At 41.7% G+C, this 115,825-nt stretch overlaps 2 protein-coding genes and 1 pseudogene across 2 annotated transcripts; all 3 read right to left on the bottom strand.

Annotated features, from left to right (window-relative positions):
- Window positions 1-17,545: 17,545 nt before the first annotated feature.
- Window positions 17,546-18,338, bottom strand: LOC114052458 (annotated as a pseudogene).
- A 31,084-nt stretch (window positions 18,339-49,422) lies between these two features.
- On the bottom strand, window positions 49,423-50,655 carry LOC114052178 (neuropeptide FF receptor 1-like). Its single transcript, XM_027874658.1, has one exon. It carries the CDS (start codon window positions 50,653-50,655, stop codon window positions 49,423-49,425), a length of 1,233 nt encoding a protein of 410 aa, XP_027730459.1.
- A 16-nt stretch (window positions 50,656-50,671) lies between these two features.
- On the bottom strand, window positions 50,672-88,400 carry GRIFIN (galectin-related inter-fiber protein). The gene is made up of 5 exons (XM_027874657.1): window positions 88,380-88,400; window positions 85,448-85,527; window positions 85,054-85,213; window positions 83,242-83,408; window positions 50,672-50,720 (listed from the first exon to the last, which is right to left on the bottom strand). Exons 1-5 carry the CDS (start codon window positions 88,389-88,391, stop codon window positions 50,672-50,674), a joined length of 468 nt encoding a protein of 155 aa, XP_027730458.1. The 5' UTR covers window positions 88,392-88,400.
- Between the last annotated feature and the right edge of the window lie 27,425 nt (window positions 88,401-115,825).

Genomic DNA, 115,825 nt, shown 5'->3' with positions numbered 1-115,825 from the left:
TGTGTGTGTGTGTGTGTGTGTGTGTGTGTGTGTGTGTGTGTGTTGGAGTGCCCAGCTACTACACAAAAACAAAACAGTCCCTGCCTTCAAAGAGCTTGTATTCTCTTGGTGCATGAGTCTCTCCTTTTCAAAGACAACGTAATTTGTTGTTCTCTTCTTAGTAGAACAATCAACTTCCCAGTACTATGGAAGTATAATAGACTATCTTTTGTATACAGTAATTAAAGCAGGTATTCTTTTTTCGGAAGCTCATACTTCAATTTTACTGAGAAAACAATACCTGTGATAATTAGATGTGAACTTGGAGCAGAGCCGAGGTTAATCTATCCCTATGATGCTTCTCTTACAATGACCAAATTTGTTCAGTCTAACTGACTGGTAATATCATTGATAAAAATATACCTTGGTTTATGTAAACATCTCATGCATTATATAAAAAATGGCAGCTTTCATATTTCCTAACCTTTGCCTAAGCATTGTGATTGTAATGGACATGATAATTTGTCAGTATGAGACTGTTTATTAGTGGGTACTATTAGTAGGCATTCTCCAGCCACAGTAGTCCACATATGTGTTTTTCTGTTGGATAAAAACCAGAAGGAGAAGGCATACAGACACTCATCCAAAAACATCCATAGGCAGCTACCTGGTCCACAGGCAGATTTTTCTCTGTGAGAAATGTCTGGGTTGGATGTTTTGATGGGGGAAATAGGGAGAGATTAAATAGCTAATTTCTGACCCAGTGTCTGACCCTATGTGTGTTTATGATAGGTTAATGCAAGATCCAAGCTCCACAAATGTTTTTCATTCATCATCTTTTCTCACTCAATTTCTGGGTTGGAGATACAATCATATAAATTAGAGCTTCACCCCTCGTTCCCCTTCTTTTTCTTACTTATTGTCTTTTATAAAGGATAGCTTATTGGGTAGGGGAGGGGGATGGGTCATATTCAGAAATGATGGTTATGTAAAAACAAAATTAGGAACAGAGGTATTGGACCTATGATTTTAGTGGTATAAGCGACTCCCAAGTGAGGAAATGCTTTTTACCAATGCAGGTCAGAAATTTTTCTGCAATGTAAAGTTCTGGAGAGTGGCATAGAACACTGAGTGGTTGCCCAGAATCACATAGCCAATATAGGTCAGAGGGGGGACCCAGTTCCTCCTGGCCTGCTCTCTATGTATTATGCCATGCTGCCTCTCAAACAAAAGATATCAACAAACATTAACTTTTTAAAAAGATACTAGAATTAGAAGGAACCCTTGTGACCATCTAGTCTATCTCCTCTTCACCTCATGCGTCTCTTGATCTCTGATGAAAAGAAGCCCTTATCTACCCAGTTCTAGAGCAAGAAATAAGTTATATTTCCAGGTTTGATTTAGTTTCTTACTTGCCCATGGTGTGGTGACCAAAACTTTTGAGGGTTTATTTAGAGGTGGAGTGGGGAAGAGATAGAAAGATGGGCAAAAAAGTGAGAGGAAGCATGTTGTGTCTGTAAGAGCAATGTATGTGGAGTCTGAGGACTTGTGTTCAAATCTCAGCTATGCCACTTACTGAGTTACCTTAGGCAAATCACTTAACTTCTCTGGTCATCAATTTTCTCATGTGAAAAGTGAGGGGGATTGGAACAAAATATTTCCAAGGGATTTTCCTTCTTTAAATCTCTCATCCTATGAACTTAGAAGAGCTCTTAGAAGGCTTCTTCCTGCCCAAAAATGATTTTGTTATATCTATCTGGGAAAATGAACTTAATGACATATTTAGTTATGAATATTATGGGTCTGAATCTGATAGTCATTGCCTCAGCCAGATCCTTTTCTTGACTGGTGAGGAGGGATCAGGACAAACTAACTCTAGCCTCCTTTTGAGGCTTCTGATGACCTAAGGGCACAAGAGAGATGAGAAACCATCTTTCTATGTCCCAAAGACCTTAACACTGTCCCTAATTCATAACAGCCAGGCAAATCAGTTATTTGAGGCCTATTCTGGCACAAAATATTGAGCTAGAAGCTTTCGAATCACCATCTTCATTAACAGACCTTACTATTATTCTTCCTGGACTCATTCTCCTATGGTTAGCATATTCCCACCCCCTCCTTCACTCATTATTCCTCTGATACTGACCCATTTGATACTGGCCTAAGAATAAACTCTCGTCCCTGATGTCATCTATTTGTTTCCTCATCCTCATTCTCTTTAACCTTACCCCAACAATATCCTACTCCAGTTCTGCCAGCTCCTTTACTGGTCCCTCTGGAATGCTTGCTCCATAATTAATACACTTCTCACCTTAAACCTCTTGTTGGCTCATTTTTTCCATCTTCTGACACTCACTAAAGCCTAGTTCCATCCTGATAACACTGTATTCCTGGCTGCCCTTTCCAGGGCTGGTTACACTGGAACCAGGAGCAATCAGATACTACTTGATCCCATTGCCATTTCTATACTCTTCTAGTGACATTACTCAGCACTCAATGACTTTCCAAATTTATCAACCAGTTTAGATTCTAGTATCTGTATATCCTTTATCTGACCACCCAGGACATTCTCACTATTGTCTCAATGAATTCAGCACCTGGCTTATAGTCTTCCTCTCCACCCCAACTCCTACCCTCTTTCTAGGGGACTTCAACATACATGTTGGTATTACCACAAATATCCTAACTTTCCAGTTTCTAAGTCTAAATCTAGCCAGTTAGTTAAATCTACTCAACTCCCATGACCTACTCTCCTACTTTACCTCAGCTATTACTCACAGGAGTGGTGAGACCCTTGATGTTATTATCATTTACAAATATTCCATTTTATTCACAGATAGCAAGGTGGCATCATGTTGGATGTGCATTCAAAAGACCTATGTTCAAATCCTACCTCAGATATTTACTATGTGACCCTTGGCAAGTTGCTTAACCATTCTATGCATCAGTTTCCCCATATGTAATGGGGATAATAATAGCACCTACCTCATAGGGTTGTTGTGAGGACCAAATGAGATAAAATATGGAAAGTGCTTTATAAACCTTAAAGTGTGATATAAATTCTAGTTTTTTTATTTTCAATCTTTAAGAACTTCAAATTTATTTCCTTTATCTGATCATAATCCCTTATCTTCCCATCTCTCCTTATGCCTTCCTGCTCCTGAACTTACTTTTTGTCTTCACTGTGACTTATAACCTCATTCTTCCCTAGGTTATCCCTGCTGCTCTGACTGTGTTCTTCTCACTTTGAAATCTTAACCCATTGGTCTACGCTATGTTTAATCTCTTGTTCCCTCATCCTATCGCTGATCGTGCCTTGACAAACTCCCACCCTAGATTACTCTCGCCATCTACCTACTTGAATGGAACTTGAATGAAACTATGATGACTGGATCCTACAAATTTATGTTATTTAATCTTTACTGGACTCTCACTATAGCAAAGTAATGCTATTGCTCTTCCCTAATGGATTCCTCATCCCAATCACTGCAGTAGTTGATCTAAAACTTTTCTTTCCCCCCTCAAACCTCCTTCACCATTCTCTCACCCCACCCTCTGTGCTGAGCACCTTGCCTCATACTTCACATAATAAATTTTCATCATTAACAACAGCTCCCTCTTTTCCCCTCCTTCTCATTTGATATCCCTCTGACATTGGCACATCTGCTTGCCAAGGTCAACCCCTCTACATGTATTCTTGATTCCTCCCTTCCCATTCTCTCCAGCAGATTGCCCCCATCATCATCCCCACCTTTTCTTTAATCCTCAATATCCTCCCTATCTATTGGATCTTTCCCCCTGCCCAAGTCTCCCCCATCCTTAACCCCCTCCCCCACCTTACCCTGCCTGCTAGCTATCACCCTGTATCTATCTTCCCCTTCTCATCTAAACTTCTTGAAATATACAACTATAATTGGTGCCTCTGATTCTTTTGTTACTTCTATACCCTCTGTAACTTGGCTTCTGACCTAATAATTCGACTGAAACTGTCCCCTCCAAAGTTCTCAGGGATCTCTTTTTTTTTTTTTTGACTAGGCAATGGGGTTAAGTGACTTGCCCAGGGTCACACCGCCAATAAGTGTTAGTGTCAAGTGTCTGAGGCCAGATTTGAACTGAGGTCCTCCTGACTCCAGGGCCGATGCTCTATCCAATGTGCCACCTAGCTGCCCTACGAGGGATCTCTCTTTGACAAAAGCCCTTTTCTCAATCCTTATACTTCTTGACCTTTTTGCAGCATTAACACCTAATCTGAGCACCTCCTAGATAATCTTTCTTCATGTTTTTGTGACATTCTTCTTATTCTTCTCCTATCTATCTGATTACTCCTCAATCTCTTTTTGCTGGATTCTCATCCATGTCATGCTGAATAACACTGAGTATCCCCCAAGGCTCTTCTCTTTTCTGGGTCCTCTTTTCTCTCTATGCTCTCTCACTTGGTGATCTCACCAACTGTGATGGGTTCAATTATCACCTGTGCAGATCTATTTATCTGATTTCTTTCCTGAGCGCCAATCCTGCTTGACTGAATGCCTGTTGGACATTTCTAACTGAATTTCCCAAAGGCATCTTAACTCAACAAGTACAAAGCAGCTCATTATATTTCTTCCGTAACCTACCCTTCTTCCCAGCTTCCCTATTAATGTCAAGGGGACCACAATCCTTCCAGTGACCAAGGTTCAGAACCTCATATTTGACACCTCTCTCTTAATCACCCCTCATATCTAAATCAGTTGTCAAATCCAATTTCTTTCTGTACAATATTTCTTGCTTACATCCCTTTGTCTCCACTCGTACAGGCACCCCATCACCCTGGACTATTGCATTAGCCTTCTAAATGATCTCTATCTCATCTCTCCCCACTACAATCCATTTCCATTCAGCTAACAAAGTGATTTTCCTGAAGCATAGGTCTGACCATGGAACTCCCTATTCATAAACCAAAGTGGTTTCCTGTTACTTCCAAGACCAGATAGAAAATCTTTTATCTGATACTTAAAACACTTCACAATCAGGCCCCTTCCTCTTTTCCCCAACTTTCCATGCACTCTATGATCCAGCCATACTGGCTTACTGGCTGCTTCTCCCACCAAATGCTCCATCTCTTATCCCCTTTGTACTTACTAGCTACTCCTCATGCCTGGATTCTCTCTCTGTCTCAACCTCAGTATCTTAGAATCTTTGGTTTCCTTCAAGGTTCAGCCCAAGCACCACCTCCTCTGGGAAGCCTTTGTTGGTTTCCCCAATTGCTAATGGCATCCACTCTAAGACTACCTTCCATCTATTCTCCATTTCTCATGTATGTGGTGGTTTATTTATATATTGTTTCCCCCATTAGAATGTAAATTCCTTGAGCTCAGGGATTTTTTTTGGGGGGGGGGGTATCCACAGAACTATAGCAAGTGCTTAATAAATGCTTATTGATTGATTGGTTACAGTTCTCATAATCACTGCCTTTTCACTAGTGTTTTATAGTTTACAAATCATTTTCCCTACCTTTTGCACTACTCTGAAAAATGCAAACATTTATCCCCATTTTACAGATCAGGAAACTGAAGTTCAGAAATGTAAAATGACACTAATGGCGGAGCTGGCACTTAAACCCAGGTCTTCTGAAGTCCAAGTTTGCTGCTCTTTCTACTCTGTTTCACTTTAATATGAGATTCTAAATCTAGCACTGAAATACCACTTGGCTGAGCCCATGGAGACTGGAGTGATTACCCCTCCCTGCTTTGCACCTAGCCATTTGGTTTGGATTGGATTCAGTTCTGGGAAGCCTGGCCTCTGGGAAGGGGAGGGTTCCCTTTTTTCATATTCACTGGCTTATTCAATTCCTTATGCTTGTCTCCACAGGGACAATTTTTATTAAAATAAATTAGACTACATTTCATGAGTCTCAGAGGTGCTCCCAAAAGCAGAATTTTAAAAAGATATTGAATATGCAATATGAATCAGGTATGGGATTTAGGTATAGGTAATTTATTCCTACACAGATATGAAAGACTAAATATAAAAAAAAGCAGACCTTACCACCACACATTAACAGAACAGGATTTAGTAACTTAATTTATAACTATTGGTACCATCTACCAAGAGGCTGATACTTAAACTTCATCAGGACATAAAGCAAGACTTCCATTTAGGCATTTTCTAATTAGTCATTTTTTGAACTTCGTCTGAGCACTGCACTATAGAAACAGCTGGTTCTTGGTAATGTGGACATCTTCTTTCCTTGCTGTCATTCGATTCCAATCACTGATGTGATGTCCAGTGGGTCCTTCAGACCTTTTGACCTCACCAAGTCCTTAAGATACTTGTTTGCTTAAAATCAAGAAAAGCCAAACACATAAGAGGCAAAGGTGGCCAGGGGCCTGGTCATAAGCTTCCCTGGCTGAATCCATGTTCTATGTGGGGAATGGCAATGGGATGGCCACAGTATTGGGGTAGATAATCTATCCTTTCCCTCTACTCACTGGAATCACGTGGTATCACCTGTAGAGTTGAACTATGGGTGTCAATATCTCTTTTCCAAGCTCCACAGAATCATAAACTCAGCAGTTATAAAGGGGACTTTGTCACCTCAGGGTTCAGTCCCTTTATGCCCTAGTCATTTATGCCCAGAAGCTAGCCCCAAAACTTCCTCTATAAGGTCAAACCTATGTATTTAAGTTGGGCTCTGACCCAGTATTATAACCTTAGACAAGTCTCTTCATCTCTGTGAGTCTCAGTTTTCTCATCTGCAAAATGGAGATAGTAATAGGAAGGCAACCTTTTTTGCATTTAGCACCAATTGAATTTCAGATATTAATCAGTACAAAATAGCACCTCAGTCCCTTGACTAGAAACATTTATTTCTCTCTGCACTGAAAAGGATGTGGCTTTCTGAGCATAGAGTGTAAACTTTTTCCTGAAGCAGCCAAGTTTTTCCCTGTGGCAGAGTTTCACATGCACTGAGCATTCAAGTCTAGGTTACCTAATTTTTCCCCCCAGTTTAATTTGCATTTTGTTATTTGCATGAGTCTCTCTTTTGCCAATTTCTCAGCTCTACTTGGGCTTATTTAAGGTCTAGAGTTCTGATTTCTCCTCACTGTTTCTCTATCTTCTGTGAGTCTATCTTGACAGCTAAAACCCCAAGGATTCAGATATAATCATCTATACTGGAGGAAAGGAAGGACCTGGTCACCCCCTGACTTTACCCTGTCTCTCTGGGATTCCACTGGCACAGGGAAAATAGGAAACATTTGATATAGAGACCTGCCAACTGAATAAAATATATGAGGAATAATGATGGGGAAGTACACATGCTATTTCAAAATAAGCTCCTTTATTTTCTTTTGACCTGACAAAAGCAAGGTCTCTGGAAACAAGGCTAGATTTTGCCTTGGCTCTTAGCATATGTATGCAGACAAGACTGGTGATTTCCCTCTCATCCAAAGTCCTCTATTTTTATAGTCTGTTCCCAAAGTCACTCAGTGTCCTGCTTCCTGCTACCTTTAGGCATGCTCCTTCTGAAACAAAACCCAGGAGGCAACTGCTTTATTGCTGATTCTTTCTAAGCTTTTAAATAATATCTTTAAAATGTTTTATTGGTATTTTTCATTTTTATATCATCTTCATTTTCAAATATATCCCTCCAAGAGTGATTTTTTGTAAGAAAGAATTAAAAAGGAAAAAATGGAGGGGAAAAATAGTTCAGCAAAACTAACCAACATATCAAGCAGGTTTGATGGTGTATGGTAGGTGTGGGGAACCTGCGCCCTCAAGGCCACATTGGCTTTCTAGGTCCTTGGCTGTGGCCTTTTGAATGAGTTCAAGTTTTATAAAACAAATTCTTTTATTAAGGGGATTTGTTCTGTGAAGTTTGGATTCAGTCAAAGGGCCGTACTTGAGGACCTAGAAGACCACATGTGGCCTTTAAGAGGTCAGGTTCCCCAACCCTGGCCTATGGTATGTTTCACATCCATAGTATCCCATTTCTGCAAGAAGGGTGGGAGGTACAGTTTCTCCTCTCTGGTCCAGATTTGATTATTATTATCACACAATGTTCAATTTCATTCATTTGTTGTTCTTTCCATTTACATCATTGTGGCAAATATGTTTACTGCCTTTCTGGTACTGCTTACTTCACTCTGCATCAGTTCATAGAAACCTTCCCATACTTCTTTGTATTTCTCATAGTCATTGCTTCTGACAGCATCATACTCCATTACTTTTACAGATCCTATTTTTTGGCCATTCTCTATTTGATGCCTCCTAAATAATATTGACAGTATTTAAACACTTGTTTCTATAAAGCAAATCTCTCACTCTACCCACTGTGAAGTGGCAGTTCTGGTGATGCCATCCCATCTTGTACGTGAGAAAACTGAGACTCAGAGAGATGAAATGACTCTTTCACACAAGTCATATAGCTAATGAGGATCAGAGCCACGATTCAGACTCATGAGTTTCATGATTCCAAATCTACGACTGTGTGTGATCACGGGCAAGTTCCCTAACCTTTCTGAGCCTCAGTTTCCTTATAAACGAGAGATTTGTACTAGATGGCTTATGGAGTCCATTCTTGCTCCAAATCTATGATCCTGTGACCAGTTGACCTACACCAGGCCTCAGGCTACTTCCTGATATTTCAAAATACCCCCCAGATAATTGCAGACATTTTCTCCTCTCTGTATTCTCCTCTGCATACTTTTACAATCTCATCTAGCCCTACAGCATCACAAACTTCTGATGTAAACAATGGAATATATTCCTATGTTCTCTCGTATCGTTCACACTTGCTTTGTGAGTTTATTACTATTGTTTCCCCATCCGAGGCACTGCTTCTTATTTGTTTTGTGAGGTTGGAAAACTCATTGAACTTCTCCAAGCTCCAGTTACATCATCTGTAAAATGGGAGGAAATAGGCTATCTGCCTAAAAGCAAAGAGCCGGACTAAAAAAACTCCTTGATTCATTGCTTTGTTGATTGTCTGCACTTAAGAAAGTGATGCTGAGGTCAATAAATGGATTAAATTTAAAAGCACGTCATGTAAGTTTTTTTTCTCAGAGAACCAGTTGTTAAACCTTTACCAGCATACCATTGAAGATGACCATGATGGTAAAGGGCTTCCAGATCATGCCATGTGGGGATTGATCAAAGGATGAAGGGTGATTGGCCTCGAGAAGAGAAGACATGGGAGGAGAGGGAGAACCCAATAGCTATTTTCAAATACCACAAAGGCTGATCTGTGGAAAAGATATGGGCCACTGAAGGCTGGACTTGGAGCAGCAGGTAGAAGTTACAAAGGGGCAAATTTAAGTTTGTTGTAAAGAAACAACTTCCTAACAGCTAGAAAGATCTAAAAATTCAAGAGGTTGCCTTGGGAGGTAGAGGATTCCTCCTCACTAGAGGTCCTCAAGCAAAGGATAGACATCAGGTATGCTGTAAGGGGAAGTTTTGTTCAGGTATGAGTCAGATTAGTTAGCTTCTGAGGCCCCATCCATCTCTGAAATTCTGTGATTCTCTGTTCTCTTAGCCCAATTCTACTTCTAAATCCTATATCTAACCATCAGGAAAGTGAGTGACCACATAATACCTCTCAGCTGGAAGAATAGTCATGCATAAGACCCTTTCCTAGGTACTATGGAAAGGAAAACTGGCCTAACTATTCCTAGGCAGCTAGATGGCACAGTGGGTAGAGCCCTGGGTCTTAAGTCAGGAAGACTCATCTTCCTGAATTAAAATCTGGCCTTAGATACTTATTAGCTACGTGACCCTGGGCAAGTCATTTCACCCTATTTGCCTCAGTTTTTTCATTTTAAAAATAAGCTGGAAAAGGAAATGGCAAACCACTCCAGTATCTTTGCCAAGAAAACCCCAAATGGAGTCACGACGAGTCTGACCCAACTGAACAACAACAACAAAGTATTTCCAAACTCTTTCAGGTGCTTCAGATTTCCACAAAGGAAATTCCACTCTCTGGTTTCCTGTGAGTCATGCTTTCGCTGCAGCCCAATGCCAAGTTCTTCTCTGAAGTTTTGGCAAAGAGTCTTTGCCACTTTTGAATGAGCTCAGCTGGAAGGGAAATGGCGTATTTGGTGTTTGTGAGGAGTACTTTGTTTTGAGTCAGTTTTGTACTCAAATAACTCAAAAGCATCTTTGTGCCACCACGTAGAAGTTGGCAGAGCCCAGGCTCTCAGAGAGTAATGTGGACCCTGGGGAACTTGTCAAAAGCACTTAACGTGGGCTTTGTTCTCACTCCCTTGAATTGTAGATTTCTCCAGGCAAAGGTCACACTCCTGATTATGAATAATAATGGTCAAGGCCAGAATGTGTAGGATTGAGCTAGTCCTGTGATTCATTCATGCCTGTATTCATCCATTCATTCAAACATTGATGAAACATTTGCTGAATGGAGAGCCTTATACCAGGCCCTAGTTGGAAGGTGAAGGTGGCTGGGAGGGGGGAGAAAGATACAAAGTTTAAATCAGGACCAGTTCTTGCCCTCATAGTGCTTATAGTCTAATAGGAGGATAAGGCCCAAATAAAGAAAACTATAATATACACGAATAGATTAGAAAGTACAAATCATGTTCTGTGTGAGGTCCAAGAGCGAGAGAACCATCAGGGAAGGCTTCCCAGGCACACACACTCCATTAGATTGTAAGCTTCTGGAGGGCAAGGACTATCTTTTTTTGCTTGATCCTCAACACTTACAGCACAGTACGAGGCATATAAACAAGCATGTAATAAATGCTTATTGACTTGATTTGACTACTCTTTACTGTGTTTTCTCTTCTTTCTGTCCTCCCCCATCCCTCAAATATTCCTTATGCTCCCAACTCAAATGCCTCTCTGTTTGCCTTGGCAACCAGAAGTTCTCAAAATTCTCAACATGGGATCATAGATTTCAGCCTAGGAGGGCCATTGAGTCCAACCCCCTCATTTTTACAGATGAGAAAACATGCATAGAGTGGTTAAATGTGTGAGACAATATAAATGGATTAGACAGTAAAGGTAGGATGTTATTCTCAGAAGGCCTGTAATAAAATGCACAACAATTACTTAGGAGCTGAAGAGAAGCCTCCCTAGTCTCCCCCACATCCATACTAAAAACAAATGTCTGTTAACATTAAAAAAAAAATGAAATTGGAATATCTTATAATTCTCTGCTTAAGTATTCCAGAATCTGGAATGTATCTGTTCCTTCTCCAATTTAGAACCTTTTTTGTTTGCATTTATGTTTTGATTTTTGTTTTGTTTTGTTGTTTCTTACAAAAAAATAGGAAAACAAGTAACAAAGGAAAAAAACTCTAAGGGAATCAGACTTTATTGTTATCATGTTCTTCTGGTTTTTAATCTTTTGATTTATATATTTTGTTTTTATATCACTTTCATTTCAGAATGTCTTTTTTCCCTTCTTTATTCCCCCTCCCAAATCCCTTGTTACAATGAACAAAAAAAGAAAGAAAGGAAAAAATTTCAGCAAAACCAACCAACACACCAATCATGTCTGACAGTGCCCAGGGTCTCTACACCACCCGGGCCATCGCTTGGATATCGCTTGGTGGGTCCCTGGCTGACGTAGTGCACTTAGTCAGCTATCCCACCCAAGCCTTCGCTTGGATACTTACCCTTCCCGGTCTTCGGACATCTCCGGCCCCTCCGAGGGTGGAGGGGAATGACTAGACAGAACACCCGAGCTGGCAGCTGCACACGATTTATTGGTTACATGCTCTCCTGCCTCCCAAGGTCCCGGCCTCTGCTCTCTCTCCTGCCTCCCATCGTCCCGGCCTCTGGTCTCTCCCCGGCTCCGACTCCCGGCTCTACCCAGACACCCCCGGGTCCTGCTTTTATAGCCCTAGCTCCACCTCGTGGGTGGAACTTGCCCGAGCTCCTCCCATGTTCCTCCTTCGTAGGTGGAGCCAGCGTCTGTTACTGAGGCACTCCCAGTACCCTTTCGGGCAGGTACTAACCTCCAGGCGTCTCTTACTACCCTACAGGAGGCCACGGTCCAGAGCTGGGCCCTAACATGACAGTACATGCAATATTACACACCCATGGTCTCCTACCTCTGTAAAGTAAGGAGGTACATTTTCTCAATGCATTGGAGCCAAGTTTCATCATTATAATTATATAGTGATATCGACTATTGCATAATTGTAACTAATAGCATCAATATATAATTAGTAACATCAATAATGTTAATATAATTAATTTTCTTCCCCACTTTGTACATTCTTGTAGTTATGTATATTATTTTCTTTCTTTTTGAAAAAAATCAATCTTTTAATTTCATTAGTTATAAAAGATTGTTGGTTTGTATAATGCTGATGTTTATTGTTCTTTTGGCATTGCTCACTTCAGGGTAGCTAGGTGGCACAGTGGATAGAATGCAGGGCCTACAGTCAGGAAGACTTGAGTTCAAATCTGGCCTCAGATACCTACTTAGCTGTGTGACTCTGGGCAAGTCACTTAACCCTGTTTGCCTCTGTTTCCTCATCTGCAAAATGAACTGAAGAAGGAAGTGGCAAACCACTCTAGTATGTCTGCAAGGAAAACCCCCCAAAAGGGGTCACAAAGAGTTGGACACAACTGAACGACTAAATAATAACAACATTGCCAACTTCACTCTGCATCACTTCATACAAAGCTTTCCATGTCTCTTTGAAATCATCTATTTCTTAGGGCACAACGGTATCTAATCACATTCACACAACACAATTTCATCAATTTTATTGATATTGATTGATATATTAATATTGATAATTTCTAATAAGGAAACTACCTCTTCCAATGCAGTAACTCCTGCTCTACAACTTATTTTAGGATCATAGATTTAGAGCTAGAAGTAATTTCTACAGGAATTTGAAGGAATTTCTTATTTTTTTATAATATCCTAGTCATTTGAAGCAAAAGATTTGTTTAATATGTAGCTTCTCTCCTCAATTGCTCATAATTTTCTATCATCTTTAATGGGAAGTATATTTTAAAATAGAGGCCTTTGAATTCAATCCCTCTTATTTTGCAGATGAGGAAACCAAGTTACAGAGAGGATAAATTGACTATATAGCTATGAAGTATTGGAGGGGAGATTTGAACCCACACCTTTCTCACTCCCTGTCTAGCCCCTGCTATGATGTACTGTCTCCTCAGGACTCAGAACCAGAGCTTTGTGTTTTCTCACGTTATTGAGAGACAAATTAATACCTTAGTAGGCTTTTTTAGGAATGGCTCAGGAAACCCCCTTGATACCCTGTCATTCTAGGAACTGCAATGCCATTCTGTTATCCATAGGGCATTATCCTTCCTTCCTCAATGAATTTAGTGTCTACAATCTTAAGAAGTTGTCCTTTCTTCCTCCATGATGATATTCCTATAGTCATGGATCACAATTTGTTTGATCATTCCCCAATTGATGGGTACTCACTTCTTCCCCCTCTGGTTCTTTACCAATGTATAAAGTCCTAGCATTCTTTCTAGTACAGTGATTCCCAAACTCTTTTTATTTTATTTTTTAAATTTATTTTTAATTTATTTAAATTATGAAGAACCTTTCTTAATGTCATAGTTTTTAAAGATCTTCACATAATGGTAGTTGTACTCAGAAATGTTAATTCATTATAATAGTCTTCTTTGCTTTTCTAACTAGCCGGGCATTCCACAGCACCACTATTGATGTCATCAATGGCCTCATGAGGATGTCTGCCATCAATGATGAAACCCACAGACTGGGCTGTTCCAAGTATCTCTTTAATGGTTTCAGAGAAGTTTCTTGCCAATAACTGGTGCCTCATCTGTCAAGCAATGTTGATAATCTCATCAAGACTGATGTTTCCACTGTTGTTAATATTTTTCTGCTCTTTCTGTCCTGAGGAGGTTCCTTTAGGTCTTTGATGATCAAGGCTGAGGCAGAAGACACAACCTCAGTCTGGGCTAGTCTGTTGTGAATGGTAAGTTTCATTGTGGTCCTTAGCCCTTTCCAGTCACCATTGCCTTAGCAATGTCATCACCAATCTTTTGGGGAGACAAACTGAAGGGATTAATTTTAGAGGCCAGAGCTGATGTGGCACCAACTTCACCACTAGTGTGCCTTAAAAACACGACTTAAATTAAGGTCATTAGAGTCAAACTTGGATGGGTTGGGGGATGAAGGTGGAGGCTCAGCCTGGACCTTGCAGGATGGCTGCCAGCTCCACGAGCTGGGAGTCAAAAGGGCAGTTGTACTTTTGATTGAGAAAATATACCATGACAAAAAGCTCCCAGGAATCAGTAAAACCTTTAAATGTATTTATATTTTATTACTCATAATAGCATCTACATTTGAAAACTAGCAATATACATATATGTAGGACATTCAGGTTGCAGAGGACATCTTTGCTACATATTTGTGGACACCTTGCAATAACTGTCCTGTCTCCTATTGGTCTAAGGGCTGTAGCCCGAGATCTCAGGGGATCTTTGACTTAGAGCTGAAATGGTCAATTTTCATGAATGAGGAAACTGTGATCCATAGAGGTGAAGTTACTAGTTCAAGGTCACACAGTAACAGGTCAGGGAACCTCTGTTTTCTTACATGAACAGAGATTCTCTCAATTAATTAATGAAGATTTGATTGTCAGAATCAGAAGACCTGAATACAAATCTCTCTTTCCTTCTTATTAACTCTGTGAGCCACCTACCCACACCAGGGCCACATAGACCCTGCCCTGGGTTTGGGTACTTCTGGTAGAGAGAAATCGAAAACTATATTTGGAGGAAGGCGGCTTGGTCTGCAAAGTTACTGCCATTTACTAATTGATATGGAACAGGTCATTTAAGTTCTCCAGGCCTCAGTTGTCTTATTTTAAAATAAGGAGATCAGAGAAATAAGGATATAAGAGAAATAAGAAATAAAATAAGGATCAGAGAAAGAATTGATGGAGTCTGAATGCAGATTGAAGCATAGTTTTTAAATTTTTTTTCCCTTCATATCCTTTTGCAACATGGGTAATATGGAAATGTCTTGTATGGCTGTGCATGTATAATCTATATCAAATTGCTTGCCTTCTGGAGGAGAAGAAAGGGGGGAGGGAGAGAAAATGGAATTCAAATTTTAAAAAAAAGAATGTTAAAATTTTTTATTTATATATAATTGAGAAAAAGTAAGCTAAAATAAGGATGTGGCTGTCTTTCCTGCCAGAAACAAGGAGTTTAAGGTCCCTTTCTAGACCTAAGGTCTATGACCTTACTTCTGACTTTGCCCCATTGTCTGTGAAGTGTTGCTTTGAGAAGCTGAAAAGAGATTAACCTTCTCACTCCAGCCTGCAGACTCATGGCTCCGTCATCCACGAGCCTTTTCATTAAGAAAAAAAAGAAAAAAAAGACCAAGGAAGCCTTTGGCTTGGGGAGAGGGAAAAGGAGAAATATCTGACAGAAAAAAAAGGGCTACTTCTTGCTGTCTTGTCTGCAGAGGCATAACCAGCAGAGGGCAGCGTTGGCCCGGGAAAAAAATGCCTGATTGTAAAACGGAAATGTAATAGTGGGGAAAGGGCAGGCTTTCCGTGGATCACCATGGTCTGGGGAATTGGGTCAATGGGCAAGTTGATCCTCTAGGCTTTAGTTTCCTCCTCTGCAAATAAGGGTATTGAAGTACTCGGTCTCTAAGGTCCCTTCCAGGACTGACCTTTTAAGTGTCTTTCTTTGGCCTTATCTGTGCTATTGCTTCCCCAACTTTAGTATAAATAAAGCAAGAATTGGCTGTATTTGATTAAGACTCCTCATTTATAGTGGTCACTTGTAAAGATTAGAAGTCACTCCCTAATTCATACAGGGTCAAAGGACCCTCCTTACCCTCCTTGCATGCACTGCAATCAAACAGGCAGTTCTCGAGTGAAGAAATCTAAGCTAGCTATAGCCATATTAAAAATGCTCCAAATCACTAATAATAATAATAATAATAATAATTGGAGAAATGCAAATGAAAGCAACTCTGAGATTCTAGCTTATTCCCATCAGATTAATAAAGATGACAAAAAAGGAAAATAACAGTTGGAAGGGCTTGCAGAAGACAAGCACACAAATGCATTGTTGGTGAAGCTGTGAATTGGTCCGGTCATTCTGAAAAGAAATTTGAAACTGCCCAAAAGTTACTGAACTGTACTACTTACTAGCCTAAACCCCAAAGAGGTCAAGGAGAGAGGAAAAGGACCCAAACGCACAAAAATATTTATAGCAGCTCTTTTTTTTTTTCTCCAGCAAGAAGAAACTGGAAATTAAGAGGGATGCCCATCAATTCAGGATTTGACATATGAATGTAATGGAATATTATTGTGCTATAAGATATAATAAAGACATGGGAAGAATTGTGTGAATTGATACAGAGTGAAGAAGTGAGCAGAGCCAGTAATGACAGCATTGTAAAGACAAACAACTTCAAAAGACCTAAAAACTCTAATCTTAATGACCAACCGTGATTTTTTTTTTTAAGGGAATTGGGGTTAAGTGACTTACCCGGGGTCACACAGCTAGTAAGTGTCAAGTGTTTGGTCTAAGGTCAGATTTGAACTCAGGTCCTCCTGACTTTAGGGTAGGTGCTCTATCCACTGTGCTACCTACCTGCCCCGCTAACCATGATTTTTGAGTACCAATAATGAAGCATATTGTTTACCTTCTGACAGGGAGGTAGTAGACTTAAGATACAGAATGAGACATGATTTTTTGGGATATGGGCAATGTGAGAATTTTTTTTGTTTAGCGTTGATTGTCATAAAGTATGCTCATGTGCATGCATGCGTGCGTGGGTGCATGCGGGTGAGTGTGTGTAAGGGGAAGGTAAGAGGGAGAGAAAATAAATGTTTCTTATTTGAAAAAATATAGTGAAATAAAAAAATTAGGGATGGATGAAGACAAGAGGAAATTCTTCTCTTCTCTGGGCCTCAGCTTCCTGACATAAAAGGAGAGAATAAATTCAGTAATTTCTGAAGGCCCTCAGCTCTTACATTCTATAGTTCTAGGAATCAGAGGCAGCATATTAAGTGGAAAGAGCATTGGCTTTGGTGTGAAAGGACCTGAATTCAAATCCTGCCTTAGTCACCATTTATGTGACCTTGGACAAGTGACTTAATCTCTTTTTTTATGTTCCAAATGTGATGAATTTATTTTACTCTGATGCAAAACCAAAGCTTTCTCTTTGATAAAAGATCATGAAAAAGTGGTGTAGGAAATCCAGGATGTGATGTCCAAACTGACGGATCAGTTTATTTCCTTTATAACATGACACTACACTGTTGTTGAAGAACAGATTTAAAATAACACTGAGAAACTGAACTGAAATGTGGCACAAACATTACAACTTACATGCATGCCTTCAAGTTTCTCTCTCTTATAAGAGACTCAAAAACCTCTAGACTTATCGTCTATATGTATATAACGATATATATATATAACGAGATATATATATATATATATATAAATATAAAACAATTCTTTGGAAGAATAAAAAGTTCACATTGTTGAAATTTCGCAGAAGAATATTAAGGTCAAAACAGAGTGGGTTCATTTGTCTTCATTTCCAGAAATAGATATGATACTTCACTTAAAAACTATATTAAGCTTCCAATTCAAATCCCAACTGAACCTTGTGACCTCCTGCATTGAAGTTTTTTCCATCAATTAAAGCTGAAAGCATCAATTTTACACCTGCTCGGAGTGTCTGTACAACCAAGTCCAATAAGACTGGCATTATTCACTTTATCAGATAGAGAAGTTTTTGAATCCAGCTTGTACTTAGCAGCAATGCCAAAATGTTGTTGCTGCCAGATGTCCAAGTAAGATTTATTGATGTTTCAATCTTCTCATTAACCTTTGGGTAGATTGACCCTCCAAATTCAGTGCCATCATTCACATATGTGTGTAGCCTTATAACTCAGGGCAAAATTATTCTGAGACAGTTTGGATTTGGCCATATCAAAACTCATCTGATAGTCATCAAGCCATCCTTCATAAGCCAAGATAGCCCAGCCATAGATGGTCAGTCCAGAGAAATCAATGTCAACATTTCCACCAAAAACTGAAACTGTCCCTGCTTATAGAAGGCCTTTAATTTCCCACTCTTCTTTCCTGTATTTGGTTCAAATATGGTGTCAAGAGTCACCTTCAAACTTCAGCAAATTTATCCTCCAGGCTGATTTCTGTCCCCAGGGTATTGTCTGTGTTCCATTTTTGAACAAAGGTAAGCTCATAGTCACAGATCTTGTACTTCATTTCCAAATGACCAGATGTAGAAAATTCTGCTGCACTGTAAGACTAAGATCTATTTTAACCATACCAGACCCATATCCTTTGTTGAAGACATCTTTAGCAGCCTTTCCTAGGTCACAGTAAGTTGGTGTGTCATACATTTCTATGTGTACATGTGCTCGGGAAAGGTCCCTGACACACAGAGTAGCTGAAGGGCTAGGAGAGCAAGGGAATTGACTCTAGAAAAGTACGACCATCCCTGAATGTCGTGACTTAATCTCTTGGCCTCCATTTCCCCATCTGCAAAATGAAGGGGTTGGACTAGATGACCTCTAAAGTTCATTCCAACTTTAGATCTAGGATTCTATGAATCTATGATTGCCCTAACTCTGAGCTTTCAGGAGTTCTCAAGCTATTGGCAACTGGCCCAGGATGGGTAGATGCCAACTATTGCTAAAAGTGAGCTGAGGTCTTTTCCTTTTCAGAGCTGCCTTGGTAACTTATGTCTTGTGAATTAAAATCTTAGTAAGGACTTGGAGAATGAGCAGAGTGGGCAAAGAAGCACCAAAGATACATTTTGCCTAATTTTCAATTTGCTTCACGCTATCCCTGTTTTGAAGTGTAACACCCATTCCCAGGCTATTCCCCACAACCTATACTCTAAGTTTTTGGTTCCCAAAGGGTACTGTCAGGACTCTGAAGGTATCCTGGGGGTGGGGAAAGTATATTGCTAATATCATTGCCCATGGGCCCCTACTGGTATACTTTTCACAAACTGTCATCCAACATAACTAACTTTTAGAAAAGTATTTTAACAAAGACACTAGGATGGTCTAGTAGAAACAATTATAAAAGCATTGTGCTCCTCACCCCTCGTGTCTAGGATGCACTCTCCCGCCGATTCATGCACCATCCAAGAGGAGAATGGGCTCAAATTTAGCACATAATATAAAAGTAGCACATGTGTAGTGAACATTCTATAGCAAAAGAACATTCTACAGCAAAGCTCATGACTCCTGGTATTGAGATCTCTGTCATGGAATTCCCATGAAGTTCTGTACCTTTCTAGAGTCCTAGACCCCACTATGTTGTCATGCTCCCTGAAACTTTCTACTTTACAATTCCTAGTACTGGAAATCCTTTCTCCCTTCAAAGAGTCCTCACACAGCTCCCCTTGGATGACTTTCTCCACATAATTGTCTTCAGCATATCTCTCTGCTCCTAGTAGAGGTATCGTCTCCTCCTGGTCCTGTCTCTTTGATGATATGGTCAGTGGAGGTGGGGGAGAAGAAAAGATAGATATCTTCTTTTTGGACTCTACTTCCTCAAGAGTGATTCCCTCTCAGACACCCAGCTCCTACTATTGAACTGGAATCCCCAACTACCAACTGAAATCTTCCACTATGGAACTGGCTCACCATTGGACCATCCAACTGTTGAAATTCTTCCAGCTATTTAAAGTTCCCAGAAGCATGGTTAGCTTATTTGGTTAGCCAAACAGCTATTCCCTTCTTCATCCAATCAAAGAGGTTTTGACCTCATGAAAAGATCACAAGGTATAAACTATCTTTACACAGTTAAAACTTCATCACATGTGACTCCATTTTAGGATTATATTAACTCAGTTGAGGGAGGAATCACATATTCCTTTCCCTATCATAACACAAATAATCCCACATTTAATCTGTGCTCACCCCATTGCCAAGGGGAGGAGGTAGGAGCTTCCTTTTTATTATTTTGTGTAGTTGGGTTAAAGCTACTCAACCTTCTTTAAGATTAACTATAACTTTAATTTTTTCCTTTCTTCCCTCCTGGAATGTTCTGCCTCTTTAGTTCCATCTCTGGGATACTTAGCTTCCCTCAGGGTTTCATTCAGGTACTCATTCCTACAGGAAGCTTTTTCTGATTGCTCTAGTTTTTTAATGCTCTCCCTTGCTACAAACTACCTTTTATTTCTGTACCTGTTATCCCAATATATTATAAACTCCTTGACAGAAAGGACCTTTCAAATGTTACTATATCTCCAGAACTTAGCACAGTTCCTGGCACATAGGAAGTTAAAATTTGGCACACAGTAAAGTTTGTTGCCTGGGTTTGCATTGAATGCTAATGGGCACCTACACAACTTTCACATGCTTCACAGAGTTGTAAGGATCAAATGAAATTATGTAGGCAAAAACACTTTGAAAAAGTAATGCAAATAGTTGTCTGTAGTTTCTTATTGCTAGAAGTTTCAAATTTGCATGTGTTGAATTCTCAGTGTGGCTTCCTTGGTATGAAAATATTTCCCATTGAAGGAGTGGCCTTTCCCTAATACTTTTATTTATCTATTTTAAATTATTATGCGCCTTAAGCTATTCCTTTAAGAAGCAAAAGCAAAGGGGCAGCTAGGTGGTGCAGTGAATAGAGCATCAGCCCTGAAGTCAGGAGGACCTGAGTTCAAATCCGGCCTCAGACCAAACACTTGATACTTACTAGCTGTGTGACCCTGGGCAAGTCACTTAACTCCAATTGAAAAAGCAAAACAAACAAAAAAAGAGGCAAAAGCAATTTTTGTACTTCATAACTGTTCTTACTTTTAAAAATAATTTTTATGCATATTATGTCTCTGAGACTTTCAGTCCCTCACTTTTGCTAGATTTTGGCTTTGTAAGCGCCTCTTCTCATTTATCCGATTTCCTCCAATTCTTCTGTTTATATTGTTATACTATTACTCCTCTACTGTCTTCTGAGTGTATGGGATGCTCTACTTCCCCCAGCTCTCCCTTATCCAAATCCTACTTAGCCCATCTCTACTAGGAAGCCTTTCCTAACAACTCTGACCCACTCTAATCTCTTCCTCACTTAAGCTTTTATTGTACTTAGTATCCATATGGCACATTTGATCACACATGGATGTGTATTGTTCTCTGTTTCATGAGAGTTGGTAGGGTCCTATAGCCCATGATGGCTAGGGCTTGAAACCTCTGATGCAGACACAGGACTCAGAAAGTGCTGTCACGGAAGCAGCTTTCACTGACTTTTCAACAAAGGATCATTATTGACTAAACCCTTTAGTGTTTTCTCTGCTCTAGACCTCAGACCATTTGCAGCATAATATGGTGTGCCAGACTTTTCCCGGGGACCCCCACAACAAGGATAACACAGACACCCAAAGAAAGACTTCTAGGAACAGTAGACCCCTTCATATTGCATAACTGCCACAAAAATCTCACCTGACCCTCTTGTTTTCCTTCCTGTCAACAAAATCAGATGAGAAAACATAATGTATAAAGGTCCTTTTAGGAGCACTAGCCTTAAAACTCTAGGTCTCCTTGATTTTTTCCATTATCTACAGGTCTCAGAACAAAAGGTAGACATCCTTATTAGGCTACTTACAACAACCAATATCTTTCTGACCTCAAGGTTCAACCATCTTACCTCCCTGATAGTAATAACAGCTGTCTTATGTCCTTAACCTGACTGGGGACAGACCTTGTGTTTGATTTTTCTTTATATTCCCCAACCCCCACATGGTGTTCAGGACAGTGTTGACATGTAATAGCTATTCAGTGCATACTTAGAGAAGTGAATTTGTACCCTGGACAATTCCAGTCCTAGAAATTATATCTTTTCCTTTTTATTAAACCTGATTCCTTTGGATCCTAGTGCTTATGATTTTATACCGTTGCTGGTAGATTAGATTTCCCCCAGTGTTCTTCACTAATAAGCCTTCATGTGGTCAGGTCATAGATACTGTTAAGTGTTTACAAGATGGACTCTTGTCTATTACGGGGAGAGAAGCTGAGAGAAAATCTTGAATGTCTGTTTTGATCTGAGTGTTATCGTCTCTGTGTGAGATTGTGTTTGTGCATTGACAGGAGCTCCTAATAGATAGCAGCGTTAATGTGCATGGGCTAGGGCAGAGCACATGTGATATGAGCATGTCTGTGTGTAGGAGAAGGGTACATGTGGGTTGGGGGAAGGGACTGTAAGCTAAACCTAAGAAAAGGTTTGTTGCACTGGTGGTTCACAGAATTCACCATAGACTGGCGGAAGCACATTAAAGCCTATAAAAAATGTCTACCAGTGGCAGCTGATTGCTTTGGGAAGGGCTACCAAAGAAGCTTCTCCCTGGGGTCCCCAGATGTTTTGTTGAGGGGCACAGTCAAGAGCACTCTAGGTCATCAATTCAATCTTGGACAATCTTACTCAGCTTGGTTTTAATTAGTCAGCCTCAGAATGCCATCTAGCTGCCTTCATTGCTCCATCCTGCTCGGGCATGAGGTTTTTTATTCTTTGGAAAGGAATGCCTGTCTCCAAGTATGGTTGCTTTCTTGTCTCTGTATTTGTTTATAGGAAAGGGAGAAGGGGAGGGAAGAAGAACTATAATATCAAAGACTTTCTCTATGGCCCAGCAGCTATGGCTATTTTCTGCATTACCTCATGGGTCAGGAATTTACATGCCTTTTCTCTTCCCAAACCCTCTCTCTCACCTTCCCTCCACATGCACTTTGGGCATCGTCTCCCAGCCATGAGAGAGGCAAAGTGAATACCCATGCTATAGGACAGGAGGAAAGAGAAGGTTAAGAATACCTCCAGGGCTAAATGGAGACTCTATGGGGAAAAAGATGAACTATGTTAGAGTTTTGCAGTCATTAAGCATGGCATGCAAAGGGAGAATGGCATAGAGGTGGAGAGCTGGTCTTGAAGTTAAAAAGACCCGGGTTGGGGCAGGTAGATGGTATAGTAGATAGAACACTGGTCCTGGAGTCAGGAGGACCCAAGTTCAAATCCAGCCTCACACACACACTAACTGTGTGACCCTGGGCAAGTTACCTAACCCTGATTGCCTCCAAAAAAAAGAAGAAAAAGAAGAAGACTTGGGTTCAAGTACTGTCTCTGACACAAACTGGGCAAGTTATGTAACTTCTATTTTCTCACATATAAAATGATGGGGTTAGACCAATTGGTCTCTAAATTCCCTTCCAGCTCTTAATCCACAATCCTAGGAAATTGCAGAGAATGCAACAACTTTCATTGGTAGAGGAAATCTCCTTATGTAGAAGCCTCTATACCAATGAAATCACAGGTCCCTTAAAAATAAAAAAAGCATAATGGAAAAGTCCTTCGATGAATCTTTTTCAGACTTGTCCTAATCCTGACCTTTGCCACTAGAAATGTATTTGGACTATATAATCTCTTTTATCCCTTCCAGTTTAGACATACTATGATAACTGTTTCGTCTGCTTCTAAATACCCAGCACAAACTGGTCTCTCCCTCCATTAGGTTCCTAAGGGGAAGATTTAAAAAAATCAATTTTATGCAAATTTATCATAGGATCATAAATCTAGAGCATAAAGGGAGCTCAAAGGCCCTTCATTTTACATATGAGGAAACTGAGGCCCAAAGAGGCTGTGATTTGCCCGTGGTCATATAAATAGTAAGTTTCAGAGGCAGGTTTTGAACCCTGGCCATCTGATTTCAAAGCTAATGCTCTTTTCTTCTGAACTATGCTGAATAAATGAGTACATAACATCTCCTGTAGGGCTACTTCCTCACCCCCATTCAAACTGTCAGACTTTGGCCCCAAAGGGTGGCTAACCGCGTCTTCTGTTAGGGTCTTAGGGTAACCCTGAGGGTCTGGGTGTATTTTTCTAGTACTGTTGCTCATGCATAGTAAATTAATTTTTAGTTAAGAGTATTTACTAAGGTAAAGCGTAAGGTAAATTAGTATAGTAAGAACAGCTGATATAAAAGCATTCTCCCAATAGTTTGGGGGCACACCCTTCCACAAGTACAGAGTCCAAAGGAGAGTGGATTCAAACTTAGAAAGCGTATATGGTGAGGGGGTTACACAGCTTCTGGTTGCAGGGAAATCCTTTTCTCTATATGTGAAGTCTTCATGAAGCTCCCCCCAAGGTGTATATAAGTCCTTGGTAGGCCCTGAGGGTCAGGGCCATTGCAGAAGACAGATGCTGGCTGTTCTTAGAGTATCTAATTTATCCTCTGTTTTTGATGCAAAGGCTGCAGTTCTAGGAATGCTGCTAATACAGCTAATGGGAAGTCCAATTCTTTCAACTTTTTGAAGGTCACAAAGTTTTCCTCTGGTCAAGAGGATGGGCAGAAGACAGATAATCTTTCCTCTAACCCCCCAATCAATTCCTTTTCAGGCAGGGGCTTGGCTAAATCTAGTCCACCACTAGGTTGGCCTGATATTGAAATACTGAATTCCAAAATGTTTTTCTCTTTCATACAAGCCCTACAGGGCATGAATGAGTTTCTTTCAGTCCTAATATACTTCCTGTGGAGTTTCATATAATTTTGTTCAATGATTCAAAGGAGTTCAGTCCTTCCAAATTAATTAAGGACTCTTTCTCATCTAGTTTATGCTTTTGATTGATTTAATAAAAGTGAACAATTGTCCATATCTGTTTTATACCTTTGATTGATTCTGTAACTCATTTTGTTAGTTAAATTAGGGTGGGTCAATTTTAAAAATAGACTTTTATTAATATCTTTTGTTTTTACATTACCTAGATTTCCTCCTGTATCTCTTCCCACTCAGAGCCATCCCTTATAAGAAATAGGTTTGGTTTTTTTTTTTTTAAAGAAAGAAAAATAGGAAGACAAGGCGGAAAATTAGTAAACCTGATTAACAAATAAAAAAAATCTGATGTTAAATTCAATTAACCGTGTGGACCTTGACTCCTGCAAAGGAATAAGAGGAAGCATCTTTTCATATCTTTTCTTTGGAACCAAGCTTAAATCTTATAATTTCCCAACATTCAGTTTCGATTGCCTTGTGACTGTTCTTTCTATTTACACTGTTGTAGAAATTTGTTTTATATGACTATACACGTTTGTAATGTGTTTTATTTTTCTTGCCTTCTCAATGGTTGGGAGAAGGTGGGGAGGAAGGAAAAAATCTGGAACTGAAAATAAGATAAAATTTGAAAAAAAAAAACCAGAAACAAATTGATAACTCCCATTTTTCCCCCTAGATGCAGGAGTGAGAGCCTTTGATAAGATCATAGGATCATAGATTTAGTGTTGGAAGGAATTTTACCAGAAATCTAATCTAACCCCCTCATTTTACAGATGAGGAAATAAATTCCAAGGGGTTAAGTAGTTTCCCTGAGGTTACATAGGAAATTATTGGTTGAAATTTGGATTTGGGGAAGGAGGAACCTCAGGGAAAAAGCTGTACTAGGGATGCCTCCCTGTTCCTTCCACATAGGGGAGAGGCAAAGGGGAGTGTTTGAGAGAAAGGATTTTGTTGTCTTCTCTTCAATTAGAGCTTCTGGGGTTCAGACACATCACTTATTAAAAGAACAGCAGGAGAGAGACTGCTATGCTACCAGGCTCATAAGCAAGCCAGAAGCCAATTAAAGCAGTCCCTTTGCTCTGATCACCTTCAGCTGAGACAGGCAGACAGGGTCCTTGGCAGCTTCCCTTTGAACAGCAGAGAACCCAGTCAGGGAGTGGAACACCTCACACAGCACTTTGTACTGGTTGTAATGGATACTCAAGATATGTGGGTGGGTTGGATTGGGTTGAAGTAGTGGGATCCCATTGCTAGACCAATGCCAGAAAAAAAAGGACCATGAGCTGTGGCAAGTATAGATGTTTGCTGTCATTGTTTCTAAATATTTTGTGGTTCAGTAACAGGATGAGAATTTTACTACTTTCACCAAAAAAATGGATCTTAGATGAGTATCAAAACTTCCTTAGAACTGGTCTGGGGGATCTTTGCCATTAGCTGTAGCACTTTTGCCTTTCATTATTTTCTTAGCTTTCTTAGATTCTTGAACTCCAAGTCTAGGATGCCAAGAGGCTTCTGGGATTGAAAGTGAACCAGGGGTTTTGGAACCAGAATAGCAGATGTGACACACCTAGGTGAACCAATCCTGATTTTGGGGAAAGACATCATTCTCAACAGTCTAGAGGGAATGAGTACTATATGGAAAAGAGGGAATGAGGAAGTAAAGGAGAAAAAGCCTTAACCCTAATGTAATAATTGGTTGTTAATATAATAGCAAAATAGTAATTTCTCTCAAACTGCACCAAGATTTTTTAAATACCCTATGTATCCTCCTAGACAGGGACAAGGGAGCTAGTTTTTCACACACACACACACACACACATACGCACGCACGCACGCATGCATACAATTACTTATAATTATGTTACTCTGTTGTATTCTTTCTGAATTTGTGTTTGTTCTTTTCCTGTGTAAATAAACCATAGGAAACATACTTTAGTGGTCTGGAATATGTAGTAGAGGGGGTAAGAATAGAAAATGCTTTGGAACAAAAGACACCAAGATATATTAGCAGCGGAAAGAGAAGGGAGATGGATAAGTAGAGATTAAGTGTGGTGTATTTCTGAACTCTAGGAACAAAACAGGCCCAGGAAGATCAGGTGACTCAGTACTATATGGAAAAATGTTTTTTTTTTAATGTATAATGCAGAGCTAACCTCCCAGCTCACCATTTGTGACTCAATGCTGAAGGACTCAAGAATGGAACTCCTGATGGCACACTCTTGGAGAAATCTCAGACTCTCAGCTGCATTTTGTGTGGTTATGGCCCTACTCCTTTCATGTCATCTTCACTGTTTCTATGAGTATTACCATGACTTTGAACCCATGGAGCCTATAGGATGAAGCATCTGCCTCCATATTAGTATCTCCGGTCAAAACTGCATGCTGAACTCAGACTTGGCTAGTGCCTCAATCCATCTTTGCCAGTCAATATCCAACTTAGCCACTGTCAAAACACATCAGTGGAGTTTTGTCCATCCAGACTTGAAACTGAGCTCAATACTCATCATCTAGAACTATCAGTAATAGCCCACTTCAAAGCAGGGCATGCCAATTTGTGTGTGGAATATAAAGTGTTGTCATTGAGCCTTCTACTGAGAAAATCTAGTGACCATTGTTCTCCTGGCATAAATCTGCCCTACAACCTTCTAAGCTGGCATCAAGGCGTAACACGAACAGCTTACTTGGATCTGTGTAAGCCAGGTTTAATGCATATATGAGGCAATTCAATTATTGAATTCAAATTCAAAATAAATATATGAGTGCCCACTACAAGCCAGGCAATGTGTTATATGGTAAGAATAGAGACAAAAATAGAAAATAGAGACAAAAAAATTAAACATTATTCTTGAGAGGTAGTGTGGTACAGTGGAAACTGTGCTGTGTTTGGGGTCAGAGAACCTGACTTCAAATCCCAGTTCTGCCATTTATTAGCTTGGACAAAGTCACTTAACCCCTTTGAGTCTCAGTTTCCTCATCTGAAAATTGAAGGCTTGGCTTGCTACAATGTCTTCTAGCTCTAAATTTATGATCTGGAATGGATGGGCATCTGCTCCTGGCTCCACTCTCTTTCCCTTTCCCTCTACTCTTTCCTTTCACTCTACCTATCCAGGGGCTGGGCAGGGAGGATGACCCTTCCCCACCCTCCCACCCACTGCAGCCTTCCAGGAATCAGTGTCATTCAAGGATGTGACAGTAGATTTCCACTTAGAGGAGTGGGGGCACTTGGCCTCTTCTTAGAAGGAGCTGTACCAGGAGGTGATGCTTAAGAACCACAAGAACCTCATCTGCTTAGACCTTGCCATTTCCAAGCCAGACGTGATCTGCCAGTTGGAGAAGGGGAAGCCCCTCGGATGTCCCCCACAGCAGGTATGTAGGTACAGATTGAGCTAGATGGCCACCAAAGTCCCAGAGAATTCTACAGTTCCATGATTATATGAAACCCTAAAACACAAACTGCTGGAGAAGAATTCGAGATATGATAAGAATGACTGGGCAAACTGAAAAGCATCATGGTGGGACCTTTGATTAGACCAGCAGCTCACACCATAGGAGCTCCAACTGGAAGAAAGGAACTGAAATATAAAAGGTTACATAAAAAACTTAGAGACAAGGAGGGAAAACTACTGACCTTACACAACGGTGCTTATGAGGATATAACCAAACCAATAATAGAGGCTTATTAAAAATGAACCAGAAATGGAAAATTTCCATTATAAATAAATCTGAATAAACATAAATCTGAAAAACTTTTACATGAAACAAATCAGTGTAGCTAGAATAAAAAGAGGAATAACAGAATGAGGAAAAGTCTTTTCCTGAGACATTCGTGATCTTTCATTAAAATGTAATTAATGATATTCAATTTATATTGGAAACTATGAACTAAGAGCCATTCACAGTAGTTAAATGGTTAAAAAACACTAGTAAAGCATTTTCAAAAGAATTACAAAGGAGAGTGATGGCAGTTGTATAGAAGGTGGCCAATCCCATCTGTCCAGTCTCTGTCTGCCTCACCTGGTGGTAACCTAACAGGAGAATCTTCATATACCCAGTGGGACATCAGCAGTGGCATCCAGTTGCAGTTCCGGATCAAGTTTTGTGTCAAGTTAGAGAACAGGATTGACCAGCAACAGTTTGAAGAAATGGTTTATATTCTAAATAACCTTTCTGAAGAAGCAGAAAAGGTTGGGAGCCAATTCAGTCATATCTTAAAGGCTGTTTGGAGGCAGGAGGATCTGGGTTCAAATCTGGTATCAGACACTTATTAGCTGTGTGACCCTGGGCAAGTCACTTCATGCTATTTGCCTTAGTTTCCTCATCTGTAAAATGAGCTGGAGAAGGGAATGGCAAACCACTGTACTATCTCTGCCAAGAAAACCCCAAATGGGGTCACAAAGAGTTGGATATGAATGAAATGACGGAACAACAACAACACTTTCTTTGGACATGGAAACACATTATGAGGATGTTCTCCAGAAAAATTACCAAATGTCTTTTTAAGCTTGATTAGCTTTAATAGCAAATAGCTTAACAATGCATTAGGACTTTTGGGACACCCTATAGAGTCAGGAACAGAATGAGAAGATAGCCATTCCCAAGGGCCTCCTTATGACAGACATAATTGAGATAAGCATCACCAACTATTGAAATGCTTATTTACAAAGACAGAGATGTAAGCAGTGGAATACAAACCAAGGTGTGCATTTCAGAATGACTCTTCTCTGTCCACTGGCCAACTGTTCAATGTCCCCTTCTTTGTCTTTACTGCCAGAGTCATAGTGCTATTTTGTTCCAAGAGAAGATTTCTTAAAATTAAGAGTGACAAAGTTGAATGCATTTTGTGTTTTTAAATCTTGTAAATCTCCATCGTCTTTTTGGTCAATTTGGAGAAAATATAATGAAGCATTTCTCCTGTTTTATTCAGAACAATTTAATAAAGGGAGCTGTGTAAATCAGTCCAGTGAAAAGTTCATATTTCAGCAAGTCATATCCAAGTTTGGTCTTATTTCCCCTTGATTAAAAAATTGTTGTTTCAGTCATGTTCAATTCTTTGTGACCCCATTTTGGGTTTTCTTGATAAAGATACTGGAGTGGTTTGACGTGTCCTACTCCAGCTCATTTTACAGACAAGGAAACTGAGGCAAACAGGATTAAGTGACTTACCCAGAGTCACACAGCTAGTAAGTGTCTTAGGATGGATTTGAACTCAGGAAGATGAGTCTTCCTGACTCCAGGCCCATGCTCTATTCACTATGGTACCACCTGACTCGTCTTTTCTTAAAGGAATGACTTTTGGTGAGAAGTAAGTCATCTTCATGGCCTGCTGCTCCATCTCCCAGACCTTAAGAATATGACAGGGCTTCCCAAAAATCTAATTCTTCTGTTGAGTTTCTTGTACCAAAGCTCATTGCAAAGGGAATGTATAATGCTCTCTTCTCCCCCTCACCCCACCTGGTAGATACTATTTCTAAAGGAGCCTGTGTGTTATGAGCTTTCCAGTTACTTTGATTTTCCTTGGAGAATTTTCTACCCTTAATATATATACATATATAAATGAGGAGGATATAGTGTAAGTTGCTTGTTTTATTAGAACTACATAAGCACAATGAAATGGGTCTTGAGCCTCTGATTGACCCTTGAGCATCCCTGCTTTGTTTCTTGGGTTATAATAAGCCAGTGGAATGCAGATTGCCTTATGGCTTTATTATAAATATAACTTATGGGGAAAATAATTGGGTAGGAATAATACTAGGTGTGCTCATTTTAAAATCTTTATTCTACTGACAAAACATGAATCATAAGCCTTCCTTGTGTGCATTATTAAGGATGCACATAAATCTCATAATTAGTTTAAGTAAAATAACCTGAAAATATTTCTCAAAAATAAATAAATCTATGATCGATCCCTCAAAGAGTTTGTATTTACAGTTGATCAAGTTACCCAAGGCCTTCTTATTTATCCCATAGCAACAACCTACACATAGAACCAGAGGGTTTAAGCCAAATGACCACCTTTTGCCCTTCCATTTCCAGTACTCCTTGACCTTATAACCGTGAGTGAGATCACCAGGAGCTTTCACAGGGATAGCCCCGTTCTTTGCAAATTTCTAATAGTAGCCACTAGAGGCTAGAGAAGTGTTTAGCAATTGAAAATATTTGGATATGGCCTAGCACAAATGCTTCTGTCTTCTCAGAGTTCCTGTGGAGCCTATTTGTGACCCACGGTTTTAACATATCCTCTACAGAACTGGTTCTTGTCAATTGATAGCATCTGACTATCCTCTTCTATCTCATCTAACATTCTGACAAACATTTTCGTTGGCTTTTCCTTATGTCCTTCCAATGTCTTTCCAAATATGAGATCATAAGCTATATAATATGTCTCCAAGTAGTTCATGTCACTAATTATCTTCTGAATAAGTTGTTCTGGGACCCCAGAAATCCCTTTAAACAATCAATTAACAAGTATTTCTTACATGCTTACTATGGACCAGGCTCTGTGGCTTAGCATAACTTCGTAAATAGCAATTGTTTTCTGTTCCAGCCAGAAACTCTGAGGGTCTCCCAGACTGATATAGCTACCCTGAGGGTCTTCCCCTTTCAGCTTGATTTTTTTTCTTATTAAAGGGGCCGTCCCTTGACTCACCTCTTTTTTATTTTATTTATTTGTTTGTTTTTGGTTTTCAACAGTCACTTCTGTAAGATTTTGAGCTCTAAATTTTCTCCCCCTCCCCAAGACAGCATGCAATCTGATATAGTCTATACATGAACAATCATATTAAACATATTTCCACATTAGTCATGGTTGTAAGGAAGAATTAGAACCAAAGGGAAAAACCATGAGAAAGAAGAAACAAAAAAAAGAGATATAATAGTATTCTTCCATTTGCATTCAGACTCCTTAGTTCTTTCTCTGGATGTGGATAGCATTTTCCATCAAGAGTCTTTTGGAATTCCTTGACTCACTTCTTAAACAGGCCCAATCACTGAATGGGCATTGCCTCATTCAAAGGGAGAACTTGGAAGACCTTAGCTTAAAAAGGCCAAAGTCTCTCACTGCATCCTGGGCCATCTCCAGTTGTCCTGACCTATATTTGGCCACTGGACCCAGGTGGCTTTGGAGGAGAAAGTGAGGCTGGTGACTTTGCACATCCCTCTCTCACTTAAATCCAATTCAATTGCAAGTCATGGCATCATCTTCCTGATGTCGTGGTCCTCTTCGAGAACAAAGGACAAACCACACAAACTTTGTGATGGTAAGTTAAGCTATCTTTTGTCTCAATTTTTACCTAGCCCTTAGTCATTGAGTGGTGTGGCCTCAGACAAACTGAGAGCTGGGAAAGACCTTAATTTAGAAAGGCCAAGGTCATCCACTGCATCCCCAAATAGAGTCACGAAGAGTCAGACACAACTGAAAAGTGACTCAACAACAACAAAAATGTTCCTTTCATTGTACTAAACTCTGGGGATTCAAAGAAAGGCAAAAACAACAAAAACAACAACAATCACGACAACAACAACAACAACAACAAAAAGAGAAAAACACAGGTTCGAATCCTGTCTCAGATACTTACTATCTGACCCTGGGCAAGTCCCTTATCCTCACTGTACCTCATTTGTTTCATCTGTAAAATGGAAGGGGGTAGATTTCATGCCTCTAAAATCCCTCCCAGTATGATTCTATGATCCTCTTCATTTTTGAATTCCTAAAGTCAGGGAGGCCTTTTTCCAATTGCTTGTAGTACTCTAATTTAGTGACTTGTGCAGGATATATATTAGGGAGAAAATCAGGGAATTTAGTAATTAATCATTGTCTTATTTTACTTCCATCCCTAGTAGATCCCTACTGTGACATCCTCACAAAGAAAAGACACTCTCTGGAGGCTGATAAATGAAGATGTTCTCAGTGAGGAAACAGCAGTTTGGATAATCCTTCCCTGGGAGCAATAAGGAACATTCTTCTCTAAAGATATTAGAGGCCCACTGACCCTTTGTGTTGGATGGGATTTACTATTTGGAGTTTGTTTGTGCCAATGAGCTGATTTGGGTTGGCTCAGTGACAAGAACAATGGACCAAAGGAAGTATTCAGCTAAGACTATAGTTCCTATATCCTTTGTCCTGATCAGGTCATCACTTAGGGAGGGGGTTGTCCTGGATGGAATCCAGTCATGTAGCCACATTTAAAGTAGGTCATTAACAAACTGGAGAAAGCCATTGAGGATGATCAATCAATCTATTAATTAATCAACAAGAATTTGTTAAGTGTTTACCCTTTGCCAGGCATTAAGTGCTGGGGATTCCAAGAAAGAAATACATGCTGCAATGCCACGTCTTGCCCTCAAGAAGCTTACCTTCTTAATGGAGAAAACAGTGTGTATACAAATAGGTACATGCAAGATACACATAGAGCAGATACTCTAAGGTTACATCAAAAGGGAAGATTCTAGAAGTGGGGGTGGAGGGAAGGAACAGGAAAAACCTCCTGCAGAAAGTAGCTCTTGAGTTGAATCTTGACAGAAGCTAGGGATTCTAAGAGGTAGAGGTGAGGAGAGAGAGCATTTCAGGAATGAAGAACAGCTAATGAAAAGATACAAAGATGGGAGATAGATGGTTCTGTGTGAGGAACAGGAACAGGCAGTAGGCTGACGATAAGGGAGGAGATTCAATACCTTCCACTAGATACCATGTAAGGATCTATTGGGGAAAAATAGGAATGTTTAGCTTGGAGAAGAGAATATTCAGGGGAAACATGAGACCTGCTTTTAAATATTTAAATCACATGGAAGAATGATTAGACTTTTCTGTTTTTCCCTAGAGAACAGACCTAGGAGCAATGGAAGTGGATAAAATGGAATTGTAGGGAAGTAGATTTCTGAGGGAGGTAAGGAAAACACTTCCTAGCAGTCAGAGTGCTCCAAAAGGTAAATGGGCTGCCTTGGGGGATAATGAGGTCTCTAGGCAAAGACTGGATAACTACTTTTCTGGATTATTGTAAAGAAGAGAAATCTCAGCTGGGTCAAATTTATAAGAATATGAGAATATATGTAAGAATATTGATCAATGGTCAAAGGATATGAACTGGCAGTTTTCAGATGAAGCAATCATTGGCTTCTATAGTCAAATGAAAAAATGTTCTAAATCACAATTGATTAGAGAAATGCAACTTAAAATAACTCTTGAGTTACCACCTCACATCTGTCAGATTGCCTAACATGACAGAAAAGGAAAATGATAAATGTTGGAGATTTGGGAAAATAGGAAGACTAATGCACTGTTGGTGGACTTGTGAAATGGTCTGACTATTCTGGAGAATAATCTGCCCAAAGGACCCATACTCTTTGATCCAGCAATATCACTACTAGTTCTATATCCCAAAGAGAACAAAGAAAGGGGGAAAAGACCTATTTTTACAAATATATATATATATATATATATATCAGTTCTTTTTGTGGTGGCAAAGAATTGAAAATTGAGGGGATGCCCATTAATTGGGGAATGGTTGAACAAGTTGTGATATGTGATTGTGATGGAATATTATTGTGCTATAAGAAATGATGAGCAAGATGCTCTCAGAAAAAACTGAAAAGATTTACACTAACTGATGCAAGGTGAAGTGAACAGAACCTGGAGAGCATTGTACACAATAACAACAATATTGTAAGATGACCAAATGTGAATGACTTACCTACTCTCAGAAAACAAAGATTTAATTCTGAAGGATTTATGATGAAAAATGTTATCCATCTCCAGAGAAAATTGATGGAGTCTGAATGCAAATCAAAGCATACATTTTAAAAAACTTTATTTTTTTTTCATGGTTTTTTTTTGTCTATGTTTTCTCTCGCAACATGACTAATATTGAAATGTTTTGCATGACTGCACATGTATGACCTATATTAAATTGCTTGCCATCTCAGGGAAGGGAGAGCAAAAGAGAGGGAGGGAGAGAATTTGGAACTGAAAATTAAAAAAAAGAATGCTAAAATTATTTTTACATGTAATTGGAAACCAAATTTTTTTTTGGGGGGTGAGACAATTGGGGTTAAGTGGGAAACAAAATATTTTTTTAAAAAGAAGAGTAATCTCAAGTCTAGATTGGACTAGATTACCTCTGAGCTCCTTCTTGCCCAATTGGATTCTGGTATATGGTATGTATATAGTATAGATGCCACTCTGACATGGGGAAACTTACCTCCTAAAAGGAATCCAGGAATTCATATATAAGGCCATTTGATAAAGCTTAATCTAAGTAAATAGCTGAGAAGATTCAGATGTGACTAGGGATAAGGAAGGATTAGTTGGGGGCTTGAGTTGACCCCCACATTCTTATTATAGGATAGTTGTGAGACCTTGGTTAAATGACTTTCTCTCTCAGTGTCTCAGTTCTCTTAAATAAACTTTAAGGGACCACAATAGATGGTCTCCAAGGTCTTTTCAAGCTCTAAAAATTCTAAGATTTGAAGAAAAGAGTGGAATGGGTCCATTTGACAGATGGGGAGACCGAGGTTCAGAGAAGATACCTATTGCATGTTCTCAATAGGCAGTGCCAAGCTTGGGAGGGGATCAAAGAGTCTGTCCTGGTCCCCATTTTGTGCTCCTAGCCTGAAAGGTCAAATTTCTCCTGTCAGGGTCACTCCCTTTTCCAAAGGTATTTAAGCATTCAATGATCTCCATGGTTTTGTCTTTGGGTACCAAGAGAAACCAGTGACCATCAATTTATTGATTATCAGCTAGCCTAATTAATATTAATTATTAATTACCCAGAAACTCTGTCCCTCAGACTTTTCCTTTGTTCACATCCTTTGTGTCATATACATTTGGATACATGTTTCATGTTCCCTACTAAACTGTAAGCCCTTGGAGGACAGGTGGGCAAATCTTGTTCATCTTAGTATCCCCAGAGATTAGCATAGATGTTCAGTGAATGCTGGTTGAATGAGTGAATGAATGAAAGAGAATGAGCAGAGAAAGGGCAATATTTACCCCCTGAGAATTTTTACCTTGCTTTCCCCCCTCCAATGCTAATGGTTTTCCTATGAGATTGTCTCTAATTTACTCTATATACATCTTGTTTGTACATAGTTGTTTGCATGTTGTATTCCCCCATTAGAGTGTGAGCCTGTGGAGGGCAGAGACCATTTTTATTTTTATTTTTTGTATCATCAGCCTTTAGGAATTGCCTCACATATCATAAACGCTTAATAAGTTCTTGGTGCCTAAGAAATAGATTATTGAGGGGGGTGGAGCCAAGATGGCAGATTAAAAGCAGTGACTTGCTTGGGCTCTCCCCCAAACCCCTCCAAATACCTGTAAAAAATCTCTCTAAACAAATTCTAAAGCAGCAGAATCCAGAAAAAGACAGAGTGAAACAAATTTACAGCCCAAGACAACCTGGATGATTGATCAGAAAGATATATCACGCCCAGCTGGGAGAGGAATACAGTTTGGTGTGGGCGGACAGGCCTCAGCGAACCTGGAGCAGGTCTCAGAGGACTGAATCACAGGCAGCTATGGTGGTTTCCAGACTTCTCAACCCATGAACGCCAAAGACAACTTAGAAGGTCAGTAGGAAAAGTCTGTGTCTGTGGCGGTGAAAGAGAAGCACAGTCAGTACCAGCCCCATTCTCTGAGCTCAGCCCCAGGGCAGCGGCTGCTTCCAGAGCTTCCCGCCCACAGATTGAGGGGGAATCCAGTGACTGATCAGAGAGGGATTTCAGGGATCTCTCTGCTGGTACAGGATTCTCTTGCTTTGCCCATGCTTGGATCTGGGTCACAGTCCTGGGTGGTGGTCCTGGGGCGAGGAGGAGCACTGGCATGGTGGAGCTTGTAGTGGCTGTGGAGAGGAAATCCTCCTCTCAGTTCCAAGGCAGAAAAGAGTACTTGTGATCACTCATAGACCACAGCACAGGCTAGGAAAGGAGTAAATACCTCTCCCTTGATCATACTACCTTGGAAGAACTGAAAATTTATAGGTCCCTAGAAGTATCTCTGAAAACAGCTGCACAAAACCCCTGAAGCTTGGGACAGTACATTCTCCACACTGGAAGCAGACCCCTACCTTAACAAAGAGTTTATAACTCAAGTAATTGGCTGCGATCTGAGCAAGCAGCGCAAAAAGAGTCAGATCATAGAATCTTACTTTGGTGACAGAGAAGATCAAAACATACAACCAGAAGAAGACAACAAAGTCAAAGCTTCTACATCCAAAGCCCCCAAGAAAAATATGAATCAGTTCCAGGCCGTGGAAGAACTCAAAAAGGATTTTGAGAAGCAAGTAAGAAAAGTAGAGAAAAAACTGAGAGTGATGCAAGAAAATCATGAAAAACAAGTCAACAGCTTGCTAAAGGAAAGCCCAAAAAATACTGATGAAAATAACATCTTAAAAAATAGCCTAACCCAAATGGCAAAAGAGGTCCAAAAAGCCAATGAGAAGAATGCCCTAAAAAGCAAAATTGGCCAAATGGAAAAGGAAGTCCAAAAGCTCACTGAAGAAAATACTTCCTTAAAAATTAGAATGGAGCAATTGGAAGCTAATGACTTTATGAGAAATCAAGACACTGTAAAACAAATCCAAAAGAATGAAAAATTAGAAAACAATGTGAAATATCTCATTGGAAAAACAACTGACCTGGAAAATAGATCCAGGAGAGAGAATTTAAAAATTATTGGACTATCTGAAAAGCATGATTAAAAAAAGAGCCTAGACATCATCTTTCAAGAAATGATTAAGGAAAACTGCCCTGATATTTTAGAACCAGAAGGCACAATAGAAATTGAAAGAATCTACTGATCTCCTCCTGAAAGAGATCCCCAAAGGAAAACTCCTAGGAATATTGTAGCCAAATTCCAGAGTTCCCAGGTCAAGGAGAAAATATTACAAGCAGCCAGAAAGAAACAATTCAAGTATTGTGGAAACACAATCAGGATAACACAAGATTTAGTAGCTTCTACATTAAAAGACTGAAGGGCATAGAATATAATATTCTGCAGGGCAAAGGAGATAGGATTACAACCAAGAATCACCTACCCAGCAAAACTGAGTATAATCCTTCAGGGGAAAAAAATGGTCATTCAGTGAAATAGAGGACTTTCAAATATTCTTGATGAAAAGACCAGAGCTGAATAGAAAATTTGACTTTCAAATACAAGACTCAAGTGGAACATGAAGAGGTGAACAGGAAAGAGAAATCATAAGAGACTTATTAAGGTTGAACTGTTTACATTCCTGCATGGAAAGATGATATTTGTAACTCATGAGACCTTTGTCAGTATTAGGGTAGTTGGAGGGTAAAAATCATATGTATGTATAGATAGATAGATAAATAGATAGATAGATAGATAGATAGATAGATAGATGGCACAGGGTGAGTTGAAGATGAAGGGGTGATATCTGAAGAAATAAAATTAAGGGGTAAGAGAGGATTATACTGGGAGAAGGAGAAAGGGAGAGGTAGAATGGGGTAAATTATCTCACATAAAATAGACAAGAAAAGGCTTTTACAGTGGAGGGGAAACAGGGGAAGGTGAGAGGGAATGAGTGAATCTTATTCTCATCAGATTTGGAGGAGGGAATAACATACACACTCAATTGGGTATGGAAATCTATCTTACCCTACAGGAAAATAGGGGGGAAGGGGACAAGAGAGCAGGGGGATGATAGAGGGGAGGGCAGATTGGAGGAGGGGGTAATCAGAAGCAAACACTTCTGAGGAGTGGACAGGGTCAAAAGAGAGAACAGAATAAATGGGGGTGGGATAGGATGAAGGGAAATATACTTAGTTTTTCACAACATGACTACTATGGAAGTGTTTTGCATAACTACACATGTATAATCTGTATTGAGTTGCTTGCCTTTTCAATGAGGTTAGGTGGGGAGGGAGGAAGAGAGAAAATTTGGAACCCAAAGTTTTAAAAACACATGTTAAAAAAATTTTCACATGCAACTGGGAAATAAGAAATACAGGGAATGGAGTATAAAAATCTATCCTACCCTATAGGAAAATAGAAGGGGAAGGGGATAAGAGAAGGGGAGGAGAGATAGAAGGGAGGGCAGATTAGGGGAAGGGGTATTCAGAATGCATGCCATCTTGGCGTGGGGGGAGGGATGAGATGGGGAGAAAATTTAGAGCTCAAAATCTTGTGGAAGTGAATGTTGAAAACTAAAAATAAATAAAAAATAACAAATAAAAAGAAATGGATTATTTATGGAATTTAAGGCTCCAAGTCAGGTAGGTAGGTTGCAGGAAAAAATTTGGCTGGGAGTGGGGAGGGGTGGGGGGAGGTGGCCTCAGATTACATCAAATAACCAACTGCTAATGATCAAAATTGCTCCTGGTCCTTGTGCCTCTGGAAGCAGTTCTTCCAGCCTCTCCCCAAGTGCTTTTGACTGTTACCCAGCTGGGATGAGACTTCTGAAGGTGGCTCCTGTCAGTCTGAGAACAGCCTGTACCGACTAGCTGAATCCCCTTCCTCAGGCTGTAAGGACACTCAATCACACATTCTTAATGAAATGAGACTGGAGATAACAGCTTCTTCTCCTTCCTTGCCAGAAAGCCCCTCCTTGCCTGTTTCATGGGGAATTTCAAGATATTCTTATCCAGTCCCACAGGTTAGGTGCCCATCTGCCAGTGGGAGCCCATTTCTTGCAGGAAGTTCTAGAATAGCTGTCCATAGCTACTCTATTTGAAAGGAGAGGCAATGCCTGTTTTGAATGTGGAGGAGGCAAGAGGAATAGTGCTTGTCAGCCAGAAGGCTTGACAAGTCTGGGGACCATGGGGATGCTAAGGGGTGGAATGGGGAGGAAGAGAGTACAGCTGTCCTGGATATTGGGCTCATACACACATACGTGCCTGATGTTTTCATCCCTTGATAAACATGGGGGAAGGGAAGGGTATAAGTCAAAGAATAATGCATGATAAATGAAATCAACCAACAGACCAGTAGCTGATACTTGTTTAGCTCTTATGTTTTCATTGTGAATCTTGCAAAACCTTTGAAAGATGTCTAATTATTCATGTCACAGATACCATGTAGAAAATGGCTGAGGTGGTCTATTGGGGGAAAAAAACTCTAAGGGGATGGGGGAGGGGATCTGGTTTCCAGGACCATGTCTACTACTAGTTGGCTGTGGTCAAGTCACTTTCCCCTTCAGAGATTTAACTTTTTTATCTCTTAAATGGAGATAATCGCAATCCTATGACATTGCACCCCTCAAGGTTCAAATTATATTATGCATGTGAGTGAGAGCATTGTTTTAAAAATATCCATAGTAAGACTTTTTGTGGTAGCAAAGAACTTGAAAGAAACCAAATGTCCATTGATTGGGAAATGAACAAATTGTGTGGTACTTGCATGTAATGAAATATTACTGTACCACAGGGAATTATGAATATGAAGGATTCAGAGATGAATGAGTAGTCAGACATGAACTCAGAGGAAATAATACAGAGCAAGGAAAGCAATATACCCAATCACTACAACAGTAGAAAAAAAAACAACAAAAGTCCCTCGGCACCCTGAAATGACATGGTTGTGTTATAATGATCCAGCTTGGTCCTGAAGAAGAGATAAAGGCATGTACCTTCCTCTCTCTGTCTCTCCCAGGAGTAGAGGACTAGGGTCTATAACTGCATATGCTGTCAAATTTGGTTGATATGTTGGTTAGTTTTCCCGAGTTCCTTTTTTAACTTTTTTTTTCTTTTTTGCTGAAAGGGAAGTCTCAGTGAGTAGGGGAGGAAGGAAGCATATCTTTACAAATGAAGGTATTGAGCCTGGCTAGTGGCATATGCCTGTAATCCCTACTCCTGGGAAGGCTGAGGCTGGCAGATCTTTTGAGCTTGGAAGTTCTGAACTGCAGAGGGCTGGCTATGCTGATTAGATATCCAAAATGAGTTTAGCATTAACATGATGGGCCCCCTGGGAGTGGGAGGTTACCAGGTTGCCTAAGGAGAGGCAAACCAGCCAAGGATGGAAACAGAGCAGGTCAAAACAACTGAGCTGATCAGGGTGGGACTCAGCCTGTGAATGGTCCCTGTACTTCCAGCCTTTAAAAAAAAAAAGGAAAGAAAAAAGAGAGAAAGAAAGAAGGAAAGAAAGAAAAAGGGAAGGAAGGAAGAAAAGAAGGAAAGAAGAAAGGAAATTATGATATGAACACAAAAGATAACAATAAAAAATGGAAACTACAAAATATATTAAAAATTTTGAAGACGAAGAGGTTGAGAGCAGTCCCAAGTTTGGTTCCTGGAGGCTCCTGGGAGATAAGATGACTGCAGTCAAAGCCTGGCCAAGGCATTGGTGTGCCCTAGGCTAGGTTGGAGAATCGATTGTCCCTCAAAGGTATGAACACAGTTTTATATATAGACACAGTTTTAAATCATAAAAGAAAAATTTATTTTAGTTTTGAGCTGGAGCAGAAGGACAACCACAGAGTCATTTATACAGAGGCAACACTACACATTTCATGGTGATCCCATTGGCCATTCTTATTTCTTTGGCTGCATAGCCATTGATTACAGCCTCAAAATCAATGTACTGTACTTAACTCAGGCATTCTATGGTCTGTACTTGCTGTTCTCCATTGGACTCTGCAGTTCTTCATACTCCCTCCACCCCCAACCCTGATAAGTACATCACAACAAAGCATAATTTACAGAAGAATACAAAGGACAAAGATAATACTTGATAGTCCATTTTCCTTGATTGTTGTGTGTCCTGGAGCGTGTATTCTTATCTGCCAGAGGCTTAGAGCCTTTACTGTAATACCTGAAACATGACTGATCACAAAGTAAATACTGCCTGCCATGGAGAGCAGGATTGTCTAGCATTATGCATATGTACAAGATACAGCATGGTGTAGTTGATAGTGAGGCAGCCTAAAGAACTGGGTTCAGATCCTGCCTTTGACATATGCTGGCTGTATGATACTGGGCAAGTCACTTAACCCCTCTGCATCCCAGGCTAAGTTGCGGAGCAGGTGTTGATTCCCTATACAGATGAAATCACAGGTCAGATTCCTTTTCTTAAAATGTGCATTTAAAAAAAGGAATATGAAAAAAATATCCCTTATTGGCGTCTGTAGCACTTAGCAGAGGTCTGCATTGCCTACTCCTAGTCCCAATGCTGACTTCAGGAGAAATGTCTTCTTTGTATGCAGTTGGTGATTCAACAGTTGGTCATTTCAGAAGGAAACCTTGGAATGGAGTGAGTGAGACACAATTCAAGGAAGGCATTGGAGAGTTTGGCCTCCTGGACTATAGGATGCTGGGATTCAGAGTTGGAAGGCAGCAACATCCTCTTTTAATATATGAAGTGAAGATAGAACCAGAATTAGATCTCAGGTCCTCTGGCTCCAAATCCAGATATCCTTCTTTGCCATACTATAGATTGCTTTTAGGTTTTGATGGGACTTGCTCTCCTTTGTTCAGGGAAATTAGAGAAGGTTCTGTGCTCAGGTAAGCAGACAGGACAAGAGGTGGGGACTGTTCATTGATAATTCACATTTAACCCTTTAAAATGAGGAGCAGAGTAGTATAGTAGTATAGTGGAGGGCAGGGAAGGTAAGTGGCTGAGGCTTGATGTTAGTGCGCGTGTGTATGTGTATGTGTGTGTGTGTGTGTGTGTGTGTGTGTGTGTGTGTGTGTGTGTGTGATCGATTAATAGCCTTCAATAGCCAATCTGGAGGACAGGTAGGTGGTGAAGTGGTTGGAGCACAGGGCCTGGAGTCAAATCTGGCCTCAGGCTAGCTGTGTGACCCTAAGCAAGTCATTTAACCCTGTTTGCCTCAGTTTCTTCATCTGTAAAATGAGCTAAAGAAGGAAATGGCAAACCACTACAGTATCTTTGCCAAGAAAACCCCAAATGGGGTCACACAAAGTCTGACATGACTGAAGAAAATTACTGAACGGCCAATCTGGGACTCGTTCACACCTGCCCTTATCTCCCAATATTCCACTTCTCTGCCCTTTCCCTCTTCATTCTGTGCTGAGCTGGCCCCTCAGGGCTATGCCAGCACCCACAGCAGCATCTGCGAAGATGCCATTGGGAAAATTCTATCCCATTTCCCAGAATACTCATCCTCTCTCCCCCAGACCACCTGGGGGCTACAGCAGGTACCTCTCAGAAGCTCTGTAGTCCAAAGCAGTGACTGATGAGTAAAAGTCTCCTCTGCCTTTTGTTTTGGGTGGAGCAGAATGAATGTCACAAGATGACCTGGCAGGGGAGGGCATTTAGTCAGGGGGTCAGTTGTATTTCTGGAAGGGACCTCAAAGGCCACCCTAGTCCCACTCCTTCAAGTGAGGAACTTGAATTCCAGAGAGAATGGGATTTGTTCAAGATTGCACAGTTAGTAGCAAACCCAGGTTCTCTGACTCCAAGTCTCAAAAAATTTTCATAACTCACATTTACCTAGTGTTTTGAGGTTTACACAGCACTTTTTCTTTCAATTATACCAAGATGAGGCTGCCTGAATCCTCCGATAGGACCTCCGGAGTTTACTTTAATTTTCCTTCCTCTGGTGTAAATGAGACTAATCAGTCCCATACTCTACTCTGTCCTGACTCTGTCCATGGTGGTGAAGATGATGAAGATGGTGACTAGAGGGCCAATTTACCAGACAAGGTGACTACAGAAGCCTCTGACAGATATTCAAGTATTGGTCAAAATTATCCATGTCAACACAGTACTTCATTCTTTTCAAAGCACTTTTGTAAACCATGCTATTATTGTGACCTCAACTGCCTTAAGTCAAAGAGTCAATGACAGGCTAGGACTCCAAGTAAGAATGAGAAAATACTTCTTGTTTTGGAAATCAGAACAGCTGATGATGGAAAGAAAAGAAGTGGGAACCATGGTGTCTTTAATTTGGGAAGAGAACTGGATTTGAAACCTGAGGACTTGGATCTCAGCTCTGTATTTACAGGCTATGTGAATATGGGTGAGTTACTTCCCCTAATCTGGGCTTCAGTTTCCTTCCCTGGAAAATGAAGGGTCAGATTAGGAGTTTTTTTAATAATGATTGTTCTAACAACTCATATTTGTATAGTGCTTCAAGGTTTACAAAGCACTTTCCCTTCAGCTCTGATCTACAAGGTGATAGAGATGAGATGAGCCCCTTTGCAAAGACACTGACCTATATCTATCAATTTAACTTTCTATGTGCTGGACTCCACCCTCCTCTTCTCCCCCCCCCCCCCCCACCGAGGACTTTTCAGGAGAAGCACAGAACCTCCTTGTGGTTAATTCCTCCCCTTTTAGGATTTAGCAAATTTTAAAATGTTCAAAAATTCAATAGCAAGGGTTGATTCCCTGAAATTCATGAGGGTTCAGTAAGTGTTAAACTATAGCCAAATGTACAAAGACTTGGAGACCCTCTCCTGAAGGTCTGCTGAGTTCTTCATCTGCCCCTGGCTCTTGGCACCAGATTTTTTTTTTGGTTAGCCAATGGAGCTAAGAACTTGCCCAGGGTCATATAGCTAGTAAATGTCAAGTGTCTGAGGTGGATTTGAACTCAGGTCCTCCTGACTCCAGGACCAGTGCTCTATCCTGCCACCCAGCTGCCCCATGGCACCAAAATTTTGGAAGGAAAAAAAATAACACCTGCCATTAGGAATTTATGGGCATCAAATCAGTGAGCAAAGTCTATATCTTGAGGCCAGTGGTAATAAGGTTAATAATGGGAAGGAGGGAAGAGAGGGAGAGGGAGAGAAAGATGATGGAGAGGCAAAAGGAAGGATTAAGAAAGCCAAGAAAGGAGAAAGGAAGAGGGAGAGAGACTGGGAGAAAGATGAAGGAGAGAGTTGGGGGAAGAGAAAAGGAAGAAAAGAGAGAAGTAGGAAAAGAGACAAAGGAGAAGTATGTAAGGAAAGATAAAATGATGAGGAGGGATAGATGAGAGAACTAAAGAGGGAGAAAGAAAAGAAAAAAGAGAAGAGATAGGAGGCTAGGAGAAAAGAATGGAGAGGAGGGAGACAAGGATGGAGGAAGAGAAAGAGGATTAACATAGGGCTTTATAAAAGGAGGAAAGGATGGAGAAACAGAAGGGAAAGAAAAAGAAAGGATAACTTCTAGTGGATGGGGAAGGAGGAGATTTCAGGGGAGTAGAAAGAAGGATAGGCCAAGAAAGAAAGTCGTGAAATTTAAGAGTGTTGGAGGACAGGGAGAATAGAGAGGCCTCTGAAGAGAATGGGGAATTCCAATGGGATGTCAGCTTTCTCCTTATGAGGGTTAGAATAGAGAAGGAAGGAATAAAAGGTGGGCTAGTCCCCTTTTTTCTTTGTCTTTCCCAGCAGCACATCTCCCTTGATGGGGCAAGGGAGGAGGGATTCTGCTCCTCCTTCCCTTCCTACCCCATATACACAAAAGATGCCTGACTGAAGTACAATGCTCTTTCTGCTATACCCTACACCCTGCCCTTGACTTTGTGCATCCTGTAACCATAGATGAGGAGTGCAAATGGGTCACAGGATGTAGAGCTATAAGAGACCTTAGAGCTCACCTAGTGCAACTACTTCATTTTACAGCTAAGAAAGAAGACCCTGAGAAGGGAAGTCCAAGGTCCCATCCACAGGTAGGAACAAAGCCAGGGGTCAGCTACATAAAGAGCGGGAGTAGGGCTGGGAGTCACAGAGTCTGAGGCAAGGCAGGGGAGTGAAATGGTGTTGAATTTGGAGTCTGGAGGCCGGGGCTCTGCCACCTATAAGGCCTTGGGCAAGTCACTACAAGGGGCTTGAGTGACTTTGAAGGTCCTTCCATCTGTAAATCTACTCTTCAGTCCTTACTCTTCCACTCATTGCTTCTGTAATTTTTTGGGGTTCAAAGCAACCCCTTTTTCAACCTCAGTTTCTTCACATGTAAAATGAAGGAGCTGGACTAGATCTCTAAGGTCGCTTTGGACCCAGATCCTGGGCTTACAAAGGCAGCACTCTCTTCGCTTCTTCACTCCGTAGTATCTTGTTGCCCCAGTTTTGACACCGACTTTCCAAAACCAGAGAAGGCCTGGGAAGCAACAAGAGCAGGTGAGCAGATCCCCGACTTCAGATGATGGTGGTGGTGGTGGGGGAGGGTATCTTGGGGAAGAATCTGATGGGCTGCTCCCACCCTGGCTCTGGAGACGCAAGAGCTCGGAGTCCCGTCTCCTTCACTTCCCTTCTCCATCCCTCACCCCCACTCGGGACTACCCTAAAGCTCACAGCCAGCTAATGATTGTGGCCCATTGATACGCACGCTGGAAGCCCTGCAGGACTGCGAGGAGGTTGTCCTGGAAACCATTAACTGCTGTCTACGCTCTCCCACCCGGCAACTTCTCTCTTGAGGGGCCCATTGGGGAGCGGAGTACTGATGACAATAATTACAGTTCACATTTACGCAATGTTTTTAAGGTTTACAAAGCTCCTTTCTCATAACTGCCCAGTATTCTTAGCTCTGCTTTTTACAGATGAGAGAGAGATGCAGAGAAGCTAAGAGAGACTCATCTGAGGTCATAGAGCTAAGTGTCAGGAGTCAGCTAGTCTTGGAACCTTAATTCAGGTTTCTCTCTAAGCCTACAAGACTCTTTCCATTATACCCAGCTACATACAAACAGGCTGAGGCAGAGACATCTCTAGTTGCATGAAATGGGTACAAGATCATTGCTTAAGGGTTTTTATGGCCACTCCCACCCCCACCCCAGCCACACACACACCCAGTCCTCTTGCCTTCCCTCTGCTAGCATCTTTTCTCCTCATAGGTGATGTAGTGGCCAGTTATAGTAGGACACGTGGGGCTGGTGATGGGTGCATGAAATGGGTACAAGATCATTGCTCAAAGGTTTTTATATCCCTCTCCCCCCTTTTCTTCTCCCCCCCCCCCACCACACACATGCACACACTCAGTCATCTTTGCCTTCCCTCAGGTAGTGTCTTTTCTCCTCATAGATGATGCCCATTAGTAGGAGACATGGGGCTGGCGATGGGAATGGGATGGTGGAGGGAGACAGGTTAATTCGCTGTGGGGAAGAGAAGTAGTTTTAATGCTAACCCCTCCGCTCCCTTTCATGGTGAGACTCGTGTCAGCTAAATGCTGACAGACACGTGCGCGCACAAACACACACCACTGAGCTGCGGTAATGAGGACAAAGGACGGGGCAGGGAGGTGGAAGGCAGAGAGAGGAAAAAGCAATGAGAAAATAACAACAGGGAGACTCAATTTGCGGGGAATCACAGAGGTTGAAATCTCTGTAGGCGAACGAACTACTTTGGCAAGTTGGGGTGAGTGTCTGAGTGGTCAAGGACTCTCACGCTGGCACTTCCAGCGCAGCCTTCTCTCCTCTGGCCCACTGAGTCACTTGGCTGGATGGGCAGCCAGCTGCACAAAAGCAGTCCATGAAGCTTGCTAAGAAGCCTCCCCGAGTTAAGACGTTAACTGATGGTGCATTTGAAAGCATGGGGACTCTTTCCCGATTCCTAGACTGAATGTGTGTGTGTGTGTGAGTGTGTGTATGTGAGTGTGTGTATGTGTAACAACTTTTGCGTTGAAGGAGAAAGGGCAGGACCTGTACAAGTAAACTATGTGTGCGTCCTAGGCAAGATTTAAAAATGAGTTCTCCTTGCTTTGAGCCTTTAATGTAACACCTACTCTTTGACTAACAGCAAAATAAATACCTCCTTGTTATGCAGAAATAGAATTATAAAAAGTGGGTCAGAAGCATTTCTTCATTGTGTTCCCCTACATGTTGTCCCCTAGGAATCTGCTTACTTTGCCAACTCCTGCTCTTGGTTCTGGATAGAGGACACCTTCTCTGAAGGAGATTTATCGATTTATCCATCCATAGTAGGTTTTTCCCCAGGTATATACCAGGAGATTTGCAAATAAGCTTCACTGATCAAAATGGTGATGTATGAGGAAGTATGAATATAGCTCAGATTTCAGTTATCTCCCCTCTTGATAAGGGATTAGGATGGAGTGACCTCTTCATGTGTGAAGAATGGTATATTACATTACAAGGGATTCCAACTAGTGTTTTTTTTTTTCCCCCTCAGAGACCAAGGGTTAGGAGTGTGGAAACAGTCTGGCAAGATTTCCTAGGAGCAAGAGGGAAGGAGGAGGGGGATTGGGAAGAGGAGGAGGTAATGGTGGTAGAAGGAACAGGCAAAAAGCTGAAAGGAAAAGGAAGAAAGAAAATAGCAGAGCCTTGAGTCTTTGTTCTAAAAGTGTCTGGACTTAGGTGAGCCCCAAATGCATTTGGCTATACATGAAAATGATGAATAATAGAGCTTTTGTATCTCTGCTCTCTCCCTCCTCCTCCTCCTCCTCCAGCTCCTAGCGAAGCCATTCAAAAAATACTTGTGGAATTGAATTGAATTTGAAAGACTGGTAGTATAATGGAAAGAGCCCTGGATTATAAATCAGGAGAACTGGACTCTAGCCTTACATACACCACTAACTAGCTGTGAGACCTTAGGTTAGTTACTCCTTCCTAGATCTCCATGTCCTCTGTAAAATGCAAAAATTTGAATAGATCAGAATGTCTTAACCAGGGGTCTGTGAACTTAGATTGAAAAAAAAATTACGCCTTTATTTTTACTAACATCGAACTGAAATCCAGCATTTCCTTCAATTATGATTTTTTTTTTTAAATTCTGAGAAGGGGTCTATAGGCTTCACCAAATAACCAAAGGGGTCCATGACACAAAAAAGATTAAGAACCTCTTGACTAGATGATCTCTAAGGCCTTTTCCAGCACTAGTATTCTGGGCTACTGCTAATTATGATTCATGTTAATATGACAGCAGGGTTTTGAAATCAACCTGAAAGGTTCTTGGAGCTGCCATGGGACTTTTTACAACTTGACAATGATTTAGGGACTAGATTAACAGGCATCTTGCGAAGAACAGCCTGCCCATCTCAGACAGTTCCTAAAGGACAACTGACCCCTTGGGTTTTGTTCTTAACAATGGTGATTCATATTTCTCTAGAGACTTTAAAAAGCATTCTCCCTGCAACAACCCTGTGAGGTAGGAATTCTAATTTTTACAAATGAAGAAACTGAGGCCCAGAGAAGTGATTTGTTTACAGTTAAGTGTTAATAAATAGACATGTAGGGGCTTCACACCAGCTTTTCTGAGACTTTCTTTCATTCTGTCCCCTGCCATTGCCTTCGCCCACCTCAACACACACTCCTAGAGGATAAAAGTGACCACTCCTGTGATAAAAGTGACAAAAGGGTTGTCAGCCTTTACTTTCCTAGGTTCAGTACTTGAGCAGAGAAGAGTCCTTGATCACAAAGGATCTTTTATCAATGACTGCATCTTTGTTCTATGATCACTAGGTCTCCAATCCGTTTGGTGGGTTGATTATAGGGGACATATCCTCCCTCCTAGCTTTCCCAAATCCTCTGGCTGACAGGGGCTTCATAAGAGATTTCTATTGGGGGGGGCATAAAGAGCCTAAGATTACTCTCCCAACTTCAATGTCACATTTGTCCCTTTCTATGGATCTTAACCTTTCTGGGAACTGACTGAAAGTCCTAGGATCAGAGGACCAGCCAAGCTAGGGGTGGAGATAACATGGATGGGGTGGGAAGAGGTTCCAACTCTGTCCAAAATGGAAGTATTATAGACATCTTTCCCATATTTTCTCAATCCCAGGACCCATCAGGCCTCACCTTCAACTAAATGTCACACTACCTTGAAGTTCTGGCTAGATAAGGAGGAGACAAGTATGGACCTGGACACAGACTAAATTTACCAGATGGAAATGTGGCTGAAGGAGAGGAACTGGTCGACACAGTAGGAGGTCGTGGAGAGGCCATAACCTTGAAAGCAACTCTCCTCCAGTGCACCTTCAGGCAGAGAAGAGAACTCTCCAAGATCAGCAGTCTCGCTCCCTCTTCTAGTCCAAGGATTTGCCAGGAGGGGGGAACTGACGAAAGGGAACTTTGTCCTTCCTTCAGCCAACAGCCTCTTACTGGGAAACCCGGGGGGAGGGAGCCACATCCTTGCCTTCTGCCTCGGTACCCCCTTCTCTCAAGGAAGTTCCCTCGGAGATCGAGGGTCGGAACAGGGAGCTGAGCCTCTGGCGATAGCGGCGCCTCACCTCGCGGGCGGTTCGCGCCAGACTTCCCACGAAGCAGTAACAGAGTGGATTGAGGCTGGAATTGGTGAGGCCCAGCCATTGGGCGAAAGGCCTCAGTTGCAGAACCCAGACTGTAGTAGGCTTCCCAGTAGTAGACCAGTCCGGCATGTGGAAGTCGATCCAGATGTCCAGCAGGTAGACTGGCAGCCAGGTGACAGCGAACAGAGTGACCAGGGCAATTACCATGTGAGCCACTCCCCTCCTCACCTTCAGCCGCGAAGCGGGCAGGGACGGCGGCGATGGCCAGGGCCCTGTACCCTCCCTGGGACGTCGAGCCCAGGGTCCTGGTGGATCCTGGAGTCTCCTCACAGTCAGCCAGCCCAAGCCCAGGTTGAAGAACACTGGCAGGCAGTAGAGCAACCCGAAGAGGAGGCAACTATAGGCCTGCTTCAGCCGCGCCCCAGGCCACACCTCACGGCAAATAGGGAAGGCCAGCGGCAGCCCCTCCACCAGCCCGATCTCATCCCGCCTGTTGGCAAAGGCCAAGGGCAGGCAGATAGCCGCCGACACTGCCCAGACAGAGAGAATTGTGGCGAGGGCGCGGCCGCGGGTACAAGAGGCCCGAGCGCGGAGGGGCCGCCGGACTCCGTAGTAACGGTGCAGGCTGATGGCAGTGAGGCTCAGGGCGCTAGCGGCTACTGTTAGCGCTTGCACGAAGGGTGCAGCGCGGCACAGGAAGTCCCCGAAGACCCAGGCCTTGTAGAGCACATTGCCCACGGTCAGGGGCATGCAGATGCACACCACCAATAGGTCACACACTGCTAGGTTGGCCAGCAGGCGGCGAGTGGGACTGGGACCATCCGGAGCCGTCCCAGAGCGTCCGGCCCTGCGCTTCTCCCCAGACAGCAGAACCCATAAGGACGCGGTGTTGCCTGCTAATCCCACGGAAAAGGAAAGCAGGTAGAGAGCTGTGAGGCTGATGGCCACAGGCTCCTTGGCGAAAAAGAAGAACAGTTCTTCCAGGTCCTCCCAGCTCAGCTTTCCCAAACTGTGGTTGCCTGCAGTCGCCTGCAGGGTGGTGTTCTCCCCTTTGGCGGGGGAGATCAGGTAGGTGGTGTCCATAATAAACTTGGTGAATTTAGGAGATCCAGGGTGTCCTCCAGGGCCCAGTGAAGTTCGGTTTGAGCCTAGGAAAGGATAAGGATCAGGAGTCTGGCACTCTGGGAAACAGACTCTCCAAACTCATTCTGAATAGATTTTCTCTGGCTTTTCTAGTCCCCGTAATTCCTCTCCCCAGATGTCCCTTCCCTTAGCTCTGCTCTCTACTTCTGTTTGTGCTGGGGATCACCTATGGATCTGGAGATGGGTTGGGGAGGGCAGATTATCCCATTTTAGACTTCGAGAGAGGGGTGCACGGGAAAGTTTTGCGGGCTCCTGAGGTGTTCTGGAGGCCGTGACCTGTGGAGGAAAGGGGCTCTCGGAACCCTGACACACTTAGGGTATGTATGTCTTCTGCCTCTCGCTTTTTCCTTTCTACTATGGACCAGTGATGCCCAACTCCTGAGGAGGACGTGGGGAAGAGTTCGGATTTTTTAAAAAGAAATCTCTTCTCCCCTCCCACCTCTCTATTCCCGTCGTGGTGTTTCTTCGCTTGCCTCGAAAGGTTTATTTTCCCATCCCTACTTTTCATTCGTCATCCCAGATGGAAGTATCACCAGGTCTTCCTTCCTCCCTCATCACACCAAAAGGGTGTGTCTCCAGAGCCTTCTTTTTCTCTACGCGGGACAGGAGTATTGTCCATTTCCATCGCCTACCACTGTTTCTATCCGTACTGTCCTCACTATGATATTTTCTCTCCCGGGCTGCTGCGTCTCTGCCACCGCCCTCTCAGGCATTGTCTTTTCCCCAGTCCTCCCAGACTACAACCCTCTCGCTGACCTCCTAGAACACGGAGTTATTCTTTTATCTACCCCCTCCCCATCCCAAGGATTATCTGCTCACCTATTCATTCCGGTAGCCCCTGAGTGGGGATAACGCTTTGCCTCGGAAGGTGAAGCCTGGACTGGAAGGCTGAAGACAGAGCTTCTGTTGTCTTTACCTTCCTTCTTGGAGAGTGGTAGGGTGGGGACAACTTTTATTGCAGTGGCCCAAAAGCTTTTATGGGTGGAGCCGCGTCTGAAGACCTACTCGCTGCCCCTCCACTTGCCAGAAAGGGGGGTGCAAAGGGCTGCTTCGGGGGCTGCTATAATGTCCGAGGTTGAGGATAGTTTCTGTGTCTCTTCTCTCTCCACTGCTCGACTCTCTCCCCGCGGCCCCTGCCCCCTCCCTCGGCAAAATCCACCGGCTGGGGCAGGTGTCGAACGGGAACAGCTAGTACAGAAGGGACAGCTCCTTCTTCCTTCTACTAACGTGAGCGCTCTCCAACTCCTTCCCAGCCACTGTCCCAATGACCTCTATCTCAAGAGAGGAGCCTCGTTCCCTTCTCTTGAGAGCGCTCTGAAGAACATTTTAAGCCGATTTCTAGGTTCTCCTCCTGATTGCAGGAGAGAATGGCACCTGAAGCAATCCCGACCTCTCTCTCCCTGCTGCTTCTGCAGATACCCACATCTGTTATTGGGTAACTCCCCTTGTGCCCACCAACTCCAACCACAGCGTCTCTTTCCCACAAAAGAGCAAGAGAGACAGGTTTGAGAGGGGGAGGAGGAGAGATTCAATTTTGGATATGATGGATTTGAGGTTGCGAGAGGGATGAGACTATCTAAATGACGATATCCTGTAGGCTATTGTGGGATTGGAGTTAGGGACAGTTTAAAGCTCAGTACATAGATTTGAGAAGCATTTGCATAGAGGTGATACTTGAAGCCATAGAAGTGGATGCTATTGTCAAAAGGGAGAATGTGGAGAGGGATTAGAAGAGTATGAACCATCAGAGACTGAAAAAATTGTTATATGGGTAGGAATGAGAGTTAAGAGGAGTTGCAGAATCTCCGAGTTGGAAGGAACCTCAGTGTTCATCTAGTCCAACCAGTACTTAAACAAAGACTTACAACATAACCAACCAGTGCTCATTCAGTCTTTGCTCAAAGACCTCCAAACAGGAGGAATCAATCAAAAAGTGTTTATCAAGTGCCTACCACATGTCAGTCACTGTTAGATATTGAGAATACAAAAAAAAAGAAAAAGAAAACACCCCTGCTCCCAAGAAGCTTACATTCCATCAGGAGGTTCTGCACATACATGCATACATGTGTAAAAGTATCTATCCATAATATATGTATACATGTGTTTACACATACGTACACCCCTTCACGTGTGTGTGTGTGTGTGTGTGTGTGTGTGTGTATAGTAGTTGTAGGGTAGTTGAGAGATCAGGAAAAATTTCATGTAGAGGATGCTGATAGACTTGGTCCTGAAAGAAGTGAGAGATACTATGAGGTGGAGGTCAGTAGGCAGTGCATTCCAGGCATGGAATGGCCAATGCATAGGCAAAGAGGTGGGGAAATAGAGTGTTAGGAGTGAAGAACAGAGGGAATCTAGTTTTTCTAGACTGAAGAGTTTGAGAAAAGAGGTAAAATATAATGAAGTTGGAAAGATAAGTTGAGGGTGAGTTGGCTTTAGCATCCAAACAAAGGAAATTATATCTTAACCTAGAAGCAATAGTGAACCATTGGAATGCATTGAGTAAGGGAAGGTTAGATCTGTGCTTAAGATAAATCACTTTGGCAGCTTTGTGAAGGATGTATTGGAGTCTGGAGAGACTAGGCTGGGAAACCAATTAAGAAGCCATTATAATAATCCATATGATTAGGCCCTAAGGTGGTGGCCCTATGAGAATAGAGGAGTGAGAGATGTGGAGGTATAAACATCGAACTTTGACAACTGATTGGATACATGGGGAAGCCCATATCTTCCAAAATAGCCCCTACCACTTTGGATTGCTCTGAATTTTCCTTTATATCAAGTCTAAATTTGTCTCTTTGAAGCTTCTATCCATTTTTTGTTCCTACTTCTACCTTCTAGGACCAAAGAGCACAAATTTTATCTCTCTTCTACATGACCTCGAAGTGGATAAACCTCTGGACTTGGAGTTAAGAACACCTGAATTCTTGATCCTGGGCAAGTCACTGAATCTGTTTGCCTCAGTTTCCTTAACTACAAAATGGGGATAATAATATCACCTACTGTTGTTGTGAGGATTAAATGAGATAATTATTGTAAAGCTCTTAGCATAGTGCTTGGTAATAGTAAGTTCTAAATAAAAGTTAGTTGTTGTTATTATTAATGACATTTCCTCCTAAGTCTTCTCATCTTCAGTCTAAACAACATCAGTCCCTCCAACCACTTTTCATATGGGTTGATCTCAAGGCCCTTTACTATCCTCTTTGCCCTCCACTGGACATTGTTCAGCCTATCAAAGTCATTCCTAAAATGTCCCTAGAGTGAAAAGAAAACTTCAGCTGTTATCTGATCAGGGCATAGTATAATGGAACCACCACATCTCTTCTACCAGCCACTTGATAGAGTGCCTAATGTACAAGGGAGGAGAGACTCTTCAGGAAGAAGGGCTAGTCACCAGTATCAATAAGGATAAAGGAGGATGAGAACTGAGAAGACAGCACTAGATCTGACAATTTAAAAGTTATTGGTGCCCTTAGAGAGAGCTATTTCAATAGAGTAATGGGATCAGAAGCCAGTTTGCAAAGGGATGAGTTAGTAGTGAGAAAATGGAGGCAACTTGTGTAGATGACTTTCCAAAAGTTTGACATGAGCAGAGGTGGGGGGGGGAGGCACAAAGGATTATCATATGATAATTGGAGGGGATAGCAGGGTAGGGAAGTTTGATTTTTTTTAAGGGTAAAGGAGACCTGAACATGTTTGTAGTGAACAGGGAAAGAAGCAGTAGACAGGGAGAAGCTGATGATGAGAGAGAAGCAATGACTAATGAAACACATTCTTAAAGGAGATGGGAAGGTTAGTGATGCTAAGTCAATTAACCCAAGCTATGAGCCTTGGGTAACAGTGATGGCTTTCACCTCCAGTATTCCCCCATATCAGAAGGTCCTTAGCCCTCCTGGCCAATGAAAAAAGTAGGGTGTGAAAATCCCCTTCTGAATTCCCAGTTTTGAAGTTCCTTTCCCCTTTCTTATAAACCAGGAGAACATGTTTCAGTGGAGGAGTTCAAATAATTGAGGACTGGGGGATGGAAGTGGTTATGTTGGGAAAGTGTAGGAAAGCAGAATGAGTTAAACCCACCCAAACAAATCTACCACTTGTCCTCTACAACCATTGTGTAGAAAGAAAATGGGGCTAAAGAAGGACTTCCAGTATCCTGGAGCATTTCCTGGTGTTGTGGTCTTGTATGATCAGTAGAGTGTAAAATCCTTCAGGGTAAGGACTGATTCATTTTTGCATTTGTATCCCCAGTGCTTAGCATGATTCCAGGCACATAGAAAGCATTTAGTGAATTCTTGCTGAATTGACTTGGGTCCTTGATGGTCTTCTGTCAGGCATATCCCAAGTCTCTTTTTCATTTGTGTGGGCAGAGTGGGACCAAAGGACTACCACCTAGGCTGGGTACCACCAACTCTGACTTGGGAAATAGGATCCAAGAAACATCATGGTATATTGAAAATTGGAGTCCTAAGTTTGACTCTCAACCCTGCTACTTACAAGTGACCTTGGCACATCATTTAACCTTCTTTGGCCTCAGTTTATTCATCTTTAAAATGAGGGAGTTAGACTAGGTGATGTATAAAGACCCTTCCAGCTCTAGGGAGAGGATTCTATTTTAGATTTTAGGTGAAGAGGTCAGGTGGACAGTCATACTAGGTGTGGAAGGACCTCAGTATTGGAGGAAGCATTAGAATTATAAAAATGTAAGAGCTAAGAGGAATCCTAAAGATAATTTTTTTGGCAACCTCCTCATTGTACAGAGGAGGATGATAAGACTGAAAAAGGTTAATTAATTTTCCCCAGATTATACAGCTAATTAATGATAGGACTAGTTTTGGAATCTAGATCTTCTGAATTTTGGTCCAATCATCTTCTTATTACACGCTATTAGTATTAGTGTTACCACTAGCTACTACTTCATGACATTTATTATGTATTACTATTAAAAACATTACATACTATTAGTATTAGTATCCTCATTTTATCAATAAGGCAATTGAAGCAAATGATGCAGCTAATTAATGACAGGGCCAGCTCTATAACCCCAATCTTCTCTCCAGTGCTCTTTCCACCCCTTTCACTGCTTTCTTAGGTCATTTTTATGGTCCTTAGAGATTGTCAAAGAAAGATGTTGTTTAACATCAGACATCACTAAAATGCATCTTTTCTCATTTCTCTCCAACCTTGGAGGGAGGTAGAATGTTTTTATTCTGTATTAATGGGGAAAATTCCCCTTCTTTTTCCACGAAGAGGAATGAATCTGTAGTTATAGAATGCAGAACCAGGAATCTTCCACTATAAGGAGATAGGAATAGAGAGAGAGGCAGAACATTCAAGATGTGGTGAAGCTCTGATTTTTTGAGGCTGTCACTTCTAAGGCATCAGCTTAGATGCTGAGTGACTACATCTAAAGCCATAAATAGGGAGGGATGGATGACAGCCTTGATGGGTAGAAGGAAGGAAACAAGCATTTGTTAACCACCTAATATGTGCCACTTAACACTTAATATCTGTGCTAAGTGATGTGCAAATATTATCTCGTTTAATTATCCCAGCCTTGGTAGGTGGGTGCTATTATTATCCCTTTTTAACAGTTGAAGAAACTGAAAACAGACAAAGGTTAAGTGACTTGCATAGGGTCACACAGCTAGAAGTATCTAAGGTCAAATTTGATCTCAGGTTTTCTTGACTCTAGGCTCAGCCCTCAATATAGCCACTGAACTACCCAGGTGCTTCCATGTGATGCCACTCACATCTGGATCTAAAGAGGAAGCTCAGGTTGGCTCATCCTAATCACTTACCCCATTGTGTCTTAGTGATCCTATGGGGAAGACAGCAGGCAAAAGAATCCAAGGTCTTCTGTCTCTTGTCAGTCACCAATTACTGTTTATCTCTTTAAAGAATTGTGGTGTCTTTGTGATTAATTAGGGGTTATGTAACAAATATTTGTCATAATGTTCCTTCATCATTGCCCCTCTTGGGTGAGGGAGGAAAGATTGATGGTGACTCGAAAGGACATTTAGTGTTCAGAAGAGGCTTGTGTGGGGGAAGAAAAGAAGGACAAAGGAAGGAAGGAAGGAAGAGAGAGAGGAAGGGAGGAAGGAAGGAAGGAAGAAAGCAGTGAAAAAAGCATTTTTCCAGAACTTATTATGTGCCAGGCACTGTGCTAAGCTCTAGGAGTAGAAATACAAAAAAGCAAGAGAGTCCCTGCCCTCACAGAGCTTACGCTTTGGGGAGAAGATTATACATACAGGAGAGTGGTGGCCAAGGAGGACTGTTTTTGTCAGGGAAATCATAGGGATGTTGAGTAGAGTCATACATTGGATAATTGACACATCCTTTCCAGGAATGGTACCATTGTTTGATTATTGTTACCAGACAAGAGGTATGTATACAGAGTTATTATGACTGGGAGATGGCCAAAGTGCCACCTGGTAGATCTAGGAGTACGTAGAGGCACTGCACCAATCAGGGGCACAGGATCACATCGAAGAAGCTGGAATCCATGTCAGAGGAGGAGGAGGAGGGCAGAGAGCCACAGAATATCAGGGATATGAATTAAGTGCAGCATGCAGAGTCTGGGTTCTTTTAGGTTAGGAAGGTACATTCATTAGTTTCTACTGACTGTTTGAGGTTTGGCATGGAGTTTCAAAGCTAGTTTATTTAATTCATTTTATTTTATTTTATTTTTTTGTGGGTTTGTATCTTTTTTATTAATTTATTTTGATTTATCAATAATCACTTCCATATGCTTTTGAGTTTAAAATTTTTCTCCCCCTTCCTCCCCACCACCCTCCCCAAGATGGCACACAATCTGATATAGGCTATACATTTACATTCCTATTAAACATATTTTCACATTAGTGATGTTGTAAGTAGAAATTAAAAGCAATAGGAGGAACCATCAGAAAGAGGAAACAAAACTCAACAGAAGAGAAAAAAATAGCAATTCAACTTCCATAGTTCTTTTTTGGATGTGGATAGCATTTTCCATCACAAGGCCTCTGGAGATGTCTTAGATCCTTGTGTTGCTGGGAAGAGTTAAGTTTATCAATATTAGTTGTCACACAACGTGGCTGTTATTGTATACAACATTCTCTTGGTTCTGCTCACTTCACTCAGCATCAGACCATACAAGTCTTTCCAGGTTTTTCTGAAGTCAGCCTGTTCATCATTTCTTATAGCACAGTAGTATTCCATCACATTCATATACCACAACTTGTTCAGCCATTCCCCAATTGATGGGCATCCTCTCAATTTCCATTCTTTGCCACCACAAAAAGAGCTGCTATGAATATTTTTGTAGATGTAGGTCCTTTTCCCATTTGTGTGATCTCTTTGGGATATAGCCCTAGAAGTGCTGTTGCTGGGTCAAAGGGTATGCATATTTTGATAGCCCTTTGGGCATAGTTCCAAATTGCTCTCCAAAATGGTTGGATCATTTCACAACTCCACCAACAATGCATTAGTGTTCCAATTTTTCCACATCTTCTCCAACATTTATCATTTTCTTGTTTTGTCATGTTGGCCATTCTGATAGGTGTGATGTGGTACCTCAGAGTTGTTTTGATTTGCATTTCTCTAATCAATAGTGATTTAGAACATTTTTTCATATGACTAAAGATGGCTTTAATTTCTTCATCTGGGAACTGTCTGTTCATATCCTTTGACCACTTATCAATTGGGGAATGGCTTGTATTCTTACAAATTTGACTTAATTCTCTATATGTTTTAGAAATGAGGCCCTTGTCAGAGAGACTGGTTGTAAAAATTCTTTCCCAATTTTCTGCTTTCCTTCTAATCTTAGTTTCATTGGCTTTGTTTGTGCAAAAACTTTTCAATTTAATGTAATCAAAATTATCTGTTTTGCTTTTCATAATGTTCTCTATCTCCTGTTTGTCATGAATTCTTCTGTTCTCCACAGATCTGACAAGTAAACTATTTCTTGCTCTCTCAGTTTGCTTATAGTATCAGCCTTTATATCTAAATCATGTACCCATTTTGACTTTATTTTGGTATATGGTGTGAGATCTTGATCTATGCCTAGTTTCTGCCATACTCTTATCCAGTTTTCCTAGCAGCTTTTTTCAAAGAGTGGGTTCTTACCTCAGAAGCTGGGGTCTTTGGGTTTATCAAATAGTATATTACTATAGTCATTGACTACTGCGTCTTGCATACTTAACCTATTCCACTGCTCTATTTCTTAGCCAATACCAAGCAGTTTTGATTATTTAATTCATTTTAAAATGTGATGCATTTTGTTTGCTTTTGGGAAAGGAATTGTTTGTCTGAGTTAAATTACTCTAATTTTTGAAGTGATGGGAACATTGTACCTATTTTGGATTTACTTTGCTTTTCCTCTAGGGGGGATAATCTAGTTCACATACTAAGTGATTGTTTATTAATGTGCGTGGGACAACCAGGCATGAAATAAAGTAGGTAAAATACTTTGCAAACTTAAAGTGCTTTATAAATAAAGCTATTATCATTTGCAATCCTAGGAGGCTTTCTGATTGGCTCTGTGCCCAGGAAGGTGAATCCCAAACATAATTTACAGAATATGCTGGATGGAGAAACATCATTTGGATCTGGGGTCAAAAGAGGATCTAGCAGCTCTGGCTTAAAAGTAATTAGAACTTAATTCAATTTAACTCAACATACATCTCTTTAGTATCTATTATACTACCCTATACAGCCTTACTTTGCAGGGTGGTTTTGAGGCTCAAATGAGATAATATTTGTAAAACCACTTACCACTGTTAGTGCTGGTAACTTTGTAGGCACTATACAGATGCTTGTTCCCTTCCCCTCCCTCCCTGTTCCCTCCCTTCACAAATTATGTGCCAGGCAACATGCTAGGTGCTGGGGATTCAGGGATGAAAAAGAATACATTCCTCTCCCAAAGAGTTTATAATCTAATAGGGAGGAAAAGATATCCACAGAGAAGTATGATACAAAGTAGGATATGATAATGGTAAAGGAGAGAGCCTGACAAAATGCTTTAAGAAAAAATTAAGGAGGAAAAAATTACCGTGCACAGGATATGTGTGGTAGAATCATGGAAGACTTCATGGAAGAAATGGCAACCTGAGCTGGACCTTTAAGAAAGGGAATTTCCACACTTCAGATAAGGAAGAATACAGTCAATTTAGCTTAGAAAGCTTAGGTACTATCCAATTTGAGGTGAGGCAGATTTTTCATTTATATTTGTAGTTGCCTCTCCTGTTGTATTATTTCTTAATTACCATATTTCTGGCAGAAGGCTGGGAAAGAGCAGGTCTTGGCAGTGACTATTTACATGCAAGAGGGCACTTCATTTCACAAGGATTGTCAGGCAGCTAGGATGGAATAAATAGATCAGCAGTCTTAATGCTGGTCATCCCACTTCTGCTCAAATCATTTTTTGGCTACTTGGAATCCTAGGTTCTCCTTTGTATTATTATTATCGTCATTGTTATCATTATTATTGATATCTAATTTTACTTTTTTTTCCTATGTAAAGGAAGTGTGATGTAGTGAATAAAGAACCAGCCTCAAAGCTGGGAAAATATAGGTAAAATTCTTGCCTCTGATACATACTGGCTCTAGGAACTTAGAGAAGTCACAACTTCTTTGTGCTCTGGTCAACTTTCTTTTTTCTTTTTTTTAAGGCAATTGGGGTTAAGTGACTTGCCCAGGCTCACATAGCTAGTGTCAAGTGTTTGGTTTGAGGCTGGATTTGAACTCAGATCCTCCTGACTTCAGGGCTGGTGCTCTACCCATTGTGCCACCTAGCTGCCCCTCTGGTCAACTTCCTAAGGGCAATTAGGTGGCACAGTGGACAGATTACCTGGTCTGGAGTCAGAAAGACTCATCTTCCTGAGTGTGTGACCCAATTTGGGGTTTTCTTGGCAAAGATACTGGAAATGGTTTGCTATTTCCTTCTTCAGATCATTTTTTTTTAAACAAATGAGGAAACTAAGACAAACAGGGTTAAGTGACTTGCCTTGGGTCAAGAAGTTAATAAATGTTTGAGGCTAGATTCGAACTTTTTATTTATTTGTATTTATGCTTAGTCCAATTTGGTTGATTTTTTCATCTTCATTTTCTTTAATACCATTTCTACCCCAGAGGCACAAATGAGTCTATGATAATAGGGCTCAAGAATGGGTTTTCTTGTTCTTGATGGAGAAAGAAATTTTTATAATTTTTATGAATTTTTTCCATCTCCTTCTGTTTGTTATCCTCTTTTTCATTCTCAACCTTAAATGCACTTGGGATGATTTTGCTTAGTGGGATATCAGGTTTGCATTGTTTTTTTTTTAAATAAAATTTTATTGATATCTGTTGTTCTTACATCACCTACAATTCCCAAAATATCCTTCACCTTCCCTTTGGTAGAGAATCCATTACAACAAAGAAGGGGAAAAAAAAAGAGGAAAAACAATTCAGTTAACCAACGTATCAAAAAAGTCTAATGTTTTATGTAATATTCCATGCCCATAAACTACAGTCTTCTCCCCTCTGCAAAGAAGGAAAAGAGATGTCTTCTTATGTCTCTTCTTTGTTGGGAGGGAGTTGAGAGAAATTTTTATTAATAACCCATTACTAATTAGGATCTAGGTTTTTTATGTCCTCATTCAAGGACCAACCCCTGTAGGTCAGTCAGCTAGTCTCCGAAGGACACAGATAATATATAAGATTGCCCTAATTCTTGGGGAACAAGCTCCACAATCTTGGGCCAGACCCCACCCAACTAGGAGACTTTAATTCTGTTTAGGGTGTAAACAGAATCTAATCTAGGTGAATTCTTGCCCCAAAGTAATGAGCCCATGTCTTTGCACCCCTCCATTAGAGTTTACGGGGACCCAGCTCATGAAGGAGAAAATCAACCAGAATGGTCTGTGTGGAGATGGATTCCCCCGCCCAGATTGCTGGAAGCTGCTAAATCTCATGATCCAGCCATGTTTTTAGCAGGAGGAGCTGAAGACTTTTAGCCCACCTCCTCATTAAATGTCCACCAATCAGCGTTGATTCATCCTGTCAGGGGCATTCCCTTTCAAAAAAATATTTAAGACATTCAGTGTCTCCGTTAGGTGTCTTTAATTATCAGGAGAAACTACTGATCATCAATTTATTGATTATTAGCCAGCCTAATTAATAAATTGATTATTAATTACCCAGAAATTCTTGTCTTTCTGGTTTTTCGTTCATCGGAGTGGAAACAGTAGGTCAGCTAGGTGGCACAGAGGATAGAGCATGAATTCAAATCCACCCTCAGACACTTCCTAGCTATGTGACCCTGGGCAAGTCACTTAACCCTGCTTGCCTCAGTTGCCTCATCTGGAAAAGGAAATGCCAAACCTCTTCAGTAGCTTTGCTAAAACCCCAAATGGGGTCACAAAGAGGTGGACACAACTCAACAACGACAGTGGAGACAGACTTGATCGCTATAATTTTGCAGTATTTAGTTTTGATTGCTTTACTGTTATTTGCATTTACATTGTTTGAGTCATTCTGTATATTTTCCCCTAGATCTGCTTACTTCAGCAAAGCTTTCTTTGTACTAGTTTTATTTATCCTTTACTGATTTTCTCATAATCATCCATCATTGTTCTTCTTAAGATTTTACAAACAAGCTTACAGTCTAATTCAGTGTTCTCTTTGGCAACCATATCTTTTCATATTTGCTGACCAAGGCACCTTTTGGGCTCCTTTCCTTGCTGTGGCAATTAATTTACATTAATTAAGCTTCAAATTAAAGTTATCCTAATCTATGCCATTTCTATGCTGTTTCAAACACATTCCTGATTACCATAGTCTGGTGTTTTGTTTCTGAATTTGTGTATTATTTTTTCCTCTTGCAAATTAGCTACAGAAAACTCATTCTGATTGCCTTGAGTATGAGGAGATGGATTAGAAGAAAAAAAAAGAAGGAAGTGGGTGCTAAGATTGAGGCACCTGGAGACGGAGGTAGCAAAGGAAGACAGGTGAGTTTAGGAGTAAAGTCTCTTTCAGCTTTAAATTCTATGATCATAGGATCACAAGGCGCAGCAGGTCAATGAATCCAAGTAGCCAGGGTATCAAAGGGATCCGAGAAAAAGCCGGGAGGCTAAGTGCCTTGGATAAGGGTTGAAGAATCAGATAAGTTTGATCAGGAGTGAAAAGTTCAAATCCTAGGATCAAAGAATGGACTTTAAGTTGGGGAAATGGTGCCCTCAGACTGTAACCCCTAGGATCAGGACTAGATCTTTGCATTTTGAAACATTTTTAATGTCATATTTTTGAAATATGATAATTTCTTTGATTTCCTGCCCCCACATTGACTTCACAGCTCATTTGTTAAAAAAAAAGGGGGGGGGGAAGAAAGTAAAAGTGACACAAAATTGGCCAGTACAGTGAGGTAGCTGACCATGTCTTTCACATTTGTGATCTCTAGTCATCTGACACGTGGATTCAGGGTTGCTCCTTATGTTTATTATGAGTTCAGTTGCTTTTTGTGTTGTTTTTATTTACTTTACTGTAGTCAACATGTGTGATGTTCTCTTGGTCCATGTACTTCCCTGTACATCAACATCTTCCCATATTCCTCTGAATTCTTTGTATTTATTGTATCTCATGGTGTTATAGTGGGGCAGTTATGTGGCACAGACTGAAGTCAGGAAGATGAGTCTTCTTGAGTTCAAATCAGGCTTCAGACATTTGCTAGCTGTGTGACCCTGAGCAAGTCACTTCACCCTGTTTGCCTCAGTTTCCTCATCTGTAAAATGAGCTGAAGAAGGAAAGAACAAATTACTCTAGTATCTTTGGCAGGAAAACCCCAAATGGGGTCATGAAGAGTCAGGTAGGACTGAAAAATGACTGAACAACACGTAGAGAGCATTGTGTTAGGAGATGAAATACACACACACATACATATATACACACACATATACATACCTATACACATGCACATATATATAAATTTATATATATATATATGAAACTTAGACCATATCCTATAATCTTATAAACAAAATTCACATTACATGTAATTCTTGATTTTTCAAAGTAAAGCAGCAACTCCTTCCTCTCTCTCCCTCCACCAAAGTATCTAAGATCATCCCAAAATATTTTCAATTAGGCTTTGGCATGCATAGGTATGATACGATGACTCTATTCTCCTCCCTCCCACCCCAGTAAATTTGCTCTTCTAATTTGTTGGTTTAGAGGTAGATTTTGACCACCCAACACCCACATCTGACTCCCTGACTTATTTTAAGGACTCCTGGACCTTGCCATTTGTTCCTCTGAACCCTTAGGGCAGGAGTGAGAACCTGTCACCTTGAGGCCACATGCGGCCTCAAGGCAGGTTCCCCACCCCTGCTTTAGGGTTTCCAAACCTTTCTATCCATCCTGATGGAAAACTCAGCTTTCTTTCTGTGTGCTCTCCCCTAATTAGAACATAAGCTCCTTGAAGGCAGGGACTGTCCCAGTTTTTCTGAGTGTGTCCTCTGTGCTTAGCACAGTGCTTGACTCAATTAGCTTTTTCATTCACTCGTTTGCCTTCAGTACCTCAGGATACTAAGGGGGCCCAGAACCATATGTGTATGGGGCAGAAGGATTCTACTCTGGGATAGCAAATTTTTCAGGGATAAACCAGAAAGTTGGTAAGTCATCTACAGAAATTGAGATAGGATAGCAATTATAAGAGGTCTTCTCGGGGTATCTTAGGGATTTCCCTGAATATAAGCGACATAGGTTCAAATCCTGCCTTTTGTGATTTGGGGGCAAATCACTTAACTTCCCTAGACCTCAATTTCCTCATTTGTAAAACAAGAGGATTGCTTCTAGTTCTGTTGATCAGTCAACAAGCATTTATTAAGCACTTAACTTAAGCATACAAAGAAAGGCAAAAACAGACCCTGCCTTCCAGGAGTTTACATTCTAATGGGGAAGACAACATATTAATAATTAGGTATAGAAGTACAAGTTAAATAGACTAAATGGAATAAATAATTTTAAGCAAGCTAGGTGGGGCCTGAGAAAGGTCTTTTGCAATAGGTGGAATTTGAGCTAAGTCTAAGGAAGCCAGGAAAAGTAGGAAGCAGAGATGAGGAGCAAGAGAGAATATTCTAGTCTTTGGGGAATACATGAAGTGCATGGAGAAAGTAGAATGTAAGAAGCCAGGAATGTGAGTCAGGCAAGGAACTTATTGTGGAAGAAAGGATAATATCCTGGGGGGGTGGAGGGTGGTCAGTAGATAATGGCCACCAGGATTTGGATTGGGCAGAAAAATTGGATAGCGTGAACCTCAAAGTCACGTCAAGTCAACAACAAGCATTTTACAAGTGCCCACTATGTACCAGTGCTGTGCTAAGCACTGGGGATACAAAGAAAGGCAAAAAGAATCTATGATCTAGCTTTGGGATCCATGATAAAAGGTCTTCAGCTGAAGAACCATGGAGCCATGGTGGACCATAGAATTAGTACAAGAGATGATCAATTTCACGTTCTTAATAGCTATCTTATCAAATAACTCCACACAATAAGTAAGCAAAAACGGTATCATATTGGTCATGAATAGTGAGCTGGCCTTGAAGTCAAGAAGACCCGGGCTTAAGTTCTGCCTCTAACACATACTGGCTATGTGACCCTGGGCTTAATATCTCACTTAATGTCTTAATAACAACATAATATCATTTAATATCTAGGCCAGAGGTGTCAAACTTCTGGCAGCATATGGACCTCAACATTCAAGTGTAGCCAGAACCAGATTAAAATATAATTGGGAAATATTTAACAAAATAAAATAAAAATGCACCATAACATAAATGTTAACATGTGGTTTTCTAAGTCAATATATAGCAGCAGGGGTGTATGGGGTGTTCAAGGACTAATACCTCTGATGTGAGGTATTTCTGAGTCCTTTTCAGGGCTGCTCATCTATCTTTGGTATCCACTTTTGATGTGGTTTAGGGGTGCTGGGGTGCTGGGGTCCCAAAATCACAGCACAAGGGTCCTCCCTGAAAAAATTAGACCCAAGCCTTCTTTCAGTCAAAGACAAGGTTTATTAGAACAATTGTCATATTGGGCAGACTCTTAAGGAGTAAGAGGTAAGGGTAAGCAGTGGCTAGATTATAAGAATCTAAGCAGTGACTGAATTATAAGAATCTAAACCATGGCTAGATTATAAGAATCCCAGCATCTTATTGGAGACAAGATGGGCTTTATATACAGAAAGCCTGTGGGAGGGATCTAGGAGTGGCCAAGTAGTCTATGTGGTAATGGGATTCCAGGGAAATGGAGCCTAGATGGGACCAAGGGTGGGAAGTGACTTGGGGCCATAGGGAGGCAAGACAGTGGAGGGGAGATTGGGTGTAGCCACAATGAAATGCCGGTTGATGGGATTATGCCTCAGGTGAATGCCAGAGATTTGGCCATGTGGGAAAGTCCAGGATTTTTCCTTTCTGGGGCCCAGATCCCAACCCCATCACTTTCACTCAATTCTCTGTGGCTCTGTAGTAGTAGTATTCATAACAGCCCTACCCCAGTAAATGTCTCCTGGAGATGGGCTAAACCAGGTTGAAGGCCTCAAACCTATCTGTGAGTTAGGCGGGGTGTCTACCAAGCATGTGAAAACTTCCCCAGCTGACTGGGTAGATGAGAACATTTAGTTCCAATGGCCATGAAGATGGCTGACATAGGTGCTGCAGACATGGAAGACACCAAGGTCATCCACTGCATCCTGGGTCATTGCCAATCATCTTGACTTTTGGACTTGATTTTTTGAATTTCAATGGACTTTTGGACTTCAATGATTCAGGGAGAGTGAGGCTGATGACTTTGTGCAACTCTGCCTCATTTAAATCCAATTCACGACCAAGTCAGGATCCATGATATCATTGGTCCTCTTCAAAAATGAAAGACAAAAAACAACAAATGAATGTAGCAGGAATCCTTATATATAGATTAGTGCCCCCATTTCTAATTGAGTTTCACACCTCTGCTATAAGCCATTCTCTAAGAAAGACTACAAATTGCAGAGAATGTGCTGGCCTACAGTAGTAGAGGGAATATTTTCACCAGGTAGTTCCTTTTACCAAGGAAATCACAGTTACAACCCTTATCCTAATAAATAAGCAAATGTACCTTTGGTAGATTGAATGTCTTGCTAACATATATATTGCTATTTTGCACACATATGCCGATGCTGTAGTGATGAATAAAATACACCTAAAACAATTTGGTTCATTCATTCCTCCTCTGTACCTTTCTCAGAGTTATGGAACTGTCAGGCTCAGTGATACAAAGAAGGGTAGTGATTTGTTCAAAGTCATAAAGGTAATAACTAGCAGAACTGGGATTATGAACCCAAGACTCCTGACTCCAAATACATTAATCTCTGGATCATACTATCCAACTTACTGTGTCTCTATATAGTAGGATCAATACATACAAGGATTTCCTCTCCCATCCCCCCGCCATGGGTCAGGCTAGATTGGGCAAGGCTCAAGTTGAGCCTCTGGTTGTATTGAAGTGACTTTCTAGTCATCAAAGGGCACAAAATGGCACCTTTCAGACCTGTTGGATACCCCTTTGCCCTGCCTTGCTGACTATTTGCATTTCCAAAGAGACACAAGGGGATCATGTCTATGCAAGCCAAGTGGTAACTATGTATTTGTCAAATATCCTTTCTATGTTAGGGCTAAGCAAACCTCCTTTTGTTAAGTGTTCAATGACCTACCAGTGCCTCATTTTGTCCCAACATTGAACCTAAACCAACAAGGGCTAGCCAGGCCCTCTTCTAACAATCTTCCCCAAGGAAACTGCCTCCTCAATCTAGCATTTTGGGAGAGACCAATCCCGAGAATGAACCTGATTTTTTGAAGACAAGTTCTACCGTGTAAGCACCCTTACTTGTAGGGGACATGAAGGAAGCTGCTGAGCCTGATGCCCATGGAGGCTCCCAGGCACATCTTGGGCCTTCTGCATCTGCCTCCCTCAGCCACTGAGGAATGGAAGCAGACACAGAAGGTCCAAGATGTGCCTGGGAGCCTCCATGGGCATCAGACTCAGTTGACCGCTGCGGGCTTTTGCAGCCTCAGCTTCTTTGGATGTCCGTTGATTAACAGAGTGTGCTGGGGTAGGGGAGCCTGAGCAGTGTCCTTATAGGGCATGATAATTAGCCAGCTTGTTTACACCTGCAGCAGACCTTCCCTTCGGGTGTGTAAGAGAGCCGGTGCAAGAAGGAGAGAGAGCTGAACCAATGACACAGCTCAGGCACAGAAAGGCTGTGGCTCTGAGCAGGCTCTGTCATTTACTCGTCTTGGATATTAGCTCAATGCTGGTCAAGGGGTGAATCGACAAGCCCTGGGGCCTAGAGAAGAGATTTGGATTTTTAAGTCTCAACAGCAGCTGCAGAGTGAATCTGCCCTCCAGAGAAAGCAGTGCCATAGAAAGTCAAGGCTCTGGCTAGACAATTAAGGGGGGGGGGTGATTATCACATACTACTTATCTACCTATAATACTTTCCAAAAGACTTACGAAGTCATTGTCTCATTTGAGCTTCATTTGAGATACATGGACAAGGCAGGGAGTCATGATCCCCATTTTATAGATTAGGAAACTGAGGCTCATCAAGGTTAAGCAATTGACCCATGAGAAGTTGTAGATATGTCAGCATAGCTAGGAATAGGACCCCCTTCAATGCTGTTCCTAATTGGCTTATCTTATTCAGACAATTTTGGCTTAAGTAGTCCTAGGATTCTGTCAGAGATCAAAGCAGAGACTTAAGCTTCACATAAGAGCAAGACCACCAGATGATACTAAAAGCAATAGGCCCTTTGGTTTGAAGGCCCCAAAGGGAAGGCTTCGGGACTTCACTGGAGAGGCTCACTGGAGCAAGTGGCAAGGCATTCTACTTTTGGGGAGCTTCCATTGTTGGGAAATTTTTCCACTGAGCCAAATTCTGCCCATCTGTAACTTCTAGCTGCTTCTGCATTCTGGGGCCTAGTAGACAAAGTCTAATACCACTATGAGCTAATAATTATAATATAATTAATAATAACTAACACTTATATAGCACCTACTCTGTGCTAAGCATTTCACAATTATTATCTCAATCCTGCAAGGTAAGTGCTATTATTATCTTGATTTTATAGATTGGGAAACTGAGGCAGACCTTGGTTAAATGACTGGTCCAAGGTGACATAGCTCGTAAGTGTCTGAGACTGTATTTGAACTTAGGTCTTCCTACCTCCAGGCCCAATGCTGTATACACTGTACCACCTACCTGCTTGAATTGACTGCTGTTCAGATATTTGAAGATAGCTGTCATGTCCCCCTTAATTTAGTAGACAGAAATGCCTGATCCTAGGAGGGACAGTCTCCACAAAGGAAAGCACACAGATCTCCAAGCAGGTTCTGGGGCAGAGTTTCCAGGGGTGGAAGGCCACTGCTCTTCTCTCTTGAAAGATCAAAGAGTAGCTCCCTTTGCCCACCCCTCACCCTCACCCCATCAATGGGAAGATGTTCTTTCTTTATTCCCCCTATCTACCGCCAACAAAATCTGTTCTCGATGAAACAGAAGATTCCTCCCATACCTTAATATGAATTGAAATCAATACTAGTTTGCTCTCCCAGGTGATTTTCCTTTCAAAGCTTATCCCTGGGAGTAGAAGGAAAGGATTTATCTCTTTTAAAAAGCATTTCAGGCACCAGTGAACGCGGAAAACAGGCAAGGGAGATTTCTATGTATTCCTGAGATAATACATTGTTGATGGCTGCCTGGTTGAAAGATAGCACAGTGTTCTGGAGATGACACTGGATTTGGAGTTAGGAGAGCTGGGTTCTTGTTACTTATTAGCTAGCTATATGACTGTGATAAGATCACTTCATTTCTCTGCCTCAGTTTCCCCAACCTTTAAAATGGGGATAATAATATTTTTAGGGTATTATATAACTGCTAGTTGAGTGATTGTAGTATCTATTTCACATAATTGTCGTGGTAAGTTGTAAAGGGGTAGCTATGCACAAGCTCTTATTATTATGAGTGTAAAGACAGCCCTATGAACGGGAATACCAATAGCTGGTTCTTGACTCAAATTCCTTTCCCTTTCCAAAGTGAGCCTCTAAAATAATCCCTGGAATTTTCATTTCTTGGGAGTTGGAAGTGATTCTGGACTCTGAGATTTTCTCTTAAAAGAAAGGTACCAAATCTGCATGTGGCCATTCCTGATCTCCCCAGCTGTTTTGCCCTTTAAAATTACCTTATATTTATTTTGTATGTAAACACACAAGAACATGAACACACATACACAGTGTCCCCCCCAATAGGAGAGGAACTGTTTCATTTTGATTTTGTCCTCCCAGTGCCTAGAGCGAGACACTTGCTAACTATATGTTCCTGGGCAACTCATTTAACCAATGTCTACCTCAGTTTCCCCGTCTGTAAAATGGGGATAATAATAGCACCTACCTCCCGAGGTGGTTGTGAGGATAAATTGAGTTAATATTTATAAAGCACTTTGCAATCTTTAAAGCATTATATAAATTTTTGCTATTATTTTTGTTGTTGTTGTTGTTGGTGGTGGTGGTGATGATGATGGTGATGCTGCTGCCGCCGCTGCTACTGATAACATTTGACTTAAAAACAAACCTCAACAAGATCAAACCAGGTTGCTGGAGGAAAATTCAGAAAGCTGTGTTTGGTGTGCCCTCTGCTGGTCTTGCCACGCTCTGCAGGCTATGGGAAATTATAGAAGAAACAGCAGTGGTTTGGAGGAGAGACAAGAAGTCAGAAGAACCATCCCCCTAGAGATTCAGGAGCCATAAGCTAGCTCTCTGGGACAAAGCCAGACAGAGACTACAAGAGCATGGTGCCCACAGGAGAGGATGGGCATAAACAAGAGGGACAGTGATGTCTTGGATAGACCACTGATTCTGAAGCCAAAGCAACTGGGTTTGAGTCGCAGGTTTGACATTACCCATCTGAGTCAAAGCAAATAAACTCACCTTTCTGGGCCTCAGTTTTCTCTTCTGTGAGATGAGAGGGTTAGCAAGCTTGGATGAAGGGAACGTTGAGAAAATGTACCTCCCTTCTTCTTTTGCAGAGGTAGGGGATCGTGGCTGTGGAAGATAACATTGAAAATATTGTCAGATGCATGTGGCAAATGGGTTGGTTTAGCCAAGCTGCTTTCTTTCTCTTTTTTTTAAATTAATTTTTACATGTGATACCTTGCTGGGCAAATGAGGAGGGAAACATACATTCATGAATAGGGAAATACATATGAGGCAGCCAGATGGTACAATGAAGAGAAGATTGGCTGGACTCAGGGTCAAGAAGACCTCAGTTCAAATGCCTCATGTACTTTCCTAAGCAAGTCATTCAACTTTCTCAGTCTGTATCCTCATCTGTAAAGTGAGAATAATTAGAGTACTTACCCTATAGGATTATTGGGAGAATCAAATGAGATGACATACGTAAAGTGCTTTGTAGGCCTTAAATTGTTATTTAGCTATTTAGAAATAAAGATGACATAAAAATAAAAGATACCAATAAGTAGTTTTTTAAATGGGAGGTTAGATGACCTCTGAGGTCCCTTTCTACTCTAAAACCTTATATTCTTATAAAGGCTTTAAGTCCTCTGGGTAAAAATCAACAAATCAGGACAAAAGAACACCAAGCCCTTACTGAGCTCTTGGCAATGTCAAAGTGATTATGCCTTGTTCCTTCAAATTACAAGCAAAATCATTCAGAAGCAGAAGCAGCTTGCCAAACTACCAAGGCTGCTCTTTCTCAGAAAAGAGTGACCCAATGTAATGGGTGTCTACAGACCTCATGAACTTGCTAGGATGGCATTTCCACATGGAGGATGCTTCTGAGAGAGCCATGGTGATGAAGTAAGAAAGGAGAGACAGACAGACAGACAGACAGACAAAGATAGAGGGAGACAGAGACAGAGGGACACAAAGACAGAGAGACAGACATTGCGGAGCATGCCCAGACATTCAGTAACTGGTTTGGGTCAGCCAACTATGCCTTAAAGAGGAGGCTCTTTGATTGGCTGCAGGAACATTCTGAAAGTTCCATCAGCTTCATTTAAGGTCTTTTGGTCTTGGGAGGGGGAGCCCATGACCTTGTGAGTTTGAAAGGTCCAGCAGGCTTGTTGGGATCCTGTTGTTCAGAGTTCTGGGTTTTACAGTCAGCAGAGCATCGGTATTCCAAGGGAATGGAGCCTCCATTGGCAAGTTGCCCTTCTAGAGTTAAATCCAATATGTATGAAAGGGTACTCCATCATTCTTCTTAAACCCCTTCCCCCTCCCCACCTCCATCCTACCTTCCTTATTACTGCAGAGAACAGATCCCCCCTCCCCCCAGTCCTTCAGGATGGAAACCTAGGAGTCATCCTCTATCCCTCACTATCTCCCCCCTCCCCCCGCCCAATATCCAAGCTGTTGCCAAGGTCTGCCCATTTCACCTTTGCCTCATCTCTCAAATATGCCGCCTTCTCTCCTTTGACATTGCCACCCTTCTGCTGCAGGCCCTCATTACTTCACACCTGAACTATTGCAATAACCTGCCAGTGGGTCTGCTGCCTCAAGTCAGAGAGATTCAGTGACTCGTCCACAGTCTTACATCTTGTTTGTATTGGAGGAGAGATATAAGCAGCGCCATCTGCCAGAACACTAATCACTACTCCACTTGATCTCTCTGACCTCAGTTTTCTTATGTGTAAAATATCTAGACCTTTTGTTAATATTTGGTTTTGCTTGTAATTTCAAGGTTATTGGGGGGCTTCAAAAAAGAGTGGGTTTTGAAGAATACGAAGAGATAATGTATAAAAAAGGCATGAGTGGTCATTTCCCTCTATTCAGAACTACAAGAGTGAGGGGAGAATTTGGTCCCTGGAAAAGGCAGAATGAGAGAGTACAAAATCCTCCAGTTCAGAGCTGGGAAAGGCTAAATGGACTGTAGAAGGTTCTGGGTATTCCCTGGCTTTTGCTGAGCTAGTTAACCTCTGTGTTTGTGTATAAACCATCAGCAAAATAGAACCAGACCCTGGACAGCTGGAATCAGTTCTTTTGTCAATACCCATCATAGAGAGCAAAGGTCAATGTGTTGGCCAGAAAGGAGCAGGCTAAAGCTCATAGCCATGGCTGGCACAGTGCATCAGTTCGATTCCACAAATAGTAAGAAACAACTTTATGCATGCTCTGTCTCTGTCTCTGTCTCTGTCTCAGTCTCTCTGTCTTTATCCCTCTTTCTGTCTCTGTCTTTCTTTCTGTCTCTCTGTATTTTTCTCTGTTTCCTTCTCTCTCTTTCCCTCTTTTTCTATCCCTCTTTCTCCATTTCTCTCTTTTTTGGGTCTCCCTGTCTCTCTGTCTGTCTCTGTCTCTCTCTCCCTCTATCTCTCCATCACTCTATCTCTGTGTCTCTCCCTCTGTTTCTCAGTCTCTTTCTGTCTCTCTCTCAAGTTTGATATGATGGCTTTCTAGACCTTCCTAATTAAGTTAGCAAAGAATACACAAAACGGTCTTACAGTATTTAGAACTGGAAGGGATATTAGATTCGACTTTACAAGTGTTTATTAAGCACTTAGTATGAGCAAGATGCAAGGAAAAGGATGGCCTCCAAGACAGGAAGATGAGAGTTCAAGTCTAGCCTCGGACACATACACACTAGTTGTGTGTCCCAGTCACTTCAGTATATGCCTCTATCCCACTACCACCTAATGAGAAAATAAGCCTTTCCTTATAACAAAGAAAAACAGTTAGGCAAAAGCAATCACCCCAAACACCTCATCAGACAGGGTATACAGCATTCAGTACCCATAGTCCTTCATTCCTACCCCCACTGGAGAAGGAAATGGCAAACCACTCCAGTATCTTTGCCAAAAAGCCCTAAATGGTGTCACAAAGATTCGAACAGGACTAAAATAATTGAACAATAACAACAACAGCTACAAAACAGTAATAATAATAGCACCTACTTCCCAGAGTTGTTATAAGGATCAAATGAGATAATATTTGTAAAGTGCTTGGCAGACCCCAAAGTGCTATATTTACTTCTTGTGTGACTTTGAATAAGGCAAATTTTTACCTCTCTGGACTTCAGTTTCCTCATCTGTAAAATGGATAAGGCAATGTTTGCGCTAATTGCCCCACAGGGTTCTTATTAGGAAAATACTTTGTAAGCCTTGGAGCCCCATAAAAATGTGAGCTATAATAATGATTATTATTCTCCCATTGTATGAAATTTATATCTGTCCTTCAAGCCCCATTTCAAATGAAAATAAAAATATGTGGTATCCAGATATATTGCTATTAGGCCTATTCCCCAAAGAGATCAAAGAATGAAGAAAAGGACCCATGTATACAAACATACTTATAGAAACACTTTTTGTTGTAGCAAAAAAACCAACCAAACAAAACAAAACCAACAACTGAAATCTAAGGAGTTACTCATTAATTGAAAAATGGCTCCACAGATTATATTAGATGAATGTAGTAGAATACTCTTGTGACATAAGAAATGATGAAATGGATAAAGAAACCTGGAAAAACTTGTATAAACTGATACAGAATAGAGTGAGCAGAACCAGAAGAACAATTTATATAGTAATACTAATATTATAAAGACAAAAAACCTTAAAAAAACTTAAGAACCCTCATCAATGCAATAACCAATCACAATTCTATAGGATCAATGATGAAACATGCTACTTGTGATGAAACAGACTGATCCTGCCAGGGGTAACATAATAAAGAATGAGATACATTTTTGCACATGGACAATGTGGGAATTTATTTTGCTTGACTGTGCATATTTGTTAAAAGGGTTTTGTTTTTCTTTTTTTAATTTTGGGGAGGAAGGTGGGAGAAAGACAAACTAAATTTTTGTTCATTACAATAAAAAAGGAAGGAAGAAAAGAAAAGAAAAAAGAAAAAGAAAAAGTCGTGTAATAGAAGGAGCAGTGACTAGAGTCAGAGAACCTGGGTTTAAATCCCACCTCCGATGCTTACCGCCTGTGTGATCTGGGGCAACTCTCTTAGGTTCCTTGGACCTATTTCACATCTGTAAAATGAGAGAATTGGACAAAATTGCCTCTGACATCCTTTCCAGCTCTAGACCTACGCTGCTTCTATGAAGTCCAGCCTGACCACTCCAGCTCACGCTACACTCTCGTTAGATAGAGTGATCCTCAGAGATCTAGGAAACTGAAGCTAGAGGAAGTGATTCACACAGTGATGAAATGTCACAACTGGGACTAGGATCTAGTTTGACTCTAAGCCTCTAGCTCTGCTTATCATTATTGGATTGGGCAATGAGGGGTGGGGTGGGAAGAAGGAGAATACTAGTTTTCTTCCAAGCTGGTTGAATTTTAAAAAAAAATACAGTAACTGATATTTATAGAGCCTTTTAAGGCTTGACATGAACTCTCCCAATATTACCTCATTTTAACCTTATAACAACTCTGTAAAACTATGTGATTATTCCCATTTTATAGATAAAGAAACTGAAACTTTTAGAGGTTAAATGACTTACCTATGGTCACACAACCAAGCTGCTCAAATAATATCTATTAGGATTATTGTCCTAGTGTAGACCTCAAATTTACAAATGCCTACCATCTATCCTAACCCAGAATGACTCCTCAGAGATCCAGCTACTAGGTAGCTAGGGTTAGTGCCTTTTCAGAGGGGAAACTTTCTTCAATCCCATGGCCCTTGCTGGCCTCCATTCTCTCTATTCTTTTCTGTATGGACTCTGACTATTTCAGATTGACTATGACAGGCCGTGACTACCCACGCCGTACTTCAGGCCCTTGGGAGCTGCTGGGACACTTGTCCAAGTCAATTAACTCCAATTAGCTCTAAGTCTTAGGGGAGATGGGAAGAGGGATCACTCCTCAGGCACAAAGAATCCACTCTGACTCTGGAGCTGGGGATAAGGAGGGAATCAAGCACATTTCATTTCTAGGTACAACATTTGAGAAATAGGATTTCTCTACTCTGAAAGGAAGTGGCTAATTTATATCAGGGATGGGTGCTACCATGGGAGCATGAGCACATTTGTTAGGACACAATGAGCCTAGACTTTCAGGCCCAGGATTAATGTGTCAGAGAAGAGGCAGCACAATGGTGAAATGTGCTTTCACTAAGTATTTTCTGGGCTATTGACTCAGTCTTCTTATCCTGAAAATATTTATCCTCTATTCATTCACAGTTCCTGTTGATCCCTATGTAGGGAGTAAAATAATAAATAGAAAGGACAATCCTTCCAGGAAGCCTTCCTTGACAAGGCTAAACCCAGCTCAACTAATGTACACTTTCCCCATGAGCTAGCTATGCAGGAATTTACGCCTTTGTGTACATAGATACAGATGCATATGTAGCAGGGTTTTGGCATCATCTTCAATGTATGCTGCAGATGGCGGTTACCTCTCAACCTGCTACTTGACTTGCTACCATATTAATTCCCATCCTCTCAAGTTCTAAAATAAACCAAGGTTGTGTTTGGATATTTACATATTATTATTGCAATATTTTTCTCTTTAATTGATAAGTTAACTCAGAGCCCCCACCCCAATTTATCAAATAGTATTTATCCCTTTCCCCATAAGCAATTGATCATCTCTGTCTCTCTCTTTCTTTGTAATTTTTAAAAATAACAATAACTGACATTTGTAGAGTCCTTTAAATCTTGCTCCAGATTTGCTGAGGCCTGGTCTTTGCCTGCACACCCACACTGAACTGTGCTCCTCTCCCAGCCCGGCGCAATAGACCTTTCCAATCAACCATCCAGCTTGTCTTGGGCTGGAAATTTGTTTCACTCTGTCTTTTTGTAAGTTCTGCTGCTCTAGAATTTGTTTAGAGCCATTTTTCACAAGTATTTGGAAGGGTTTGGGGGAAAGCTCAAGCAAGTCACTGCTTTTACTCTGCCATCTTGGCTCTGATGAGTCCTTTAAATCTTGACATGAACTCTACATACATCATCTCATTATAACCTCATAATAACATGGTGAGACTATGTAATTATTCTCATTTTATAGATGAAGAAAATGTGTATATAGACACATACATACACACATATGTATATATATACACATATGTATATATGTATATACATATATGTGTGTAGGTAGATAGATATAGATATATAGATATATCTCAAAACCCCTAATCTCCAAGACTTAAAACATCAAAGTTTTTACTATGTAATTTATTAGCAATGCAATAAATAATAATACAAAGAGGAAGTTGGAAGGTGATTGGATAGAATAACTAGGATATCCCTAGACAGGGAAGGTTCTGGGAAAGATTAATGGCTGAGACAGAGGCAAGGAGCTCTCAGTAGATAGAGGCTTTGATATGGATCAGGAACTGAGGTACTAGGTAGATGGAGAAATGGGGTATGTGAGTGTAGATGGACTAGCTGGAGAGGCCCAGCCTATGGGAAGAGCTGAGGGAAGGCACAGGACTGAGTGGATGCGTGGCAAGGAACTGGAACTATGCTAGTTTTCAGCCAAACAACTGGGCACTGAGGGGGAGCAGTATGGGTGACCCAGGCAGAACTAAATTGGTGGGATGAGTGGGGGAAATACCTAACCAACACTGACTAGAGGAACCAAAATGGCTTTATTTGGAATTTTGCAAAGTGAGGATTTGGTTATGAGTATATTAAAGGCAAAAATAATTGGATCGCCAACTACCTGTGATTAACAACAACAACAACAAAAGACAAAATAAAAATGCAAAGGAAAAATAACAATAACAACAGCAAAAGCAAAGCAGAGAAAGCAGATTTTGAAGAGTCTCAGAGAATCGCTGGATTTTAGTTTTAGAAGTAACTTCTGTAGCCCTCCAGTCCAACCTATGCAGGACCTGAAGGGAATCCTCACTATAACATATTCATCAAGTGGGACTTGTTTCCACTCAAGGACTTTGAATGAGGGGAAACCCACCACCTCTGGAGGTAGCCCAGTACAATTTGGGGCTAGATAAGGAGTTATTTCTTGACATCATATCTAACTTTTCCCCTTTTCAATTTCAGTTCATTGCTTTTGGCTTGTCCTGTGTGACAAACAGAATAAGACTCATCTCTCTTACTCATGATTGTCCTTCAAACACACACACATATAAATATATATATATATATATATGTATATATACGCACACATACACTCACATAAATACATACACATAAAACAACCACATAGAGAAATAGCCACCAAATCTTAAAGAAGTGATAAGAGGACATCATGCAAAGAAATTATTATTTTGAATGTTTTTTAGTGTATTTTTTTTCTTTAAAAATACATGTATACATACATACATATGTGTGTGTACGACCACAGTTCACATCAGTGGGGTTTCGTTGGTTTTAGCATTTGCTGTGGTTATTAAGTTTGTGATAAATATTTATTTACAAAAAGAAAAAAGAAGCCATCTTTGGGGCAGCTTTATTCAGGATTTTCCCAGGGAGATGAGGAGATGACTAGTCTGACAGGTAAGGACAGCAGGAGTGGGGAAGTGGTAGGAGAGGTTTGGAAAGTGGAAGCTAAAAAAAAAGGCAATAATTACACTTTCCCATGGAATAGATTCCTCTGTTCTCATGCCTTTGAAAAGGAGGCCCCCTCATCTCTTCTGTCATGCCTGGAAGCCCAAGTGCTGAAGCACCTGGCAGAAGGGAATGACAACTTGAGCATCCATCATTCCTTCCAAGGCCCAACAGACATTTTTTTTTTCATGTCCAAGAAAGCAAAGTTTCAGAAAAGTCTCTGCCTTCAAATTAACTTTTTTTTTTTAAAGGGGAATTTAAGTTGGGGGAAGGGGATGAAAAACCCAGGACAAGCAAAACTATTCCACAGAACAAGGAAGAGATGAACTCATCTGGGATGAAGTAGCCAGAATGAGGAAGATGACCATTTGGCCACTTCTTGTTTTAATTAATTATTCTTGCTAACTATATGTCAAGTTCAGTTGTCTCTACTTGCTGTAGAAATGTAAATACTGTCAGTACACTTTAAATATCCAAACCATGGGGCAAAGTCCAGATCATCCTGTCCTAGTTATGACTCTGCAAAGGTGAAGGATCTTGATATCTGCATCCAAGAGAAATGTTGGTTGCAGGTCCTAATCCAATCCAATAAATATTTATTAAGTACCTGTTATATAAAAGGCACCTCACTAAGTTTTCGGGATTTGTTCTGTTGTTTCAGTCTTATCCAACCCTTCATGACCCTATTTGGGGTTTTCTTGCCAAAGATACTGAAGTGGTTTGCCATTTACATTTTACAGATGAGGAAACTGAGGCAGAGTTAAGTGACTTGCCCAGGGTCACACAGCTAGTAAGTGTCTAAAGTCACATTTGAAATCAGGAACATGGGTCTTTCTGATTCCAAGCCCAGTGCTCTAGCCACTGTGCAACCTAGCTGCTTCTAGGCATACAAAGACAACAAAAAACAATCCCTCCTCTCAAAGAGTTATGTTCTCCTAAGGGTATAAAACTTGAGGGGGAACAAAGTGCATACATGATAACCTGAGGAAGGCAAAAACACTAACAAGAAAGTGATCAGGAAAGACATCATGTTGAAAATAATAATAACTAACATTTATACAGGACTTTAAGGTTTTCAAGGCAACTGACATTTTATTTCATTTGATCCTTGTGAAGTAGATGCTATGATTATTCCTATCTTACAGATGAGGAAACTGAGGCTGAGAGGGGTCAAATGACTTGCCCAGGGTTCCACAGTAAGGTAAATTTTCAAGGTGGGATTTGAACCCAGGTTTGTTTGACTCAATCCAGCCCTTAATTTATATGAACTGAGCTTTGAAGGAAGCTAACAATTTTAATGGTTGGAAGTGAGAGGGAGTGTATTCCAGACATGGAAGATAGCCTGAGCAAAAGTACACAGATGAGAGTAGTGCTACATTCCAGGAGCAACTGGGATTGTCAGTTGTCTTGACTTTTGTCCTGCCACTGAGCTTCGATGACTCAGGAAGAGAGAGTGAGGCTGATGACTTTGTGCAACTCTGCCTCACTTAAATCTAACTCATGAACAAGTCAAGACATCACCAGTAATGTCATTGGTCTTCTTCGAAAATGAAGGATGAACAACAACTATGTAAGATGTTCCAGGAACTGAAAGTAGGACACTTTTTGTGTAAAACAGAGTGCTTAAAGGGGAATAATGTTCAGGAAGCCTAAGAAGGTAGACTAGAAGCCATACAACGAGGGGCCTTAAATGCCAATTTGATAAGTTTCTATTTTACCCTAAAGATAAAGAAGATAGGGGATGTCTACCTTGCCTTTCCCACTCCTACCTGCCTCCTACCTAACTAGCTTTTACTCATCCTTGAGGTCCAGCTCAAGTCCCATCTTTCCTATGATATTTTCCCTAACCTCCTCATCTGAATACTGGAAGCATTTACTGTCTCTTCCATTCATCTGTTATTTAATGCACATGGTCTCTCATTTCTCTTGTAATATTCAGTATTATTTTTCAATGATGTTCATTGTGCCACACTGTTTTCTCTTTTCTAAAATTTCATTGCACTCAGTGGGACATCTGGGGCTTCAGGGGACAAACCCCCAAATTTTTTGGCAAGGGGAGAGATATAAAGACAAGGTCATAGCATGTCACCTGCTGAAAGTGAAACTATTAAGAACCAACATAACAAGAATGAGATATGATGAAAAATGCTCTCTACATCCAGAGAAAGAACTGATGGAGTCTGACTACAGATCAAAGCATGCTATTTTCATTTTTTTTTCATATTTTTTCCCTTTTGGTCTGTGACTTCTTTTACAACATGACTAATATAGAAATACGGTTTACATGATTGCACATATATTACCTATATCAAATTACTTACTGTCTTAGGTGAGAGAGTGAGGGAGAAAATTTGGAACTCAAATTTTTTATAAAATGTTAAAATTTGTCTTTACATGTAATTGGAAAAAATAAAATGCTGTTAAAAAAGAGTGAGATAAGCCGCCCGTGGCAACCTTTGTAGGAATTAAACCCCCCCCACCAATGGGGTATAAATGTGTTTCATAAAAGACCAGGCTATCTCTCAAGTCCTTATTGAGGAGACCAGTGTGGGAATTTGAAATTATTTTGGAGTCAGAAGCCTTGAGTTGGAATCATGACCCTGGCACTTACTAACCTTACTACTTGAGGGACCCACCATTTTCTAAATCTTATGTGGAATAGTAGATAGAGTGCTCAACTTGGAGGTCAGGAAAACCTGGGTTTGAATCCTGCCTCATTAATTTACTAGTTGTGTGACCCCGGGCACCCCTCTATGCCTCAGTTTCCTCATCTGTAAAATGAGGATGTTGGTCTTGATGGTCTATAGAGCTCTTCCAGCTCTAAATCTGTTTTCCCATGTACTAGTGGCCTAGGTCAATAGGGATAAAGTATGTTTTGTATTATGTATTTACTTCATGTAGTGAATAGTTACACAGGATTTGGAGTCAGCTCTGGCTCTTTGAGACTCTCACCAAGTCACTTTACCTTCATGAGATTTGATTTTCCATCTGTAAAATGGGTATAATAATACTTGTTCTATGTACATCACAGGGGTTGGTATTAGGCTCAAATAATAAAACCATATATGTAAAGTATTTGTGAATGTTAAAGCACTCCGTGAGGTTCATCTCTTTCCAATTTTTAGAAGTTCAGCAGTGGAGCCCTTCTGCAGAGCGAGGGGTCCATAAATGTTTGAGTGATGAGCTAAACAGATCTTTTCCCAGGAGATCAGGTGACTAGGCAGTGTTTCCCAGGGCTCAGGCCAGCGCTGCTCCCCTTCCATCCCCCAAGGCAGAGTTTAAAAAAAAAAAGGCAGGAGCTGGGTTCTAAGGGGGGGTGGGGATCAAAGGCCCCAAGGAGCGGAATTCCTCACCCAGCTGACCACCCCCACCCTCCTCTGCCCTCCCCCATCCCATAACAGCTCACCACCCACTTTCCCAGGAGTTGTTTCAGTTTTTATTGGGGAAGTCAATGGCAAAAGTGCCTCTCCTGGCAAGAAAAGCACTCACACACTCACACAAACAGACACACACATTGTCTCTGGTGGGCACCGCTGCTCCCTAGCATCCCTGGAGATCTCTCAGCATGATTAGGGCTTGAATTTCTTTCCAACACCAGGGATTTTCAGCAGCAGGTTAGAACCTCCCATCTCTGTGGATGTCAAAAGGTATAAACTTTACAGTCAGCCCCACTGTCCTCATAGTTTTCCAAGGAAAGGGAATTTGGAGAAAACTAGATATGCTCAGGCCCAAGGGGTTCCCAAGATGGGAGTCCGTAGAGTTCAAAGAGCAGTGGGCTAGCTCAGGAAGCCCCAACCCTGGTCTCAGCTCTATCATCGTTTACTAGTTCTTTGATCTTGGGCAAATGGCACACACAGCTTAGCCTCTCTGGGCCTCAGTTTCTTTACCTGTAAAATGGGGATAATGACACCCTCCACACACACGTACATACACTGTCTTTCTCAAAGGGTTGTTGTGAGGAGCCAATGAGGTATATGATGATACTTTGTAAGCTGGAAAGTACTATATAAAACCTAGAGGCAGTTAGATGATGCAATGGACAGAGTGCTGGACCTGGGATCAAGAAGACCTGAGTTCAAATCCAGTTACTAGCTGTGTAACACATGGCAGGTCACTTAACCTCTGCCTCAGTTTCCTCACCTACCTCTCAGAATTGTGAAGATTAAATGAGGTAATAATTGTAAAGTGCTCAGAATAGTGTCTGGCACATAGTAAGCATTATTTGAATATTAGCTATTATTATTATTATTATTGTTATTATAGGGCAGCTGGGTGGCAAAGTGAATATAGTGTCAGGCCCAGAGTCAAGAAGACTTATTTTCTTGAATTCATATCTGGCCTCAGACATTTACTAGCTGTGTGACCCCGGGCAAGTCACTTCACCCTGTTTGCCTCAGTTTCCTCATATGTAAAATGAGCTGGAGAAGGGAATGGCAAACTACTCCAGTATCTTTGCCAAGAAAATCCCCAAATGGGGTCATGAAGAGTTGGATATGACTGAAAACAACTGAACAACAAAAGCATTATTATATTTGTAAAGACTTAGTACAGCACCATAATGGATGCTTAGTCTCCTCACCCCCTGTAAAGGTCAGGGATTATGATGACTGTCCTACTGAGCTGGTATTGATGCTGGTACTTCAGCTTAATGACACAGGTAATCCAGGATCTTTCAAATGCCCTACTAGGTCTGGATGGGACGGGCAGGATGATCTCAAGGGGTTCTTATCAGATCTGGTATGCTATACAGTAGAAAGAGTATGGACATTGGACATTGGGGTCAGAGGAATTGAGGGCAAAACCTTGGATGTGTGGAGGCAGGGTAGTAGAGTGGAAAGAATTCTTCGAATATGTCCTTGGGCAAATCACTTAAAACCCTCTTGGCTTTGGTTTCTTGTCTGTAAAGTGACGGGGTTTGGACTAGTCGACCTTTTAGGTCCCCTCCAGTTTTAGGTCTACGAGCGTATGACTACTCTATCCTGATGACTGAGGCAACGATGCGTCTCCTTTACCCCAAATAGAGGCGCTTCTTGGAAAGCTCCACCAATGGGAATCTGAGGTCATTCAGCACTTGCACCTTGGTGATGGAGGCCAGTGGCTTGTGGCGGTGCTCATACTGTGCCACCTTGCTCTCTTGGATGAAGACATGGAAATACTCTGAATCTGAAAAGATTTCAATCTGAAAGACAGGCAGGTTAGTGCAGGCCCCTGGCAGTGAAAGTCTGTCCCCTCCCTGCCCCAACAATCTTATCTCTTATTGACAAGCTAGTGCTGTGCACTCAGTGGGGGCTTTAAAATGCTAGTTGAATGATTACAAACATAAACAAATGTTACCTTTCCCCAACCCCATAGAGGGGAAACACAGTATAGAGGATAGATGATTATCCTTGGAATCTAGAAGACTTGGGTTCGAATCCTACCTCTGATGAATACTGCCCCAGAGAGGTCTCTAAAACTTCAAATTGCAGAGCAGCTGTCAATCTACACTAGTAGAGGGATTTTCTGGAGAGAAGGATTCAAGGACAGGAGTTCCCTATACCAATAAAATCACAGATTCCCAACCAAAACAACAACAAAATGAGACTAGAAGAAGATCCTTGAGAGAAAGGATGTCTTTTACTTCTTTGTATCCCCAGTGCTTCAGGGGCCCCTAGGTGATGCACTGGATAGAGCAGCAGGCTTGGAGTCAGGAAGATCTGAGTTCAAATCCTGCTGCACACACTCTCTAGCTGTGTGACCCTGGGCAAGTCACTTAACTCCTGTTTGCTTCAGGGGTCACATTGGAGAAGAAAAAGGCAAACCACTCCAGGATCTTTGCAAGAAAACTCCATGGAGAAAAGTCCATGGGGTCATGTAGAATTGACATGACTGAACAACAACAATAATAATCCCTAGTGCTTTAGCACAGTATCATACATACTTATAGTGGGGGTTCCATAAATGTTGGTTGATGATAATGAATAGGATTAGAACCTCTTGGTTGGTCCCTTTCTCATAGGACAGGTACCCAAGGTCACACAGCTCTTAAGTGTTTAATTTCACAAACCAAGGCACCAGGAGGTCAAGGTACTGAACCCAGGGTGGAGGGCAAGACAGCAATCAACCATCAGAAGGTGGCCAGACTTTTAGATCTCCCACCCATTAACACATAAACACCCTTGAAATCTTCCCGGGCTAACTTCACCTAATTAATTACCCACAATTTGGGCACTTAGAGACAGATGTCAGTTTTACCTACCAAGATAACAGTAGAGATACCATAGTATATACTGAGATAGGAGCCTTTCTAGTATCAGGAGGTAGGAAGAAAAAAATGGCCTCTAAGATATGAAGAGGAAAAAGATAAGTGAAAGACTTCCAAGCACACTGAATGACACTAACAATATCTTTCCACTATGCATACTGTAGATAACTATTTAGAGGGAAGAGCCATGATATAGAGGGGAATGGGCTGGGCTTATGTTTGATTTCAGGTTCTACCACTTAGCAAGTGGTGTGAGTGTGGGAAAATTGCTTTAACACGCTGAGCCTCATGAGGTCTCCTTATCTGGAGATGGATGACAATTGCTGTACCACCCACTTTACAGGTTTTAAGGGAAAAGTGTGTTGTAAATGGTCAAGTGCTACATAAATTCGAGTGATTATTACTGAATTCCTACCCCAAAGTTTGTCTCTGGGCTCCCCTCTTGCCCACCAGTTGGCCTTGAGAGGACTCAGTCATACGTATTCTGTGGGATTTTGAAGGGGACTGTTGAATCTCTGAAAAATCATCTTTGTCTATCCAAACCCCATTCTTCATAGGGAGGGAGAGAGCCTCTTTCTACCTCGAATGGTTCCTTTAGCTCCAGAGGGAAGACACTGTAAACTTCCTCTTCACCCCAACGACTGCCCTGGAAGGAGTTGCAGACCAAGGTGCCATTGGAGAATCGAGGTTTGAAGTGGAAAGCAATTTCACCTGACTCAGAGAGGAAGTTTATTTCAAACCTATAAGAAAGGAAAGAAACTGCAGAGTGGCAGGCATTTGACCCCATTACCCTCCCCCACTCCCTTAATCCCTTAGACCCTTTTAGACCCTATAATTGGTTCAGTCCTGAGGCATAACTGAGGTCCTCCCAAAGACACCCCCATCTGCAATGGCACCCTGCCATTGTCTTCCGTTTCCTTTTGGACTCTCTGGCAGGTGGAAGGGAAAGGCATGAGGAAAGAAATTTCTCTTACTCATCATCTTTGGAGTTGGACTGACCCTGGACGATCAGACTCCAGCCTGGGACCAGGCCCCCTGAGCAAAAGGCTTCAAACTGTGAATGGAAAGAGAGTGGGGGGAAATGCTGGGGTACAGACAGGGGTCCTCCTTTTCATCCTCCAATCAATCCATCAACAATCAATAAGAATCTATAAATGATTATGATATACTAGTAGTAAGAATCTAATGGGAAAGAAAGACAAAAACAGCTTTGGCCCTTAAGAAGCTTACATTCTGAAGGGGCAGACAACACACATAGAGTAGGTGTAAAGTAACCTTATTGGAGAAAGCTCAAACAACTGAGACAAGTGACAAAGGCCTCCATTCATTCATGCACTCAACAAACATTTTTTAAGGGCACACCATTTGCTAGGCATTGGATATATAACAAATATCTCACATTCTCCCTTGTACTACACTTATGTGGATAGGTATGTGTGTGCCTGCTTCCACTGAAGTCATCTTCCAATTATTGGCCATGGCATGGAAGTGACCCAGGTTGTTGAAGGTTCCACCAATGGGGCACAAATTCTAGCTCATACTACCAAGATAAAAAGACTTCGCTTATGGACCTACCAAGATAAAAAGACTTCGCTTATGGACCTACCAAGATAAAAAGACTTCGCTTATGGACCTCCGCTTATGGAGATGTCAGGATTTGCAAATGAATTGGATTTAAGTAAGGGAGTGCTGTGCAAAGTCACCAGCTTCACTCTCTCCTCTGGAGCCATCTGGGTACAGTGGCAAGATATAGATCAAGACTGTCTGGAGATGGCCCTGGATGACCTCTCATTGGATGGACTCTCATTGAAAGACTAGCCTAATAAAGGATGAAAAGACTCATCACCAAAAGATTGGCCACCAAGTCATGACTTTTTCCCCAAAAGGATCTTAGATCTATGTTTTGATAATCCGATGAAAATGAAGTCAGGTGTTTCCCAACTTTGTCTCTTACTTTCTTCACAACCCTACTCCTCTCCAATACTAGTCCTCTCCAGGCCTCAGTTTCCTCATCTATAGATATAGGTATAATGATACTTAACCTACCTCACAGAGTTGTTGCAGATGGTTTTTAAAGTGAATTTATTATTTAAATGTATCATTTCATATTTAAATTTTAATTTCTAAATGAAATTCATCATTATTTAAAGCTATTATTATTTGTTGAATAATAATATAAGGCTTTACAAGTTTTTAAAAAACCTTCACCGCTAATCTCTCTTTTGATTCCCTTCCCAAGCCCCAGCTATTGGAATAGACTGGGAAAAAACACTGACCCTTAGGCAGACCTGGATTCTGGGTACTCACTAGCGACTTACTTAACCTTTGAGCCTTCACGTCCTCATTTGTCTCATTTGTGTGAATCAAGGATAATAATACACCTGTCACCAACATTACACACCAGTAATGATGGAAACGTTAAGAAAGCTTTAAATCAAAGTGAGGAGCTATTATGGATGTGCTTCCTAAAAGATAAAATGACTCTACAAGTATTAGTCAATCAGTTCACCAATCATGTGGGCCTTGGCAAGTCATGGAATTTATCTGAGCGTGAGAAAGCTCGATTAAAACCTTACGTTATACACTGGTTTCGATCTGCATGAGTGGATCGCCTAGGAAATCACATTATTATTGCTATGACCCCATTCATCTTCTCCCTCTCACCCAACACACGCTTGCAAACAGCTGCACAGATGCAGACACAGACACGCAGACACCCACACAACCCACGCGCACAGCGCTCCCACTCGCACACGACCTTTCCCAGGAGATCACCTCCACCCCGCCCTCCTCCGCCCCCCAGCTCTCCCCTTCTCCACCCCTGCTGCCTCTTCCCTGCTTTAATGACTCGGGTGGGGGGGGGGTTGGGGGAAGGCCGGAGGGGGCAGGGCCGGCGCGGCCAAACGGCCCGGCCTCCGGTCCAGCGCGGAGGGCCGGCGGGACATGTGCCCGCGAATTCTATCGCAGGCCTGCGAATTGCGAGCCAGGGCGTCGGCCCCGGGTTCTCACGCGGCTGGGGGTCGGGGGTGGGAATGAGGGTTGCCCAGGCTGAGCAGCTGCCCGAGCCAAGACCAAGATAGCTCCCAAATCGCTGAGTTTGGCCGCGGTCCCGGGGTCAAAGGAGGCGGCGCCCAGGCCTCCCTCCTCCTGTTCCCCCTCCCCGAGGGGTTAAGGTCCGAGCGGACGCCCAGACGCCCGAGCCGCTGCTGGCCAGGCCTCTTTCTTTCGCTCCCGGCTCCAGCCTCCGCCGCCTCGCCAGAGCCTCCTTTCCCACGCTCCGGCTCAGACCGCAGCCAGGGGCAAGAGCCAAATGCTGCCCCGCCTGCCTTTCACAGCTGCCCCTCCCCTTCCCCCGAGGCGGCAGGGGCCACCAGGCACGCGAGCTGCTAAACACCAGCCCAAAAGGCAGCTTTCGCGCCGCGACGTTTGGTTCCTCCGCTAGCATAGGGACCCACACACATCCTGGCGGTCAGTGAGACCTGAGAGCTGGGAGGGCTCTTAGCGTTGTTCCCACCTCTCTCGTTCGACGGAGAGCAGACAATACGTTCATATGACAACAGCTCGCATTTATAAATCATTTTACGTGCATTATCTCATTTGATCCACACTCACAACTTCAAGTCGTAGAAAGTGCAACTAATTTCCATTTTACTTTAAACTGAGGTTCAGAGAGAAGTGACTTGCTCAAGGTCACACAAGGAGTAAGGCAAAGAGTTTATGAAGCGGTCTTCAAATCCAGCGCTTTTAAAGGAGACACCACATTGCCTCTCTGCAAATACTGGCACACACACACACACACACACACACCCAGCATAGCTCAGAGCCTAGTGGCGAATGGGGAGGTAGAGGGATCACCTTGTAGTTAAAGTTATTTAATTCTCAGGAGTCTGGGGGCCCGGCCCTCACCTGCACAGGCATCTTCCCAGTGGTCCCAGTTCCCAGTAAAAGAGATTGGGAGGTGCCTGGCTGTTGATATAGGCAGCCTACAGCGATGGGAGGAGGACCCAGGGGTGACCCACCCCCCACGGTAATGCCTGACCCCTCCTTGCTTCCCCCATCCAATTCCCAGGCCAATTCTACTTTAGGAAATGCTGCCTCAGATGCTTCCCCGACAAGGCTATCTATCAGTGCCACAGAGAAAAAAGGTAGGTGTTTGAGGAATGGAGAAGATTCCTTAAGGTTTCAACTCATCATCACTTGTCTCCCCCGCCCCCGCCATTAAGTTCTAGGGGCCCAAGGGAGACAATGATGAATAAGACCTAGTCTCTACTTTACAATTTAGAAGTGTATAGGACTTACATACAAATAACCACAAAAATCTCTCCTCCCTGTCCTCCCTTCAATTTTAAATTCTTTTATTCGGAATATAATTAGGATGCCAGCCCCAGTATCAGTAACAAAGCAAAGAGTCCAGGCCTCCCAAAATGACATATTTAATGAGAGGAACCCTGGAGCTCCAAATTCTTATGCAAATATTAAATATGAGCATCCTGACCCCCTTCTTCCTGTCCCCCCTGCCCCTTCCCAGGGCCTGGCTGATTCCAGCTTGGCCACATTTCCAACTGCCCGCTCAAGCCAATTCTGATCAGTTGCGTGTTACAAAGCCTGGATTGTTGACAGCAGATTAGGGATTAAAGTGCCGCAGCCGCCCCTGCTGCTGTCAGCACATTCCTGGGCCTGGGCGCTCTCTCTGGCTCTGCCTCCATGGGCTCCAGTGGGGGTGGTCAGTCTTTTCCCACAGCCCTGAAGCACAGAGGCCCCGAAAGCACAATCTCTGTCTCCTCTTTGCCTCCAACACCATATACATCAGTTACCTGGACTTGGGTTGGGATGGGAGAGAGCTAGAGTTTGCAGTACTTTGCAAGGATGGTGTGATGTGATGGGGACAAAACAAACAAATAAGGGACCAGAAGACCTGAGTTCTGCCACTTGTTAGCTGTGAGAACTTTGGCAAATAGATCTTTAGGTGTGAATCCTGCCTTTGGCACTTAGCATTTGTTTGACTGGGGGGTGGGGGAGAGGTCACAACTTCCCTGAACCTCAGTTTCCTCATTTGTAAAATGGTGATATTCCCCTCCAGGCTTCGCTCTTGACTCTCTGGACTTCTTCCACTCCAGCTGCCTGGTAGTGGTGGGGGGAGATACCTCACCCTTCTACCTCCCGACATGCTTTTTTGGCTTCCTTTTATGTGTGGTCTTCCTACGTTAGAATATAAACTCCCTGAGGGCAGAGACTATCTTTCTGCTTATATTTGTATTCCCAGCACTTAGCACAGTGCCTGGCTGTTAATAAGCTTGTTGACTTGACTCAACTCATTTGTAAAATGATGGTGTTGGAATAGATAACAATAGAAGCACAGACCTAGAACAAAAAGAGACCAGAGAGGCCTTGTAGTCCAACCCCATCATTTTACAGATAAGGAAATTGAGGCAGGGGTGATGTTATCTGAATTATTCAAGGTCACAGAAGAAGTAGGCATCAGATTTGTTGTAGTTCAGCCATTTCAGACGTGTCTGACTCTTCGTGACCCCATTTGGAGTTTTCTTGGCAAAGATACTGGAATAGTTTACCATTTCCTTCTCCAGCTCATTTTACAGATGAGGAAACTGAGGCAAACAGGGTGAAGTGACTTGCCCAGGGTCATACCACTAGTAAGTGACTGCGGCCAGATTTGAATTCAGGAAGATGAGTCTTCCTGACTCCAGGTCCAGCACTTTATCCGCTTGTAAGTAGGATTTAAAGTCTCATTCTCTGCCAGGCCTCTTTTACAGTATTAAGATGCTTTAAGGTTTGCCAAGCATTTTACATGCATCATCTCCTTTCAGTCTCACAATAACCCTATAAGGCACGTTATTGATGTATTCTTATCTCCATTTCATATATGATTAAAGTGAAGCTCAGAAAGGTTAAGGGACTTATTCTTGGTCACCCTGCATGTGAGCGTCAGGGACTGGATTGGAACACAGTTCTCTCCTGGCTCAAAGTCCAGTGCTATTTACACTATACCACCACGGAGTTTCTTTCTAGGATAATTTAGATACTCTAAGGTCTCTTCCAGGTCTAGCATCCTATGATTTTGTGGTCACCATGAGTAAGTAACTAGTGGGTGGAGATGGATGGGAGTAGCTGGTGGCATTGAGGAAAATCCTGGGAAAAGTATGTTCTCTGTAGGCGGTGGAGTGGGGTGGCTGGAGGGAAGCTCTTGGCCATCAGCCATGTCTTTTGGGCTGATGACCAAGTTCACAGGGAGGAGGGGGCTGGGATAATTTGGGCGAAGGCTCTTTGGTTCCCTGAGATGATATGAGCTCATAATAACCACTTCGGTTGGCTTGTTTATGGGATCAAGTCCAAACCCCTTCACAATATGTCTCTACCCTCATTCCTTTACAATATGTCCCTACTCTTGTTATTCAACTTTGCCTCCCACTTTTCCCTAATGTGAGCCCTCAGCTATAATCAGACCAGGCTCTCTTTATTACCTCCTAATCATGTAATACTCATTCCTGCCTTTGCATTTTTTTGTGTTCTTGGATTGCCTTCTCTTTCTTTCCTGCCTTTCCAAACACTACCCTTTTTTATGTCCTTGCCTAGATCTCACCTCCTCCATGAAGCGTTCTCCGAGTACTTCTGTCCATGATTTATTTTTCCCTTTCCTGACCTCCTATAGTATTTTCTCTTTCTTTTCCCTTGGTGGTCTCATCAATTCCCATAACTTTGAGTATTGCCTCTATATAAATTGCTCCCAAAGCTGTTTTTCCAGCCCTAACTCTAGTCCCACATTTCCATCTGCCTTCAGGACATCTCTCCCTGAAGGTCTTACTGGCATCTCAAATTTGCTATGTCCAAAGGGGAACTTATCTTTTAAAAAATATTCTATTTATGCCCTTTTAAACATTGCTATAATTTCCCAATGATTCTTTGTACTCCCAATACAATCTTCTCTTGTAACTAAGTACAGTTAAGCAGAAAACAAACAAAAAATCCCAAACCCCTAAAAAAACCACAACTCACATTGACTATGTCTGACAATCTATGTTTCATTCTGCACCTTTAGTCCACCATCTTTCTGTGGGAGGTACTATTAGTCCTCTGAAGACATGACTGGTCATTACATTGATCAGATACATGAAATTTATCAAAGTTGAAGAAATTATTATCCTTTTCTTCCCCCCTCTATCCCAACTATCTCTTCTTCAAGATTGATTTCTCTATTTCTGGTAATGAGACCACCATTTTTGTAGTCAGCCAGGCTAGAATCTTCAATGCCACCTCTCCCTCTCCCTCTCCCTCTGTTCCAATCTCCCTCTCCCTCCAGCAATTAGTGGTCAAATCCAATTGATTCTAACCCTGCAATACATTTGGTGGGCATTTCTACTATCCCAGTTCAAGCTCTCATCACCTGTTCTTAGACTATAATAGCCTCAACTAATGTCCTGCCTCCAGTTTCTTTCCCCTCCAATCTATCCATATCCTTGCCAAAGTCATCTTCTTAAAGCACAGGTCTGACCATTCACTGTCCTGCACAAAAAACTCTAATGGCTCCATTGCCTACTCAGAAAAAATCATACTACTCAGTGTGACATTTAAGGCCCTTCCCCAATTTGGTTCCAAGTTACTTTCCCAGTTTTATCTGTTGTATGACCTCAAGACCTGGAAAACAACAGCCTCTGAAGAGTTGAAAATGAATATTAGACAGGGGGCAATGGAGAGTTTCCTGGAGGGTGTGGGCAGGGTGCCCCATATAACCAATGAGGAGCTTTGAAGAACAAAAGATATCAGTGAAACACATTTGAGGAAAATTATATAGACTTGTCATTCGGGGAGGATGAGGGGTCAGGGATGAGGAGTAGAGAGGTCAAGTGCTCCAACTAATATCCTTTCCATGTCAGGAGTAAATGAGGAAAGCTTGTTATTGAACCCTTTGTGGCCAATGTTTGGGAGAATGATAAAAAGAATAATATACAAGGTGCATGAATGGATGAGCTACAGTTTGCATCTTTGGTGGGAACATCCAAATTGATGAGATTACAGAGCATTTGAATATCTTACAGTACCGCCGACTATTCCCCTTGCCCCTAAATGTCTCTTCAATTTCTTTTCTCTGGATCTTTACTTCTGTTATTCCCTATACCTGGAGTGCTGTCCCCTATCTCTTATTGAAATCTTATGCATTGCTTTGTGGACGAGGCAAAATACCTAATTTTCCATGAAGCTTTTCCAGATTTCTCCACTAGGGAGGATGGTTTTTCCATTCTCTGGAATTTCTTAGTCCTTCATTCAGTCCCATAGTGTACTTGCATTTGTATTTTAATTAATTGTGTACTTGTCTTCCTTTAGATCAAGGGTTATTAATCTGGGGTTTGTGAACTTGTGAAAATATTTTGATAACTATATTTCAATATACTTGGATTCCTTTGTAATCCTATATATTTTATTCATTAAAAACATTTATTCTGAAAAGAAGTTCTTCACCAGACAGCCAAAGCGATCCATGAAGCATAAAAAAGATGAAGAACCATGGTTTTAGAGTCAGGGGTGGGCAACCTGCAGCCTCGAGGCCACATGCAGCCTTCTAGGTCCTCAAGTGTGGTGCTTTGAGTGAACCCAAACTACAAGTTCAGTCAAAGGGCTGCACTTGAGGACCTAGAGGGCCGCATGTGGCCTGGAAGCTACAGGTTCCCCACCCTTGTCTTGGATTTTAAACCTCTCAAGGGCACAGTAACATTATTCAATTTATTTGTGTATCCTTGATTAACCTAAACATAAGAAGAAACGCTCATATAATTTTTGTTGAATGAATGAACCATTCATTTTCAATATTTGATTTGCAAACATTGACCGTATTGTGAACCTTTCTCTTTCCAAAGCATTTTTTCTTACAACAATCCTGTCTACTATGTAGTACAATTGTCATCATTACTTTTTGACTGCTGTAATTTCATTTGGATATGATTCCAAATTCAGTTCTCTACCACCACACAATACTGCCACTTGTTACCCTCTTTATCGAGGAGAGAATAACAATTAACTATGAAGGGACAGATCTGATCTTTTTTGTTTTTGACAAATAAAGAAACCAAGGCTCAGAGAGGTTGGAGTGATTTGTTCACAGTCCCATAGCTAGTAAATATCAGGGCTGAGACTTAAATTCAGGTCTCTTGGCTCAATCAACTAATCAAAATGTTTACTCTGTGCCAGGCTAAAGTACTAGAGATATGAAAATAAGGCAAAAGCACAAAAACGGTTCCTGCCCTCCAGCTGCTTACATTAGAACTGACACCTATGGGACACATGCAGAGGAGAAAGAAGGTAACTTTAGAAGGGAGGTCCAAAATCTAGTGATCTTATCACTAAGTCAACCTGACTCTTACTTTTCATGCCTCCCCATGAAACTGTCTCGTCCTGCCTTTACATCCTTCACAGAAAATGTTTCATCATAAGTATTTGTTGAATTTGATTGATTAGTTTATTTTTTCCATATTAAAGCACTAAAATCCTCACCTATCTTTTCCTCAATTTGTACTTTTCCATTATTTTTGGTGTCCTAGAAATGTGATTATTTTATGTAAAAAAGGTGGACCTGAAGCTAGGAAGACTCACATCCATCCTCAGATACTTATTAGCTTGTGTGACCCTAACTTCTTTCAGCCTCAGTTTCCTTATCTGTAAAATGAAAGAATTGGACTAAAACTATGCTCCTATGATATTTAATCATATGACCTCTAATAAGTATTTATTGAATTGAGTCCCTGACAATTGGCCATCTAGTGACATGGAACTCCCTGCATTCCAAGGCACTCCACTCCACTTTCCAACAGTTCAAGTTATTAAGAAAATCTTGCTTATACTGAGCCCAACAACTTCTAGCTTGAGGAGTACGTAAGGATTATGCCACTATGCCTAAACAGTTTTCTCCATCATTGTCTTTTTTTTTTTTTTTTGGCAATTGGGGTTAAGTGACTTGCCCGGGGTCACACAGTTAGTAAGTGTCAAGTGTTTGGTCTGAGGCCAGATTTGAACTCAGGTCCTCCTGACTTCAGAGCCAGTACTCTATCCACTGTGCCACCTAGCTGCCCCCATCATTGTCTTCTAAGAGAGATCTCAAGACCCATGTTTTCAGCCCCTAGAAAACCTTTTATGGGTGACAGGCGGGCAGGAGGGGAACCCAAGGACAGGCTCTAGGGTAAGAGTACAGTAATAATCATTCACATTCATATAGCACTCTACCATTCATGTGCCAGCTGTATGATGCTGGGCAAGTGACAATCTCCCTGAACCTCAGTTTTCTCATCTACAAAATGAAGGGATTGGACAGGATGTTCTTTAAAGTCCTTCCAGCTCTAACCTATGATCCTGTGATTGGGGGATAGACAAGGTGTCATATTTGAAAGAAGCCCTGGACTAGATGTCAGGAGACCTGGGTTCTAGAGATTGGTTGTGCCATTTACTGGCTGTGTGATCTTGAATAAGTCACTGCCTCTCTCTGGGGCTGTCTCCTTCTCTGTAAAACAACAGTCCTTGACTAGATGACCTCTGAAAGCCAGTCCAAGGCTAGCATCCTTCTACTGTTTCTAAGTCCTAGGAAATCTGTAAAAGATGGGGGAATGCCAGCAGCGACCGAGAGATGGCAGCATCAGGCCAAAGATGGTGATAGGAGAAGCAACAAAGATGGATCAGACAGTTCCCTGGCTCTGGCAGCACATGCCCATATGTCAAACAATGGTCATGTCCCATACGTAAGATCGAAAGCTGGAAGGGTCTTTAGAGATCATCTAGTCCAATTCTTCCTCCTCCCCTCCCAGTGGGGGAAACTGAGGCTCAGAGTTGGGGAGGGGAGAAGCTTGCCTAAGGTCACAGGGATACTAGTATTTATTTAACAGGGCTAAGACCCAAACACAGGTCCTTGGATTTACAAATTCAGTGTTCTTCCCACTTGGCCACACTGCCATTTCCTAATTCTTTAGAGCAGGGGATCTTAACTTAGAGTCCACGAACTTAAAAAAAAAGTTTGATAACTGTATTTCAGTATAATGAGTTTCTTTTTGTAACCTATGCACTTTATGCCTTTGAAAACATCATTCCGAGAAGGCTTTACCAGATTGCTAATGGGGACGATGACACAAAAAAAAAGACTAAGAACCAGTCTCTAGAGAGAACAGCAAAGCCACCTAAAAGGAGGTGGATGCTGCCACCAAGGAGGCCTTCCCATTGCCACAGAAAGTCAGAGCTTGAAGTGACCTCAGGTATTGTCTTGTCTTCTTTCTCCCCACCCCACTCCCTTTTGGGACTGCTCCTATGATTTCATTGGTTTAATAAACTCTCCTTGAGGGAATTCCTTCTAAGACCAATGCAGATCAGCATTTCCTCGGCAACTTATTAGACAGTTGCCTGGGGGTGCCAAGAAGTTAAGTGACGTATTCAGAGTCCCACAGCCATTATTCAATTGATTTTAATTCCATAAACATTATTACTGTGTACCAGGCATTGCTAAGTGTAAGGGATACAGAAAGAGGCAAATGATTGTGCTTACCCTCAAGGAGCTTACAACCTAATAGGGGAGACAACATGTAAACAAATATTAACAAAGCAAGCTATATACAAGATAAATAGGAAATAATCTAAAAAGGGAAAGTAGTGGAATTAAAAGGGGGTAGGGAAGGCTTCCTATAGAAGGTGGAATTTTAGATGGGTTTTAAAGGGAGCCAGGGAGGTCAATAGTTGAAGTGGAGGAGAAAGAGCATTCCAGTCAAGGGAGATAGCCAGAGAAAATGCTGGGAGCTGAGAGAGAGGGTCTTGTTTGTAGAACAGTCAGGGGCCAGTGTCACTGGATAGAAGAGTATCTGTTAGGGAGTAAGGTGTAAAAAGACGGAAAGATAGGAAGGGGCTAGATTATGAACGGCTTTGAATGTCAAGCAGAACATTTTGTATTTGATCCTGGAGGCAATAGGAAGCCACTGGAGCTTATTGAAGGTGGGGTAGGAGGTATGCCATGATCTGATCTTTGTTTTAGGAAAATCACTTTAGTGACCGAATGGAGAATGGATTGGAGTGGGGAGATATTGCAAAGGTAAATGTGTCAGAGGCAGGACCAAAGGCCAGAGCTTTTGGATTCTAAGGCTAACCCTCTACGCACTGTACCAATTGCTTCTTACCCTCTCATTTCACAGAAGGAAACTGAGGCTCAGAGAAGGGAAGAAGGGAAATGACTCACCCAAAGTCACACGATAATAGGTAACAGAGTCAGAATTTGAATTCAGGTCTTCTCTCCACTATCAGCCTCAGTTTTCCAATCTGAAAAATAGTTAACCTGGCCTACCTACAAGAGAGAAAGGCCTACCTATGAGAGAGAAAGGATGCAAAAATGATTGGAAAACATTACGTTATTAACGCCCATTTCTAGCCCTGGGACCTTCCTGCCTCCTTGGCACACTTCTGCCTGACCATGGGTGTCCTTGAGGCTAAAGGGAAAAGACATGTCTGTCTTTCAAGATCACCACCTGCTTTCTCCTTTTTCATCACATGAGCTTAGACAAATATTTACTCTCTCCTCCCTTCTTTGGTTAAAGAGTTGTCAAACCATTGGGCCATAAATGGTGTCTAGAGCAGGACTGGGATAAACCGAATTTGGGTCTCTTTCTACTTAGAGGCCTCAGCAGGTGTTGGAGGTCTGTCTGTTAGTGGTTCCAGGCAGTAGAAGGGAGCAGGATTACTTGGGGTATTATAAGGGAGGTTTGATAAACCAAGAAAAAGCTAAGAGTTTTCTTAGCTCTTTTAAATACCTGCTGTTTTGCCCTTTTGTGGTGGGAGTGAGGGTGGGGGAGTTCAAGGATAATAATTCTTTACTTTTCCCCTCCATGGGGAATCCTGGGTATCTCTCAGGGATTTCCCCTCAACGCTCAGCCCCTGCCACTTTCCAGTGACTGATTACTTACTGGTCTATTACTGGTTTCTAATTGTTCTATGAGAATCTGTCTTCTTTTCCCAGAGCTCCTGTAACCTCCTCAAAGATAGGGAAAATGTCATTTGCCTCTCTGTATCCCTCAGAACCTGTAGCACAGGGCTGGGCCCAAAATGTAGGCCAGGCATTTGAAAAATGAAAATAGAATAGGCTGATAGGATCACAGACGGAAAGCTGGAAGAGACTCCAGAGGTCATCTTGTCCCAATCTCTCATTTTGTGGATGAGGAATCAGAGATCTGAAGAGAAGACACACTTGTCTGAGGTCACAAAGGCACTAAGTGGCATAGACAGAATTTGAACCCAAATCTTCTAACTCAAAATTTCAGAGTTGGAAAGGACTTTGAAGGTTTTCTAGTCTGACCCTAATCCTAATAAGAATCCCTTCTAAAAAACAAAACAAAAACAATAACAACAACAAAAAAAAAACCAGTAGCCTTACATAATAGGATAGAACAGGACTGGACAGGACAGGATAGGACAGGATAGAATAGGATAGGACAGGATAGGACAGCACAGGACAGGACAGGACAGGACAGGACAGGACAGGATAGGATAGGATAGGATAGGATAGGATAGGATAGGATAGGATAGATTAGGGTAGGATAGCATAAGGTAGGTTAGGATTGGATAGCATAGGACAGGACAGGACAGGACAGGACAGGACAGATAAGGATAGATAAGATAGGAAAGGACAGGATAGGATAGGATAGAATAGCATAATATAAGACCAGACAAGATAGAACAGGATAGGACAGGACAAGATTAGAGAGGATTGGTTAGGATAATAGAGCTAGAGGGGACCTCAGCATTTATCTCCTTCAACACCTTTATTTTACAGAAGGTGAAACTGACTCTCAGAAAGAGAAAGTGACTTGCTCAAGGTCAAACACAGAGTGAAGGGCAGAAGTGGTATCTTGACGGTGTGATCTTAGGCAAGTCTTTTTTCTCTTTAGTCCTCAACTTTCCCATCTATAAAGTGAGGGTGATTTGAAATAGATGCTAAAAAGTGCCTCTCAACACTCACATTCTATGATTCCTAAAGTTCCAACCCTTTTGCTATTTCTTTTCGTATGTGTTTGTATACATTTGGGTGAGACTGGGAGTGGATACTGACCCTACCACTTGAATCAGCTGCCAACACATTCAACTTGCAGAAGACAAGAGTTAGCTGTCAACTATCAGCTCTTGCAAGGGACAGAGTAGTTAGTGTCAACTCATACCTGTGCATACAGATGTGACAGTGGTGACCAGACTGTATGCCAGTGGAAACTGTTTCATTCATCACCCTTGTACCTTGTACCTTACACACTTGTAACTTGATTTCCAGTTCTGCCTGTGGATGGGTGATGCACCAATAATTATTGAATTGATGTGATATGATCCAGAGAGCACACAGGTAATGCTTCACTAGTTTCTAATGATTTCTTCCTGGGAAAGCTCAGGAGGTCAGGATGGGTTCCTCCTATCCTTAAGAGGCTAAGAGTTTGGGTCCGTCATTCCCATGTTCCAGAGCACAACTATGAATTTACCTCTACCTTAGATTAGGCAGAAGAAATTCTGACTTCATATCTAGCTCTGATTTGACCCATAATTACATACCATTAGAATCAGAAAGAACTTTATAGCTCTTTTAGTCCAGCCTACTCATTTTACTTCTGCACTTCTCCCCAACCTCCCATGAAGAATACTCAATCACCATTCCTGATTCCAACCTATCAGATAGAAACTGGAGAGATGAGTGGCAGAATGACTTCTGGTTACATATGATCCATTCCTGAGAGGTTTGATTTATGTAAAGATGAGGAATCTCCTTTTTTTGGCTGCTGAGGTAGAACTTGGTAGATCTACAAAAGGAGTGAACCTCTCCTCTTGCATCTCTCTCTTCCTTTCCAGCTTTGAAGCATGATGATTATTCTGAGCTTCATCTTGAGAAGCAGGCGGATGTAAGGATAGCCCCATGAGTCTGTGAGGTCATGTACTACCCAGGCACACCTGTGCCTAAAATAGAGCTTCCTCTCTTTTGGGTTTCCTTTCATGATTTGTGGTTACAAAGGCAGCAGCATCATCCCCTTACTTGGTGATGGTAGCAGTATCCACTGGTGGCCGTGGCAGCCCTTGCAAAGAGCCTAGTTTGGCCAGTTCAGCAGCTGGTTCTTGCCATCAGTGTCCAGGCTATAAGCAGTGCAAGGAAGGAAAATGCTAAAATGGCATTAGCCTTCTTGCCATTTGTACTAGTCATTTTTAAGTTAACTTTCAGAATTATGTTGATGGGTGCTGTAATTATTTCATAGTCATCATTGACTTATGTTTCTATATTTTCTATTCTATACCTAATTCATGTTGGAAATTGAGAACCTCTTTTCCTTTTTGGGGGGAGAACTTAGATTTGAGACAAAAGCTAACATTGTCTCAGAGATGCCAGGGTAGGGATTTATTAGTGAGCCAATGAGTGCCTAATCCCTTACTTAGAGGAACGCTCCTTCAACAATGAACTCCATTTAGGACCGCACCTCTGGGTGCAGAACCAGGGGATGGTATAGCTCCATATGTCCTAGAAATGATGCTTCCACATAAGATAAAATGAAATAATCAAGACATCAAGAAAGGTGAAGTTCCAATTATGCATGCTTATGAAGTGGCAAAGCCTCAACTTGAACTTAGGTCTTTCATTATCAGTTACTTGTTTTCCTCAGTCTTGCCTCCCTTCACTCTCCTTCTCAGTCCATCAGTGGTGCTACAATAGTTGCTACAATGATGCTACGGCAAAGTAGGGTTATCAGTCACTCTGACTCTTACTTGCATCCTAACTTTCTGTGAACTGGGCTACTCTTCTTCTGGGAGTGACTTTGTCTACAATCCATCCATTAGCTCTTCTCTGGAGAGAGGAATGGTTTTCTTTTCAAATCAGGCCAAGAGGGGGAAATAGTGGAAACCTGATTCAATGCCTAGCCCATCTGTTGAACTAGCCACTACCACTGCCTTTGTCTCATTTAGCTATGAAAAACAAATAGAGACCTACTATTCTCTCTGCACTGGAAAGCTGTGAAAATGAATTAAGAACTATTTCCTATCTCAAACCCCCAGCCAGAGATCATGGTCTGGCAAAATACTTCTCTTCTTCCTAATTTCTTCCCTTGCTAGAAGGAGGGAGAAGGAGGAAGGAGAGGGAGAAGGAAGGAGAGAGAGAAGAGAGAGGAAGAGTGAGAAGAGAGGGAGAAAGAGAGGGATAGAGGGAAAGAGACAGAATAAAGAGGGAGAAAGATAAGAGAGAAGGAGAGAGAAGACAAAGGGGGAGAGAGAGAGAGAGAAATTGAGATCCAGCTTTTAGAAACAGGGTACAAGTTTAGGGCTCTTTCTCAGGAAACAAAGCAGGAAGAGTACCATGAATCAAAAAGGAAGCTTGGTATAGTGGATACAAGATGAAGAGTCAGAAAAACACTGGTTCTAATCCTGCCACTGCCACTAACTAGTTGTGGCAACATGGGTGAATCATTCAACCTCTCTAAGCCTAGTTTCTTCATCTTTAAAATGGGAACAATACCTATTGTACTTACCTCACAAGGTTGTTATGAGGCTCAAATGAGATAATGTCTATAGACAAAGTGCTTTACAAACTTTAAAGCGCTAAATAAATGTCAGTTACTGCTCAGAACAGGACCAGTATTATGATGATTAACTATTAACATAGAGCTACTGTCCTAAAGCTTATAGGATCATATATTGACATCTGGAAGGGACCTCAGAGACCATCCAGTCCAAATCTTCTGCCCCCCCCATTTTAAGGAGGAGGAAAATGAGGCCCACAGGAATTATGTGGCATGTCTAAGGCCACACAGGTAATAAGGACTTGAACCTAGGTCCTTGGGTTCCAAAGTCAGTGATCGTTCCACTGTGCCAGCCTTTTCTCTCATGTAGCTTCTATTCCCCCTGACAAAGGCTAGGCTTGGTGGGCAAACTTAAAGGCAAAATGAAGTAATTCCATGGCCAAGGCACAAACCACTGGAAAGCTGTGCCAAGAAAACCTCAAATGGGGTCACAAAGAGTTGGGCACGACTGAAAAACGACTCAGCAACAACCAAAGTGATTCCAGCTGTGCAGGTAAGAAAAAAGCCATTTCTAGAGGGGTCCTAGGGCAGTGGTTCAAAGGACGGTCCAACTGTGGGTACAATTGTGCCTAGAATCTCCAGGTAGACATCAGGAGTAGCACGTATTAGGTGGAAGGTATCTATCATGGAGAGAGCCATGGCCCCACACTAAGCAGGAACTACAATTAATTAATTAATAATTATTAAGCTCCCACCATGTGCCAGGCACTGTGCTAATCTCTGGGGATACAAAAAGAAGCAAAAGATCACCCCTGCCCCGAAGGGACTTACAGTCAAATGGGAGAAACAACATGCAAACAAATATATACGAAACAAGCCATATACAGGATAAATAGGAAATAATTAAAAGAGGGAAAGAACCAGAATTAAGAGGGGTTGGGAAAGCCTTCCTGTAGAAGGTGGGATATTAGTTGGGACTTAAAGGAAGCCAGGGAGGTCAGTAGGTGAGCAGCCTCAGACACAGGAAGAAGGAATGGTCATGCCCCCATGGAAAGGCCATAAGAAGCCAATGGAAAAAACTCAGCCAGCCACCTAGAATCAACTTATTCCAACGTGAGAGATTGGAAGCAGGCCTGCATAAGATGGGGCCAGAATGTGTGCTGATGGTTATGATTTTTCAGACTAGCACTCTCCATTCTGGAGAAGCCAGAGCTAGAGTACAGAAACATTGAGGCACATACATTGTTTCCACATCAGATTGAGACAGGATCACAGAACTAGTGAGTTAGTCAACAAACATTTACTCAGCATTTACTAGATGTCAGGCTCTGTGTAAAGCTTAGGGGATAGATACAAAGAAAGGGAAATTTTATTTTTTAAAAACAGTCTCTGCTTTCAAGAAGCTTACATACTAAGGGGCAGACAATATAACGAGGCACTTCTAAAACATGTATAGCAGATAAAGATAATCTGAGTGGGGAAGGCACTAAGAGGGTTGGGGGCATCTCCTGCAGTCCCTACCTTCAAGGATCTTACATTCTAAGGGGCAGACAACATAAGGAGGCACTGATGAGATACATACAGAATAGATAAAAGTAATCTGAGTGGGGAAGGCATTAGGAGAGGTGGAGGGACCTCCTATAGAAGTTGGAATTTGAGCTGAATCTTGAAACTAAGAGGTAGAAGTAAGATGGAGACCATTCCAAGCATGGGTGGCAGCCAGTGCAAAAACTAGGAGAACAGTGGTAGAGTGTTCTGTTGGAGAATAGTATTGAGGGAAATGGGGAGGAAAGTGTAGGATAGGAAGAGTTATAAATGTCCAAGACAGTATTTTATACTGATCCTGAAGGTAGTAGGGAGCCACGGAGCTTGGTGAGCAGAAATTGGAGATGATACAGTTAGGAAAAATCACTGTGTTTTGGGAAAATCACTTTGGGAGTTGAGTGGAGGATAGATTGGAATAGGGAGAGATGAGGCTAGGACGCCAAATGTGAGACAATCACAATAGTCCAGGTAAGAGGTGATGACAGACTGGGTTAGAGTTATGGTTGTGTGCACGGAAAGAAGGGACATGTATGAGATGTTATGAAGAAGAAAAGATAAGATTTGGCAGCAGACTGGACATATGGAGTGAGTGAGAGTGAGGAGTTGAGGATGTTACAGAGATTGGAGGCTCCAGTGACTGGGAGGATGGCCGTAACCTCCATAGTAACAGAGGAGCTCAGAAGGATGAGTTCCTACACTCACTGGGGTCTTGGTTGTCCATTCTTTTGTTTCTTTCTAGTGGGAATCAGGCCCCTCAGAGTTGTTCCCATTGGTCTATATTGTGGAAGAGCAGAGGTCTCTGGCTGTGAACATTTGTCCTATTTACCCATCCATGGACAGTATGAGCAAGCTGGAGGGTCTGGCTTTTGTGGGTCACAACAGGAATTGGCCCTGGGCTCTGCTGACTCAGGGCATATTGAAAAGATAGCCTGAGACCTTCCATATCTTTATAATAGAGGGGATTATCACACAATGGGGAGGTAGGGGTGAGAAGTTTGGGAGGAGGGCTAGTTGTTAATACATGAACTGGCCACCCCTGACCTAGTGGGTCAATCTCAGCATTCCTCCAATATTCAATTTCTATTTCTGACAAAGGCACGGAGAACTTGGATGGAAAGGAAATTGCATCTTTATTTTCACTTACTTCTAACTACAATTTAGCATTTCCTTCAATTATTTAAAAATATTAGTCTAAAGAGGGCTTCACCAGAGTGCCAGTGGGGTCCATGAGTTAAAAAAGGTTAAGGACCCTTGATCTAGTCTAAAATCTCATTTTATTATGAGGAAATTAAGGTCTATAGAGGTCAAGGGACTCGTCTAAGCAGTATTAGCAGGTAAAGGTTGTATAGCAAATAGAGTGTAGGGCTTGGAGTCAAGAAAGATCTGAGTTCAAATCCTATCTACATCCCTTACTGTGTCCCTCACTAGAAGCATGATGCTAGGTAAGTCATTTAACCCTTCTTAACCTCAACTTCCTCATCTGAAAAATGAGGATAATAATTGTATCTACTTGCAGGGTTATTGGAGGGGGCATCTAGGTGGCACAGTGGATAGAGTGCCAGGCCTGGAATCAGGAAGACTCATCTTACTGAGTTCAAATCTGACCTCAGACACTTACTAGCTGTGTTACCCTGGGCAAGTCACTTCACCCTATTTGCCTCATCTGTAAAATGAACTAGAGAAGGAAATGTCAAACCACTCCAGTATCTTTGCCAAGGCAACCCCAAAAGGGGTTATGTCACAAATACACATGACTGAAACAACTAAACAACAAGAATTATTGTGAGGATTAAATGAGGTAATGAATATAATGAGATAATGAATGTAACTGAAAGTTATATAAATGCCAGTTGTAATAATAATAAAAACTATTGTTATTATCCAAGGTAACAAATGTTGTAAGCAGCAGTACCAGGGCCTCTGACTTCAAATTCAGTATTCTTTCTATTGTCAAGTAGGGGAGGGAATGACAATTACCCTCCATGGCATACTTTCAAAGCTTAGAGATATGATTCCAAATCCTTGACTTCTTCTAAATAATTCTTCTTGCTCTATTGTCTTTGAAATTACCTAGATCCTTCTTGTATCCTCAGTTATTATACATGCATAGCCTCTGCACATTCTTATATTACATATCTGAGCCAAACTTCTTGGACCACACAGCCCCTTAATAAAAGGATTTGTTCTGTGAACTTTGGATTCAGTCAAAGGGCTGCCCTTTAGAACCTAGAGGGCCACATGAAGCCTCAAGTCTGCAGGTTCCTCACCCCTGATTTAGGCAGTGCTTGGGCCTTGAGTCTCAGAGCACAGTGCTGGGCATACGAGAGGTGCCCATATGATAGGTGATTAATAAATACTTTTCAATTGATTGAAGCTCATATGCCATAAAAACTGCAGAAACTTCATTTCCTTCATTCACCCCATAGGTCTTCATGGTGTCCAAGGTGTGGATGGATGTCTAATCTAGGAAAGATGAGAGGAGTATCTTAGGGGCACGGCAAGACTGTGTGTGAGCAGAGGAAAGGAATCATTGGCAAGGAAGGAGTGGAAAAGAGGTCACTCCAAGGGCAAGATGGACTAAAGGACTTAAGCTCCTATAAGGTAGTGATTGTCTCACTTTTGTACTTGCATTCCTGATGTCTAGCCCAATACCTGGCACATAACAGGTATTTAATAAAAGCTTTTTCTTTCTTTCATTCATTCATTCATTTGTTGTTTATAAGGACTGAGGTGAAAGAAGTCAAAAACACTTAGGATCTCAGAGTGGTCTCTTTCTCCTTCCAAAAAAAATTAGGTTCTTTGTGAAGGCCTTTTGCTTCTAGGAGCCACAGAGGTATCTATTTGAGACCACCAAGGAAAAATGAGTCTCAGTTTTAGCTTAGAGCTCAGTTCTGTGGCATGAGGGTCAAACATCAAGGGCAACTTAAACCTGTCACAAGCCCTCCTTTCTGCCCAGTTTCTACTTGGAGGCAGGTGGGTTTCTAGCTGCCAAAATGTGTTGAATACAAATATTGACTTAGACTGACAGGTTGTTTGAGCTGAGATCCTTTCCCAGCCTCTCCACCCTCTTTCACCACATACCCTCAGGCCTCTAGCTCTTGAGTGGGTGGGCCCTACTGTGGATATAACAGTCTCTTGGCAAACAGTCTGACCCGTCAGCAGAGCCGGGCTGTCAGCTGTAAGGACTCCGGCCAGCCAGTTTGGGTCCCACCCCAGCCCTAATACCAGGATATGCGGTTTGGGCACAGGTAACCAGGATGCACTGCATTGCCCAATGGGGCCAGCTAAGGCAGGACACATTATCCCCAAACAGGAGGTGCCAGGGCTAAGGTTGTTGACTTTCTCAGGACCTGGTAAAGTAGATTGGCTCCCCCACCCAGCTGAGCCTGGAAATTCACTAATAGGAGTCATAGGAGGGCAAAGGGGATCCAAAGAGTCAAGTCTCTGGGATGGGGATGCCTGGATTCTGTGGAGAGGACAATCCTCACAAAGAAGAATGGGTCCATCCTCAGAAGGGGAGCATTTCCAGGGATTCAGGCCACAGACATTTCTTCCCCATTAGAAGACGAGAAATAGTGTGATGGATGATGGGATCAGACCTAGACGTGAAAGCGACCTCAGAGGTCATCTGCTCCAAGCCCTTCATTTTACAGAAGAGGAAACTGACTTGAGCCCAGATCCTCTGACTCAAATCCAGCACTCCTTCCACCATGCCAGGAGGTCAAGAAACCTGGGTTTGAATCATGTACTTAGAGGTACAGATCTGTTGTTGCTCATCCTTCCCTTTTGAAGAGGACCAATGACATTACGAGGGTGATGTCTTGACTTGCTTGTGAACTGGATTTAAATGAGGCAGAGCTGCATCAAGTCGTCAGCCTCACTCTCTCCTCCACAGTCACTGAAGTACAGCGGCAAGACCTAAGTCAAGATGACTGGTGATGGCCGTGATGCAGTGCATAACCTTGGCCTTGCTAAATTAAGGTCTTTCCCAAGTCTCAATTTGTCTGGTGGGGCACTCATGGAGATTGACTTAGTAAAGTTCAAGGGTGGCCAGAACTGGATGGAAAGATAAAGGTCAAGTATAGACCTTATCCTAAGTATTGGGAAGGACCCGCAAGATCATTAACCTTCTTGCTTTAGACTAGTAAACTGAAGCCTAGAGAAATTAGGTTCTTACCTGAAGCCACCTACAGATAATAAGTAAGATTCCTTCTCAAGGCTCCAGACTCTTTATCCAGTGGCCTTTCCTTAACACCAGTTGAATGTGCCTTGGGCAAGTCACCTCCCTAGACCTCATTTTCCTTTTTTATAGAACAAAAGAGCAGTAACAGAGAATCCCTAAGACCCTTGAGTTCCAGATGTTTCCAAGATAGACCAGTTTTTCTTCCAGGAGCCTCTCAAATACCCTGGTGCCCTCGGGGGCTGTCTGATCTTTTTCATCATCCATTGACCCAGAGTGGATGGGGAGCCTACTCAGAGCATCCCAGCCACCACTATCTCCTCACAATGAATTTTGCCAGCACTTAAAAGGCTGGGCCACAAAGTTTATTTATTTTTCAAAAAAAATGTTTTATTATAAGCATCTTAGCAATTTCTACAAATACAAATAAACAGAACTTGGAGATGCCTCGAATAAAACTGTAACTTTGAATTATTTACATTCTGATCTTTAAAATATTAATAACACGAGAGTTCATAAAATAATGACAGCAACTACTTATTTATACTCTCTCCTCCCCACCTCTTTTCTGCATGTGGACTTAGAAAATTTTGTTGCCATTATTTTAAAAATAAGGTCCTAGTGTGTATTAGTTATGTTTATTTTTATTCTGCTGACTTTGTTCTGTATTACTTTATGTATTCCCATGGTTCTCTGTGTTCTTTATATTCTTCTTTCACCATGTAATAATATTCTGTTGCACGGATATATTTTTTTTTTGCCAGACCTAAATTGGTGTAAGGAACTCCCACTGTGGAAACTTTCTCCACCAGTGTTAATGGGAAATTTACTTGTAATAATAATAATAATAGCTATAATGGTTACAATTTATATTTTGTTTCAGTCATTTTTCAGTTGTGTCCAACTCTTTATGACTCCATTTCTGGTTTTCTTGGCAAAGATACTGAAGTGGTTTACCATTTCCTTCTACAGATCATTTTACAGATAAAGAACTGAGGCAACCAGGGTTAAGTGACTTGCCCAGGGTCATACAGCTAGTAAGTGTCTGAGGCTGGATTTGAACTCACAAAGATGAGCTTTCCTGATTCCAGGCTCTGTGCTTTATCCACTTTGCCACCTAGCTGTCCCATTTATATAGTGCTTATTAAGTGCCAGGCACTCTGCTGAGTGCTTTACAAATATTATCTCATTTGATCCTCACAACAACCCTGGGAAGTAGGTGCTACTATGATACCCATTTAATAGTCCAATTAATCAATTAATAAATATTTATTAAGTACCTATTATGTGCCAGGCACTGTGCTAAGTGCTGGGGATACAAAAAGAGGCAAAAGACAGTCCCTGCCCTCAAGGAGCTTACAATCTAGTGAGGGAGACAGTATGCAAACAAATACAAACAAAGCAAACTACATACAGGATAAATAGGAGATAATTAACAGAGAAGGCACTGGAATTAAGAGGGGTTAGGGGGGCTGAGCAAAGATGGCTGAGTAAAGGCAGGGACTTGCCTAAGCTCTCCCTCAAACTCTTCCAAATACCTTTAAAAATGACTCTAAACAAATTCTAGAGTGGCAGAACCCACAAAAAGACAGAGTGAAATAATTTTCCATCCCAAGACAACTCAGAGGTTCGGCAGGAAAGGTCTATTGCGCCTGGCTGAGAGTGGAGCACAGTTCAGTGCAGACTGTGCCGGCACAGCCTTGGCCCCAGCAAACCAGGAACGGGCCTTGGGAGTCAATGAATCAGCAGCAGCACCAGCAGCTGCTTCTGGAGCTCTCAGCCCGCAGACGGTAAGGGGGTCAAACAACTGGTCAGAAGGAGATTACAGGGGGCTCTTTGCGAGCACTGAGACAGGACTCTGTTGCTTTGCCCGTACTCAGATCCAGGTCACAGTCTTGAGTGGCAGGTGAGAAGGAGCACTAGCACACTGGAGCTTGTGGCCACAGAGCAGCAGGGACACTCCTCACAGTGTCAGGGCAGAAAAGAGGGCGTGTGGTCACTCATAGACCAGAGCACAGGCCAGGAGAGTAGTAAACGCCTCTCCTTAGATCACACCACCTCGGAAGAACTGAAAACTTACAGGGCCTTAGAAGTATCTCTGAAAACAGCTGCCCAAAACCTCTGAAGCTTGGGACAGTGTGCCCTCCACCCTGGAAGCAGAGCCCTACTTTAACAAAGAGTTGAAAGTCAAGTAATAGGCTGGGAAAATGAGCAAACAACAGACAACAGTTCTGACCATAGAAACTTACTATGTTGACAAGGAAGATCAAAACACACACTCAGAAGAAGACGACAAAGTCAAAGCTAAATATGAATTGGTCTCAGGCCATGGAAGAGCTCAAAAAGGATTTTGAAAATCAAGTAAGAGAGGTAGAGGAAAAATTGGGAAGAGAAATGAGAGTGATGCAAGAAAATCATGAAAAACTAGTCAACAGCTTGGTAAAGGAGATATAAAAAAAATACTCAAGAAAATAACACTTTAAAAAACAGACTAGGCCAAATGGTAAAAGAGGTCCAAAAAGCCAATGAACAGAAGAACACCTTAAAAAGCAGATTTGACCAAATGCAGAAAATGGCACAAAAATTCACTGAGGATAAAACTCCTTAAAAATTAGAATTGAGCAAATAGAAGCTAATGACTTTATGAGAAATCAAGAAACAATAAAACAAAAGTGAAAGAATGAAAAAGTAGAAAACAATGTGAAATATCTCACTGGAAAAACAACAGGCCTGAAAAATAGATCCAGAAGAGATAATTTAAAAATTATTGGACTACCTGAAAGCCATGATTAAAAAAAAAAACCTAGACATTATCTTTCAAGAAATTATCAAGGACAGCTGCCCTCATATTCTAGAACTAGAAGGTAAAATAGAAATTGAAAGAATCCATCAATCACCTCCTAAAAGAGATCCCAAAATGAAAACTCCTAGGAATATTGTAGCCAAATTCCAAAGCTCTAAGGTCAAGGAGAAAATATCGTAAGCAGTCAGAAAGAAACGATTCAAGCATCATGAAGCCACAGTCAGGATAGCACAAGATTTAGCAGCTTCTACATTAAAGGATCAGAGGGCTTGGAATATGATATTCCAGAAGGCAGGGGAGCTAAGATTATAATCAAGAATCACCTACCCAGCAAAACTGAGTATAATCCTTCAGGAGAATAATGGACATTCAATGAAACAGAGGACTTTCAAGCAGTATTGGTAAAAAGACCAGAGCTGAATAGAAAACTTGACTTTCAAATATAAGACTCAAGCATTAAAAAGGTAAACAGGAAAGGGGATCATAAGGGACTTAATAAGGTTAAACTGTTTACATTCCCACATGGGAAGATACTTGTAACTCCTAAGAACTTTCTCATTATTAGAGCAGTTAGAAGGAATATATATAGACAGAGGGCACAGGTGTGAATTGAATATGAAGGGATGATATCTAAAAAAATAAAATGCAGAGGTGAAAGAGGAATGTACTGGGGGAAAAGGAAAGGGTGAGGTAGAATGGGGCAAATTATCTCACATAAAAGAGGCAAGAAACTGTTCTTACAGTGGAGGGGAAGATGGGGATGTGAGGGGGAGTGAGTGAACCTTATTCTGATCAGAATTGGCTCAAAGAGGGAATAATGTACACAGTCAATTGGGTATAGAAATCTATCTTACCCTACAGGAAAGCAGGAGGGAAAGGGAATAAGAGAAAGGGGTGTGTATGTGTGTGATAGAAGGGAGGGCAGATTGGGAGAGTGGGTAGTCAGAAGCAAAACACTTTTGAGGAGGGACAGAGTGAAAGGAGAGAAAGAATAGAATAAATTTGGAGGGAATAGGGAGGAGGGAAATATGTTTATTTTATTTTATTTTTCCTTTAGGCAATTGGGGTTAAATGATTTGCCCAGGATCACACAGCTAGTAAGTGTTAAGTGTTTGGTCTGAGGTCACATTTGAACTCAGGTCCTCCTGACTTCCGGCTGGTGCTCTATCTACTGCATCACCAAGCTGCCCCCGAGGGAAATCCATTTAGCAATAGTAACTATGAAAACAATTTTGAAGCAAGTTTCTCTGATAAAGGCCTCATTTCTCAAACATATAGAGAACTGAGTCAAATTTATAAAAATAAGAGCTATTTCCCAACTGATAAATGACCAAAAGATATGAACAGTTTTCCGATGAAGTAATCAAAGCTCTCTCTGGCCATATGAAAAAATATTCTAACTCACTATTGATTAGAGAAATGCAAATTAAAACTATTCTATGGTACTGCCTCATATCTATTAGACTGGCTAATTGTACAGAAAGTGAAAATGACAAATGTTGGAGAGGATGTGGGAAAAGTGGGATATTAATGCATTGTTAGTGGAATTGTGAATTGAATCAACCATTCTGTAGAGCAATTTGGAACTACGTCCAAAGGGCTATAAAACCATGTATACCAAAAGGTAGCAAAACTTAGTAGTACCACTACTAGGTCTGTATCCCAAAAGAGATAAAAAACAAAAAGGAAAAGGACCCACATGTACAAAAATATTTCTAGCTGCTCTTTTCTGGTATCAAAGAATTGGAAATTAAAGGGATGCCCATCAATTGGGGAATGACTGAACAAATTGTAGTATGTGATTATGATGGAATATTATTGTGCTACAAGAAAAAAAGATGAGCAGGATGCTCTCAGAAAAACCTGGAAAGACTTACAAGAACTGGTGCAAAGTGAAATGTCCTGTGTACAAAGTAACAGCAATATTTTAAGATGATCACCTGTGAATGATTTAACTATTTTCAGCAACGCAATGATGCAAGACAACTCTGAAGGACTTATGAAAAATGCTATCCTTCCCCAGACAAAAAATTGTTGGTGTCTGAATTCAGATTGAAGCATACTTTTTTTTTTGCTTTCTTTATTTTTCTTCAGTTTTTTTTTTCTTTTTTGGTCTATGTTTTCTTTTACAACATGACTATTATGGAAATGTTTTGCATGACTACACATGTATAACCTATATTGAATTGCTTGCCTTCTCAATGTGGTGGGGGGTAGGTAGAGAGGAAGAGAGGGAATTTAGAACTCAAAGTTTTAAAAATGAATGTTAAAATTGTTTTACATGTAAGTGGGGGGAAATAAAATACTAAATAGATTTTTAAAAATAACAATAAATTTTTTAAAAAGAGGGGTTGAGGGGCAGCTAGGTGGCGCAGTATGGATAGAGCACCGGCCCTGAAGTCAGGAGGACCTGAGTTCAAATCCAGTCTCAGACCAAACACTTGACACTTACTAGCTGTGTGACCCTGGGCAAGTCATTAAACCCCAATTGCCTAAAAATTGAAAAAGTTAAAATTTAAAAAAGAGGGGTTGGGGAAGACTTTCTGTAGGAGGTGGGATTTTGGTTGGGACTTAAAAGAAGCTAGGAAGGTCAGGAGTCAGAGTGGAGGAAGGAGAACAGTCCAGGCAAGAGGGACAGCCAGAGAAAAAGCCGGGAGCTGAGAAATAGAGTATCTTGTTTGTCGAACAGCCAGGAAGCCAGTGTTACCGGATTGAAGAGCAAGTGTTGGGGAGTAAGGTGTAAAAAGACAGAAAGGTAGGAGAGGGCTAGGTTATGAAGGGCCTTGATTGCTAAACAGAGCATTTTGTATTGATCCTGGAGGCAATAGGGAGCCATTGGAGTTTATTGAGAAGAGGGGTGACATGTGCTTTAGGAAAATCACTCTAGTGACTGAATGGGGGATGGATTAGAGTGGGGAGAAACTTAAAGCAGGCAGACTCACCAGCAGGCTCTAGCAGAAGTCCAGGCGTGAGGGGATCAGAGCCTGAGGCAGAGTAGAGTTAAAGAAGAGGGCGTATTCAAAAGATGCTGCAGAGGTGACATCAGCAGGCCTTGATAACAATTTGGATATGGGGATGAGAGATAGTGAGGAGTCAGGAATGACTTCTAGGTTGAGAGCCTGAGGAACTGGGAGGATGGTGCTACCCTCTACAGTAAGAGAGATGGTAAGAGGAGAGGACGATTAGAGGAAAGATAATAAGTTTTGTTTTGGACATACTGACTTTAAGATGTATACTGGACATACAGTTTGAGATGTCTGCATAGCAGTTGGAGATGTGAGATTGAAAGTCGGGCAAGAGACCGAGGCAGGAGAGGTAGATGTTGAGAATCATCAGCGTAGAGATCATAATTAAATGAGGTCACCAAGTGAAGTAGTATAGAGGGAGAAGAGGGCCCAGGGCAGAGCCCGGAGGGACATCTAGGATTAGAGGGATTAGATCCAGCAAAGAAGGTAGAGGAGGAGGATCCCCGAGGCATGGTGGGACTGCGGCTGGGCAGAGGGAAGGAATCACAGACAAGGAAGGAGTGAGAGAGAGGTCACTCCAAGGGCAAGATAGACTAGAGAATGTAAGCTCCTTGAAGGCAGGGAATGTCTCATTTTTGTATTTATATTCGTGATGTCAGATAATAGGAGGAGAACCAGACGCAGCTAGTGTCCAAGGCTGGATTAGAACTCAGGTCTTCCTGAGTCCAGGCCCAGCTTTCTATTCCTTGTGCCGCCTAGCTGTCTCTGTAGCTTATTCTTAGCAAGTACAGAGAGGCTAAGTGACTGATTTGCCCGTGATCACACAGTATGTGTTAGAGGCAAGACTCTAATTGCTTCCTGTCTCAAGACCATCCACATAATCCAGGCTGCCTTTCATAGTATTAGCATACCACAATGTAGGATTCCATTCTCCAATCATCTGCCATCTGCCATGTAGTTATTTCCAGTATTTTTACTATTACAAATAAAACAAATAGGAATATTTCTTTCCACATAGGTGCCCTTTCCTTTTCTTTTAATGATATCCTAGATATAATCCCAGGAGTAAAATGACTCCTTACTTCCAATTACTGGCTGTGTGACCCTGGGCAAATCACTTAGCTTGCATGCCTCAGTTTCCTCATCCATTAAATAGGTATGATAGCACCTATTATCCAGAAAGCACAAGAGTATTGTCTAAGGCTGTGTACTTGCTCCCATGCTTTTTATTTTTTTTAAAATTAGGCAATGGGGTTAAGTGACTTGCCCAGTGTCACACAGCTAGTAAGTGTCAAGTGTCTGAGGCCGGATTTGAACTCAGGTCCTCCTGACTCCAGGACCAGTGGTCTATCTACTGCGCCACCTAGCTGCCCCCTCTCCCATGTTTTTTAGCATGATGTTTTCAGCTATGTTGTCAAATGCTTTCAATGAGGATGCACATGGCATCAATGTCAGCTACCGCACTGATGGTAAATTCTTCAACTTGAAGACTACAAGCCAAGACCAAAGTGGAGGGAGTGTTGGTGCATGATTTTCTGTTTGCAGATGATTGTGTGCTCAATGCTGCTTCTTAAGCTGAGATGCAACAAAGAATGGATCAATTCTCTGTTGTTTGTGCTAATTTTGGCCTAACAATTAACACCAAGAAAACACAGGTGCTCCATCAGCCACCACCACACCATCCATATGTGGAACAGTCAGTTGCAGCAAATGGAGAAGTTTTGAATGCTGTGGATAAGTTCACTTACCGTGGTAGTGTACTTTCCAGGCATGTACACATTGATAATGAGGTTGACACACGCATTGCCAAAGCTAGCTCAGCATTTGGGAAACTCTGAAGATAAGTGTGCAAGATAAGAGGTATTAGACTGACTACCAAACTGAAGACCTACAGAGCCGTTGTGCTGACCTCATTGTTGTATGCCTGTGAAACCTGGACAGTATACCAGTGCTGTGCCAGGAAACTGAATCGCTTCCATTTGTCTTAGGAAGATTCTGAAGATCACCTGGCAGGATAAGGTACCCAACACTGAGGTCCCTTCTTAAACTAAACTGCCAAGCATTCAAACTCTGCTTCAGAGAATGCAACTCTGATGGGCTGGCCATGTTGTTTGAATGCAAAACATACGTTTGCCAAAAAAACTATTTTATGGAGAACTCTCAGAGGGCAGGTGCTCTCAAGATGGTCAGAAGAAGCGATACAAGGACACTCTCAAGGTTTCTGTTAAGAACTTTGGAATTGATTGTGTGACATAGGAGACACTAGCACAGGACCACCCTGCATGGCGTGCCCACATCAGAAAAGGTTCTGTGCTCTATGAGCAAAGCAGAATTGAAGTAGCTCACAAGAAATGCAAGATATGAAAACTCAGAGAATCCACCCCAGAGGTTCATATGGACGGTTGGTGCCAGTCCTGTGGCAGAACATTCTGAGCTCATATTGGTCTGATCAGCCATAGCTGGACACACTGAAATTTGATTCTAGTATAGTGATGTAATTTTGGTCCTCTTCAAAAAGGAAGGACAACAGCCAACAACTGTGATAGCACCTATCTCAGTCAGTAGTCCGTCAATAAGCATTTATTGTCTACTCTGTGCCTAACACAAGTGTGCCAAGCAAATGTGATACCCACAACAACCCTGTGAGGTAGGTTGTTATGATAATTAAAAATACCTCCCAGGGTTGTTGTGAGGATAAAAATGATATAATATTTGTTAATCACTTTGCAAACCTTTGTTGTTGTGGTGTAGTCATTTCAGTTGCGTCTGACTCTTTGTGACCCTATTTGGGCTTCTTTTGGTCAAGACACTGGAGTGGTTTGCCATTTCCTTCTCTAGCTCATTTTACAGATGAGGAAACTGAGGCAAACAGAATTAAGTGACTTGCCAAACCTCTCCAGTATTTTTGCCAAGAAAACCCCAAATGGGGTCATGAAGAGTCAGACAGGACTGAGACAACTAAACAATTCAACATCTAATTTAGAGGGCTTTCCACTAGGACTAATAGTTGTTCAGTATTTGGCAAGCTCAAAGAGGCTACCCTGGAGTAGAGGGTGAATGCTGGACTTGGAATCAGGAAAATCTATTTTTATTTATTTATTTTTTGGCTAGGCAATGGGGTTAAGTGACTTGCCTAGGGTCACGCAGCTAATAAGTGTTTTTATGTGTCTGAAGTCGCATTTGAACTCAGGTCCTCTTAGGTCCTCCTGGCTCCAGGGCTGGTGCTCTATCCACTGAGCCACCTAGCTGCCTCTAAACATTTTTAATATTTTTTTTTGGAGGGGGTCTAGGCAATGAGGTTAATTGACTTGCCCAGGGTCACACAGCTAGTGAATGTTATATGTCTGAGGGCA

This window comes from Vombatus ursinus, unplaced genomic scaffold, assembly GCF_900497805.2.
Source record: "Vombatus ursinus unplaced genomic scaffold, bare-nosed wombat genome assembly UNPS02014807.1, whole genome shotgun sequence".
Lineage (NCBI taxonomy): Eukaryota > Metazoa > Chordata > Mammalia > Diprotodontia > Vombatidae > Vombatus > Vombatus ursinus.
Note: the sequence above shows the minus strand (reverse complement) of the source record. Positions and strands in the feature narration are given on the sequence as shown.

What these genes read in the sequence shown, in the direction of transcription:
- GRIFIN (XM_027874657.1), bottom strand. An exon ending in TCCAACTCCAAAGATGATGA is followed by an intron (nt 85,214 to 85,447) that starts GTAAGAGAAATT and finishes CCTTTCTTATAG; the next exon opens with GTTTGAAATAAACTTCCTCT. An exon ending in AGCTAAAGGAACCATTCGAG is followed by an intron (nt 83,409 to 85,053) that starts GTAGAAAGAGGC and finishes CCTGTCTTTCAG; the next exon opens with ATTGAAATCTTTTCAGATTC.
- LOC114052178 (XM_027874658.1), bottom strand. Translation starts at nt 50,655, where the DNA reads ATGGACACCACCTACCTGATCTCCCCCGCCAAAGGGGAGAACACCACC.